General features: G+C 41.7%; 10 protein-coding genes across 25 annotated transcripts; 4 read left to right on the plus strand and 6 right to left on the minus strand.

The window, feature by feature from the left end:
- The first annotated feature begins 486 nt into the window (after positions 1-486).
- On the plus strand, positions 487-29,349 carry micu1 (mitochondrial calcium uptake 1). 3 transcript variants are annotated; one of them, XM_071481000.1, is made up of 12 exons: positions 487-628; positions 3,719-3,888; positions 5,055-5,250; positions 7,189-7,351; positions 9,783-9,826; positions 20,082-20,196; positions 21,870-21,952; positions 22,518-22,718; positions 24,013-24,150; positions 25,662-25,770; positions 28,192-28,281; positions 28,473-29,349. In XM_071481000.1, the coding sequence occupies exons 2-12, from the start codon at positions 3,725-3,727 to the stop codon at positions 28,631-28,633; spliced, it is 1,464 nt and encodes a 487-aa protein (XP_071337101.1). In that variant the 5' UTR covers positions 487-628; positions 3,719-3,724; the 3' UTR covers positions 28,634-29,349. The 3 variants fall into 3 exon arrangements, with proteins under 3 accessions (XP_071337101.1, XP_071337102.1, XP_071337103.1); XM_071481001.1 differs by having other exon boundaries at positions 491-628; positions 3,700-3,888; XM_071481002.1 differs by lacking the exons at positions 487-628; positions 3,719-3,888; positions 5,055-5,250; positions 7,189-7,351; positions 9,783-9,826 and adding an exon at positions 19,177-19,338.
- Positions 29,350-32,296: 2,947 nt separating this feature from the next.
- nolc1 (nucleolar and coiled-body phosphoprotein 1) lies at positions 32,297-39,770 on the minus strand. 2 transcript variants are annotated; one of them, XM_071481009.1, is made up of 14 exons: positions 39,604-39,770; positions 39,164-39,219; positions 37,392-37,555; positions 37,165-37,271; positions 36,939-37,050; positions 36,685-36,812; positions 36,414-36,516; positions 35,953-36,090; positions 35,785-35,874; positions 35,335-35,685; positions 34,040-35,095; positions 33,720-33,850; positions 33,499-33,582; positions 32,297-33,400 (listed from the first exon to the last, which is right to left on the minus strand). In XM_071481009.1, the coding sequence occupies exons 1-14, from the start codon at positions 39,712-39,714 to the stop codon at positions 33,242-33,244; spliced, it is 2,790 nt and encodes a 929-aa protein (XP_071337110.1). In that variant the 5' UTR covers positions 39,715-39,770; the 3' UTR covers positions 32,297-33,241. The 2 variants fall into 2 exon arrangements, with proteins under 2 accessions (XP_071337110.1, XP_071337109.1); XM_071481008.1 differs by having other exon boundaries at positions 37,165-37,274; positions 39,604-39,769.
- A 381-nt stretch (positions 39,771-40,151) lies between these two features.
- On the plus strand, positions 40,152-41,791 carry mrps6 (mitochondrial ribosomal protein S6). Of its 2 annotated transcripts, none has more exons than XM_071481026.1 (2): positions 40,152-40,645; positions 41,674-41,791. In XM_071481026.1, exon 1 carries the CDS (start codon positions 40,282-40,284, stop codon positions 40,612-40,614), a length of 333 nt encoding a protein of 110 aa, XP_071337127.1. In that variant the 5' UTR covers positions 40,152-40,281; the 3' UTR covers positions 40,615-40,645; positions 41,674-41,791. The 2 variants fall into 2 exon arrangements, with proteins under 2 accessions (XP_071337127.1, XP_071337126.1); XM_071481025.1 differs by having other exon boundaries at positions 40,152-40,620.
- Positions 41,792-44,895: 3,104 nt separating this feature from the next.
- Positions 44,896-46,268, plus strand: cox5b2 (cytochrome c oxidase subunit 5B2). The gene is made up of 4 exons (XM_071481024.1): positions 44,896-45,065; positions 45,682-45,752; positions 45,834-45,933; positions 46,024-46,268. Exons 1-4 carry the CDS (start codon positions 44,966-44,968, stop codon positions 46,134-46,136), a joined length of 384 nt encoding a protein of 127 aa, XP_071337125.1. The 5' UTR covers positions 44,896-44,965; the 3' UTR covers positions 46,137-46,268.
- A 663-nt stretch (positions 46,269-46,931) lies between these two features.
- Positions 46,932-57,928, minus strand: herc4 (HECT and RLD domain containing E3 ubiquitin protein ligase 4). 4 transcript variants are annotated; one of them, XM_071481006.1, is made up of 24 exons: positions 57,775-57,928; positions 56,504-56,774; positions 56,231-56,390; positions 55,898-55,974; positions 55,576-55,797; positions 55,410-55,501; positions 54,353-54,483; positions 54,003-54,157; positions 53,810-53,886; positions 53,496-53,620; positions 53,252-53,311; positions 52,898-53,009; positions 51,295-51,484; positions 51,022-51,194; positions 50,786-50,905; positions 50,587-50,685; positions 50,258-50,425; positions 49,830-49,973; positions 49,430-49,596; positions 49,157-49,223; positions 48,958-49,040; positions 48,315-48,498; positions 47,696-47,798; positions 46,932-47,580 (listed from the first exon to the last, which is right to left on the minus strand). In XM_071481006.1, exons 2-24 carry the CDS (start codon positions 56,727-56,729, stop codon positions 47,372-47,374), a joined length of 3,144 nt encoding a protein of 1,047 aa, XP_071337107.1. In that variant the 5' UTR covers positions 56,730-56,774; positions 57,775-57,928; the 3' UTR covers positions 46,932-47,371. The 4 variants fall into 4 exon arrangements, 3 of the variants coding, with proteins under 3 accessions (XP_071337107.1, XP_071337106.1, XP_071337108.1); XM_071481005.1 differs by having other exon boundaries at positions 57,695-57,882; XM_071481007.1 differs by having other exon boundaries at positions 54,353-54,479; positions 55,406-55,501; positions 56,504-57,882.
- A 2,809-nt stretch (positions 57,929-60,737) lies between these two features.
- Positions 60,738-89,818, plus strand: mlh1 (mutL homolog 1, colon cancer, nonpolyposis type 2 (E. coli)). Of its 3 annotated transcripts, XM_071481010.1 has the most exons (22): positions 60,738-60,905; positions 61,021-61,074; positions 61,258-61,311; positions 83,330-83,454; positions 83,721-83,811; positions 84,950-85,048; positions 85,158-85,231; positions 85,356-85,428; positions 85,521-85,612; positions 85,719-85,761; positions 86,004-86,092; positions 86,205-86,317; positions 86,409-86,502; positions 86,605-86,758; positions 86,983-87,314; positions 88,294-88,430; positions 88,576-88,684; positions 88,767-88,830; positions 88,908-89,072; positions 89,176-89,268; positions 89,349-89,459; positions 89,561-89,818. In XM_071481010.1, exons 1-22 carry the CDS (start codon positions 60,888-60,890, stop codon positions 89,714-89,716), a joined length of 2,340 nt encoding a protein of 779 aa, XP_071337111.1. In that variant the 5' UTR covers positions 60,738-60,887; the 3' UTR covers positions 89,717-89,818. The 3 variants fall into 3 exon arrangements, with proteins under 3 accessions (XP_071337111.1, XP_071337113.1, XP_071337114.1); XM_071481012.1 differs by lacking the exons at positions 60,738-60,905; positions 61,021-61,074; positions 61,258-61,311 and adding an exon at positions 83,016-83,235; XM_071481013.1 differs by lacking the exons at positions 60,738-60,905; positions 61,021-61,074; positions 61,258-61,311 and adding an exon at positions 83,016-83,209.
- Positions 62,581-64,585, minus strand: LOC139623101 (androgen-dependent TFPI-regulating protein). Its single transcript, XM_071481023.1, has 5 exons — positions 64,088-64,585; positions 63,851-63,976; positions 63,655-63,756; positions 63,449-63,564; positions 62,581-62,876 (listed from the first exon to the last, which is right to left on the minus strand). The coding sequence occupies exons 1-5, from the start codon at positions 64,238-64,240 to the stop codon at positions 62,717-62,719; spliced, it is 657 nt and encodes a 218-aa protein (XP_071337124.1). The 5' UTR covers positions 64,241-64,585; the 3' UTR covers positions 62,581-62,716.
- fam83ha (family with sequence similarity 83 member Ha) lies at positions 65,892-75,547 on the minus strand. Its single transcript, XM_071481004.1, has 5 exons — positions 75,153-75,547; positions 73,505-73,956; positions 73,205-73,369; positions 71,561-71,685; positions 65,892-71,364 (listed from the first exon to the last, which is right to left on the minus strand). The coding sequence occupies exons 2-5, from the start codon at positions 73,946-73,948 to the stop codon at positions 67,155-67,157; spliced, it is 4,944 nt and encodes a 1,647-aa protein (XP_071337105.1). The 5' UTR covers positions 73,949-73,956; positions 75,153-75,547; the 3' UTR covers positions 65,892-67,154.
- Positions 89,819-90,522: 704 nt separating the features above from the next.
- On the minus strand, positions 90,523-109,205 carry lrrfip2 (leucine rich repeat (in FLII) interacting protein 2). Of its 7 annotated transcripts, XM_071481014.1 has the most exons (27): positions 109,020-109,205; positions 107,557-107,717; positions 102,463-102,549; positions 101,959-102,018; positions 101,263-101,322; positions 101,081-101,119; positions 100,830-100,901; positions 99,994-100,041; positions 99,818-99,886; positions 99,480-99,569; positions 98,836-98,892; positions 98,420-98,473; positions 98,232-98,288; positions 97,676-97,747; positions 97,264-97,377; positions 96,795-96,836; positions 96,164-96,295; positions 95,626-95,697; positions 94,560-94,730; positions 94,353-94,445; positions 93,857-93,949; positions 93,048-93,149; positions 92,249-92,381; positions 91,848-92,018; positions 91,677-91,756; positions 91,453-91,557; positions 90,523-91,369 (listed from the first exon to the last, which is right to left on the minus strand). In XM_071481014.1, exons 2-27 carry the CDS (start codon positions 107,644-107,646, stop codon positions 91,259-91,261), a joined length of 2,274 nt encoding a protein of 757 aa, XP_071337115.1. In that variant the 5' UTR covers positions 107,647-107,717; positions 109,020-109,205; the 3' UTR covers positions 90,523-91,258. The 7 variants fall into 7 exon arrangements, with proteins under 7 accessions (XP_071337115.1, XP_071337116.1, XP_071337117.1 ...); XM_071481015.1 differs by lacking the exons at positions 100,830-100,901; positions 101,081-101,119 and having other exon boundaries at positions 109,020-109,188; XM_071481016.1 differs by lacking the exons at positions 98,232-98,288; positions 98,420-98,473; positions 98,836-98,892 and having other exon boundaries at positions 109,020-109,188.
- Positions 109,206-127,363: 18,158 nt separating this feature from the next.
- On the minus strand, positions 127,364-131,994 carry dact2 (dishevelled-binding antagonist of beta-catenin 2). Its single transcript, XM_071481027.1, has 4 exons — positions 131,460-131,994; positions 130,000-130,132; positions 129,569-129,859; positions 127,364-129,411 (listed from the first exon to the last, which is right to left on the minus strand). The coding sequence occupies exons 1-4, from the start codon at positions 131,967-131,969 to the stop codon at positions 127,520-127,522; spliced, it is 2,826 nt and encodes a 941-aa protein (XP_071337128.1). The 5' UTR covers positions 131,970-131,994; the 3' UTR covers positions 127,364-127,519.
- Positions 131,995-135,491: the final 3,497 nt, after the last annotated feature.

The following is a 135,491-nucleotide window of genomic DNA, read 5'->3' on the forward strand; positions in this document are numbered from 1 at the left end:
TCAAAACGTACACACAACAGACCATAATGAAATGCTAAATGATTTAATTTATATGTGAACATTTCATGTAAAATCAGTTTCTAATTGTACTTATCCTATTTATGTAAAATATGTTTGATCTGAAAAAATACTATGGCATTTGATGATAGCATGAGGGTCCTTTATCACCGTCTTTGTCTTTCAGTTTGTGCATGAGTGAGTTTGTTTTCATTCTAACTTCAGTTTGTGGTCAATAATACCCGAGTGGACTGATTTAAATCGATGTGCTTTTCTCTTTTCAACCGTGAAAAGTTATTTTCTTCATATTGCCTTTCTATGATTTCCAGAAACTGTGCTGGATTGTAGCATTCAATGTTTCTCAATAGATGAGATAACATAAAATGTCTGGTCATTTGATTTTCATTTGATTTGACTCCCCCAGTAGCTGCGTCCCCAGCAGTGGAGGGAGGGGACCAGCCTGAGCTGCATGGGGCGGGGTGCGGGGATGTTGCCCCACCCCGCTGCTGGTGAACACGGAACTGCCGTTTACGCTGCGCTCCATCTCTGCAGGCACAGGAGGTGAAGAAGTGCTGTGAAACGCTGAAGACACTGTCATTTTGGACTGACTGGCGTCCGTGTTGTCACCAATGTGAGTAACTGTGCCGCTTCTCTGCTAATAAACATGTTCTCGTCAGAACCAGTAGCAGCCTCCGGAGCTAACAGTTGCTAACCTAACGTTAACTGTTAGCTTGCTAGCTAGCTAGCGTTAGCTGCCCTACGAAACAATTTTCTGCCCGCTGGACTCGATAGTTAAGCATGTAACATTGATAACAACAAGCTATACAAACTGAAGACTAACGTTGAAAACATCTAGGTTATTACTGGATAGCAGACAGCAAACAACAAACGTATTACTGCGGACTGTTGTCAACGAGCTTGACTTGGGGCTAAAAACAAAACATTGGTGTCCTTGTGCATCAGTTGAAAAGTTTGGTCGTTCGCGTTTCCGCTCTGACATGCCAAACATAACAATATCAGTATCTTAAACATTACATTTTTGACCTATGTACATTTCGCAATTAACGTTTGGCGACAATTTGCTGTGTTAAAATGTCAATGTCAAACACCCCGACTCTTCGTTGGGAACCAAATAATCATATCAGCCACACCCCAAGGCAGGTTTTGTCTCCTGGATGCTCATCTGTGAAGACTATTGGTAACTTTATATGGTTAGATATGGAGGTGACATTTGGGAGAATAAAAACTTATGATCATTCTGAGACCGGTTAGCGAGGTGCTAACTTCTCAGTTTACTTGGGAACCTTACAGATGAACCCTTGGGTGTCTCTGGACCGCAGTTTTTGGAAATGTTGGTTCTGACCAAACCGAGTCCCTGTTCAGGACCGTACACAGTAATGATGTTGGTTTAATCACCAGCAGTACATACTCTTTTAACACTTGATATTCCAGTCGGGCAGTGAGAAGTGGCTAACTATGGTGTGAGTCACCACACTGTCAAGGAAGCCTAACCTTTGTGTATTGTTACATGTTCAATGTCTGTCCAGTGTATTTGAAATTTACTGTGATAAACCTTAAGGTAATAATAAATAGTGAGTAAAAAGACAATGCTTACATTAAAAAAATGCTTCTGTCAACTTGAATGAATAATTTCACTTGTAAGAAAGTTTTCATATGTTTCGAGCAAGTCACAGACCTGCTTAAAGGTCTAGGTGTTGTCTGTCAATTTACACTGAGTGTAGGAGGTATACTTGCAAACTTTTCTTCATCTGTGCATCTGGTGCTCCTGACAATAATCCCCTCTCTCTGTTTATATTTACTGCTTGGAGGCAGAAAACATCCCCGAGCAGCAGAGGAATTGCAAAGTTTAGCATCATGGAGCTGCAGAGTTTACTGTTATTTGTGAAGAATGCATCACTAGTGTCAACTGAGGGCACAGAACATCATTCTTAGTGCCCCAGGCTGTTGAGGTGACGCACCCACTCTGTTCCTGCCCCTTTTTGTTTTTTTAGGATAGGAACATCCAAGCACCAAGTAGTGTTCACACATCAGAAATAGATGCCACTGTCAGGGGGTGGTGAGTGAGAATGACCAAAAGTGTTATTGATTCATCAGGCCCCAGGTCAGTTCCTGTTCCCAGGATCCCCCATTACTAGATTTAAAAAGGCTGAATGTGATTCTGGATTGTGCTGTGGGAGTGGCTTGACTTAATGCTTTCAAAAGAAGGAAAATTAATGTGTTTAAACACATGGCTCACTGTGACATGATCCAGCCTGAGACATCCGTATGCTAAACAAAGTTCCATGCCTTATTCTATCAGGATGGCAGCATTATATTTGAAATAAAGTTCTAGTTGGCGGGGGTGTGATGTAGGACCTAAGATTCACTCTTAACTTATAACTTAACTTTTAACTCTTTATTTGTTTAGAAAGCACATTGGTATGCCTCAGCTGTAAAAAAATATTTTCTGTACAAGTTCCAAGCCCCACAGCTGGGGATTGTACACAACCTGGGTAACTCTCACTTTAAAAATGATTAATTTCATCTCAGTAGACATGTTTCAAAGGCCCAGGTGGACTTTAATTACACTAGCCAAAATTGGCGATCCTCAGCTGGCAGCTCAGAGTCAGAGATATCAAGAAAAACAAATCAGTGTTTTGTGTTTGTCCCTCTGTCTCTTGTGTATGTTAGGCTTGTCTGGCACATTATGTATTTGTATCAGGATTTTGTCGGGCACAGATGAAAAAACTCTTTGTAGTTGAGCATGAAACCGCTAAATACATGTCAAGCAGATCTCATTTAGGCAGCAACAAATTCTCTCAGGGCAACATATGAGAAATTATTCAGAAATCATGGCCTTATTCTTTATTTTGTTTTGTATAAATATGGGTCATTGCTCTTGTTGTTTGGTACTTAATTTCAAAAGTCATCTGTACCAGCATCAGTCATTCAGGTTGTCCTGTTGCATTACACAAGACCTTGACCTTGCTGGTTTCTGTAGAGTCTTTGGAACCTGTGTTTTAAGATCAAGCTGTCTCCTGTTGCACAAAAAAGGTGTGCATGCATGCTCACTATTCCCATAAGTCCCCCCAGTCAGTTGTCATGGGCTGCTGAACAGTCCAATTAGCATATGCCATGTCTTCTTTTTTCTTTCTGCTGAATCAGTTTGACAATAGGTGTCTGAATTGTTAATAGGGTATCGACAGGTGGCAGCTTCAGGCCTCTGTGGGATGAACTCCTCTGTCCTGTAGTTTAAAAAGTGCACACACAGGAGCCACAGATACACACCAGTAGCCTCTTGCTTAATTGTTAATCATCTTTCCGTGACACTGATGAATTAAGCAACAGTCTGACTGAAAATGAAGTTTTGGAGCTTAGCTGCACTGGTGGCAATTAGTTTTATCCTTTCTTTCTGTTGTTTATTAATTGAGGTATGTGTGAGGATTCCAGGACATTTATGCATTACTGTTGAAGGTACAGCTTTGCCAGTGCAGTATGTAGACAGATCCCAAGAGAGAACTGCTGTTTTTCTAAGCTTTGCCTCTTGAGATAAGTGTTAATTAGTTTTTGGTCAAATTCTCCAAATCCTTACCTAACACTTCAGTGGCTTATGACTGGAGAAGGAACATGGTTAACGCAGTGGTAGTGGTGTGCCAATTTCTATTGCTAATCTCACAGGGTGTCTGCTCTATGTTTCACCAGACCTTTTCTCCTTTCTCAGTGCAAGATGTTCCGCTTGCGGGCGTTGTCCGCAGTTTCGGTGGGGCTAGTGCAGTTATCCCGGCGCTACCACAGTGGGGCAGTGCGCGTGTCTGGTCGGAGGAGGCTGATGCTGGCGGCACTGGCTGGGGTAACTGGTGTTTCTGCTAGTGCTGGGCTGCTTTGGAAAAGGTACGTCTCAGTCCTTCACTACACCTGTGTGTCTTTCTGGCACTTAACTTGAATTCAGAAATGCTTCAGTTATTATTTAATCAATTTGAGACAAGCTGTTTTTCAAATATAACAACAAAGAATTTCCTCATAAACATAAAAATAACAAAAATTACTAAATGTCTTAGCATGAAGGCGATCAAAAACAGAAAACAGTTTGTCTTTGATTGCCACTGGCTCGCTATAAAACTTATACAAAAACTAGTTCTCTATCCTCAAATGCAATGTTGTTTGCAACAATGTCATATGACTGTGTTTTCATTCTCACATGTCTTTTTAGCAACATTCCTCTGGTTTTCCTGCCACATAAAAGATATTGATTAATGACGCACCTCTCTTTGGAGTGCATTGTCTTGTGCTCCACACCATGACTTGCAAGTTCCTCTATCTGGTGTGTTCCCCACTAAATATCTATACCTTGATGTACATATTAAGATTTGCCTGGGGTGCAGTATTGAACAGCATGTCGACTGTTGAGCACACGCCAGATTCAACTGTTAGGGAAACCTCCCCATGAAGTTGCTAACCTGCATTTCTGTTGACATTCCAAGGCACCACCCCAGGGATGTCACAATGTTTTTATGGCTATCCATTACTAAGGAGACTGGTGTTTAGTTAAGGAAAAACGGTAGAGGGTGTTGACGTGAGAGCACTATGGGGACACAATGACTGTGCTGCGGTACACAGAGTGATTGATGGTGCCTCAGGGCATTTGAGACTGATGGGACGAGACTGTTCCAGGCCTTCACCCCAGGCTTCATTCTCCCTGTGTCTCATTAAACTGAATTATTCAGCCTGCTCCAGACAGACCCAGCTATTTATTATTATTATTCCAATTTTCAGTTTAGTCAGAAAAATGGTCAAGTGGGAGTTGGCTCTGCATTGCATAGACAAGTGTGGTGCAGGACATAATCTCTCTCATCCCCTATCTTTCAGTTTTAATTCTGCTTAGCATCATACATACAGTACATACTTGTAAACATGGTCAGCTACATACCTCCCCTGTTATACTTGGTACCAGTGCAAAACATGAAGGGATATTGCCATACTTGACCCATTTGACAATTAGCATAGAACTGTTCCTCAGGTATTGATCTTTTTCTAATCTCTTTCTTTGTTGAAAACAGAGCATATGCAGACGCAGGGCCTTCCGTTCGACACTCTGAGCAATCAAGAGGACAGGAAGCGGATTTTGTGAGGGATACAGACTCTGAGACGGAGTCAGAGAAATCAGTGGAGGCCACCAGTGGAGATAACGAAGAGAAGGATGAAGGTGGAGAGGGGAAGAAAAAGAAGCCACGTTCTGGATTCCGTGACCGCAAGGTAATCAATAAACAATAAACATTCAGACAGTCCCCTGTTTAATTCACCTGGAGAATGGTGTTTGAACGCCTTCCTAATCAATGCCTAATATGCAAACGCCAGTACATTTTGACAGAATATTTTATAGAGACACACAGGTTTAATCAGTGTACATTTCTGCTGTCATAAACAACAGAAATATGCCACCCCTAAGATTTTATTGCTGTTAATTAGGCAGCAGATGACAAAAGACAAGCAGAAGAAGAACAAAGGGAAAGAAGATTCTTTGTCCAATAGATGCCTTTTTTTTTCTTTTTTTTATGGTGCATCTGACTTATGGGTACAGATGTAAAAAACTGCACAATTACGCTTGCCTCTGCAGTAGCAGCCATAGTGTGCTGAAAGCATACAGATGTCTAGGGAGCAAACAATTTGAGTGAATCACACCAACACAGGATTCACTAGTGTGTTGGTAAAAATAGGTTGTTTGTGCCAGCTCACTGACTATGTCAAAGTAAGAGTGTAGGTTTGAGAAACTACACTGTTTGACATCAATTCTTTGTCTCTGTGTGTGTAAAGGTACACGCATGTGCATCGGTGCTTCAAACTGAGATTGCTGTCAGAATAGTCAAATGTTGATGGAGGTTTACAGTACGTTTGGTGGGAGGTATTAAAACACTAAACATCAGTTTTTGAGTTTTTGGTCCTTCCAAGTGTTTTTTTCTATATTTTTTTAAGAGGTGACTATGCAGCAGGAGAGAAAGTTCACTCTAATGTATGTTTAAAATTCAGTGCTTTCACTTTCTTACTTTTTAACAGATTTATCACTCTTGTCTCAGATGTTGCACAACAATCTTTGAAATATTGAAGTAAAAATAAATAAATAACTGCCGTGACTTGAATTTCAACCCACCTAGTTGTGTATAAGCAATTTTTGTAATGGAAAGAGAGAACATAACAGGCGGGAAGCTCAAAAGAACAAACCTGAGTCTCTGTCAGTATGTGTGACGCTGAGTTCAGTAGCCTGTAAATCTGAGGAGATGACAGCTAGACAGAGATGACAGTGTGTCACAGGCTTTCCATCAGTCATGCTCTCCGGCACTTCCACACGACTGTCCTATAACCTCTCATCCATACACTGATGGTTGTTTCTTCTGGGGGACACGCTCCCGGTGATTTCCCTAAAGACCAATAAGGTCTGCTAAAGAGCAGAAACCATCACCGAAGCACTTAGTCATAGCTACAGTCTCAAGAAGAGAATCTAGTTTCAAATTCTGCAAATCTGTTATCCAATTGAAGTGGAGAGCAGCATCAAAAAGTTGAAGCTGTAAAATGTGTTTTAGTTTTTCCACAGGGGGTTTGTGCAGTGTACACAATCATTCAGTGTCACATAAAATAACTGCCTGTGCAGACTGTGGCTGCGCCAAGCTCCCAAACAGATGCCACTCTGTCACTTTCCCAGTTATGCTGCATCTGTTTGAAACTTTCTGCTGAAAAGTGGATGGCAGTGTTAAAACAAGCACTGATGTGGCTAATGTGTGTAACAGAGCTGAATAAATTAGTTTTTTGTATTTTCCAAAATGTTGGACTTCAGTATGTCACTGATGCCATGCTGTTAGCCTTTTGCACAGTTGTCACAGCTTTCTGGAGCTGTGATAACTCTGCGGTCCCCCTTTGTGTTAACGCATCAGTCAGACTGATGCTGACACTTTATTCACAGTTTTTATTGTGGTAGTTGAGTCAGGAGGTTAATGTACTTCCCCATCCTGCCGACACCTGCTTCTATATTCTGGTCACTCCTTCAACCCCTTTGCACTCTTTTACCTCTCCCTCAGATTATTTACATTGGTGCCCACAGGACTGAAATACTCCTGGTTCTTTGAACTTGTTAGGTATATTAGAGTGGTACTCATGCCTAATGTGTGAAATTTTGGGTCATAAATCCTGTCTGGTTGGCAGGTGATGGAGTATGAGAACAGGATACGGGCCTACTCGACTCCAGACAAGATTTTCCGCTACTTTGCCACGCTGAAGGTCATTGGCGAACATGGAGATACTGAGGTTTACATGACGCCCCAGGACTTCATACGCTCCATCACACCTAATGAGAAACAGCCTGAGAGTGAGTTACTTCTCTTTCCTTCTACTGCCTTTGCTCAGTTTTCATCAGTGACTTCTTAACACCTACTGGCATGGTACTATTCTTTTCTATGAGTTTTACTCCTTCTCCCTTTATTGCTTGAGTCAAGTAAACGTTTGGGGTTATAGGATGAGATTTTTTCAGTTAGCAGTACTGAAATTATATCTGTATCTCTCTACTGGTGGAGCATTACCTAACTCAGCCAACTTTCACACTTAGCACTCACATGGCAGTCTAGGACTTATGGTTCATGGTATAATGATCCCACTGACTGTGTTCACAAGTATGAAGGGAGGCGGGGAGGGAGGGGTGTCAAGCCTGTCCGATCACGCTGACTTGAGGGAATTACGACACAGCAGTTGGTGTTTCAATTAACGGGTTCCAACCAGAGCAGATCTCAGGCGTCACACATGGAGCCTGTGAGAGATATTTGATCTTGAGCAATGGGAGGGTTGGGGCGGCAAGAAGCTTAACTTGGCATTGATGTGTTTCAGTGCCAGTCTTGTCTCTATCTGTTATTATCCAGCTTTTGGTGCCTAAATTCAGTTAGATTTGTGTGACATTTTATTTTACGGGTGTATATTAGCCTCCATCACAGACCTGGAGTGCAAATGCTCAGCATGTAACAACTATTACATCCTGAGCATTCATCCACAGTTGAGGAAGCAAGCCCACACTTAGCACTTAATAAGGTACCAGCTGGGCCTGTCACGTCTGTACTGCCTTTCCTGCTCACCTCAGCACTTCTGTCTGTTAACTACATTCAAGACTTGGCCTAGCATGGCCCCCATGGACTTTCCATTCTTAGACCTAGTATCTCTCTTCCCAACTTCATGAGACCCCAGCTCTTCTCTTCTTTATCCTGTCTTTTGCCCTTCCAAACTGGAATTAAAGTAATGACGAACTGAACTGTGTTAGATAAGAGAAGGTTCAGCAAAGCAGATTAAAAAGTCAAGATAAACTGCAGGTTACTTCAGAGGCAGCTATTGCATTCTGTTTTTAAAGCCCCCAACCCAAGTGAGGTTAACCAACAGACTCCCTGTTCAATTTCAAAAGTAATGGTCTCAGCTGCTTTTGTTGTTTTAATGCTCAGCAGATTTTCTGGCTCATGGATGATGAATAACCCATTGACCTGATGAGTGATTTAAAAGATCATTTTAGCCACCCTTTTATTTTGAATTGTCTGTTTGGACAGGGTTTGGAAATACAGAGATACAACAGATCCTCAGGAGGACACAGTACACAAAGCATCATCAAATCCAAATGTCCAGCCTCAGAGGGACCAATACTCATGATCCCTATTAACTTGTTAAGCTCAAATATGAATTTTATTACTAGGATGTTGTGCTTTACAAAACAGATTGAAAAATAGTGAGGGCTGCTGGGAATAGACCAGCTGTGTCCTTTCAAATGTGTGCAAAAAAAGACTGCCTTTTCCAGATGCAGGGGAAACAGCTTTTGAAGTGGGATAGACAATGTCCTGTCTAGAAATGTGGACTTAAGATCAGCGTTCCAGCCCCTGAATTAAAGTTAAAGAATTATTTACCCAGCAGAAGAGGGTGGTAGGCTGTTTGCAGTGGTCCTGGTTGTGATTAGGTTTACGTAATGTTGATGAAGCCAACTTCAAACAAAATTATGCTATTCACTTTATTAGCATTCAGTTTAATTAGATTATACTCTAATCATCGCCCTCAAAGTTAATCTGGTTTGAGACTGTTACATCAGGTCAGGGTAGTCTTTCTCTGTGATATAAAGAGCCTGTATAACTCTCAGATTTTCTTTTTACTCTTTTTGTACTAAATCCTTCATCATTTAACAGATGACAACTGCTGCATCTCACAAGAGTTTATAAAATCCCCTCAACAAGGTTTGTTAGTATGAATTACATTAGTTTTGAGGTAGAGTTGTCTTTCTGACACAAAATTCATAACTCCTGTTTGACATATATTTGATTAAGGTAAGTGAGAAGTATGAGAAGTCACATTTCATATCTTCCTTGCAGGGGGCAGAATTGTATTCAGCTAGAAAATGAATCGATGACTTTTGCATAGAAAAACATGACACAGAAATAGACCCACAGTAAGGACAAAAAAATACCAGCTAATCTATATGTGTGCTTCATTGTTATGAGGTTATAAGTGATGATCAAAAGAGTCAAAGCTGAATGTTGATGATTGTTTATTTTAAAGAATGGAAGAATGGAAATGAGTTGTTAATGACTATTATTAATCTCCAGCACATGTCAGTGATTGCTCGGGGTTCAGTAATGACACCAAGTAAATACATTTGCTCTGCTTCATGTTTGGCATACATCTGGATGCCCCAGCTGGGTAACTAGTCTTCCTCTCATCTCATTTGTTATATTTGTTTCCTAATCTGCATGTGTCTTTATTCTCTCTCTATGTCTTTTCAGATCTAGGCCTCGATCAGTTCATTGTGAAGCGCTATGATGGGAAGGTAAGAAGTGGGTGTCTTGGTGGTAAAGAGGATAGAAGGTTAAATTAGCAATCATGGAGGTCAGCATAAGGGAGTTTTTATAATTATCCCAAACTAAATGAATATTGCATTTCCCCTGAAAGCTCTGTTCTAATAACATATTATCAGAGCTTGTTTCTTTCCCCACTGAACAACTTTCCAGTCTGCCACAGGGGTTTATTTCCTGGAATGGCCAATGTCAATGACGGCTTAAAGAATCAGTTCCTCCAATATACAAAAAACACACTCTCACTTATCCCAAATGGTGATGTCTGGGCATGCAGATAATGCCACTTTTATTAGCTGAGGTTTTAAGATATCTGCCTCTGAAACTTTTGGCACTACCACAATATAATAGAGTTGAATTAAGTACCTTAAATGTAAAAATGTAATGTGAAAAGCTCAATTGTACCTTGTCTTCTCAGAAACAATATTCTAGTTACTTCACAAACTGCAGTTTGAAGTGAAAACTGAACATTTCCCTGAACAAATTCCCTAAAATCGTTTAGCAAACAGGGCGAGCATGTTCATTTCTTTTGAATGTGTCCTTTGCTGAATCCCAATCTCCATAAATGTAACATTATATAATAGCATAATGAAACCCTTCTATGAAATGCAATATAAATTTAAAAGAAAGCAAAAACGGCCACATTTATTCATCTTTCTGGCTAAAATTACATTGAAGAAAGTGGATAAATAGAACAGAAACAATGTATAAATTGAGGTGATAACTCAGTGTCATAGCTCATGTCTACTGCTTTACAGTCAGCATAATCATCTGTCAGTTATTGTGAATAAATTGAAACTAGAGTCAATAATCAGAATATCTTGCTTTCCAAATACTGTTTGAGCTCGAAAAGTTCAGGAAAAGGTTTAAAGGGTAATGGGTAAAAAAAAGGGTACAAAAAAATTGTTTTCAACCTAGGCAGGGATCCTTTTCCTACCTACCATCATTTTCAAAGTATTTAGTCAGTTAAACCTAGTTCAGAAAAGCCTGGATATGTAAAAGAACAGCTCCACACTGACTCATCATGAGGGACAAAGTGGGCCAGCCCAGTGCATAGTGACCTATTTAAAGACAACAACAGCAGGTGAACCTTGGACAGGGTACCTCCCCCCTTTTGATGGCTACAGTCTCTGTGCTAACAATTCTCTGTTCACAGTCAGGAAAATAGAAACCATCAGTATAAATCTCCAACATCATTATTTTCATATATTATATATTTTTGCTTTCTTTGATATTGATTTGTGACCATTTCTGCCCTCTCACTGATCTCTGGGAGCATTTCTCACACCCACTAGCCAACCACCCTACATTTATTGTTAGCTAGTCATCATTGTGATGATTTTTGTCTCCATCGGCCCCCAAGCTAGTATGATTATGACGATGATGATGATGATGATGATGATGATGATGATGATGATGATGATCACCATGTTGCAGGCACATGAACCACATCAAATCAGTAAGGGTCAAGAGGGAACACAGTCTATTTCTTTGTCACAACTTCTATTACTCCCTTCTCTGCTCATTCTGCAGTTTAGTTTTACCAGACCTTGTGTTTTGTAAAAGATTCTCCAGAACTTCGACCCTTATTTTGAAAAAGTAAATGTAAAGTTCTCAAACAGAAATGGAGCGCTGTACATTTATGGGCCTTGTCTGCTCATGTAAATGTCATTACTATCTCCAGGCTTCGTATTGCTCTATTTGCCAGGCAAATCTCTGGACACGGGTTTTTTCTGACACTGTATTTAGCTTTGGTTGCCCCCTGAGATTTTCCTTCCATGGCCAGAGTGGTCCGAGAGCACACACACCCCCCCCCCCCCCCCCCCCCCCCCCCCCCCCTCCACAGGCTCTATCAACCGGAGACACGTGACTACTCATTGGCTTAATGGGCACCTCTGGCTTGTTGGCAGGGGAATAACCCATTACTGGTTCCTGCCAAGAAACCATGAAATCTAGTTCACATGAAACTAAAAACTGCAATGACTTAGACCTAGATGAAATGGCCACGTACAGTGGTGCAATATCTGTAGTGTGTAAATCATGGAGTCGATGGAGGGTGTGGTGAAGTACAAGGGGAGTGTTTCAGCTGGGGGTTGGGTGGTAAACTACGATTGAGGCTAAGGTCAATGGCAGACAGGAGTACATTATTGTGTGAGAGTAACATGAGAGCTCTCTTAAAAGACCCCTGTGCCTCACTTCCCATGGTTTAATTTAAAAATAGCAACGCCATCTGAAACATTTGTCACCTACATACTGTTTAGCCACAGTTTAGCCACTTTTATTGTTTAAAAGTGTACTTGTTTTAAACCTCTTTCGTCATCCCCCTTCCCACCCCTTTCCTGCTCACGCTAATTTGTTCCAGGTTCAGTCTGTATGTAGGCAAACATTACATGCCCTGTATGGGTGTTTAACAACTGTTGTTAATATTGACTCACCCTGTTTGTTTTATTTTTATTTTACTGTCCATGGGAACACAGTTATTTTAGAAGCCATCAAATGAGATTGCTTGGTTTGCTAAACCAGTTGTTTCTCTCCATTTTTTCTCTGCTGTTAATTCACTCCATCTCTGTGATTTCTCCTCCTACCCTGATCATGTGGACATGCTTTTTAGCTGCTGTTATCTTATGTTTAAGTGACCTGACTGCCATTTTTAACTGTTGATTATTTTCTCATGCTCTTATCAGGCATTCCTTTCTCATTCACATAACAAGTAATCCCTCCATTTTTTCTCTCTTCCCTTTCTCACAAATAACCATCATCCTCATCTCCCTCTCTTCTGAAATCCCCCTCTCTCCTCCCCTAATCACTCCATCTATTGATCCCCCATTCTCCAACCACAAACTCCCCAAACCACCTCTTCCTCTCCTCTTCTTGTCTACCTCCCTCCCTCCCTACTCATCACATCTCCTCTCCGTTCTGCCCCTCCCTCTCTGCAGGACTTCTGGCAGGTATGGGGTGTGTGCCGAGCAGCATGTGTGCACCTGAATGAAAAACTGCACTTTGTAGTCACGACCTACTCCCTCCCTCTCCTGTATACTTTTTCTTCTTCTTTCTCTTATGTCTCCTATTTTTTCCTTCCTTTCTATTACTCACTCTCTCACTCCTCTGTAGTAACATGGAGGACATAACTCACTGTTGTTAGTCCAGGGGAACAGCTAAGTAAGTAGTTTGTCTGTATTTACCACATCTCAACTTGAGGAAGTGTGAAACCAGAGACATGGCTTCAGTTATGGTAATGACCATTATGGGTAGGACAGCAACCAAACTCTGCCTTTTAAAGTTTATGATTTCCAATAAGAAATCAGTGGACTGGTAATAAAATGTTGAATTTACATCTAGCTTTTCTTTCATAGGGTATACATGCTGTAGGTATTAAACACAGCCAGAGGGGGAAGTCAAACCATATGAGGATGGAAGCAGAAAAAAGCACTGCCAGCGTATTTTCTTATATAATAAGCAGCTTATATCATGGCCATTGAAAGTTCTTTTTCTGATTGCCTGGTCAACAGTTTAATCACAGTGCAAAACTGCAGATAACCATAACACTATTTATGATGCCAACCAGGGGTTAGGTCTGTTTCATCGTCAGCCATTTTTAAACAAACTTTAAAGATGGTTGATGATCTGAATACAGCCACTCTTCTTGCCTGTGGTAAGAGGCCATGGTATAAGCACAGTAATACACTCTAAGATGCCATTATATGCAAAATAACACATTTGCTGGAGGAAACGCCAGTCTGACTGTTGTCATGGTCACCTCTGCCTTATCTGTTAATTTCATATACCATGGGTCATTTAGATCACTGACATAAATGTGTAGGAGTTTATTCATTTTAGCATTTGCTTGCTCCTAGTTTCCAACAATGCTCCACAGTGTTTCTCCAGAGTGCATTGGAGAAACCTCTTGTATTTAAAATGCTGTGTTACACATATTTATGTTGGTGAGTGTAGAAAAGTGAGCCTTGACCTATAAGCTTTATCTACTAAATGATTTGGCCTTTAAGCAGGTCTAAATGCCTCTGTCAGTCAATGTGAAGATAAGCCAGGCGCGGCAAAGGACAGGTTACAACCTGTTCACCTTATGATGACAGGGAATGTCAGAAACTGAAGTTGACATGCACCCCATTGTGTGAGCACTGCACTTGTATCAAATATGCAAACATAAACTTGGTATTGTTATTGGATAGTGTGTTAGAGATCTCCCCAGTGCCCTTTGTATAGCTTGTTGGAGGCAGGTGCGTGCCGTGCTTCCCTGCTGAATTATTAAAAGTGAAGACTTAATACTTTACTTTTACAGGGATTATTAAACACTGCTGCATCACTTTATAATTTACACTAGTCAGTTCACATACATTTATAGTTGAATTTTAAGAAGAATGTAAAGTCTTGCAAAGCTGAGATGCAAAGAGCAGTTAAAATAAGTCATTTATAAAGAACTTGTATTGGTCAATGCCAAATCATAGCAGTGCTGTTCCCCTGCACTCCCTACGTCTTGCTTTACAAACACACCTTTTCTCCTCATCCTTTCATATCTTCTAAGAAATATTACCTCTAGCTTTCCACTTGCTTTGGCGCGCCTTTTTCCCAGCATGCACTGCTCTATTGCCTGAGTCTCACAGAGAAAGTAGCTGGTGGTGGCGCCCCCTCTCTGCGCATGGTGGCATCACAGGGTGGTTTTGGACCCAGGAAATGGCTCTGTTAGCTAGCATCAAGGCTGTATTGATGTGCTTGATAGCCTTCACAAATCCATCCTCTGGATTGTCCGGATGTCAGTGCTGCATGATTTCTGTAGAGCATGGTTTAGAGTCACTGAAGGCAGGACTTGGTCTGTACATGAAAAATATTTCCAAACTGTTCCTACATGTTGTGGCCCTCTATGTACGTAAAGCCACAGCGTCTGCCACAGGACCTGCTTTGACTGAGAGCGGACACCTGTCACTCAGAGGGAGCGAGAAGGGGGCTGCTCCAAAGGAAACAAGCGTCTTATCGTACCAGCTGTTGTCATGTTCACTCTCTGATTTCACAGGAAGCTCCCAGGGGCCACTGTTTGGACTGTCACAGCTCTATTTCTCTACCTTCAATTCTCACATGCTTTCTTTGCCCTCTATCTCTTCTTTGGTGTCTCTACATATGAGCACACAAACACGCTTGCACACTAAGTCCTTCTCTTTCCTCCTTTCTCTCTCCTCTCTCCTAGTCTAAAAGAGGTTGGGTTGTTGGTACACCTGGTCAACTAATTTGGTTCCCCCACTCCTCTTACGAGGAAGCTGCCTTTCCTCAGTGACTGAAATTTGTTTATTGGGCGTTCCACATCAAGGTCCATTATTCTGAATGTGCTCCCAGAATAATTATGAGTTATTAATGGTACACCTGCTCTGCAGTTACCCCTGGGACTGGAGGTGGAAAGCTAATACATGAATGTTCTCTCCACCCACACACCTGCCCTCCCACTTATAGACTGATGTTTTGGTTTCAAGGTATCATCATATACAAGGAGAAAATATTCACTCTTTTAGTACTCTGATGGTGAAGGATGGATTTTGGCTATGTTTGCTTGGTCATGTGTGTAAGGCTTAATACCGAGAATCATGTAAAATGTTTCACTTTTGTTGGGGCTTGGATGGAGAACGTGTCCAAACTGTACGTGTTGCAGAGCATGGCAAGTACACGGACACACTGTGAGAGCTTTCAGCCACCATTCAGAAAGGTCAGACACAGACCCCCCTTGACTTTACTCTCAAGCAGGTCATTCTGAATTCCCTTTCCCCCTGAAGCGCACGTCTTTCATTGTACCTGCCAAAGTGACAATAACCCCAGAGCTACCACATCACACACAGTGGCACAAAGGCACTGATCCATTTTTAATGCATTTGTCTCGCACTTTCCCCATCACACTGTACACATCTCCTTATTTTTTTTTTTTAATCAGTATATCACCACGGGTGCAACGCTCCAGTACACAGAGTTCTATTGAGACTCACTATTACAAGAGATGAGAGGTCGCTCAGGGACAGGCATCACTCAGCACACTCACCACACACATGAATGTAAAGAGAATGGGAGCAGATTTCCTCTCTTTGCAACCTCAGCTTTCGATCTGAAGTGGCAGGTCTCAGCCTAGATACACAAATTCCTCTTTTTTTTGTGCTCAGAGGAAACTGCACAGACAACAGACTCATTTGACAATATCTTGGAGAAGTAATTGTGTCTGTAGTGTGATGGTTATTTTAAAGCATGAACACAAACTATGTGGCTTATATCTCGTTCTTTCATCATCCACTTCCCTCTTTTCCTCTCTCCTGTTATCGGGGTGTCTGCAGCTGCAGTGTTGGACAGGGTCACAGATCTAATCAATAACAAAGCACTGCAGCCGGTACAGCGGTATTAGAGAGGGCCAAGTCTAAGCTGTCATCACCTCTGCAGCCAAGTGCCTGGCCACACAAAGTGCTCATGGAGCAGTGTAAATAACAAGAGTGAAGCTAGCAGCAAATGGATGGTTGGCACATGACATATTTTTAGTGCCCTAATGCCCACAATAGAGGACTGCAGGATACTGTGCTGAATAATATCTCAACTCAGTCACAGTCGCTTGAACAGCTGCCTGTTTTCTTTTATCATGACATGATAATGCAGGATGACAGGACTGTACCTTCTCTTCATCACACATGATATAATTGAACCCATCAGAGCATGATGGGTATGTAAACCTATATGTTTGTTAAGATATAAAAGAAAGCTAACAATTTGAGATAATTTATTAACTCTTTGATCATTTGTTGAGTTTTCTGTTGACAGAAGCCAAGGATTTAAAATGTATTGCTATAAGCATAGAAATCTTCAGTTTTGGATTTAACAGTGAAATGTGAGAATCCTAAAGAACTTTTATGCAGTCCAAGTTTTTAAGTATGTCACTTTCCAGTGGTGTGCTTAGAAAGTGTTTCTTAGCCTCTCATGTGAAATGAGCAGAAAGAGATTCAGCCTGTTTGCATGCATGCCTCTGGCTGTGCTTGACTTGTCTCATTTGTTGGGCTCTTAAAGCTTCAGCAAGATTAAATTTGGCCAGGGCAGCTATTGGGCTGCTATCAAGCGTTGTGCACTGGCGAAATTATCCCTGACCAAACCCTTAACCCCGTCTGTGTGTGTATATAACAGCAGTACATTTGACTGCCTCGCCGACAGCACCGGCCAGCCAGCAGCTCTGTCAGCGCTGTGTTTCTGCCTCAGCTCACAGGCTAGTTGGGTTGTTCAGTGCATCATCTGGACACAGCCCACGGACTTGGCCATAACGTTGCTGACACATGAAGACATGTATGATCACATGAACAGGTTCAAGGCAGAAGAACTCAAAGAACTCACGCTCATATTTACACAGACACTTATGAAGTTGTCGTTGATCAACGGACACGCTGATAAACAAGGCGCCAGCTGTTAATTAAGTTGAGTGCTGCTGCAATTAGGTTTACAGTCATTTGAAGATCAGTGCTTTGGGAAAAATCTACGATTAGTGTTAAATACCAACTCCAGTGTATCTGGGATCCTTTTAGTGATGACAGCAGCTTGTTTTATAGGCATAATGACCTCTGGCTTGATGAATCCAAACTGAAGAAAGACTAAACTGATGACACACAGAAACTAAGTGTGTCTGGGGAATCAAATAACCTAATAGGTAACTCTTGTAGATAAAACTTTTTACCATTTATCTGATTGTATATGCATTTTCGTACTGTGGAGTGCCCAATATTGCACATCTTCAGTGCCAGAAAGATGGAGGATGAAGGGGAAGATGGGACATGATCTTGCAATCTTGCAGCAATGAATCAAGCTCCGCAGAAAAGGTTTAAAAGAACAAGATTAAACCCACAACACTGCTTGATATACACACTCCCATACATTTGTCTGCTAGAGTACACAGTGTTAAATCAGACTTTTGTCAGAGAGATGTACAGTCTGATAGACCACTGTATATGAGAGAGAAAGTGAAGGCTATATTGTAAGCTCAGAAGTGACAATATTGTGTGGCTGTAAAGAGAGATCCTCAAAGAGAGAACCATGTTTTCTCCTAACTGGGACACAGGCTGCATCAGAGTAGACAAAAAGCCCTGTGTTTATTAGTTAGTATGCCCATGCACACGCTGAAATTTCTTCTTTTATGAGTTTGCTATTTGGTTCCCCTCTTTGGCCATTGTGTTTGGGTTTGTTTTCCTTAAATGTCATTTTTGGCTTTTCTGGGGGGGTGTTTTTGTCCTTGACTCATCTGGAAAAAAAAGTGAGTTATGCTTAATATGCTCTGTGCCTCTGTTCTGATCATTATAATGAAGCTGAGTGTGTTTACGTCTCTTTTGTGTGTAGTTGTGTAGCTCTCTGTGTGGTGGTGAATGTACTTCACCCACCGAAGTACACTGCTGTGCGGTTGTGTGTACTTTTTCTGTTTTGTGGACTGGCATTAGGGCTCTGGCTCACCTCAGGCCCAGAGAGCTTTCTCTGTGTGTCATTGTCCCAAACTCTGGAAGCCAATACCAACCTCTTTTATTCTCACTTTCTCATTTAGTTTTTTCTTCTCTTTTTATGGACACTCTATCTGTCCATTTCTAGTATTTTCTTGCACTTACACACATACAAACACCTTCAACTCTTAAGGCACCAAGAGTTAAAATGATTTTTGTTGCCTCTGTCTGTCTCTTTTCTTTCAACCAGTATCACTGCTCCAAAAATAACTTTTTTCTCTCTCACCTCCCCTTCTCGCTCCCACTCCCTTCTCCTCTTATACTGTAAAAACCATCGATAATAATGTGACAATAGAAACCACAATTTTCTATGTTTGCATCAATGACATGTAAAAGTCAAGATAGAAGCAAATTGGGGATAGTGGATATTATAACCTTTACCACTTGTCTTTAGCAGTCATTATACAGTCTATATGTCATGAGGAGGGAGTCGGTCCATGGGGAAAAAACTTGAAAGAATTTGCTCATGTTATGCTATTAAGGGGGATCCCACCAACATTATTATTCAGATATGGTCATCCCAATTGATCTATGTCCCTTTCAAGAGAATATGGGACTAGCTTTCATTTGCAACATGCCTGCAGCTCCAGTGACAATGCTGATGGAAAAAGATGGAAAAAGGAGACAGACAATACAAGTGACTCTTTATCAGCCTTGTTAGTGGAGCAGCATCATTTTGTATTTTGGGCAAATCACAGCCTTTGCTTGATTCTTTCTTGTTTTGGCAGGCGTTGTTGTTCGTGCGTGCCAATTTTAATTACAGACTGCAGAGACTGCAAAATATAATTGCATTCTTAATTTGAGTGGTATCCCCCAATTATCTTGTATTCTGAGTGTGTGTGTGTGCTGTGTGCGACAATATGAATGTACATGCGTGTCTTTGTCGTTCAAGGCCCTGCTAAAGACAGCAGAGGCCAAGCTGTTCTCTAACAGTTGTTTCTCCTCCTTCCTCCTCCTCTGAAATGGGACGCTTGCAGACGGAGGTAACTCCACATGGGCTCAGAGTGCCCCAGCCTCCCCCTCCTCAGGCATGCTCTGTCCATCTGTCCACTCTCTTTGGTGGAACGTCCTGCTAGTGGGACACTGTCTTTCAAGTCTCTATCACTGAGTGTGTAGTGTGCATGTGATTAAGTCACAATTTCATGCAATGCTGTGAATATACACATGCTAACAGAAAAGTGTCTGTGCGTTTGTGTGTGTGTGTGTGTGTGTGTGTGTGTGTGTGTGTGTGAAAGAGAGCTGAGGTTACTTTGTTTTTAACAATTACACAAATTTCAGTTGTGTTAAAGACGTGGTTAATTAATCGTGTGTATGTTTGTGCTAATGTCTCTTGTGATGTTTTCTCTCTCTTTATGTCAATGAGTAAAACCTCAAAAGTGTTTTGTACATGAACTGATTACAAACTAACTGTCACCACCACTCTCACCTGGCTGTACCGCTTCATGTGTATGCAGCACTTGCATGAATGTTACTGTGATAAACTGTCTATACATAGTTGTCTTTGCACACCAAGGCTACTCTGAATATGTGTGTGTGGAAGTACAGTATGTGTGTATTATTTCTGTGTTTGTGCGTCTCTAATTGAGCTAGGCTGACAGACACACACATGCTTGCTTGCACACACACAAAGCCACACCTGGGGCAGCTTGTGCTGAATCATGTGAAATGTTTTTTAATATTTTTTTTTGCCTTTTTTTTTTTTTATTGTTCTGGCTTGGATGAGCAGAAGATCGCCCAGGAGAGGGAGAAGTTTGCAGATGAGGACAGCATATTTTACACACTGGGAGAATGTGGCCTCATCTCCTTCTCTGACTATATCTTCCTCACAACCGTGCTGTCAAGTAAGTACATTGTTGAACTGCACAGTCCTCCCAGAGATCTAATGGTTCTTGTAACCCATCCCATTCAATCCCATATCCTTAAAATCTTCCACACTGATCACAAATCAAATCTTCTCTCTGCTTTTTTACTGCATCAGTTCAAACAGAGAACTTTTCCAATATGATATTATTAGCCAGGATACAAAGCTGCCCATTCGGTATGATCTCCAGTTCTTAATGTGAGTCATTCAAGCTAGCTGCCTTTGAGATGTTGTGTTTCACAGAATGAGTTTATTTCCGCTGGATCTGTCAGTGTTGGTGGACACATGGAGTACATTTCACATTAATGCCTCTTTTCTGCATGTGTCAGAGTTTATGGTAATGAAAACGAAGCTCTGACTCTTTCCTCTCCGATGACTAGTAGACTTCTCTCCCCCCATCTTAGCTCAACCATTTTTTATAATCCATTCATATGGAGAAAGTCTCCGGGGAAGTTTTCAAGTCATTTTAAGCAGACAGGACAGGATGCTTTATGGTTGGTTTCAATCCATTTAACAGCCACAAAAATAGTACAGAGCTCATATTTTGCCTAACAGATGCACACATTGGTTCAAGCCTCATAGTGCTACACATTTACTGCTTTCATGCAGTCTGAACCCTTTGATAGATAAGAAGATGAAGCTTTAATATTTCTGTTAAAGGAGTTGGGCCTTTAGAGCATAACAATTTATAGTAGTTTACTGTACAGTAAAAAAGTGAAGCATTGAAAATGATTTAACAAATAGAGGTTATATTATTTATGTGTGTCACTATCAGTGTTTTGGCTCTGTATTTCGTTAGTGGTACAGTGTACAAATTATAGCCCTTATACATAGTCCCACAGAACAACAAAGAATATGTCACTGTCCAAAAACAGGCAGCAGTGGGTTGAAACTGTAGATGGGCTAGATAGTCAATGAAGCAAAGAGAATGAATACAGAGTATTTTATAATGAGAAAATGCCCCAGAAACCTTAAATATAATGGTATAAATTATTGCATGAATTTGTGAGCGCTGAGAATTTATATTTGAGATGGAAATGTTGAAGCATTAAATGAAGGCAGTGTTCGATTCAGCTGAATATATGAATTTATAGCCTGCGTATCTGACATGCAAAATGAGCATTGCATTCACATTTTCAACAGAGGTCCATCTAACCATTTCCAATGTTTTCTTTTGTTCTGTTATCATCAGACTGTGGGTGTTCACACTTGAACTGAGCCTTGTTATCGTGCTGTAGTAAAAACAGATTTCACTTACTCTGGTCGTGTGGTCATTAAATTGAAGTGGGTGTTGGAGCAGATGTTTAGAAAATGAAAAACAGTGGAGATATAAATTAAAATATCACTGATACAAATTTAGTATTACAGATAAGCTCAGGGTCTCTTCTAGCAGTTGCACTGTTGACTGAGGGTTGGGCTGATTGTGTAGAATTCATTGTGGAGTCTTCAGTGCATCTAAATCCCCCCACTTTGCACCACTGTGGTTGAGATGAAGGGTGAGGATGCTGCACAGTTGATGTGTAATGACTAAGTCAGTATTGAACTCTTTTGCTGTTGTCTGGGTCGATATAGTGTGACATGTTGTTTTCATACTGTGTTGTGCTGATTTGAGAATGTGTCTCTCTGTGTGTGTTTGTGTCCCGTGGTGTCCAGCTCCCCAGAGGAATTTTGAAATTGCTTTCAAGATGTTTGACCTCAACGGTGATGGAGAGGTGGACTTGGAAGAGTTTGAACAGGTTAGCAGCTCATCTTGAATACAGCTGTCTCACACAAAATCAAGGAGACACAAGGTTAAAGCAGCAAACGCACAGATTTAGACTGTAATTTAATGTCTACAGTAGCCCAGGATTGCATTACAGCAACCAGTAATACACACACTAACAGACAGTAAAGGTAGGTCCCTGCATTGCTGTGCACTGCTGTGACATTTTCTCACAAGGAAGAAGGATGAGTGGGATAAGTCCTGTGCTGATATATTACTAAATCTACAACTGGATCTGATAGGGTTTTTGATATACAGTAGAGTATTATTATGATAGAGGTCTTTAAAGTTACACCTCATCATCTAAGAGAATAAATGGATGGATGGTCGTTTTTGAATTTAACTGCTTTGAAATGGGAAGAAACCAAGAAATTGCTCTGTATTTTAAATCAGGTTAATCTTACAGAAACCTCTCTTTATTATCGGCAGTTGTCTGACTAAATAATTTTTTTTAACAATTTCTGTGAGACTCAATGGATTAATATACTCCAGAATATACCCCCTCATCCTGACTGACATGGGTCCCCCTGCATCCTTAGGTCCAGAGCATCATTCGTTCGCAGACCAGCATGGGCATGCGACACCGTGACCGCTCCACCACAGGAAACACCCTGAAGACAGCCGGCTGCAGCTCTGCTCTCACCACCTACTTCTTTGGAGAAGACCTGAAGGGGAAACTCACCATCGGCAGTTTCCTGGAGTTTCAGAGGAAACTACAGCATGATGTGCTCAAACTAGAGGTAATGAAAGAGGAAAGGGAATGAGTGGATAGAGTGTCATGCTGAGAATATTCATCTACTGGTTTACTGTACTATTGTGTACGGTTATAATGAATTAATTTGAATGTTATTGCTTTGCTGTAATCTTAAATCTTAGTCTCCTCTACGGAGACTCCTCTCAGGGACCACACATGAAAATTAACAGCTTTCTAACGCTAAGCAAGTTACTGTCTTGCTCCCTGAGAGGAGGGAGTGACAGGTGAGGATGACAAATATACTGTGTGCAGTTCTGTCAGCACTGGTCAGCATCACTCTCTCAAAGCTGTGACACTGAAGTAATAAGAGCCATATTCTGCCTCCTCTCTCTGCAGTACCAGCAACTGATCAGTGTTGTTGAGCATATGGTAATTCTTTTAATTAGCGTGGGTAGTGCCTAACTCATACACTGAACCGTAATGGGCGCCTTCATCTGAAGTGCCAAGAATAGGACTCCAGTTGGAGCATCTGCCAGAAAGAAAGCACTATCTGTCAGGTCTTAATGATACCACAATATTCAGAGAGTGCAATCATAATGACACAAATAATGTTGACACTGTTTTAACATGGGGCATCTTAAGTGTTAGCCCTATTTCTTTGATTGCTGAGGCTGCAGCTCACCCATATTTTACCAGATGTAGCCATTTTTCTGCAGTTGTCAAGCTCTTTATAGTATCTCATTGGTATCTCTTGTTGGTGACTTTCCTAGTAGAGCTGAAAATGGAATCTGAATTCAGAGCATAATATATAGATGTTATAAACACAGAGATTATCTTTAGCAAAGCTATATATCATGCACAACAACAGAGAGGGTGTGATAACCAGAAACTTCACCTCACAAAAGGTAGATTCTCTAGGGGTCCATGAATAGTGAGGTCACCCCTGAAATCTTCACTCCAGGCTTATTCTGGCTTAGTCATGAGCCGCCTCTCGCAAGTGCAACAAATTAACATTTTGAGAGGTCGGCATGTTCAGAGAGAGAGAGGAGGGAGGGAGCCGTGTGGCTGTCACACAGCCTCAGATATAAATCAAACGGATTGACCTGACACAACCAAGGCCCTGCTGCTGTGAAGCCATGCTCCATTGGAACATTGTAAAAAAAAAAAAATGCACATGTAGATTTAATGTCACCAATACCAGCTCCACACATGATTCAACTCGAAGCCTGACGACAGTATTTACTGTTTCCCATCTCACCATGTCCTCCTCCTCCTAGTCATTTGTTTGTCCCTCTGCATTCCACTTAATCTTCATGACTCTCTCTTCCCCCCTCCTCCAGTTTGAGCGGAACGATCCTGCGGATGGCAGAATCTCCGAGAGACAGTTTGGAGGTATGTTGCTGGCCTACAGCGGCGTCCAGTCTCGTAAACTCAAGCAGATGCAGAAGGGCTTGACAAAGATGTTTAAGGATGCACAGGTAGATAAATCTCATAATTACACATAACTCCAAGATAAGTGATTGATGCTCTGTGGTTATATATATAGTGCTAGATGTGGTTGTGTGAGTGTTTTAATTAATTGGCCTACATGCGAGGATGCATGACAGACGGTGTGTGTGTGTGCCCAAGGGAAAAGGAGATTGTGCTGGGACATGGTGAGTGTGTGAGAGAGACGGGATGAGAGGTAATACATCACTGGGAGAGGACACACCATTCAGGGCCTAACGCTATCCACCTCATTGACACTCACTCTCTCCAACTCCTCTACCTTCCACTGTCTCTGTTTGTGGTGACCAATTACAGAGCAGCCAGTGCTCAGCAGAAGGCCATAAGTTAGTCCTCCATCTGTGTCTGAGTTTCTCCATAAGCTCTTTCTCTGTCAGTGACTCCCCTGCACTGCACATTTTGTTTGTTTCAGGCTTTGTCCTCTTTGTTTGCTCTTCTATCAATCAACTACTCCTTATTCAGCTTAGTTTACTTTGTATCGCCATGCAAGGTTTCTAACTAAAAAGAGTTTTACTTTCCCTTTAACCAGCTGTTGTTCCACCAAACACATCCTCATTACTTTTACAAAGTAGTGGCTCCACAGGGACAGACCAAACAGGGGGAAATGTAGAGAACTTGGAGCCAACTTCACTGTATGCCTATCCCTTTCCTGTTTCCAGTGCTTAGCATTAACTTGGGTTGCTAGCTCTGATTCATTGTAATGAGCCTCATCAGTCAATTGACTGAAGTTACACCCATGCACACTCTCGTGAGGAGCTGCAGCAAAAAACGTCCCATTTCTGCTTTTTTTTTTTTTTTTTTTTTTTTTTCCATCTAAAGTTAACAAGCATCACATAGTAGCATGTTGGTATACATTAAAGCACCACAGATGTCAGATTGAGCTATAAGGCAAGTCTGATGGTTAAACACAGTGATTAGCACTAAAAAAAAAACACAAAGCAGGGAGACTGCTGTTTCTCCCAGGCATAAGAAAAAGATGAAGCAGGGAGCTGCCAGACTTGTGTCTCTCCAAGGAATTAAACTGCAGTTATCATCTCTCTCTCTCTCTCTCTCTCTTTTCCTTCACTCTCTGCTTAACCTCTCTTTTGCCATCCTGCCGTCTGTCTCTCAGCGTTGGTATAACCTGTAATGTAAATGAGAAAAGTGTTATTTACTACCTAAGACCAGCTGCTTGCTTTTCTTTACAAATGAGCTCATCAGCAGTGTGACAGCTGTGTGACTGTGGGTTTGTGTGCATGTGTGTCTAAGATCGTCTGTTCCGCTGTTCATCCATGTGTGTCGACAGCTTCTGCCCACTTCTTGTTGTCATTTGTGTCACACTGCTGAGCTGCTCCAAAAATGGCATTGTGCAGGCGATTCTCTTGTCATTACAGTATTCAGCTGATTTTTCACAGGATTGCAGTGCTGGCTCGAGCAAGACCACAGGAATGATTTGTGCCTGACTGGTCGCTTTTTTTTATTTTTATTTGCCCCTCTCTCGCAGGGCATCACATTTGAGGAGGTGGAGAATTTCTTTACTTTCCTGAAGAACATTAATGATGTGGACACAGCCCTGAGTTTCTACCACATGGCCGGAGCCTCCATAGATAAAGGTATACCCACACTTGCCCTTTTCCTCTGACATTCTCTCTTTCCTTTAATTACTCCTCTCTATACCTGACTGTTGTCACTTTCATCATCTGTGTCTTAGAGCTGTTAACGCTCAAGCCAACCCGATCCGCCTCGCACATCTCTTTATGCCTGGCTTTCCTCCCAATTGTCGCTCAGCCATTCGTCATCTGTTTCTCCATCCATCCATTTGTCTACCACTTCTCCCTTCAGGCCTGTAGGAAGAGCACATGCTTAAATCCAATGACCACGGACATGCAAATATGACGGATCACTTCCACTTGACAGTGCAGGCTACTGATGCTCACTGAGTGGTTGAGCCTGAGCTGAACTGTCATTACATGGTTACTCTTTCCCTCCTGAAGACTAGATGGGTGTATATGTACAGTGAGCTGATGATTGGACAGTGGTGGATAACAGCAGTTTAACCAACACTTCCAATGTAAAGCAATAGGTTACAATTAAAAATCTCAGAATTTCAGTCCTGAATCATTTTATGATACCTGTGGTTACCTTGGTAACAGTAAGTGTAGTGCAATATTACAGCAAACACTCAATGAGCAGCTACTTTGTCAGAAATACAACAGGGGAGCAACTGATGCATCTGTTTACAGTGCAGCCAAACAAACTCACTTTGTTTTAATAGTGAAGTCAGTCAATAATTGACTTTTTTCCATCATGTATGAGAAACTGTGATCAGATTTTATCTACACAAAAGCAGGACATTGTAAAACGCTGGTTACCTCACCGAGGAGCTTTCACCTTCAGCTCCTCATCTAACGGGTCACCGTGGCCGCTCCCTCTCGTTCCATCACTCCTTCTAATAACTAAATAATAACTGATCCACTGTTTAAAAATATAGAAAATGATTATCGTTTTGTTTTGTAGATGTATTTCTGATGAATGATCAGTTGGATGTTCTGTTTACATTCTGTGCCACTAACAATGAAAACTCTCCTCTATAAAGAGGTAATTACTGAATGTAAATATATTGTATGCCTCTTGTAGAAAATTCTGACCATTTATAGCATCATAAATGGGGTTTATGTTCATGAAAAGGATTATTACTTTAAATATCAGAGAGAGACTGTGGGTCACAGTCTATGTTCTCTCTCCTGAAGAATGTGTCTGTAATGATTATTCAAGAAGACCAATTACTAATTGTCAACTCAGTCATTAAGTGAGTCTTATTTCCTTTATCTTCCTCAGCTTATTAATTTTTACTGAGTTAATTTGTCCTTCAGATCCTAACAATGCAAGTCAATTTAATGTGAGAACAGCACATGCAGCAAAGACCTGTAGCTTTTATAATATGGCAATTGTTTGATGAGTCAGTGTTTCCCTCATTCAATGCATTGATTCAGCTGTTCAGTGTGTCTCCATATGTTCTCTATCAGCACATCCATTAGTTCTGATTCATCGATGAAACAGCTGCTGCTTTAAGGGAGTGCAGGGTCTAACGTGAGGTGCTTGTTTCCAGTGCATGGTTTCGGCCGCACGTCTACACCGTAACAAGCCGTGTGTCAGTTTGTGTGTGTGGTATGTGTGTGTCAGTATATTTGTGTGTTGTGGAGAAATTTTGAAAATGTCAGGCTGCTGAGGGTTTGTAGAGAGCTTCCAGGCATGTATCTGTAAATTGTCTCCATCCTTCTGTTGTCCGTGCACTGCAACCTTCTTCCTACGCTTACTGACTAAATGAGCTCATGTATTTCTGTCTTCTCTTTTCTTTGTCTTTTTTTCCTTTCTGTTATCTCTGTCATCTCACGGTCAAATCCAATGATTTCTCACCATTTTAGTAGTTTCTCATAAGGGTGTGTTATCTGGAGCAGCACATTCTTTCTCAAAGGTAGAAAAGAAGCCAACTAATGAGATATGTATAGATATATATCTATAGTCAGACATTATTTATCCTAACCCCCTCCTGTTTCTCATACCCTGTTGCCTTTTAAAGCCTGATAATCAATAATTCTGGGTGAGACTAAGGAGTTTTCATCTTTTTGTCATGTATATGTTTTACTGAAATGACCCTTTGGCTTTTTCTTGCCCCAATCCATGTCTTCATTTCCCTTTTTTACTCTGTACACCTCCATCCAATCTCACCCTCCGTCTTTTGTTCATTCCTCTCAGTCTCATTCTCTGCTGGATGCACTGACACGTCTACTCCTCCTCCTCTCAGCCCCTTCGTTCTCTGTCTTGTGTCTATCAGATAGTCGCCCCGGTGAACAGAAGCCCTGCCTGCTATCGATCCAAAGCAGTTCACACTCACACACAGTCTCCTCCACATGGCCCATTTATGAGCCATTTATGAGCTGGCTCGTGAATTTGTGTCCACTCGCGCCTCTATTACTCTCTTTCACAAATGGTGAATCTCTCTGTCTGTGGTTCCCTCTTTCTCTGCCTCCCAGTTACCATGAAGCAGGTGGCCCGCACCGTGGCCAAGGTGGAGCTGTCGGACCATGTGTGCGATGTGGTGTTCGCTCTGTTTGACTGTGATGGTAAGTAGCTGACAGGTTCATCAGATCTGTCACACTGCAAATATTTATGGAAAGCAAATAATGTCCCCGCTGACAGATGGAAATCATCAATAAATCCTCTTACTTCCTCCTCCTCTATCACCTCAACACCTCCTTTCCCTTGTTCATCCCCCCTCTCCCCCTTCTCCTCTCTCCCTGTCTATCTTCCTTAGGGAACGGAGAGCTTAGTAATAAGGAGTTCATAGCCATTATGAAGCAGCGCCTGATGCGTGGGCTGGAGAAACCCAAGGACATGGGCTTCACTCGGCTGGTGCGTGCCATGTGGAAGTGTGCCCAGGACACCGCCTGGGACTTCGCCACACCAAAGACATAATGGAGACAGGAGACAACGTGTGATTGAGACAGAAAGACAGCGTGTGAATTAAGCAACAACACATTAAAGCATCAGCAGCATTCACCTTCAATAGAATTTAAATAGACAATGAACTCATTAGGACTGCAGCTCAGAGGGGCATCATCGATCATTAACACGTCGCTGTAGTTCAAGCTATCAATACAGTGACTGAAGCATGCTGACACAGCACTGTGTGTCCTGAAAGCTCTCTCTAGTGTGCCTATCTACAGCATTGTGAGTATTGGTATATTTTGAAATATACAATCAAACTTGTGTATATGTGTATTTTTTTTTCCATATTCTATAAAGGAATGCAGTGTCAACGCTAAAAACGGCGCTTTTATATCCATATTTAACATGTTTTACTGCAAAAGGCAAGACAAGAAGTGGAATCGATCTAATTTGACCTTCAGCTGTATAAATGTCTATGGTCTGACAACAGATGCTTAATTATTTCTTTGGTGGGACAGAGAGCAGACGTCTGTAATCTTGGTAGCACCTATTCATTCACTCCGCCAGCTCCAGCAGCAACTTTACTCTTCTTTTGTTCCATTAAAGATCAATGATGTTTGTCCTGCTCTCCAATGTACTGTTCAAAGTGTGTATTCTTCCAATTATTATTGCTCACTAAAACACTTTATATAAGATGTATGGTAAAAGAAATGCTCTATTAAAGATGTTTTAATAACGTAAAACTGATTAAGCTTTATTTCTAAACGACTGTTCTGCTCGATTTGCAAGTTGGATTGTTGTCCTGCCATGTTCTCATTTTCACACTCTGACTCGGAGAAAAGCGCAGCGGAGGATTAGCAAGACTAATCTGTGGGGCACGAAGGAAGGCATCTGTCATGTCTAATGAAATCTGGTGTTACATTTTTTAGTCAGAAATTCGTGGCTGATTGTATGCAGTGGCTTTGAGTGCATGCCAGAAGAAAATATGGTAATGTAAGTGTGTGTGTGTGTGTGTGTGTGCACGTGCGCGAGAGCAGTCAGCAGTTTTGTCTAATTGAAATGGACAGGATGGGCAGTCCTCGGCCTCTGCTGCCCATTAAAAGATTGTCCTGCAGCCCCTTCACGCACACTGCTGCAGTGGCCTGAAACGAGCTGGCTCGCTTTCTCGCTCACATTGCAACTGACAGACGGAAGTGGTACTCAGGAGTGATTGCAGGGCAGAGATTAGGTTGAAGGGCCTCTCATCAGTATTCCTCACCCGAGGTCTTTCACAGCACTCCCTTTTAGCATAAAGTTGCTGCCCGGTGAAAACCACATTTTTCAAAATGTTAACGTTCCATGAGCTAATTGTTGTCAGCTTTGTGAAAACGAATTACTTAACTAATCCAATTGTATAATTTTCTGAACCCATTATTATTCATGAAAATTCAAACTCATGCTCATGACACAGAACTTATCTGCTGTGCAGCTTTGCCCAACAGCAGTCAGCTCACCATAACTAGGGCTGCAAGTTATTTTCATGGACCATTTATCTGTTGATTGTTAATTAATAAAATAGCATTTCAGAAAAATGCCAGAAATGTCACAAAAAATTGAAAAAATCACAGCTGAGGGTGATGTCATTCCAACAGCCACAGAAAGGTATTATTTAATATTTAATTATACTATAAAACAATAGAAGAGCAGCCAGTGTGCACACACTAGAAGATGGAGCCGGTGTGAAATCTTTGCCTCATAATTGATAAGTCATTTAACAAAAATGAATTGATTACTTAAAAATAAAAAACGAATATTCATTTTCTGTGGATCAGTTCAATCTTTTTGAGCACTAATAAGAAATCAAAACACTTAAAACTCTGCTTTCCAAAGCTCAATGAAGGCTCCTGTGGCCCATGGTGATTTTATAGACACATCAAGCTCCCAAAGCAACATTGCCTCCAAATGCATCAAGTCTCTGCACTGAAAAATTGCCCAGTAACAGCTCTGCAGTAGCTGCACAGCGTGCGCTCCTCCTCAGCAGGTCAGCCATGTTAACCCCAAGCAAGCACGCTCTGTCAGGTTTCCCTGCTTGTTGAGCTCTGGAGCTACGCTCAGTGGTTAACTGTTGTCAGACTTGGGAGGGAGACTGTATTTGGAGTGGCTGCAGACCTCCCTCCTAAGTCAACACCTCTTCATGTGTAGGCGCAGAAATGTACACTACATTTTCTCAGGGAGTGCACACATGGGCTGTATGGACAGTGCATGTGCTGTTCTTCTGGTGCGCATAGAAATAAAGCTTTTTCCTCACACTGAATGTGGCGAGTGTATGCTTCATTAAGCCATATGTCATGTACTGTAAGTTCATACAAAAATAACCCTCTAGTTTTACGTATGTATGTGCAATAATATGAACAGAGTTCACCCAGACCTGTTTCAAGAGTTTCAGCGAAACAGTAATTCATTCAACCAACCTTTTGTTACAGTCACTGTTAAGGGCCACCAGTTTTTATTTCCAACATGGAGAGACAACCAACCTATCTTTGTTTTGTAAGAGAGGGAGTCACAGGAGCTGTCAAAACTAAAGGTGCCACTGCTGTGCTGTAAGATGTTCTGAGATGTCCAGGATTCAGTATCTGAGGCAAACCTGTAACCAAACAGTGAAACACAATGTGTTTACAGGTGAATGAGGCCAGACGGGAATGAAAAGCTGACAAACTGTTAAAGGGACACTCCACCCATTTTACACATAAATAACACTTTACTTAGCAAGGACTACCAGTCAATTTGAAAGCTGTGTAACATCCTCTTTGGTTCTGAAGCCTGAGGAAATAACCCTGGTAATGTCATAGTGATGCAATCAGGGTTATATCCGCTTTTGCTTGGAGTTTTGAGAGTGTGGAGCGTAGGCTCTGCTGCATTTTGACATTTCTATGTTTAATGTTTCTTCGCATTCCTCAATTTTAAGCAGGCGCAACGCTAAATTGGTGGAATATCCCTTTAAAAATAGCAGTTACCACTCCACCTGTGAATTCCTGACAAGCCCTGTTTCTCCTTTGTTTATAGTAAAACAGAACAAGTATCACGTGCAACCAGTGTTCAGTGCAGGAAACAAAACAGGGACAGACTGAGGACCTGGAGGTGTCACCCACCCCTGACACTGTCCCATGGGTGACGGTTCATGTAGTTTCACATTCTCAAATAAAAGGCAGCACTGAAGCAGAGATACCTGACTGCCACCTGGTGGCTTTGGTGAGGCCATGTAGTAATTTCATTTTCTGATTGAGTGCGTGACCATTTTTCCAAGTCCCACACTGTTGGAATAAAAAAAAAAAAAAAAAAAAATTAAATTAAATTTATATTATATATATATATATATATATATATATATATATATATATATATATATACACACACACACACACACACTGTTTCTACATCAATTTTACATTTGTTTTCCAGGAGCATTATTTAATAACATAGCTAATGACTGCAGGAATACATATCTGAAACAAAGCAGTTTGTAATTTGCAAATGCCCTTAAGACAAGACTTTCCATCTCATTTCTGTGATTTACATAAAACTGTACAGGCAACGTTAGTGAACACAGCTCCGGGAGAAGCTCTGCCTGCTCTAACTGAAGACAAAATGTCAATTTAAAGGAATGCAAAGGATTTAAAAAAATGCATAAAATAAAATTCCCATCACACCAACAACATTTAATCTGTTAGCTCTTTAATTACAGCTACAAGAACAGGTAATAAAAAAAAAAAAAAAAAAAGACAAGTTCAATCGGTAAATTCAAATAATTGAAACAATAATGGCTCACCGTTATGTTTGAATAATTAACTCAATAACACAAAAATAGGGAGGGGCTGACAGGGGCATCCCAACATCAGAAGAAACAATAGTTTCTAAGCAAAATGGCTTGAGAACAGCATGGAAAAACATCCGAGGTCCTAAAGGTTGAAATGGAATAAAACTTAATAAATACACTGTATAAAACTCAGTTCTACTCAATAAATGTTTTTATGTAATGTTTAGAGAAAAAGCCCAAGCGCGCACACCCTCCCCACATTTAAATGTAGCCACATAAAAAATTAACAAACAACTTCCAAGAATCCATGTGATCCATTAAAAAAGAAAAAAAAAATCGATATCAACCTTTTTCAAACACACAGAGAACCTGATGGGATGGCTGGCTGTCATTCATACATAGATAAATGATACAAATGAATGTTACCAAAATATGACAGGACATTTGTCATGAGAATAAAATACAGGTTAAAGTGAAAACTTGGGGGGGAAAAAAGAAAAAAGGGGGCCCAACACACACATTGGCTTTTTACCATTCACAGGTGGCCTGCAGCCACCTAGTGGCTATAAGTGTAATAATGTCACATGGATGTCAACCAGTACAGTCTGAAGTCACAGCTGGGTACCTCTCTCTCCTGCTGCCACACAGATCAAACAAACGGTGTCCATTACAAACTAAGGGCAGCTAACGAAATGTAAGTGCCAGCTCAGCTCTACGGGTCACGTTCTTCTGTCGGTGTGCTGCTGCTGGGTGGTGGTGACAGAGGGACTGGATACAGGGGGAAGAAGCAGACAACTGATAGTCCTGATCACGCATGTACAGTACGGTTAACGTGAAGGTGCTCAGTCACTATCAAACTTAATGGAGTTGACTGTGGTGGAGATGGCTCCGCCGCGATAGCTTCCCCTCTTCTTCTTCGTCTTTTCGTGGCGGAACGACTTGCCTTTTGTGAACCTGAGCACGTCGTTAGCTTTCTCACCCCAGTCCCCTCTGGATCCTTGCTGGAATCGCAAAGACAGATGGACATGATGGTAAACTATTCTGTCCTCTCAGTGATCTTAATATGCAATGTTCCTGCGAGGATGCTGACTGAACTCACCTTCGCATCAAAAGAGTTATCTGCAAGACGGGGATCCACGGTTACTTCTTCCTCTCTTATTCTACGGAAAGGAATGTTGGAGGACTGAAAGACAGAAAAGAAAACGATCACTTTTATCCAGCTGCCATCAGCTGTATTTGTTTTGACAAAAGTTGCTTTAAACCCAACAGTCATTGGCAACTCAGGCTTAAGACCACGTTCCAGTAACTAAAAGGTCTCACCTTCTTATTAGCTTTAGGGAAAGTCTGAGGTGTGGTTGTTGCCTTCTTGTTTTTTGGTGTTGTGGCCTCTGTCTCTTCCTCTTCACTTTCTGATGATGACTCTTCATCTCTTTTTCTCTTGCCATTGGTACCTGAATGAATCAGAGGAAATTAGAGAACAGTTGTGTAAATTACACCACATTTAAAAAGGCCAATAGAGTTGGGGTAAGAAGAGATTACCTTTCTTGTAATGGCTATTTGAGTGTGCTGCGTTTGCCTATAAATACATTTTCTTCCCTGTTAAATGAGCAAATCGTGTTCAGTATTTGGTTGCGACGTACCGTTTGTTGCAGGGGTGCTGGGAGCTGTGGCAGCTTTGCGTGGTGCCGCCTCCTCCTCCTCTGATGAACTGTCTGAGGAACTGCTGCTGCTCTCTTTAGTTTTCACTGTTGGAGTCGTCTTTGCTGTTACAGCAGGTTTCTGTACTTTCACTTTTGTGTCTTCCTCCTCCTCTGAGCTGCTCTCACTGGATGAGGACTCCTCTGGCTTTGCTGGGGTCTTGGCTGCTGCACTGGCGATCTTGGGGGTCACTGCCTTGCCATTGGTGACTGCAGGTTTAGCAGGGGTGGACTTGGCCTCAGTCTCAGAATCAGAGCTATCTGAGGAGTCAGAGCTGCTCTCCTTAGCCTTCTTTGTTGGAGCAGCAGCTGCCTTTGTGGCTGCGGGCTTGGGGGCCGGTGCTGCCTTCTTGGGTTCCTCCTCATCACTGGAGCTGTCATCACTGGAGTCTGCAGGAGCCTTGGCGGCAGCAGCAGCAGGCTTCTTGGCTGCTGCTGGAGCTTGTTTCTTGACTGCAGGTTTGGTAGCCTCATTCTCAGAGTCTGAGCTGTCACTGTCAGAGTCTGAGCTGCTCTCTGCTGCTGCAGGCTTGGCTGCAGGAGTAGCAGGCTTTGAGACTGGGGTTGCTGGTTTAGATGCTGCAGGTTTAGCCTTGACAGGTTCTTCATCTTCAGAAGAGGAATCCGAGTCTGAGCTGCTCTCAGCTGCTGCAGCAGGCTTGGCTGCAGGTTTTGAAGCCGGGGTAGCAGGTTTAGCTCCTGCAGGCTTGGCCTTAGCTGGTTTCTCCTCCTCAGAGGAGGAGGAATCAGAGTCTGAGCTGCTCTCTGCTGCTGCAGCAGGCTTGGCTGCAGGAGTAGTAGGCTTTGAAGCCGGCGTGGCTGGTTTGGCTGCTGGCTTGGCTTTCACTGGCTCTTTCTCATCCTCAGAGGAATCCTCACTCTCAGAGCTGCTCTCTGCTTTCTTGGCTGGGGGTTTGGAAGCAGCAGCGGGTTTCTGTGGGGCTGCAGTTTTAGTTGCAGGTTTTGCTGGAGCCTCATCTTCAGAGCTGCTATCTGAATCTGAGATTAAAGAAAAACGGTGACATGAATGTGTGAATGTATGCAGCAAAGCAGGGCTGGAAGTAGAAATGATATTGAAGTCATAAGAGACAGTTCTCATGGTGGATTGTAAATAATCAATTCTACCCTTGATCTAGCAAAACAGACAGAAATGTACAAAATAAAAGCAAAAATTTATGTATTACAAGAAATGTATCATTCCTAAAGAAATGCAGAGCTCACATGTTTTTTGATCTTACCAGAGGATGAGGACTCGTCTTTTTTAGCTGGGGTAGTCTTGGCAGGCGTAGGTTTGACTGTGGGCTTCTTTGCTGCTGTCTCCTCCTCATCTGAACTGGAATCCTCCTCTGAGGAGTCTTTTTTAGCAGATGAGGCTTTGGCTGCAACAGGTTTAGCTGGGGCAGCCTTAGCAGGGGTCACCTTCGCTGGAGGTTTCTTCACCTCCTCCTCGTCCTCTGAACTCGAGGAGTCTTCAGAGTCTTCCTTTTTAGCAGGAGCAGCCTTGGCTGCAGCAGCTTTGACTGGGGCTGCTTTAGCTGGGGTGACTTTGGCTGCAGGCTTCTTTGCCTCCTCTTCATCTGAGCTTGAATCTAGAAAGATCATGAGCATGAAGGAAAATGTTTGTCACACATTTAGCATTATGTCACACCAAATTTAAAAAAATGACTGACTTGAAGCCTGTTGCTTACCTGAGCTCTCAGAGCTGGACTCCTGCTTCTTTGCAGCCGGTTTGGGCACACCAGGTTTGGCAGCAGTGGTCTTTACCGCTGCAGGTTTCGCTGTGAGGATTGCAATGCTGTTAGATTCACCATTAAATACACTGATAATTCAAACTGAGAAAGGTAACAACCTCTCACCAGCTACTTTCTTTTTCTCCTCCTCATCACTGCTGTCATCACTGCTGTCTGAAGAGTCGCTGTCCTTGGCCTTGCTGGCTGCTGGTGCAGCTGGCGCTTTCTGGATTGAAGCAGGAGGTGGGACTGCACTGTACGCTCCTAACAAGGGTGAGGAGGTGGATCAGCATCATGATGTACAAGACAGAGCCAGTCATAATCATGGGCGCCAAGAAAGTGGTAGCAAGTATAAATCTTATTTTTGAACTGCACAGCAAAACAAACAAGAGAGAGAAAGAAACCTGCACCATTTTCTGAATGGGGAAAAAGATGACAGGACAGACTCTTAACCCTACAAAATAAATAAAAAGGTTCACTAGTGTCACACATCTTTAGTAGCAAGGCACTGTTGGGTTGCTTGATGTTTGTAAGCCATTGACCACAGGTATTGGCATTGAGCAAGGTAAAAAGCAAAAAAAACATACCTGCTTTGGGTTTTTTGCTGGGAGGAGCCTCATCTTCAGAAGAGTCTTCCTCACTGCTTGATTCAGCTGCAGCAGCAGCCTTTACTGGAGCCTTGACTGGAGCCTATCAAGACACATGAAGTAGTTAAAGCAGCAGTTAAAGTCTGCTGTACACATTTACCCACAACTATCAGTATTTGATTGAGCATGGTCGACATTATTCCAAAGTCTGAAATGAAGACAATCAAAACCATGTAATAATATTCAGATATGGACAGATTCTTTGGCATACCTTAGCTGGTTCCTCATCTTCAGAATCGGAGGAACTATCTTCAGAACTGCTGCTCTCCTGCTTTTTCTGACCTGCACCTTTGGCAGGAGCAGCTGGTTTGGTTGTTGTGACTGCACCTGCCTTGGCTTCTGTTAATCAGAGTCAGATAAGGTAAATTAGAGAAAATCACGTATTTCCATCGTCAGCTTAATTTTAGTTCACAATGAAGGACAGTTGCACTACACAGTATTAATGACATCTGGCAATAAACTCACTTGGTGCAGGGGCTTTAGCAGGCTGCTCATCCTCAGAGTCAGACTCTTCACTGCTAGAGCTGCTGTCTTTCTTCCTCGCAGCAGCAGTAGCAGCAGCAGGCTTCACAGGGGCCTACACGCAGAAACAACATTAAAATTATAGACTCCAGTTGCTTTAACCTTGAAGCTAGTCATTTAGCAATGGCTAGATTTGAGTTGCATCATTAATTTCGATGTTTCCTCCTACCTTTGCAGGAGTCTTCTTCTCCTCTTCCTCCTCAGAGTCACTGGAGTCTTCACTGCTGCTGGACGCAGCTTTAGCAGCTGCTGCTGCTTTAGCAGGCGCCACCTTGGCTGCTAAAACAAACAGAGAAATGGAATCTGATTACGCTGTGGAAGGTTTCTAAATGGCACAGCACGGACATAATTCAACCCGCCTTGTCATTTCTCTGGGTAAAATACATCGCTGGTTACCTGCAGGGGCTGCCTTAGTTGGTTTTGCAGCAGCCTCTTCATCCTCGCTGCTGGACTCTTCGCTGCTGGAGGTCTCTGTAGTGGTTTTTGCTTTCTTAGCCGATGGACCATTGGTATCTTCAGCTTTGCTAAGAGGTGCTTTTCGTTTCTTGGCCTCGGGAGACCTAGAAAGACCCATGGTTATATTAAATTGAGAATCCACCCAAACATTTCATGTTTTTGTAAAATAAACAGCTCATGATTTAGTTTAAATATGACTGGTTCTCTCCTCAAGCTGAACAGAAGACAGAATGTACTAATGTCAGCTAAAGTGTATAAGCCCTGGGATATTGGGACAGCAGCCATGGTGATTGTAGAAATGTGTTTTTACAGGGAAAATGCACAATGATAAGCTTCACTATAATGGTCCTAGTGTTAGGCGCACTGCTAGTTTTTAACTGCTGTCCATGGGTCAGGTGTTAAGTTGACTTTTAGAGTACATCTTAACTCGATACGAGTTTCACTAACGTAAGTCTGATATGCAAACAGAGTTTTGAGTAGACAGAGTTTGTAAATGACAGTGACAACATCTGATGGGAAAACAACGACCCTCACAGATAACTTGACCACGTTTACAAGATTTACGGTTATTAGTATAAACCAGAGATGGACAGAGTACTCGACCCCAGTACTTGAGTAAGAGTACAAATACTACCGGTCAAAATTTACTCCGTTACAAGTAAAAGTAGCTCAGTCTAAATGTTACTCAAGTAAGAGTAAAAAAGTACTTGCTTTTAAAGGTACTTAAGTATCCAAAAGTACATGCTTTTAAATTTACTTTAAGTAAAAGTACGAGTAAGAGTAAACTTCTTATTTTTCACATCAATGAATTACTATAATTTTTTCTAAATGAATTTAAGGACCTTTTAACTCTTGTTTCTGAGAATTAACTCTTTGAAACCACCTGCACTGATGTGCTTGCTTTTAGAACCACAATGTTATATAAAGCCTGCAGAATCACCTATAAAAACAAATAAAATGAATGGGATCATAAGAGGACAGCAGATGTTGCAGATGCAGTGTTTATTAACAATCATTAAAATTGTAACCAAATGAACCTGCACCGTCCAACTAACTCTCTATCATTTAGCTAAGTTGGGAACTGGAACCCCCTCAAAGACCAATGTTGTCCCCAGACCACTGGTTGAGAACCACTGCTTTACAAAAAACTACATCTCTGCTTTCAATAACTCAATGTTGAAGTCACTTGACTTTCCAGGAAGGACATGTACCAGTACAATATAGGAGCACAACAAACTCTGTCTCCCCATGTCTGTCTTGTCTGTCTCCGTGCCTGTCTCCCAATGTCTGTCTCCCCATGTCTGTCTTGTCTTGTCTCTTGTCTCTATTATCCGCTTTTATGTAGATCCCAGTGGAGAGCGTGCACTGTGATAGGTTTCATTCTTTGACAAACACAGCTTGTGTCCAATAGTATTTTAGAATTAAAAAAAAAATTTCCAAAAAGAGCAGACCTGAAAGTAACGAGTACTTTTCAGCCTTCCTAGAAATTTACTCGAGTAAAAGTAAAAATATTTGTCTTGGAAATGTATTCAAGTAAGAGTAATAAGTACCAAAGAAATCTAATACTCAAGTAAAGTACAAATCCTCTGGATATGTACTTAAGTACAGTACTCAAGTAAATTTACTCCGTTACTGTCCACCACTGGTATAAACTAAATAAACTTTGGCATTGGCATTGATAGAATAGCTAAAAAAGACAATAAACCACTCACTTCACCCAGAAGTTGTAGATGTTGACGAGGCTTTCTTCATTGTCATCTTGTGAAGGCTGTAGAGAAAACACATGCAGCAAGAGATGAGACGGTTTGTTCAGTCTGGACAGTTAAACCCTCAGTTTCCACCCCAGCAGCAGGCAGAGGCCGGTGCGACCGCCGGCAGAGGCCGGTGCGACCGCCGGCAGAGCCCGGTGCGGCCGCCGGCAGAGCCCGGTGCGGCCGCCGGCAGAGCCCGGTGCGGCCGCCGGCAGAGCCCGGTGCGGCCGCCGGCAAAACACCACGCTGAGTCCAGAAGAAACACGAGCCACATGTTACACGACTTGCTCGCGAGCCCCTGCACGTGCTGTGGGTCCCCTCCTCGTGCGGTCCACCTGGACAACCTCCACCCGGGAACACACCCGCACCTGTCAGCCCCGCAACACCACCCACTCACTCACCACTTTCGTCTGCTTCAGAAACTGCTGCGCCGCCTTGGTGAACTTGTTGTCCCGCAGGAATGAATAGACGCATTTGTACAGATCACTCGGCACCGACTTCTGCGCCGCCATCTTCACCACGCTCCTTCTGGAAGGGAAGAAAGTGCCCGGAGCCCGGCGCGTAATGATGACGTCGAGACGCTTCGGCTGATAAAAGTCTGCCCCCACTTTTTCCAACAGCATTCATAAGTCGATTTAAATTTACCCGCAATTCATTGCTAAACAGTTTCCTGAAAGGCATACAGTTCCAACTACTGTCCCTAAAAATGATAATTTGCAGTTATAAAATATATAGCTCTGGATTTTGAAAAATATCAGGAAATGTAGTAGAGGCTCATTTTCCTCTCATGTCTACAAAACACGCTCTCAAATAAAAACGTATTGGCTTATTAAATCAGTGTAGGAATACAGTAAGCGAATGGTTTAACACCATATTTTATAAACTGTTCCTCTCGTGTTTTATATTTAGTCAGCCGTGTCGTTGTCAGCACAGGCGCATGCTTTATACGTCATCACCGAAGACCTTCCCTGTCCCTCGTGTCATAACATGGTCGTCTTTGGGGCGATCGGTCGGGCAATGACGCGGACCTAGAGCCAGCTGGATTGGAAGTGTTTTTCGAGGAGCTTTTCGGTGGAGCCATGCCTCGCTACGAACTGGCCCTGATCTTGAAGACGATGCAGCGGCCGGAGACGGCGGCCGCTCTCCGGCGGACAGTGGAGACTTTGATGGAGCGGGGCGCGGTGGTGAGGAGCCTGGAGAACCTGGGACAGAGGCTGTTGCCCTACAAGATAACCAAGCACAACGAGAGGCACAGCACAGGGGCTTACTTCCTGGTCGATTTCTACGCAGCCCCCGACATCGTATCAGGCTTGCTGAATCACCTGCACCGTGACGTGGACGTGGTGAGGCCCACCGTGCTGAAGAAGGATACCCAGCTTCCCAGCAGTAATTGCTGTGGCCCCCAACAGTGACTGGATGTAAGGAATGGCAGAAGTGGATAAGGTGCATCACTAGGCCTCTGACCATGCATCTGTTGAATCAAACCCACATGTAGCAGGAGTGACGGTTTCATCTACATCTTTAGGATTGTTTTGTCTGCTCGTCCCATGCATGGGCAGCTGCAAGTATTCAGTCAAACAAGTTATTCTGTGAGTGTAGCTGGGACATCTAAGGTTCTGCTGTTTGCCGTGATAAAAACAAAGAGTCAGTTAATTAAAGAGTTAATTGGGAGGACTAACCACCTCATGGCTATTCATCAGTACAATTGTGGTTACAGAACAAGCATTTCTGTTGACTAGTAGATTTGTGGATTCGATAAAGTTGGATAATTTGCAAAAAATGTCTGTCAATAGTGGCATTGGGTGAGGTAGGCAGGCGTCTATAAGTGTTTCTTTTCTGGATTAGAAAACAGTGGACCCTGCCTCATACTGCCCTGTTCTGTCTTATATGTGAAAATCAGCTTGGACTCAGGGTGTGAAACATGTCACTGCTCAGAGGTACCTTTGGGAGGGAATAAGTGAAGTAGTCTTGAGACACCATGAACATGCACAACAGTGTAAGATTTAAGGGTGGTAACCAATATGTTGGCATGGCAGATATCACGGCCTTACTGAGTTCATCATCAGTGTAGGCTGATGAACAAGAAATGCTGCCAGCACACACTTTGTCCACCAAAGAACACTGAGAAGTTTATCTTTCACTTGTTGAATTTCATGCTCAGTACATATCTTTATCATGATACTTTAACAGACAACTTATGTGGATCTTTATCAAAAATTATGATGTTGTGCGTTTATAACAACAACAAAAAAACAAACAAACAAAAAGAAACAGCTGATGTGCCAGTATTGGATTTTTATGACTCTCAAATATAAGTAATATGTAGAATTGGCATCATCCTCAAAGATCCAGTGACTTCATCAAATGTTTTCATGAAGTCAGTGTCATTTACCTTTTGTTTATGGAGATCATGCTGTGCTGACTGTGCTGGGACTGAACCCTGTGTAATGGTTGTTCCCTTTGTTTTGCAGGTCTCCACAGCTCATATCCAGAAGATGTACAGTGTGATGCTTCCGTCTTTGACCTTTTCCATGATTGTTGGCCCGCATTGGAATCTTATGTCATAATAAACTACTTTTTTCTATCAGAGTTGCAACTTTTTCTTAATCTCCTGTTTAAACAATTTAGACCTTGTGCTTCACATGATGTTTAGTGATGTGATGTCAATTTCAGTTTTCATTGACATTCAAGTCCTAGAAGTGGTTTATGTAGTTCTGAAAAAATCATTGTCATAATTTTAATTATTACCAAATGCTGAATTTTGAATTTAAATTAGCAACACAGAACGCTGGGCGAAAGCCTGAATTACAGTGAGGGGCATGAACATCAAATCCCATATTCACTATTCTCATAGACAAACACACACAGTAGGTCCATGCCCATGACACAAAACATGTCATCCACCAGTATATATTAACTGAGCAGTTTGAAAATGAGTTGAGTAACATGGATAGATAGGCACGCAAAAGCCAAACAAGACAAATGTTGAGGTTCTTGGTAAAGGATGTGAGGCATCTAAATAGCTGTTGGAATATGGGCCTGCAGCCCTTAAATGTGTTAGTAAAACAGAGATTTGTGTGTCCCATTTGATGAACAGGGATGGGCTGAAATATGCTGCAACTCCAAGGCTTGCACGATTCAAAGTTTTACATTGTTACTACTTGGCACCCCAAGGGGTTGACTCTAGAGGCCTAGTAGTAGGTTCTGCAGCCTGCTGGGAATGTAAAGCAGATGAGGGTAGGCTACACTTCTACATGAGCTGTGGACATGCAACTTCTCAATGAAGATTTACTGTTAAAAGGCTAATGTAATAAATGTGCAGTTTGTATTCTTTAAAAAAATGTCCAAAACGTTATATTTTAGGAGATGGTACAGTGTTATCTGCTTTTCTGCATTCATTCACAGATTGGACAATAAAATCTCAGGAACTGGAAGATAAGTGCAGAGCCTCCTAGATGCACAACCACCCTCATATATCCAGCCTAAATGTATGTGAAACATGAAAGCAAAAATTCCCTCTTTATTATCCAGCAGGCCTTAAGTAAATTTCACATTCATATTCATATGATTCATGTTTCTGGCCACCTACTGTAATTAATATTTACTTCTTTTTGCTATGTTCTGGTGTCATGTGGAAAATAGCTGCATCCATATCCAACTACTTAATATGATCGTAGTGGATTAGATCTATCTCTCTTTGAGTAATACAACACTATCTATACAACGAAGGTTGTTTTCCCTTTTCCTATCTTTCAGTAAATTGGAAATGCAATTCTTAGTGAATTAGCGAAAAGAATATATTTGTATGTAATCCCTTTGTAATCACCAACATTTTGATTATTAACTGTAATTAAGATTTTTCTCAGTAACTGAAACTGATTGCAATTAGATTTATTCTGTAATTTAATTCTGTAATCCCATTACATGTAGGCCTAACTAGATACTGACCAACAGTGCTTACGCGCCATCATTCTTAGTGCAGGAGTTTGGTGAAATCCAGAGCCTTTAATTTGCAAAGAAACTAGTAAATATTGTTGTCAAAGATCAAGAAAAGTACAAGTATCTCAACTTGGTGGGCCTACTTCTGTAAATGTAGACTTTTTACTCTCTACCACTGATCCAAAGGTTCACTTTAACATAGGTTGCAGGGACACACAGATTACTGCACTTGAACCAATCACGTCAAGAACACTAGACATTCTTTACAAATACACATTTAGTTTGGGCTACAAGTGGGTTCAAGTCATGGATGTATTATAATAAATAGAATTTTTTTTTCTATGGTCATATTTTCTTTAAAAAATGTCTTCTTGCTCTTTTGGATTAAAAATGTTCCCAAGGCATTTATCAATTATAATTTATCAATTGTAACTTGTCTGTGCAAAATACACTATAGATGATATTCCACAACAAAATCACTGTGAAAATGTTGAATTTTCATATTGCAAACTTCTATAATATTTCCACAATCCTCTTCATGAGTCCATAAAGAGCTAATGTCCACTCTCCCTTCAACCGCATGTTCGCATGTATTATAAGGTCTTATAATTATAAGGTCTTATAATACATCCATGGTCCAAGTGGGCAGACAGAGTGATCAGCACCTCCAGACAGACATCACTGTAGTGGGCCATCGTCCATCAGTGAATGAAAACCATTGAAAACGGTTCTCCACCAGGTGTCGCCAGCCTTTTTGATTGCGTCACCTTTGTAAACGCTAAAAGGCCGACGAGCGCAGCCGCTCCTCGCCGGGTGCGGTGGCGCGCTCCTGTAATCCCAGTCACCGGGAGGCTGAGGCTGGCGGATCGTTTGAGCTCAGGAGCTCTGAGCTGCAGCGGACTGTGCCGATCGGGTGTCCGCACTAAGCTCGGTATCGATATGGTGGTCCTGGGGGAGCCCGGGACCACCAGGTCGTCTAAGGAGGGGTGCACCGGCCCAGGTCGGAGACGGAGCAGGTCAAAGCCCCCGTACCGCTCAGTAGTGGGATCGCGCCCGTGAATAGACGCTGTAGCGCAGCCTGAGCGACACAGCGGGACCCAGTCTTTTTACACCCTGTACACTCCTCAACAAACCACTGCGACACACACACGGTCACACATCATGTTTTTATCCAGTATAGCAGCTCCATCGTTGTCTTCCTGCCGTGGAAAACCTTCAGCAGCAGCAGCGGTGTTTGCTGGTGCTACACCGCCTCCACCTGGAGTAGAGGGGCAGTGACCACCACCCTCACCGGTCTGTGGTTCCGATTTACGGCTACTTCTCATTCATAGCCTCAGCTGCTACTAGTTGAAGATCAAAGTTTTACATAGGAACTATATACGATCGGTTTTTAAGATATGATTCATTAGTATAAGATAAACTACACAAAAGCCATATGAAGGATTTTACTTAAATTATTATGCTTTTTTGTACTTTTACTTCGCTCTTCCTGTGTGTGCGCAAGTGAAATAATATCTCATTAAATAACCGAACTTAAATAGCGCAGTGAACTTTGGTTTCAAATTTAAAATGTTTTCCAAAATGACTTTTGAGGGGGGGAAAAAAAAAAAAATAATAATAATAATTTTTTTCTCACGTTTTCTTGGTTCATAAGTTAGCAGTGTTTCCCACCTGCTCCTCTGCTCGATCTCATTGGTCACCGCAGCCACTTTTCTGCTGCTATTGGTCCGAGCAGCTGCCACTCAAACGGGAGTCGGGGTCATTTCGGTCCGTCTGACAGCTGTTTTCAGGTCAGTCTCGGCACCTGAGAGTGGGACAGGAGTCATGGCGGGACGTCTGCTTCTCCGAGCCTGTACAGCGACATTGCGGCTGAGGAACAATGCGCTGCCTCGGCCGCTATCCCGTGCGATGGCCACAGGTGAAGGTAGGACTCGCGCTTATTACCGAGGAAATGAAGACTTTTCCCCGCGGAGTAAGACCGCAGGCCCCTGAAGGAGCGCGGCTGTGTGGGATTAACCCGAGGGGACTGGACCGGTGGTTTGTCTGTGTTATTTTTAGTTTATTGCGCAGTTTGGTGTCTAAAAAGCTGTATCATGTGCGGCCTCTGTTTTATGACTTGTTGCCAGAAGTGCTTTAGTGGATATTGTGAAATAGAGAGGATAGGTAAATTGAATTTTGACACTTAGTGTTTATATAAAATCTATTTGTGGTCACTGTATTTGATGTGAGAGTGACATTTTCCACCGAGGTGTGAGTGTGTGCCACCTAAATGCGACTCCAGTGTTTGAATCAAATAATGAAGGTCATTCGGACTTTAGCTCGCGGAAAGGCCTCTGATAGACCCTCCTCCTTTGGCATGAGTCTGCCGGTTTGATGCCAGGAGCCTGATAAGGCGCAGGGGCAGGCTGCTGTGGGAGGCGTCCACTGCCGACGTGCGGTTTCACTGGCACTCGGGAGCCCTGACAGTCCACACTGAGGTGGTTTCTAATTTAAGACGAGCAGTTTGTTTTCATGAAAACATCTGCCATGTTATCTTTCAGGAATACCAACAGATGAGGAACAGGCCACTGGACTGGAGCGAAGAGTCCTGATGGCCTTCAAGGAGGGAAAGGTATGGGCGACTAGTCACACAAGTGTGCTCTGTTTGAACCTTGCATGCAGCCAACTAATTTTCTTTAAATTTACATTACAGGACCCCTACAGTATACGGATGCCCAAATACTACAGTGGCACCAGGGCAGACCCTCAGATTGTGCCATGCACTGGAGACAAGAGGCTGGTGGGCTGTCTTTGTAAGTGATGTATATTAAACACAAGTCTCATTTTTTTCTTAGGAATGTGTGTATTACAAACCAGGTTACTCATAATTCAATTATCTACAGGTGAGGAAGACAACACTGCTATTGTGTGGTTCTGGCTTCACGATGGAGGTGCCCAGCGCTGTCCTTCCTGTGGTACCCACTATAAGTTGGCCCACCATGAATTGCCACATTGAAACGACGTTTAAGTTCTATACAAATGGGACAGGACAGACGTCCACATTTGCCTCCCTCATGGCCATATACCGCAAAGTGTGCATATCATTCAACATGTACAGTTTATCATTAAAATATAAACCTGAACCAAACTGTCTGGATAAAACTCTGTTGTCGGGTTTTAATTAAGGAACAGGTCAACATCATTGATCAAAGCTAAAACTGAGCTGTGTAGCACAATCACAGATGTGTCATACCATGATTGAATTTCAGTAATCATATTTGCATGCCATAGTACAGCTAAATTCTGACTTGGCCTACAGTTTAAGCACATCACCTCACTTTTTAAGTTGTTGTATTACACTGCAGCTGAGAAGAAAGTTAATTATTTATCAAATATAACCATCAATCAACCAATGCTCCAGGGGACAGTACATAAAAATGCCTTAAACATAAGAATGGTATTCTATCCCCAAAGTAACACACCTTTATTTCAGTGGCGCAACTTTTTTTATTAGCGGATTCTTTAAGGCTTAAAGCCAAGAAAATCCAACGCTTAGCACTACTGTCAATCAAATGTCGCAACAGAACTTAACGAGAGTAAGTTTACATGTCTAAGTTCAAACATTTAATACACAGGGGGTGGACACAACATCATGAACTCCTGTAAAATACAATGTGAGCAACTACTACCACAGTGGAGCTTTAAATGTTACATTTTTGTTGATACCCTAAAGGGGCAGTATTGATTTAAATCTAGTCATTTTGAGGCCACAGTGCTTGGATTACATTACATTTTGAGGTGTTCCTGAAAAAAAAAACAAAAAAAAAAAAACAGTATAAACATAACAGAAACATCTCACTATTACATTACAAGCTTCGGAAAGGTAGTGCTGCTGCATTCATTATATTTTGCAGGTGTTTATGTTGCTGTATCCATGCCCTGTGAATACCAGTAGTTTGCTTCATCATACTTGTCATATCCAAACATGAATAAAAGCATATCTACAAGAGCAATATCAAATGTGAATCAACTTGTAATAGGGCATCAAATACTGTGATGGCATGGGAAAAAGAGCTGGACAACCAAAGTCAAGATTAATGTCATAGTGTAGGCATCCTACTCATTAGTCATTTCTAGTGTCACGAGTCCTCCTCTTTTCAACCAGTGTTCAAGTCTGCAAAAACAAAACATTCGGGAATGTGGTTGCCATCAACAGTCTCAACACGGAGTTCTAGGCATTTCTGTGTACTTTCAGGCAAGATTAAAGCCTTGATTGTGATCTATAGCCTGTAGAAGCTTCTCACGAAGTGTTTCCCGACTTGTGTATTTGGGCAGATCCAGCAGGTTGAAGCAGGTGTGGGCAACAGGCAAATAATGCTCCCCTCCACCAGTGGGCTGGATCACCAGTTTCAGGGATTTCATGCCCAAGATGGGTATGCGGTCACTTCCTGTGAGGAACACTGGGAAGGCGAGAGACATTGTCTCACTTTTACAGCTGAACATAAAACATATGAGTACATTTAAATTGGCAAAAGAAGAGCTACTCTGATGTTGCATATGGACGGCAGCACTTACAGAGGAACTGTTTTTTCTTCTCTAAAGGAAGGAAGTGGAAGACCTCCCAGAAGAGCCTGATGGTGGGATGGTCCGCCCAGTACTCCCCTTTGTATTCAGTGCTCTGAAGAGTGGAGACAAAAATGATTTGTACTATTTCATACAAATTTAGTTTTTCTTATCCAAAATTATTATTATTATTACTACTATTATTATTATCATTATTATTATTATTATTAAAGAACCAGTGTGTAAGATTCAGTGGTATCTAGTGGTGAGGTTGCGAACTGCAACCAATTGAATACCTGTTCCCTCACTTTCCAAGTGTGTAGGAGAACCTTTATTGGCCTTCACAAAAGCCCCTCTCTAGAGTCAGTGTTTGTAGCAGTGCAACATGGAGGCCTTCGCAGGGGGACCTGCTCTCTGTGGAGTGTGAAGGCCTCATTCTAAACTAATGAAAGCAGTTTCATGCTCAGTTTCAGGTGATTACACACTAATGAAAATGTAATTACGTATTCTGTTTTCTGTCTGCTGATAGAGCCCCTAAATCCTACACACTGGTCTTTTAAACTTAATAGGCTCAGCGACAAAATGAGTTGCTGAAATGACATATTTTCATTCATCAATATTGAAACAAGACCTTTTCAAGCTCCGTCCAGTCATAGTTGGTGTTGCCAATGACCATGGCTTGCAGTTCGTTGGGCTGGAACAGCTCTAAAACTTTTCCACCGCACACTTTGTGAAAGCCTGCATAGAAGCACTCAAACAGTGGGGCCACTGATGTGTTGAAAACATAGTCAACGTAAGCAATGACGAAGTCCTGCCTGGAGGAAAAAAAAAGGAATTAATATATTAATAAAGTGATACAAATAAATATGCTACATGTAAAATGCAGTTGGAAGAAAGCAATATGACAGTTTGACTAGCAGCAAATAGTACAGAGGACGACTGAACTATTGAGATTTTCACTGCAGTCTTTGAACAAATTAAACCAACAACGCAGAATGTTTGAATCAGTGAGCTTTAAAGGTGCTCGTAGATGGATGTTGGTGCCTCTGGACAAAGCCAGACCATCCCCCCACCCCCAGCCTGTTTTCTGTCTTTAGGTTAAACAAACTAGCTACTGATTCAATCTACAGTTTAACCATACAGCCATCGGAGTGGTATCGATCTTCCAATTTAACTGTTGGCAAGAAAGTGAATAAATTTATTTCCAAAAATGTTAAACTATTACTTTAAACAACATCCCCTATTGGTTGACAGGACAGGTGAGAAAAGTTTACCTGTTTGATTTATTTACATTGATGTCCTCGCCGTTTGGTACTAATTCCAAAACCTCTGTGGCACCATAGTTTTCCTCTGTGATCTTGAAAAAGAGGCAGTGTTTACATTTTGTTCATATGATTTGCAGATAGCACAATTATTTATTTGAAGCTTTATGCACCACGGAGACTGATGGCTGCTGTTTGACAATTATCTTACTGTGAAATTCAAGCAGAAAGTTTCCTCAAGGTCATCTTCTGTGTAGTCCAGCAGCTGCTGCAGACTCCTGATTTTAAGAGATAAAAATAGAAACATATTTACCAATATCATTTTTTTTGTTGAACACTATTATGTCAACACTCTGTGTGGCCCTACACTGTAACTGCAATGTTAAAGGATTCAATTTTAGAAGTGGCAAATAAAACCCCAAGGTAAACTGACGTTCATAAACATGTTAAATGGAAACCTCAGATGACTGTTCCTTGATCTGACCTTCCCACATCTGGCATTAGCTCTTTCAGGTCGTCTAGTGTTGGCTTCCTCTTCAGCAGCTTCTTGTAAAGGGCCACGGGGAAGTTGAGCTCCACTATTGTGAGGTTGTAGATGGCCAGACCACAGATGACCCCAATCAGGTTGAACAAGTCAATGTCCTCAAAGGTCTGCAAGGGATAGTCATCGAGTGTCAAAGATTTATGGAGGGCAATTTATCACAAGTTAAATTTAGACACTAGCACGTGTACTGCAAACAAGACGTGGCATCTACACGTGCCGATTCATATTATGAGCATTTCAGCGAGCCCAGTATCGAGGGTGCTTTGGAGTGCACTTAAAAACATTGCTAGTGATGCTTCAGCAGCATGAGCATATAAAAGGTGCATTATACACCAAGTACCTTGTTTGAAAACCAGATGAGCCTGGACTCCTCGTAGTAACGGAACATGCCGTATTTGGGATCCAACAGCTCCTTCATGATCAGGAGGAAGAACTCCTTTCTCACGCCTCCTGCATCGACCGCCTCTTCTCCCACAAAGATCACCTGCCATGGATGTTGCACACATCAGCACAACGGCACTACTTTTTATGTCTTCATCTGAATGGCAACACAGATTCGTAAAAATATACACTTTAAGCTACTAATATTTTATAAACCCAGCCATCTATACATTACATATTTATTGAATTCATGATACAAGCTCTTAAATTAGATGAGCTATATGTAATCACTACAGTTTTTCAAGTTGAGAGGCTCCATAGAGTCACAGAGTAAATGTCACTAGGCATAACACCTCACATACCAGTTTTAATTATAGCAGCTTTTACCTTGAGTGGTTTCTTGTAGTCAACATTCTTGGACTTTCTGAGGACTTCCATGGTGTCTCCAACAATGTTTTCCCTCCGGACGATGAGGATGAGGCACGGGTTGACAGATTCCACTGCTGGCAGGAACATGGAGCTGAAGTTCTGCATCTGTGCCTGGTCCACTGCCATCTATCAACGCAACAAGGGAATGATGAATGATGAGAATGCGATATGTTTTCAAAGACACAATGATTTGACTGCACTAGATTCAGCTCTTTTACACAGAGTGAAACCAATCACAAGGAGGTAAAAAACAAAAAAAAGCAGCACTTGATAAAAGAAATTATTACCTGCATCTGTATCACAGCATCAGTTTGAAGCAGAGTGGTCTTCGCTTGGGCATCAAATACAAAGGGATACCTGCACAGAGTCACCACACCATCATGACCCTGAGGATACATAAACACAAACAAATTGATCATATTGATGCCTAAATACAGACAAATGTAATCAAGTGGATCGTGGCCCTGTCATAGACAGCAGACTCACCAGTGGGTTCATCTGCCTCTGAATCCATGTGACGTAGTCATTTCTGATGTCTATCAGGTCATCCAACTCATGGATGTAGAATTTATCATACTGAATGATGTGCCCTGCTCTCTCATTCACCTGAAGCACCAGCAAACTGGATGTTAACAACTCTTTGTCACGGCATTGTGTGGCTTACTGTATGAATTTGACATGTGAAAGCTGCTGTAGCACAAATCCATAGATCCATTTCTCACCGTGTGCAGGATCTCCAGGAGTCTGAGGGATGTGTCCAGGAAGCAGGTGAAAATTCTCTGCTCTACTGAGGGAATGCCCATCTTGTGCATCTGAAGCAGATACACCACCACCTCCTTGTACAACTCAACCAGCCACTGGAAGACTGGGGGCTCAAACGTAGACCACCAGTTTCCTAACGCAAGCACAAGATGAAAAAAGATGCAAGGCATAAAATGGACAGAGGGTTGCATCATGTGTGGCATAAAGCATAAAAAGCATCGGCTTCATCCTACCTAGCACCTTCAGTGCAGCCTCTTTCAGGCTGAGGAGTGATTTGGCAAACGGGATGGCAATGGTCACGTAATTATTTCGGTCACTGAAGAGAGGGCATTCTGGAAGAGTGAGGTAGAGTCTCAGGGCTTCAATGTCTGGAGGAGAGCTGCCCAGTCTGGGAATGAGGTTCTTTTCGAGACTGGCAGCAATCTGAAGGAGACAGAAGAAAGTATATAGGTCTGTTATGATTAATGTAACAATTCCTAATGGATGCAACTCCTAACACAGTGCTTGTTTCTGGTGGGGCGGGGCAGGGTGCTACAGGTGGCAGGGGATAGAACTGGAGCTGGACTGGAGATGTGATGTCTATGCCAGACAAGGTCAGCTCAGAAAACAGCAGCCCAGACTGAAAGGGAACATAAAGTAGTCTGACTTGTTGTATACTGTAATTATGATACAATATTATACAATTTGAAGATTCTTATAAATTATAACTCTGCTATCAAAACATAAATACAGGGTTTAATCAAAGCTTCAATATTTTTGTATAAAAACTATTACATGAAAATTACGCGTAATGTGAAAGGCATTACTCATAGTGACAAACAAATTATCGCCTGTTCCCCACAGCTCTATGACGCATCTTTGAAGAGCCTGTTTTGGTTTTATGGCCCACGACTTTACTGTTTTGTTTCACTGTTCATCAGCATCGTTTCCAGATGGAGCAGGCAGCTGTTCTCAGAGAAAAAGCCATTAACCTACGGTACCCTACCTCCCCAACATGAAAGGGCAGACAGACATGGTTAGCAGCTAGCTGGTGATAACAGAGTGGAGCATTCAGCTGCCGAAGCTAAATTGTACAGAATTATACAGTATCATATCATTTTTAAGATGCTTGTGCAATGTTTCTGAAGTAAAAATTTTTAAAATGTGATCAGTTTTCTATCATCTTTTGATGTTAATAACTAAGTTATGAACAATATTACTCCTTTTATTTAGAGCAGTCAATCAGTTTGTGACAACAGGTGTGTTAATGTGTGTTACAGTAACACTGTCAGTGAAGGAACCAGAGTAAGACCACCTTTGTCTTATGTCCCAGGTATAACAGAGGCCTAAAAACAAAGAGAAAAGAGAAAAGAGAGGAGCTCTGTGTGTCTGTGTGTGTGTGTGTAGGTGTGAAAAGATTTTTACAATAATGACTATTATACATTATATCCAAATCTAAACCAAATCCATGCAGGCACTAAATCAAACTAGCTGAAGCCCAAGATTTTCTTTCCAGATAACACTGCCTTATTAAAGCCAATGAAACACAGTGCCACAAATTCGAGATGGTGGGCAATGTGCCCTATAATAAACAGTGTAGCATAAAATATGGCTTAGAATAAAGTCTTCAGAAGCTACGCATATACTACACAATATGAACCATCCAACATGATGCTATGTTTTGTTGACATGCTGCCACTGCAAGAGAAACTTGTGCAGGGAGACTGCATGTTATGAAACAATATTAGCGCAATTTTATTTAGTGGTCGAAGTAAACCAGTGGCAAAACAGCAATGTAATACAGGGATATAGTGCACCGACAGCAGGATCTTTTTTTTTTTTTTTTTTACCACTGACCTGCTGAGCTATCTCAGGGTGATTATGTTGAATCAATCTGTGGAACAGGATGCGAGCCATGTTCATATCCACCCCTGAACATTTTCTGCTGGTACTGTAATGATCTGGATGACTGTGTGAAAGAAACAGACGGTACATATGAGACCATGCAGGTAGCCTTCCAAGTCATTAGGCCACCAAATAAAACTGTCTTGACATGTATCAGTTATACATCATGTGTCGAAACAAGGGATCAAATCAGCGAAGAAAATGCCTTGGATTTGACAATAATGAAAACAAACAGTTATTAGTGCTGACATAAGACTTTTGGACCACACTGCAGATAAAAATAGACTTCACTGAAAATATAATTACCTCATTGAGAGAAAAGATCCATTGAGGCAGCTTGCTGAGGAGAACACGAGGTCAATCTCACTGAGGGAATCATAAAAGTCAGGTAATTAGTGTGACCACTTTTCAAAAGCAAATCTCTATAAAGAACCGACAGAATCGAGGCAACTTTTCCAGTTGTAAAAAAATAAGTCTACGATGGACTAAAACTAGCAGTAACATCAATAAGGTGTGGTCAGCCATGGTTCTCGTGAGGAGAAGACTTTACTTGGAGATTTCAGGCGGGAGTCTTCCTGGCGAATGGTTCAACCATTTTTGGATGATATCCTCATTCAAGGTGCAAATCCTTCTCTGGGGATCTTGTGTCCTCACGTCATCTATGTTCGGGAAGTTCTACAAAAATGAAAACGAAACCGACGTGAATCGATCAGGTGAAGGTGTCTGTCTGATTTATTCAGCCACGTTGAACCATATGGTCATTGTGTGTTAAAAGGTACAGTTCTTACAATTTACTTGAAATCTGTGAGAAACATCAATGACTGACTCAAAATATGAGAAGCCCCTTTATTTCTGAAAACTTACATTGGCAGTGCAATAGTGAGCAAAACTTTGATCTCCTCCAGCATAAATCCTCTTGACAAAACAGCCCTGGCCCTGGTCTGCAACGTGATGGCATGAAAACAAGAAAGAAATGCATGGATAAATTCTCAACAGCTTCTTTTGTAACGCTAATCCTGAGAAATCCCTTAATGCAGCTTTATTTACTGTGTCTCACCTGTATCCCCGGGAGCACTGGAGGCTACCCATGGACCTTTGACGGGGGCGGGGCTTTTCCTGTTGCAAGTGGACCGTGTACCAAGCTGCCCGTTACCACCGAGCCCAAAGGAGTACATCTTCCCAGAGGAGGGTGTGAAGGCCAACGTGTGCTGCCTTATGATGCACAATAATTTGAAAAAAGTTTTAGTTGTTTAATGACACTTTAATAAAGTTCATTTAAACCCAATTTACCTTTTAAACTGATTATTTGAAATTACAATATGTACTCTGTTGCTGGTACAAGAAAGGAAAAACAAATTTAGTCATGTTTGAGATAAAATGTGAAAAAATACAGATTGTCAATTTTACCTTCCACACGAAATCTGTGTAACTACATTTCCCATGAGCTCAAACACTTTTCGAGGGTTGATTTCATGGTTTGTAGAGTTATGCCCAAGCTGTCCGTATCCTCCTGCCCCAAATGTAAACACACCTCCTTCCTGTAAAATCAGCAGCAGTTATTTTGACCTTCTGAAGAACAAGAGTGCTGCAAGGCCACATGTTAGCAGACACAGTATGTAGGACTGGGACAAACAGAAAGCGAGCAAGATGCAAACATGTTAGTGATTTCCATCCAGCTATTCCCCATGGGACAGGCCAGGCTCAATAATACTGAACCTCTTCAGGAGTAGATTTTAACCTGCAAGTCTTAAGGCCAGGATTCTCCTCTACAACTTGAGACCACAACTGAAACAGAAACTTAATGCACCATGGGTACCTGAATAGGAAAAAAGCATTTTCAAACCCACCAGTCATGGATATTTTAAAATTCACAGACTATTTAACAAGCCACAGAATGCTTCAGTTGGTACAAATTATTGCCAATTGCCAAACTGAAGTGATAAATCAGATTAAAGTAAACTTTCGTTTTAACAAAACTTACTCTTTAAAATTATATCTGTTATTCATGTTAATTACGATAGCATTACGTCCCAGCTTAATTGTTGAAATATGGGGTCATTTATAAAATAAGATTATGATGATTATGATTCACCTTCATTCATTTGTTCATTTTAATCTTCACTTCCAAATTATTGGTGTAGATATCTTATTAAAGCTTTAGTAAAACTGTAAATTGCTTAAAACTTGTCAGAAGAGCCTGAAAAGTTGAATTTGTGAAGCCCTGAAGACTCCATTGTATGTAAGGTTAAGTCGTCCTTCTGTCTCCGTATCTCAGCGATTAAGCTGGTCAATAAAATGCAATCAGAACAATTAGGAATGATGGTAAAACCTACAAAAATAAGGCCCAGGCTGTAAAAAACATCTATTCACCACAACAAAAAACAAAGTAACCCCAGTTTTAAATCAAGGTCTTCCACACACAACACTGCAAGTTTATCAAATGACCAAAAAGTATATAACTTAACTTGGTCAGTGCTGCTGTGTGATCTTCTCCACAGGAGACGTAAATCACTCTCTGTGATCTAAGGGACTTCAGCAGGGTTGGGAAATATCGATCTGAAAAACACAGTAAGACAATTAGTCTTCAGGGCTTGAATGCTCACAAGTAGTTTAGGGTTTCGACCACCCACCATTGGTATCGTTGAGACCCAGCTGACCAAACTTGTTGCGACCCCAACCAAACACCGCTCCTGAGAGAGTGAGGGCAAAGCTGTGAGCGCCACCTGCTGATATCTGAGCAAAAGGGATGCCCTGCAGAGACTGAATGATTTGGGGTGTGGAAATGCTCTGTCCATTCATTCCCAGCCCAAGTTGTCCATATCGATTCTGGCCCCAGGAGAAGACCTGGCCCCCTGTACATCCAAACATAAAACATTGAAATATCTTAAGATGTGGAAAACATAATAAGCTGAATAAATAAATATGCATTATGTAGGTAGAAACCATCCTCACCTCTTGAAAGTGCATGGGAGTGCCAGTACCCACAGGCTACCTGAGTGATTTGTACATCTGACAAACTCTTGATGTTTCTGGCATTTTACAGGCAGAGAGAAATTAGCCTTGTTTATTTATTTTTTGAAAGAAATTAACATGGTAAATAAATTCCACCTTATTGAAACAGAATTTAACTGTGAAAGTTGCTTTGATATTTAAAAGATCACTGTATGAGGATAGATTTATCCATTTTAATTACATTTGTCTGACAAAGAGTAAGCAAATAATGTGTAAAACAAATAAAAAGGCTTCATGCAGATCAGAAAGTATGAAACTAGTTGCTGAATTTACCTAGGCACACGAACACATTCTTCAAAGTTATTTAGGCCCAGTTGCCCATCTGAGCCAAGACCCCATGAAAAAACCTGCCCGTTGTCGTTCAGGGCGAGTGTGTAGGACTCTCCACATGACACTGCCACTATGTTTTGTGCATCCAGGGCCACAACCTGTTCTAATATAAGACAAAAACAAATGATTGTGCGATGAATGATTTTATCAGCTGTAATCATAAACCAGAATTAAATAATAATAATAATAATAATAATAATAATAATAATGGCCAACCTGGTTTCTTTCTGGACTTCTCATGTCCCAGCTGTCCTAGGTCATTGCAGCCACAGGTGTACACTGTCCCATCCTCCAGGAGGATGGCTGTGTGTCTCCGGCCACACCCCACATCACACACTTGCTTCCCGTGAAAGAATTCACATTTTCGTGGCTCAACCACAATCTCCTCATCAATCCCACCCAAGCCCAGCTGTCCGTGGGAAGCATTTCCCCAGCACAGCATTGTAGCACTCTCCTTTGGCTATACACGCCAGCAGGATCCCCGGCTCTGTGAAGACCAGCGAGACACCTCGGCTAATGGATCCTGACAGGTCTCATTCAGACATCCACGGTTTGAGTTGCAAGATACACTTTAGCTGGTATCACCTAGCAAGGCAGCCAAACAACGCTATGGCTAAATAACATAATCGCTAGATGAAATAACAGCGTGCCTGTGGTTATCTTAAATAATGCCTTTAGGATATAATGATATATTAACATCAGTGCAACGAGTTCGTAGCTGGCCAGGTAACATGTCAACAGATTAGCCAAGTGAGCTACAGTGAGACTAACGGAGGTGGATGAGTAAAGCTCGCTGAAATCATCTGATAACACCACTTCCGCTTTGAGCGACTGGACCTCCAAAATAAAACACACGTCTAAACGCGTTTTGTATTGCTAACACCTTTTACCTAACTATGTTTGAACCACACACTGAGAGCTTAAATGAATGGCCGCTATCATAAACAATAACAGCTGCCATGTTTCGTAAGAGAATCATATGAGTATGTTTTTAATGTCCAAAGCGGAAGTGTTGCTCTTGTTCTCACCGGGGGACAGATGAGGCTGCTAGAGATCCCTCAGCATGATTGAGCCGACAAGCAAGGCAGCTCATCCCTGACTGACACAACTTGACCAAGTTTATCAGACATTTCTTAAGGTTATAGTGTTATAACTAGCGCTGACACTTTATTGTTTAATGGGAGTGTTTTTGGTGAGAGCGCTCGACACGTGGTGACATTGATGTAGCATAGCTTTTACTGCTGTACTGTTAGCAGGCTAACGTTAGTCCGGGGTTAATGTAGCTGATTATTAATTATAATTAATCACGGTGTGTCCTTCCTCTACGTTTTGCAGAAGCAGTTAAAAGTTACGGCCAGGCCTAAGTCATCTACCGTGATAACGGTAAACACAGGGAGCAAATCTTACCAAACCCGCCAGACCTGACAGCGGCACTGTCCTCCAGTGTTTTGCCCACTAGCTGGTTGCCCTGTTAAAAGCCCACATACCAGCGCATTTTCTTTAGTTTTTAACGCCAGAAGCTGACCACCATCTGGTCGCAGTCCCGACCCAAGCTCCCAGTCCAGGGCTCTGTCAACAACTGCTGCACGGCGCCGCTCAGGAACCTGTCAAGGTAGCTGCACTGCACTGTGAATATCCGGTTCGTCCTTTCACAATACCACTCTTTCTTAGTGGCAGAGCAGCATTGCATGCAAGACAGTGGAACATATACATCCCGTTTTCACTATATACTGAAGGTGCTGGTGGGGTTATCTGAATACCCTATTAAAAATGTACTGTAAGTGTAGTGTGTAGTAAATACAAACGGGGGAGAGCTTTAATTTGAAGGTACGCTCACTAAACCGGAAGTAGTAGTGCTTTATATTACATTTCACTTAATGACAGTGAGGAACTGTCGCGAAGCGTCCAAAATGTTCTAGATGGAGCTCATATGCGCATGCGCCCCTCTGCGGTTAAATATATATACACACACTGTGTACACAAAAACACACACTCACACACACTTTCTGGTGAGGGGGGCAAAACTAACTAATAGTGTACCATACTCCTGGCACGATATCAGTATGAGAGAAAAGGTATTCACATCCTTTACTTGAATGGAAGATAATTAGAAAAAATACATCACAAGTCAAAGCCTTTCGTTGAGAAATGCTATGAGAACTTTCTAGTCGCTTACTCCTTGTGCTGAAAATGTGGCCTTGGACAATTTTACTCTGTCATCCAATATAAGATTGATTTGTTTCTACTGATGCAGTAACGTGAGGGGAATTTATGTTGTAGTTTATAACAATGTGATGTGTTATTCTCTATTTTGTAGATTTAACTTTTTTTTTTTTTTTTTTACAAAAAATCCTAATTTGCATAGCAACTAGTGGAGCAAAAAGTGCTATATTCCCTCTAAAGGTAGCGGAGTAGCAGTATAAAGTGACATTCATTGTATATCATTAAACCTCACAAGTAGTACAAGTACCTCACAGCTGTAACTTTAGTTAAAAAAAAAAGTTAGTCTGACTTAAGTGAAGAGTTGTATTTACTCAGCAGAATCCTAATCCACCTTTAGGCTTTATAAAATAATCTTTAAAAAATAAATAACTATAAATACCGATCTAAGATAACAATTAAACAACCTTAAAACAAGGTAACCATTCAACAAGTCCTCCCACCTGAACCACCATAGGCCTAGAGGTTATTTTTTTCCAACCCTCTGATTAGGCCCATTGGAGGGTCAGAAGTTTACATACACTTTGTTAGTATTTGGTAGCATTGCCTTTGAATACTTTCATTTGGGTCCATTGGCTCTGGGAGCCTTCCACAAGCTTTTCATTGCTTGCTGGAATGGCCTGTTCCTCCTGAGAGAACTGGTCAAACTGAGTCGGGTTTGTAGGCTTCCCTGCTTGCACATGTCTTTTCAGTTCAAATTTTTAACCGTATTGAAGTCAGGGCTTTGTGACAGCCACTCCAGAACCCTGACTTTTTTGTCCATAAGACATTTTGCCACAACTTTGGAAGTACGGTTTGGTCCATTGTCCATTTGGAAGACCCGTTTACAACAGAGCTTTAACTTCCTGGCTGATGTCTTGAGATGTTGGTTCAATATATCCACATGATTTACTTTCCTTATGATGCCGTCTGTTTTGTGAAGTGTCCAGTCCCTCCTGCAGCAAAGAACACCCACAACATGACGCTGCCACCCCGGTGCTTCACGGTTGAGTGCAATTATGGCCAAACAGTTTGATTTGTTCCATCAGACCACAGGACATTTCTCCAGAAAGTAAGGAACCTTTGTCCCCTTGTGCAGTTGCACACTGTAGTCTGGCTTTGTTTATGATGGTTTTGGCACAGTGGCTTCTTCCTTGTAGAGCAGCCTTTCATGTTATGCTGGTATATGACTGGTTTTACTTTGGAAATAGATGTTTTTGTTCCTTTTGTAAACCTCCAGCTTTTCTTCTGACTTCAACTGTACTGCATCCATGTTGATTGTCTGTCTTCAAGCTGAAATAAAAGCGCTTCAGTGCTGACACCGAGATAAAATATGTCCCACAAAACAGGCTTTCTTATGTGTATATTAATGTTGGCTCTGTGACAATTTAAATTCAAAAAGGGTAAACTGAGCAACACACGAGTCAGATTGTTGCTCAGAACTGGGGTCGTACTGCACCAATTTTTATTCACTATGTACAGCTTTCAGTATGTTGATAACTCTTTTGTAATGAAACTTGTAAATAGCATGGCATAATAATTTATAAATAAACTAAACTTCCCCCCTACTGCTCTGCTGTGCATTTGGACCACTGAGCTCTGGACTTGTTACCACTGAGTAACAAGTCCAGTTTACTCTCGTAAACTTAGTTTTATACCTCAGGCAAACGAATTAACAGGACAGTAAAAAATAGGTGAACTGCCCTAATGTAATTTAAGTGGTCATAGGAATTACCTTTTACAGTGAGTGCATTTACTTACATTAATATTTAGCCCCCTTAACATGTTCCATTAACATTTTAATGGTGTCAATTTGATGAAGATTTTTTTTTTTTTTAAAGGGAAAAAATGGACTTTCAGTTGTACTGTGCACATAACCAGAAATATACATAAAAACATAAAAAATAAGAATGATTGTATTGTATTCTGGCTTTGACATCCAGATTTTTCCAAACAACGTACAATACATTCTCAATTCAAATGAACAAGTGGTGGTTTAGTTTATTTTTTCCCCGTAATTCCCAGTGCTGCATCATGGGTCATGAGTCAGGTGCAACTCCTATGTAATTGTTACTTACCGGTAGAAATAAAGAGATACAATCTAAGCTGGAAACTGTGTTAACACTGGAAGCCAATGAGTGCCCTATTTGCACAACAACCACCCATTTACGCAGTCATTTGCGTAACACCACATTTGTCTCATGATTAACATCCTTCAGCTCTAAGCATAGGTGTTTTTTTTGAAAATGCAGTGTATCCTGTAGTACTGGTTCTTCGTGGTTGTTTTTCCCTTGTGACTTACGCACTGTGGTCTGATGTCTCAGAGTAGGAGGAACTTAATTAGTGCACTTTACAAGTTACAAACCAGTGAACAAGCAGGACAGAGCAGAGAGGAACAAAGATGTTGCACTTGCTGGGAGTAAGTAAAAACATCTTTTTACATCGCTTTAGTCTTTTAGCTGAGGGACAGCATCATTGTGAATTAAGTTAAGCTTTTGTCTGGGGCTGTTACTGACTGTGTTTCTAATGCTTAGGTTGTTGCTGGCCTTCTTTTCGTCATAATGTGCTTTTCGAAAGGACTTAAAGAGGTGAGTAAGCATTTACAGTGGTTTTCTGCTTTAAAATGTAATTTGGATAAAGAATGAGAAATAAATCAGCCTAAAGAAGACAGACACAAACAAAGACTGCACTGCACCAGCTCGAGGAAGTGACCGATGAAAGGAAGTAGGAAACAAAATGTGATTTTCAGAAATTATTATTATCTTTTACAGGGGATTAAACCTAAAAAATCACAGCTGCTTGAGTCCACTGCCAACAACAAGATGGTAAGTAAATACCAAAAGTTAAATGCTGTAATTGTTTATAATAATTGAGTTGAGTTAAATATCTAATGCTCATCCATTTAACAGAAGGATCTGAGTGAAGAGGATGTGCATTTACTGGCCAAGATCCTCTCTGTTGGATTGGTGGATGCAGATCCAAACTATCTCCACCATCTTAAAGGCTACAGAGACTTGCATGGTGGCTGAACTGTAAAAAAAAAAAAAAAAAAAAAAAAAAAATCAGTCAGCTCTCTTACAGTAACTAGTGGACACAGAAACACAGCTGTTCCTGCAGATCTCAATGGACTTGTGATGACATCAAATCAAGACTGTTCAGCATTGTGTTTTGGATTACTAGAAGTCAAGCTATTCTTGCAACCCCTCCAAATGTTCCATGATTAATGGAAAATATGCACTTTATTGAAGTCAGTCATGACACTGGTAATGAATCAGGAACAATTTCTCCTTTGCATAGAGGGAAACTCATTTGTGCTTAATATGAAAGTGACAATATTGAAGGTGGATCCTGTCTGCTTCATTTATTGACTCACTATAATTTAAAAGCTATGTGGAAGAAAGAGCATCTGTCATGTTATAGTCTGCTTACTCTTTTTAAATATGTAAATATGGCCACAGGAGAATTTGTGGCACTTGCTTTAATAGGCCTGCTTTGATGTTTAAATTGCATTATTCAAGTGTTTTCCAATGTTAAATACCGTTTTGTTGAGCTCTAAAATTGAACTGTAATATTTACATCAGAGCTGTTGTAGGGTGTTGTAGGCAGGTTAAGAACAGAAAATAATCAGCCCCATTAATGTGAGACAGTGCGTCTTCTGCTACTGTGGCTACAATTAACACTAATGGAAGAATGCAACTTAAATGTTAAACTACTGCTTGGCATTTAGCTGAAGCCTAAACTGATGTAACAGCAGCGTAAGTGTAGAAGAATCATATAGCCAGTGAAGTGACTCAGTAATGGGCATTATATATCAATATTTATTATCAGGATTTGCTAACATTAGCCACCATAAGCTACTGGTCATAGCAGACCAACAAAGGCTGTGGAAGGCAAAATGTCTGTGTAATGGATTAAACAATGGTACTTTTTATTGCTCATACGTTCCACCTTTTATCTGGAAGAGGGAGAATGTGTTACTTCTTCTCTCCAAAGTGACATAGTCTTGCTTTAAGGGATCACCACTGCGTTTGACCAATTTCATTCGGCAGGGAGTCTGAGAGTCACTTTGTGTATGCTGTCCTTTTGTTCATGTCCTTACCTAGAATAAAGGAGACAGCAGAGAGAAGGTGAGCGAGAGAGAGAGAGAGAGAGAGAGAGAGAGAGAGAGAGAGATTAGAGGCGAGTTGACTTGAATTCAGTTGTTTGTCTGCAGTGGTTCATTTGTTAATGTCACTTACCCCACACATGGCTGTTGAGCCTGTCTCCCAGCAGATAGAACAGGGTCACCACAGACATGTTAAAAAAGAAGAAGCCCATCAGACCAGCAGTGCTGAAGTGGCCCAGGAGAGGGTACACCCAAATCCCAACTGACAAGTACACCCATAGAACCCTGCAGAACATGTTTGGAGAGAGAGAGAGAGAGAGAGAGAGAGAGAGAGAGTGTGTGTGTGTTTGAGAGAGAGAGAGAAAGAGAGAGAAGAAGAAGAAGAAAAACAATTCTCAGTATCATTGTATCTGTCAGATCATCTTGTACTGGCTTGTCTAAAAGATCTAGTATGTCTTCTGCAAATATTCACTGGTACGGAGTTTCCACCCCTTGGCGCTGATGGTGCTGATTATTTGAACAGGAAAACACTCAGCATAATAAAGAAATCTCATCCTCAACATACTGGAAATTTATTTTTTGGACCGTCAGACACATGATGCTCTATTATGTGTTACATTATGTGAGCCACAACAATTAGAGGTTCAGAGCTTTTACCCTCTGTTTGCCGTGAACTGATATACACTGGACCAATCTAGACTCGCTACACTAAGAATATAGACACACATTTCAGCCAGATTTAGATGAAAAACATTACATCAACAAGGATGTCATTGATTTAAATTTCTGATATTTGAGTTAATTCAATGCCTATTAACATTGTCATGTTGTCATGTATATGTTCAATCATCACTTACCAAAACAAGTAAGCCAAGCCCACAACTCCTAATGCTGCCAGTGCATGTTTAGTCTGTGGGTAGATGTGAGGCTGCACCAGCACTTCTCCAAGTAAAACAGGCAGGACAAATGTGTGCTGAGAAAACAGTGGAGGAATAACTCATTATGTGCAATGGATTATTTAACTTTGTAGACAAGATTCTTTACCTAATTTAAGTTTACAAACCATAGCATGGTTCATCCAGGGAGGGAAGAAGGTGTCAATAGTAGCTGGGTAGACTAACTCTCTGTCATAGGCAAAGATCGTCCAGAAAAGTGCAACAACAAACTAAATGAAATGCAGAGAACAGAGATTGTAATGTGCAGCAAACATGGTAATTTAATGATAGAGTTTGTAGGGTTTTCCAAAATGTGTTTCTCACCATGCCCACAGGGAATGCAAAGACAGAGAAAAGGAGGTCTTTGAATCTGCTCAGAGTAGTCTCTGACTTTTTCCCAGTTTGTAGATCATTCACAGCTGCCAGTCCAAAGAATGACATTTGCAACAACTGAAATATAAACAACATTATTGTTTCCTATGATCCTTTTTCACATCTGCAATAGACATTATTGTATACAAATGTACTATTACTAACAGATAGTAGGGGTAATGTACTCACCAAATTCAAAAATGTAAGGTACTTCCAAGGTCCTCCGTATACAAAGATTCCTGGTGGGAGCTCCTCTCCATCCTTAGCAGCGAGACACTTAACAACAAAAGCATACCAGCTGAATGCTGTGATGTGGTACACTCTCCTCAGGGTTGAAGTCATTCTAACGTAAGCTTATACGGATCCTCAATAAACAACAAAATAAATTAAACACTACTAAATAAAGTGTGTCTTTTCCCTTTAGACTGGAGGTACAGGCAGTACTCAAGGCAGTGAGGGTTCTTTAAAGATTAGTGTAATTCGGTACAAGCTTATCAAGACATTTGCAAGCAGTGGAGGCAAAGCAACACTTTTAAACCCCACAAGAAGTCCACTGTTTCTTATGAGGCAAATGACTCCTTCTTTCATAACCAACACACTGTAGCATGTGACTGGTGACAATTTCAGTCACAGTGAGAGCTTAATCGGTTTCAGTCGGTTTCTGTGTTTTGCAAGAGAAGCCCCACAAAGTAAATCTGTTCCACTAAATAAATCAGGATCACCTCATAAAGACACTAGAACTCATTATGACAAAAAAGACTACGCTAGAGGGTGTGACGCTGGCAAAAGTTTGAGAAGAATAAGAGTTCATATCTGTGTTGGTGAGAAGTGTCCGAAAATACTGGTGTCCTTGAACAACACCCCGTGAGCCTCAGGTATGTTTTTTAGCAGTTGACCTTGACCTTTGACTGTAGTGTGGAGGAGCAAAGATACATAAATTAATTCTTTATTATTCTGTTCAGTCTTCAAAATCTCATGATTATAACTAATCAAACGTGTGAAGGTCAGCAGCCCTGTCTCCCCATCCCACTACCAGTAAACCAGCCTACTCCCAGCTGAAGAAGGAGGTGAGCAGCTCAGTGTTGAATGTCATGTCTATTGGCATAATTGCTTGGGGGTCAAGAATTTATTTTTATTTTTTTATAATTATGAAACAAAGAAAAATGATGCTGTCCTTTTCAATGATAAGAATTGAAACACTTTATTTTTCCGCATAATGATAATTTTATTTTTATTCATATAATTTTATGAAACAAAAACAGTATAGTCTGCATGTAATGCTAATGTTGGCAATGTAGCAAAACTGTAGCAAAATAGCTCCCTTAAGAGAATTTTACCATTAAAATCAATTTAACTGTGTCTTTGGCACATTTCTGATAGTTTTGCATCAAACAGTGAATTTCACTGTTTGCAGAATGTTGCGTGCATGTCTGCACAATACTACATTTTTAGGGTTGGTGTGGTGGTGGGGCCCAGTGTGGTATCCTTTTATGGGGCCCAAAATACCTGGTAGTGCCTCAGCCTCTGATGAACATAAAGATGGTTTTGGGTAGCGGTGACTCTTATTTTTGGCCAGAGGGTGGTGACAGAGGAAAGGACATTGTGGTGAGACACTCATGAGATGTTGGGACTGCTTGTGTAATCTCGGGAATCACTGGTTAAGTCATAATGATATAACCATGACTTGTTTCCCATGATGTAATTAAGATACAAATGAGTCTATAATATGTGGTATAGTGCAAACTATGATACATGACCAAAATCTGTTTATAACATATCTGTGAAATGGAAAAATATTACATGAATTACAAGTTGGTCATGAAGCTGAAGAAGAAAAATGAATGTTCAGCTCTTCACACTGAGGAAGCTAGTTTCTATCCTGTCTTAAATTAAGATGTCATGGTGGTTGAAAAGAACAGAGCCAGAACTGAACCAGTTTGGCGTCTTTAGGAAATGTCCTTTTGCAACATCAGGCACACAGGAGCCAGAGAAAAACATTTTAAAGAAGATTTTATTTACAAATATAAAATATTGCTGTGGACAGGTATCATGAATCCATTATAAGAAGCACAACTCTACCTACTGTTATGTAAAATCTTTGGTGTTTCAGAATTTCTTGTTTTAATGTACAGGTATGGCAAGTCTTTATCTAAAAATTACGCAAATCCTCAATTAAAGGGTTGGTTATAGCAAACTACAAATAACCCTATGTTTATGATATCTTTGGCTTTAAATGTCACAATTAAATTTAAACACTTAAAAAGAAACATGTCTTTGTCTTCACAAATCATCTAAATAAAAATCATTTATTTGACTGTGCATAAATAATCTGGGTTATTTAGGTAATTTGGGTAAACTAACCCTTTAAAACAGCCAGTTTGCAGCTAGTAAAACTGACATGAAACCTCAATGACTCCTATTTAATATTGTTCAATAGGAAAAAGAAACACGAACATTACATACTGTAAGGTGTGCAATGATTTACACTGTAATATCGTAGGTACAGTATATCATGTTTAAGATGGTATCCTGTTTCAGTCTCAGGCTTATTTAGCATTTTTAAATCCAATGCGTAATTCAGATTACAAAGAATCAAAGTTACAATTTATTTACAGAAGAGAACAATAACAGCTTTTTAATGGATATGAATTTACATATACATGTATTCACAAATACATGTATGTGTAATAATCAACATATTTACTTTAACATGATCATGAAATACTATAATACAAACTACAGTTTTACAAAGTCCGACTATTTTAGATTTGTTACACTTGAACATTTTGTCTAAAAAAATGGCTGTCAGTGCTTTGAAAAAAAGACAAGGACAGGCATAACTATAGAAAAATCTGTTGCACACATTGCACTTTACCCATGCAGTCAGTAAAACCATATTTAATCCAGTACGTATTCTCAATCCACACACTTTTCACTGGTAACAACTTGGCGATTCACCCACAGTAAGAAGCCCTTTGTAGAACATAGTACGTGTAACTTGGACAACAGGTTTTTCTTATTTTGTTTTAGTTTCACCCCTTAAAGTTTGTGTCTTTGGTGAGAACATGTGTTGTTCATCATTCAAACTTTTTACTTTCTGTCTACACTTAATGTATACACTGTTTACTCTCTCAACTTTCTTTAAATACCAGTTAAGGTGCCATCTGTGAAAGTAGCAGAAACACAAAATGATTCACCACAGAGGCCAACGAATGTGCATTTAAATAGGGGATGATAACAATTGTGTCGTATGTATTCATACCTCAAACCGACTATAAACTTTCCTATCCTTCCTCATACTCTGGATCCTCTCCAGCAGTTTATCCTTTTCTTGCGATGACTTAGGCTGCCCTCTGCTAAATGTCCGGATCCCTCTTTCTTTCTCCCTTTTGGCATTTTTATCAGCTTCATCTTCTTTCTCATCATCGGTGACAGGAGATTCCTTGGTAGCCTCGTTCCTGCTCTGGCTGTTAGCAGAAATCTGCTCTAGAAGCAGCTTTGTATCGTCTCTGAGGTTGCTGCTTGACAGCACGTTGGCTGTTGATGAGTGATAGCGAGACTGACTTGATTTTGACTGCTTAGACGGTGGTGACAGAGAAGCAACTTCTTCTGATGTGACCTCTGCTGGTTCGGAGCAGATATTTTGCCTTACTTGGTCATTTGTTTTTTCACTTTTGACAGATTCCTGCATAGTGCTTTTATTTACCTTATTTGTGGCCTCAATATCCCCAGTTACTTTCTCACCATGGTCAGGCAATTCAGGCTCTTTACTTACTTCACTCTGATGGTCTACCTTACTATTTTCAGCAGGCACAGGTGACTCTGAAGGTTGGCTTTCAGAAGTCACAGATCCAGGTGTTGGCTCTGACTCTGTTGGGATTTTTGAGGTAGGCTCAGTTGGGCTAGAAGTTTCTGTTGATGGAAGCACTGAAGTTTTGTCCGAGTCTGTTGCAATCTGCTTGGTAAGAGAGGGTGTATCTGTGGGGCTGCACAATGCAGACATGTTGGTTTCTGTTTTTTCTGCCTCAGGGGAAAAAACTGATCCAACTGACTCAGTTAGAGGAGAAGAGCATATTGTTTCAACAGGAGCAGGAGTGAAAGCTCCTGTCAGGTTAAGTTCAGAGGGAGGGGCTGCTTGTATAACTGCATCTTGTGGAGATGCATTTGTTGTGGACTGGGAAGTATTCGAAGTAATGTCTGAATTGATGGGAGAGCATGTTTCTGATGAGGCATGCTCAGTCGGTGGGTGGGGAGTAATTGTCTCAATTTGATCAGGTCTGGAATTAGAACTTTCCACATCAGGTACTTTAGGTAAACCTGACTTGGGTGATGAAGGGCTAAGACTAGGAGGTGTGCCATCAGTGTTGACATCCTTTGATGATCTAACCTCAGATTTCTCTGCAACAGCCTTTAGAACAGAGTCATTTTCTGATGCAGGTACATATTTTTCTGAAGGTGTAGGAGCACTAGATTCCTCAGAATTTGTCTTTGTGGTGGACTGTAATGAGAATGTGTTTGGTTCTGCACAAGCAGCATATGTGTCAGAAGAAATATCAGATTCCAGGTCTGCAGAGACAACTGTTGAAGGGGTCTCAGATGACATCAACTGGGAAACAGGATGTAGATCAGCTTGGGTAGACTCAGTTTCTGTAGATACTGTAGTTGTTTGGGAGGACTCACATGGTGAGGAGCTGACAGATTCTTGTGCTTCTGTTTTATCAGAATTTGGAGACATGCCGGAGGAAGGGGTTGAGCTGGAGTTCTTTTTGGTAACATTAGAAGATAAAGTCTCTCCAGGAGTGGAAAGAGGAGCAGAGCTCAAGTTTGGAGGACTTGGACTGGTCTGTGAACCAGAATCTGAAAGAATGTGATCAGAGAAAGAGATTTTAACTGATGGGTTAGAAGAGCTCAATTCTGGTCCAGTCTGTTGTTCAGGTAGCAGTGCGGGGGAGGAGATGCTGGTTTCTAACTGAACAGATTCAGGATTTGGGGTGTTAGAATTCAATGCAGCAGATGCAGAAGATGGTGGGACCGCCACTGAACTGGGAGTAAGTGCACTGGACTCCTTTGAGGTAGAATTAAGGCTTGGGCTTTCACTTTCATCAGTACCTTGTACAGGAGAAGGAATACATGCAGGGGTAGCATTTGTTGGTGTAGATGGATGACTTGGGCTACTCTCTTTTACAGCAGGTTTCGACAACTTAGGGTCTTCAGTAGGTTTGCTTGGAGGAAATTCTGTTTCTGCAGAAACAGGCAGAGATGTTGCTGGTTGGCTGTTTTCTGTCTTCTCTGTATCAGTTGCAACTCTGGTTTCTTCCTCTTTACAGCTTTGGGAGATACTGGGATCATTTTTGACATGACTGTCATGCTTGTTAGTCTTATCACTATCATCTAAAGAAAGACTGACTGACTTGCATGCTTCTGTAGATACTGTTTTCCTTGCATCATCTTCAGTAGCATTTTTTTGGGATAAACCCACAGACATGGAAGTATTAGGCATCTTTCCCGAGTCTTCTTTTGATTCAGGTTCCTCCTTTTCAACAGTGGTATTGGTGTTAAGATCAGTTGGTGGTTTCAGAGCCTTTTCTTTGCTCTTTTCGGCTTCTGCAGCCTTTTCGGCTTTGCGTTTTGCTGCCAACTCTTTGAAAAACATGAGTCTCTTATCAGGATCATTCATATCTACATTCAGTGGAGTGGTGAGCAGTGGTTTTTGTGGTTGTACAGGTTGATCAGTTTCGGGAGGTTTCAATCTAGGCATTGATGGTGAAGAATTAGCCTGCTCTACACCTGGCTGTTTTAATGACTCCTGTACCTTGAGATTTTCTGAGAGATGCTTTGAATTTTCTTCCTTTGATGGATCTTTAACATCTGCTTTACCGGTATCATCTGGTTTGGATGTTTCTGTGGCTGAATTATCAAAAGTGGCTGACTTTAAGTAACTGCTCCATTCAAAACGTTCTCTTGCAGCAGACCGCCTTTGTCCAAAAACCTGTGTAACAAAGGGTAGTTTGGTCTGTTCTGCCTCGTTTGTGTCTTTTTCCTCATCCTGTTGGCCTGGAGCAGTTTTGGTATCTTGAGGAGCATGCTGCTGCTCAAGAGAGCTGAATATCAGAGAGGACCTTAACCTGGAGCTCCTTGGTACTGCAGCATTGTACTTCCTACGGAATGACTCCTCCCTTCGAAGACCAGTGGTTTTTGGTTCTTTTTGCTCTTTTTGTTCTGCTTCCTCTGTCTTTTCCCCTTCAGCTGTGGACGATGATTCTGAAGGTGTTGGTGTTGTCTTAGTTTCTGCTGCCACTGCAGTAGGTTCATCAGGCAATTTCTTTGGCTGCTCTCGTACAGTGGTTTTGATATAATTCGGTATCTGACTTGCCCTTGGTATTGCAGGAACCTTGAACTCTCTGACATTAGGGATTTTAGGAAATGATACATCTATGCCTGGTGCTGTTTGTTGTATCGGGTGTGAAGGCTCTTCAAAAGGGTCTGGTGGCACCAATGGCAGGCCCTCATCTGCTGGATTATCATGTGCACTGAGGTATGAGTTAATTCTCCAGTTTCTTAGCCCTCGTTTCACTGTAGGATCCTTGTGGTCAGTGTTAGGCTCCTGGAAAAACTTCTTCTGATCAGTTGGATTTGAGGGGGTGGGAGAGGTTTGACAGGCATATGGCTGGCCTAAACTCAGTCTTCTAGGGTGAGATGAACTAAATGGTGAATCTGTAGCAGGTAGTAATTTCTCTGAGCCCTGGTCAAAATCCACATTTCTGGTAGATGATAAGTAATTAAGCACAGGGTCAAAGTTATCAGGTGGTTGCATCTCTTGTGGTAAACAAGGTTCAGAGTATTGATCTCCTGAATGATAGTCTGGGCTCCAGAACTTGTCATAGCCACTGTAATTTGCTTCTGGTCCTGGTCCCGCCCCTGGATAGGGCTGCCCCCAGTGAAACTGTCTTCCCTGGTTCTCAGGTTCTGGCATCCCCTGTTGCAGGTATGGGTAAGAGAATCTACCATGAACACCTTCAGCATAACTGTGACGTTTGAAAGCGGCATTTTCCATCATGGGCATCCTGGAGGGACCCTGGTCAAAAGACGGATCCATGTGAGGTTGCTGGGAGGGAAACCTACTGTAGATATCTGAAGGGCCATGCAGAGATCCCTGCCTTTTAAGTGCCACCATTCTCCAATCCACATCCATATGTTCATCATGGGAATGTCTAACCCTGTCCTCTGGATGACCAGTGTCCAGCGATAGGAATTTCCTGGGATTTCTGTACAATGAAGTTCTTTCACTTGGGTATTGCCTCTTTTGTAAAAGGCTAAAATCTTCTATTTGAGCGATCGGATTTTCAATCATCAGTGGTTGGGACTGAGCAAACAGAATCCTAAACTCTTCATCAAAGGTTGCTACGAGCTGTCCAAGGAAAAGGTGTGCCATGCAGCGGTGGAGCTTCTCAAAAGACCACATGAAGCTGAACAAGAACATAACAATAACTGGGAATTAATAGAAGCAAATGATTCATTGCATACTCATGTCAGTTTTTTTTTTGTTCAAGCAGATGCAAGTTGAACACATTCATGAAAAAATCTCAATATGTGTCTGTCAAATCCTTGTGTGGCATGAAATGTAGAGATATGCCTTTCTATGATGAGTTTAAATGCCCTCACCTGTAGTTTCCACTTAACACAGCCCTGCAGTCTGTCAACAGGAAGCGATCCATCATCTGACCTTTAAAGGATTTCCCTGAGCGGCAGTGATACCTGACACCAGACACTGTTCTCACACGTAAAAACTGCAAGACACACGTCAAATCACCTAAATATGATGAACACTTATCCAGCCCTAGTAGTACATCTTGTGGCATTAGTGTTGTTAATTGCAATCCAAGCTAGGTGGCAGCATTGCATTACCATCGCTACCTTTGAGATCAGAAGATAGAAAATGGCTGCATTTCAAGTTCCCTTTTACGGTAAACTGTAATTTACAGTGATTTCTATCGATAGCAAAATACCTTACTATCTACAGTCACCATATATATCAGGGACAGCACATATTGATGAACTGGAATGTGATGTAAATGGGCCAGATTTCTTAAAATGGCTGCATTTCACCTGAGAATGCACATAAAAACTAATCTAGCAGAAGAAGTTCAACATTACAAAAGACAGCATAGCATAGTGTTACAGGCGTACACAAGAAGCACAAAGCATACACAGTAAAAGCAAACATATACAGCATTAACAGCAAATGACAATCAAGATAAAACAATACACAAGAAAGAAAAACATCATAGGCAATTATGATGTTATAGCATGTAAGATTCAAGGTGCCATTAAATATCTTGTTCACTGTTGTTTGCTCAGTAACTTTGTAATAATAATAGTATGTAACAGATTTCTAATAGTCAAGTTAGTAGGAAGTGCATGCCAGCCATGTGATGTTTGAAAAGAAAAGGCTGATAAGTTTTCTTTATTTGTATTTTGGGGTCACCTCTACCAACAAATGTGGTGTACCAACAGTACTTTGGCTATTCTTCACAAATTCTTTTAACATGGATGGAGTAAGACTGGTAAACAATAGGAGTAGCACTATTCTATATTTATGTTACTGTCAACAAATCCCATGAACAGACCAAAATGTTTCAGAGTACTTTGCTATTTCCCCTTTTCTGTTATTTCCTCTAAAGCACATTCATTCCTGAAAAATGAGTATAGCTTTATGAACAGGCTGAAAATATATATTTTAACATTTAAAACTGAGGGTCATTGTAGGCTTTAGCAAATGTGAATCAAACTACCTATTTGATGCTCCAGTGAATATACAGCAGCAACTCAGCGTACATGAAAACCTCTAAAAAATAAGTTACAATGCCCATGTCCATTATAGTAAAAGTCAGTTTTACTATACTATACAGTGTGGTTCAATAATATGTTTTCGAGAGTTTTTCAAGTTCTATAGCACAGAGGAATAAATCACATTTGGCTTTACATACACAGTCAATTCTTGTTAGTAGTATCAGTTCATTGATGTTTTTCATCTTTTCATGGCATTTGTTGATAATAAGAAAAATACAGAATATCACCAGACTTATCCTTTAAGTATTTGAAAGTGCATCAGCATATCTGTAGTCAAACTCTACTCAAACTATGATGAATATAAAAGTAGTTAGTTAAATGTTACTGCATTCATAACTTTATCAATTTACATGTAAAAGCAGCCATTTCTATTTTGTTTATTGAATTGAGTATTATAATACAGCTTACAGTGCCTGTAGCAAAATGTAATGTTGTTTTAAAGGAATATGTACTCACTTGAATGCTCTGTAGATTGACTCTGCAGTTGGACACCATGTTGATGAAGTGATGTGCATTCTGCTCGTCTAAAAGGATGTAGACGGCAACATTCCTCATGGCAGCATTGAGAATATCCGCAAAAATGTCAACATCAGTAAACATGTCCATCACTACAGCAATGACCTAGGAAGATAAAAGCCACAAACAGAACCAGTTTGAAAACAAAACTGTCAGGACAGCTTGACTTTGGAAATTCAAAATTTGGCATGAAGTGTCTCTTAAAGAATGTAAAAAAAAAAGTGAAACTGAAAAGCCGACCTGCTGAGCATTCTTGATCAGTCGTCGGGCCTGCTCCTTGATACTTGGCATGTCAGGCTCAGGGGGGTTGACCAAAGTGGTGACCTCTGTGGGCCCAATAAAGTGATGTAGCTGAGGCCAGCCAAGGTCCAAACCTGGGACATCCAGGTCAGAGTGAATTGGCCAGTAAGTGTCAGAGGAGCCATCTCCGCCAGTCTCCAGAAAATGTTGTTCAGGGTGGTTGCTCTGCTGAGGGACCTGAACAGAGCTCTGAATATACTGAATCTCAGGTGTGGACAGGAAGTCCACCACATCGGCTTTTTGGAGGAACTTGTAGTACCCTTCCAAGTCCTCCTCAACCAGTGCGTCAATAGCTAAGCGGTACTCTTCCCGGTAGTGAGGAGGGAGGTAGTTGGGGTCCAGGGGGTTATCCCCAGCAGAGGAACACTGAGATCGACGTGCCATAGTGTTGTCTATAGAGGGCGAATGCAAAAGAAGACACTTGACAAATTATTTTCACACCACACAACTGTTTCAACCAGACAGTGCTGAACAATAATTCAAATACAGCTGAAACAGCTTCATCAAAACTTAGTCTGCAACAATATTGATAATCAGTTAGCAATAAAAAATGATTTTCAAGTAACAATATCAAAATGCAGTTAGTTCCAGTTTCTTAAATGTGAATATTTGCTGTTTGTCTTGTGTGGCAGTAAATGGCACATCCGTAGGTTATAGACAGTTCGAGGACTTCACCTTGAGCTCTGGGAACTTGCATTGGAAAAGTTTTTTTTAGATTTTATGGTTTAATATAATCATTTGTTGTAGCCCAACTAACCTTTGTTGTCATTCAGGAGAATTGTATTTTAACATGATTACATCATGTTGTTGTGACTTCACTAAAGTCTAAAGTTCACATATTAATGATTCCAAGTAAAAGTACTAAAACACATGATTGTAGTGTAGTGTTTGTTTGATGTGTTTTGTCACATGTAGTGCATAATAGTGGAACAATGCTGACAGGTTTGAAAATCACTGTGAGTATTTCACGTGGGTTCGAATGCTTTTGAAAACTTGAGACATACATCGATATCAAAAATACTTATATTACAATATTTCATCCAATCATGTTGCCCAGCTCTACAGCTATGTTACCATAGAGGCTGTGATACATAGACATAGGTTCAACTCATCCAGGTCAGATCTGCAAGTTGCTTAAAAGAGATGGCAGAATTATCACAGGGATCCTGAGGTACAATAGTACAGTAGAGGAATCTCACACTGTGGAGGGGGAAGGAATCTGACCACAGGATAGATGATTATGGGTGTGGCTCCTCCCTCTGACCAAAAACCCCAAAGTCTCCATTTGCAAGTTCATATAAAGCAACTTATATGCTGAAAGGAGACACCACAGTCCAAACTAAACACCCCAAAATCCTAAAAACAGAATAAATCACCCCCTGAACAGTTGTTTGTCACCGGTATTTACGTCCTGGGGCTCTGATCCAGAAGTCTGCACTTCTTTGCAGCAAGTCAAAGATGACATGTCAAACTCTTGAAAAAGAGCCAGGTCTGTAGCACAGGTCAGCATATGTTAAACTACATGGGCTAAGCTCCACATCACATTCACATAATACAGTTATGGCCTCACGTTATTCAGAGAGCTTACCCCACGGATATGATCTCGTCAAGCCTCTCGTCGGTTAAACTTTGTCATCGTGTCTTCTTTGCCGTGTTTTGCTCCACAATCGCGTCGTGCCTCCGACCCAGGTGGGACTTGTCGAAAGAGCTGTGTTACATAGTTTTTCCCCGTCACCCAGCTAAACCAGTTTATTGTCATGCTTGAGGCATGTCGGCGAGAATATCTGAGACGGAGCGCTCGGAGGGAAAACTGCAGTCGACAAATCTCGCCCCGCCTCGACTGCAGCTCCACAGTTTGCTCGCTTGAGCTCCTCACAGCCCTGAGTCTGCGTCCATGCTTGTTCCTGCTGTCTGCCCGCCGAGGCTCCGGCTGAGCAGCTGCTGCTGCTGTCAGGGGACTGGACTGCGCACTCAGTCAGGCAGTGGCCCCTGAACCCACCGCCCACATTCACTGATGTTAATGCATTTGTTATGACTCCCTCTTATGTTATTTTTCTTCGTTTCACCTGTCTTTAACGTGTAAGCTAACTTTTATTGTGAAATATCACAGTAAATCAATGCTGTGTCACTCCAATCAATGAAATTGAAGTACACGGGTAGAGACTGTCACACAAAGTGACACTTTCTAATGAGGCTTTATTAATGGTTAACTCATAATTTTCTATCACTAATACTTTACTAATACTAATAATTTAATTTAACACTTTTAGATTGTTTATTAGCCATTAATACACCAATTTGCAAAATTGTATTACCATGTCATGAAAAACCATAAATAAGGCCACTACTGGATTACCTACAAGTCCTGGCACTCTCACCCTGGGGTCACAAACCAACAGGGGACGTGAATGCTCCAAGTTAACTGATTAACTTGAATTAATCAGACTACCAACAACTTTAAGTAGTCTGATTAATTCCAGATTTGTTTGGTCATTATGATATTTATGTCCTCTCTTGTAGAGAGGCCCTGAGTTAAAATCTAAAAAACCTAACATTTCCATTTCCATTGTGCTTACGTGGGGCATATTCCTAGATTCATTTTTAGTTAGTCAAATTGCCACAGAGACATCTGCAGACACAATGATCTGGATGAGCCCGTTGCTAATTTTTGCCTGAAATTAACCCAGCCCTGTTTCTAGACCTTTTGTTAATGGTAATTATTGAACAGTATTTTGAACAAGGGTGGCACCTAATTATACGCATTGAGAAATCGCACCTAATCATAATTAGATCTTGCTGAGGAAGATGAATAGCAACATATAATTACATTTGATTTGTTTAGCTTTTGGTTTTTCATTGTATTCAATATACATCGAGTTACAAGCTACTTTATATTTATATTACTATTGATTTATATTTTGAATGAAGTGTCTGCGTAACAGAACAGCACCTAAAATGGGAATGCTATCAGGGAACAAAGAGTGTAGTGTGTCATTTGTGTGGTATTGAGGCTAAAATGTGCGAATGTAAACCTTGTCACCTTCAAATTTCTTACTATGATGAGAATGTCAAACAACAGAGGGAGTAGAGGATTATTATAAGGACTACTGCCATCCTTTGATGAAGATGTAACGAAGTAGCACAAACTAAACAGTGGAGCATTACAAGGTGACCAGGACAAAGCCTGAGGGAAAAGTTTTTTCTGCTGACCTGGTGCCAGCATTCATTCCTTTGTGTATTTTCATGGTTCATTTACAATTACTTGGCACCATTTACAGTAATAGCCTCAGACTGAAGTGATATTACCTCACCAGAGAGGCTGTAACGACTCTTAACCTTGTGGTTTATAGCTCATGTTTTGTTAAACCCTGAAAGGAGAGAGGTGGAGAGGCTTAGTACGGTCTTTTTCCTTCACGGGTTGCTCCGCACTCAGACCTAAAATAGCCTGGTCAGGATGGAATCTGATGTAACTGGAGTAAAGGAAGTGATGCAATGTAGCTGCTCAAGTGAAGACTTGAAGACAATCCCTTATTGTTCCCTTCAGGCACCACCCAAGACACACAGAGGAGCAATTGAAATAGAAACATCAAAATGATTGTTTACTCAGATCATAGATAGTTGCTACACTACATACCATGAGTGGCATGCACACTTTTAACCCCTGTAGCTCACAGAAGAATGCACATTCGATGTCCTGTCTTTTGTTTTTTTGAATGACAGCTTTGATTATGAAACATGAACTTGGTCAAACACTGAATCAGTGCTGAAACCTTCCCCTTTCATAAAACATCTCCAGGAATGTGCGAGTCAAACATACAGAGAAACTGATATGATTACACAATGTCAAAATGAGCCATGGGTTATTGTTGAAGGGGGACAAACATGCAGTATTCCCTGTGGTAAACAAATACTGTAGAAGACAACAGAGTACATTAGATTCAGGTGATCACTGTGTCTATATGGAGGCCTTGTAAAATAAGTGTGGTTTCCTCAAAGTATTACTAGATACAATCTTTGCCTAATATACTCTGATATCTTTGTGGTCAGATTTATGACATTTTACTTTACACGGCTCTTCCATATTATACTGTGATAAAGAATATGATCCTGTTGAATAATCAACATCTTACACACCAGTGAAGCTGTGATAGATGCAACCTAGGAGGCTTGGGCTTCATTGACAAATCCAGTGTGCCATGTGTCAGACCCCCACGATGAAGCCCCCATGTGTGTGGAAAGAAGTCCGTAGATAACATGGTTGATAAAATATTAAATAATCAGTAGTTGGATGTAGCTGGTTGCGTGGATGAAATCTTTAAACTCTGTATTATTTAAACTCAAATTTTGAAAACAGAATATGTTAACTGTGAATTCAAAAGTAATAGCTGATCACAAAATGCCTTCATGATTAACTCAAAAGTATAACTTCAATTGTAGGGTGGGGTTGGACAAGTGGTAGCAGGCATTTTTTTTGGGGGGGGGGGGAATTCACGTGCCTCTGCCTGGGAAACAGCTCTAACTCTACAATGTTCATACCTCTCCACCTGAACCTTTTCTGTTGTCATAGCAAATTACTGTTCTTCTGTTGCTCATTTTAACTGTAGTGGTCCTCAAGGCTCTATCCTCTGCTATTTTCAGCATGCCTCCTCTCAGTTTGATCATTCAGAACCGTAGTATCTCCCTCATCTCTTATAGTTATAGTAGTTATGTGTCCTGTTTCAAACCACCAACGCCAGCAGCCTTGATAATCTGTTTGCCTGCCTGAGTGATATTGGCTGTCCCAAAACTTTTTAAAATTCAATAATGATTAGTCTGAGGTCGTAATTGTTGATCCCACAAATCAACAATTCCTTGAATTGAATCTAAGTCATCAGCCAGAAATCTTGGGAGTTATTTTTGATGCAGATCTCTTTTTTGATGCTTAAGAGAAAATCACTTAAGCTTTTTTCAACACAAAAAAAAATCCAAAGTCAGATAATTCCCATCTCCTTCTAATTTGCATCTCCTACAAGGTCATACATGTGTTTATTTTGTCCTGTCTTGACTATTGTATTTCACTTAATGCATCATTAGTCAGAGCTCCCCTCACCGACCTCAACTGGGACAAAATGCTGCTGCATGGATGTTAACCCCCACAGAGTGATACGGACACATCACCTCAGTACTGCCGACTTACATTGGCTGTCATTCTGCATTGGTTTTAAAATTTTACATATCACATTTAAAGCAAAAAATCACCTTCCTCCAAAGCACATCAAGAACCAATCAACATCAACCACCTATGTGCTGGCGCATTCACTCAGACCAGTGGATGGAGCTCTGCTGGGTATTTCTACAGTAGGTCTCAGCTAGTGACCAAGGGTGACCGGCTCCTTTGCTGTTAGAGCCCCCAAACTGTGGGACAGTCTACCTATCGTGATCAGAAAGGCAACATCTTTTGTGTCTTTTAAAACTCTTTTTAAAACACTCTTTTATCAGAAAGCTTCTATGATATGTTTTTGTATTTTACTTTCCCACGGGGAATTTAAATTTTTGTTTTACTTAATTCCATTCCCCTCTGTTTGTTTGCTCTTCTTTTGTTTTTGTAATTGTTGTTTTTAATTCCCCTTTTCTTTCTGTTAAGCACTAATTTTGTTAAGAGAAATGTTGGAAAAAAAGAAGGTTTGGTTAACAGATCTACTCAACAGGTGCTGTTAAAATACTTTGACTCTGCAGTGACTTCAGCGAGGAAAGTACGTGTTCATCTATTGTTTCTAACCTGTGTCAGGGCTTTTGTGGTGTTGATAAGGAGAGAGTAGGAAGATGAGGAAACAAAGGAAAAAGGAAGTGCAGCAGCTGTAGAATCCATTTCTGGATGTGTTATTTGACACAGAGGCAGAGGAAGTCTCAGCGGTTCTCAAGGAGGTGAGATCAGGCTTACCTACAGAGATGATGAAAGTGGAATTAAGAGGATGACGAATTAGCTCACTTACAATAGAGCATGTCATTACACTTGGACTGGACGAATGACTGTCTTGACACATAGCCCATAAATTCAAAATCTACCTGTGGTTCAGCTGAGATTATGAAATTCTTGGATATAATTTAAAATCTAGACCGGAGCGCCTATAATTTCATTTGGGACTTATTTCACATTTGATATTTTTTTACATTTAGATTGAGCGTGAGACTGCTCTTATCATTCGAGGAAAGACAGGCTCCTCTATATTTGTCACTTGGAGAGGCCATGACAAATTCCACAGATGATTGTATTCCCACCATGTTGTGTGTCTCTAAGAGATACGGTACACCTTTCAGGCCCCTTGTCGCTGGACTTGATGGCAGCGATCACTCTGCAGTTTTGTCAGAGGAGGCTGGGGGTGTTCAGCCAGAGCTTGTCACCTCACTGGTGGAGAAAGGAGCAGGCATAAACACACAGGTGAGACAAAACCACAGCAGTAAAAACAACAGGCTCTTGTCAGCGTGGAATGTAAAGACACAAAGCAGCATGAAGATGTGAAATGGTCCCAGGTTGTGTCTAAGGTGAATTTGGACGGACACCTCTGCTTCAATCTGTATTTGCAGGCCGTGTTGGGGCGGTGCACACTTTACTGCAAACTAGATGCTGACCTCAGTTCACACAGTGAGTGTACTACCCAGCAGCAGGTGTGCATTTGTATCTGCTTTGACTGCCATTTTGCTTGTTGACGGTGTTTGTGTATTTATGAATAGTGTATTTGTTCTGTGTATCTGGGGATTATTACAGGACTCTATTTTTTTCTGTTTTTGAATCTTTCTGTTCTATGCACAAGCAAGTATACGTGCAAGTTTGTATGCACATGCAAGTGTGTGAGCAATAAGATTAGCTTGTATGCTTGTGTGTGCCTGTCATCACAGGTGGCAGATTGCAGGTCCCAACAAGGTGTGGCAGTTCTTTGACACAGTCGTAATCTAAGTTTCAGCGACTCCCACATTAGAATGAAAATTTGTGAGGAAAGCTGTACAAAAAGCAGAATGGTGCTGTTAGTGACCTGAGAGACACACAACCAGTTCTGGCCCCACCCAGACTCTTGTTGGTCAAAGCATTCCATGAGACAATGTTTACAGTTTCATCCTTTCAAAGAGTAAATTTACACAGACTAGATGGAGAATAACTGTCCACAATTACGTCGTGACTGCTGCCCGACAGGAGAAACGATGAAAAACAGGTAACAGCAACCGTGATTTACATTTTGCAGCGTTGTCATGCTTACATCAACTTGCCTCATTAGTTTCCAGTTCTATTGTACTGTATCCTGTTGCACATCCTGCAGCTGCGGCACATACTGGAACGTCCTGCATTGAGTCAGGGACACATGTCTCAGGACAGACATCGTATCGAGCCAATATATCTTCGATGCAAAGACAAAACAATGGCCGTTGTTTCCCCTCAGCCTAAAGGGAGCAGTGGAGCAACTTAAACAGGCTCCATCACAACAAAGTGGGTTAGCAAACATAAGGATAACATAATCAATATAAGGAAAAAAAGGTGCTTGACATTACAGTGATGTCACTGCACTCTTTCTGGGTGAACCCTGTGGCTCAGCTGCAAAAGGAGCCTACACATACAGTACCTGCCACATGCTTGTCAGTGCCAAGATGACTTCTTTTCATACTTCCAGTAAACTTTCAGGTTGTACCATTGACTTTTGTGGTTTGTGTTTGCTTCTGCCTGTGGTTAGTTTGTTCGTGCCACTGAGGACACATTGGCAAAGACTCAAAGAGCAGCACTACAAGCTGCTGAACTACTAAACCCTGCCGAGTGAGCTCTCGGGGCAGTCAGGTGAAGAAGCCTTTATAAAATGCAATATGGATTATGCAGAAACACCCAGTTTTCTAAGATTTCCTTGTTCAGATGCTGTACTGGAATGTGGCGAGATTGAAGAGATCAAGAAGGATATCAGTTCAGAAGTATGATGTTACTGTTTCTCACCTCGACCTTCAAACACAAACGTCGACATAAGCTTATTAAAGTTTAAATAACATTCTACTTTGCACTTTGCTGTGTTTAATCTTTATTTGGCTGCAGATATCCTTGGCTGGTGGAGTTTTCTAACCAGGCTACAACATGTCTCTGGTACCGAGGCTAACTACAGAAATGAAAACTGAAAGACTCCATCAGAGCAGGAGGTATTTGGAAATCACCTTTCATTTTTACCCTCACAGTATCAGTTCCTACAAATCTACCCATATTTACTGTGTATAAAGGAGGACTGTGGAATCTGAGTTTTAAATATAGCCAGTTCAAATTTAATTTTTACTGGCTGTCATTGGTTTATTTGATGCAGCTACTTGAGGATTGTATGTTCCACTGTCTCTCTCATTTAGCCAGAACTATGTCCAGGTTGGACCGCATTGAGATCCCCTGCCTGATCATGATCTCCAAACAGCGCCACTCCCTGGACAGCCTACTCACAGCATTTTATTCTGTTGAGATCATCCTGCCTGAGGCCATAGTTAAGCAGCCTTGCAACATAATCTTGGCAAATACTATCACATTCAGAGACAATAACTTTGGTGTATATTTTTCAATAATAATAACATCCTCATCTCCGAGAACTGTTTTACTTTTGCAGGCTCTGGATTTTGGACCACCGCAGTCCTATTAATGAAAAATCCTCTCAAAAAGGCAATGGCTCTGTGAGGAATGCAGACACATAAGTGGTCTGGCCAACTATGTGCACAGTTGAAGATAACAGTGAATGTGCAGAGGGAAGCAAAACCATCATGTTTTTTCACCAAGTTCATCAACAGTTTTACATATTAAAACATTGTATTTAGTAGACTACTCATTTTAATTTGCCTGTACGCTAGATAGCAGTCAGTGGAGATCCTGCCCTTATGCCACATTTGCATACAAAAGATCTGGTTACAGACTACAGATTAATGGATCTGGACTTTGGACTTTTCAATGTGTTCATGTTAAACACAAAGTTGTTCTCTGATAACACCTGGGCAAAGATCAAGGTTAAGAAGAAGATTAATTTTGAAAATGTAATTTTTGTAACCTATGTATTTTTCTGTACTGTTCCGTAAGTGCTTCTGACCTCTGACTGTGCAAAATCGAGATCAACGTGTTTTTGATATTTTACAACAGGAATTGTAAGCTTCTTGTCGTATTATACTGCATTATAATAGTAATATGCATCCTAAGAACATAACTTTAATTCACTTGTATTGTTTAAAGGTGTTGTACACTATCATGTGGATGGCGATTTGTTCATATACGGTCTATGTGGTTATTAATCAATCATTGTGACGCGCTGTACTGATTTCGGAGCTACACTATATTTACCACAGAAGAAGACTTTCAGCGAATGACGTCTTTCTGACCGTCATACGCAGGACGCAGGCCCCGCCCCCACGCCGTCTCCCCGCGCTGTGTCATCAAAGATTGTTTATATTTGAGAAGATGACTCACCTTATCGTGGAAAAAGGGTCGCTGAAACAAAACTTCCGCCATCAAAATCTGCCACCACGCAGGACATAAAATGACAGCTTTTGTGTGATTTCCGTTTTTCTGTGGGAAAGTGAAGTAATTCAACTTTCTCGATGCTGCTAGTGGAGCAGATAATGTGCTCTGACACGCCGAGGGAGTGAGACCTCCTCTTCTTCTTCCCGTCTCCGGTTCGGTTGCACGTTGCGTTTCTTATGTGATGCTACACTTTAGCCTAAATATATTTACCTTTTAACCACAGGTACGTGTGTTCACAGCTAATACCTGCTGTTTAACCACTCTGAAACTAGGTCAGCAGCGGTGTGGACATGGCGGGAATTATCCGGAGGCTCGACGAGACTGTTGTCAACCGGATAGCTGCAGGAGAAGTTATCCAGCGTCCTGCCAACGCTGTCAAAGAAATGATTGAAAACTGGTAATTGACTTGCCACGTGATAAAGTTAATTTTGATAAAGTTAATTAATGTTAGATATTGGACTACTGGCTTAAATACCAAGCACTAGAAGCTATGAGATGACATTATATGGCTGAAGCCACCATTGTTTACATCCCGTTTGTGTCAAAGCCGCTTACCCACACCTGTAGCATAGTAACAGGCCAGTGACACTGCAAACTGACTGGATGGGTCCTCTTAAAAATATGTCAGTATAATAACTGCAGGTTTTGCTTTTTATGTCACAGTTTAGACGCCAAGTCCACCAATATTCAGGTGACAGTGAAAGACGGCGGACTGAAGCTCCTACAGATTCAGGACAACGGCACCGGCATCAGGGTGAGAGACAGGGGCGTCCCCGGGGTGGGGGGGGGGGGGGGGGTGATGTGTGGTTTTTAAATAGTGAGTAAAAACTTTGTAGCCTTTCACCTTGTCTGATTGTTTATCATCTACATTTACACTCACCCAGCACTTTCCTAGGAACACCTGCACACCTGCTCATTCATGCAAATATCCTGTCAGCCAAACACGTGACAGCAGTGCATCATGCAGATACAGGTCAGGAGCTTCAGCTGATGGACATAAGAATGAGGGGAAAAATGTGATCTCAGTCACTTTGACCGTTGCATGGTTGTTGATCTCCTGAGATTTTCAAACGATCAAAAACAAAAAAAAAAACGCGATAAGTCAGATACCCACTCTTATCTCATAGCCCACCTCCCTCAAAGTTTGACGTGTGCAGCATGTCAGGTTCCACTCTTATCATCCAAGAACAGAAATCTGAGGCTGCATTGGGCACACTCAACAAAACTGGACAGTTGAAAACTGGAAAAATGTAGTCTTGTCTGATGAATCTGGATGTCTGCCGAGGCATGCAGATGGTGGGTTCAGAATTTGGCTTAAACAGCATAAATCCATGGGTCCAAACTGTCTTGTTTCAACCGTCCAGGCTGGTAGTGGTAATCGTGTGGTGAATGTTTTCTTCGCACACTTTGGTTTGCTTGAAACCAGTCATGGTTTGAATGCTACGGCCTATCTGAGTATTGTTGCTGACCATATGCGTCCTTTTATGGCAACAATTAACCATCTTTTAATGGCTACTTCTCGCATGATATTACACCATGTCACAAAGCAAAAATTGTCTCAAATAGTTTTAATGAATGTGACGAGTTCAGTGAACTTCAATGGCCTCGCCAGGACCAGATCTGAATCCAGTAGACCAGAATCTTAGAGGAAAGTCTCCAGCTGCTTGTGACCACAAAGGCTGTGTTGAGAGCCAAATGAGACTTTACCCAGTGTTAGTATGGTGTTCCTCATAAAGTGCCTGTTAAGTGTAATGTCGTGATTCTCCAACATGTTATTATTTAAAGTCTGGTCATCTGCCCTCTTTGTGTATGTGTGTACACAGCGCTGATTCTCTGAGGAGCCGTCAGTTCATTCTGAATCTGTTGATTCCTGCTTTCTTTCACTGATGCAGAAAGAAGATATGGAAATTGTGTGTGAGCGTTTTACCACCAGCAAACTCCAGACCTTTGAGGACCTGTCAGCTATCGCAACCTATGGATTCAGAGGAGAGGTGAGCAGCACTGCTAGCTTTGATCTCCGGAGTGGTCTCAGCCTTGAGGGTAATAATACTGGCATAAATGTTGTTGTTCATCTCGTTTTTTGTCTGTTCTTGGTTGCAGGCCCTTGCTAGTATAAGCCATGTTGCGCATGTGACAATAACTACCAAGACAGCTGATGCCAAATGCGCCTACAGGTATAATAAAATTTGAAATGGTTCACTCATCTGCTTCTCTTTGAAGATTACATTCATAATAATAGATGTAAATTAACCATGATGGATGAGGTTTGTGATGGATCTATCCTCTTTTATCATGCAGAGCCAACTACAGCGATGGCAAACTGAAAGGCCCCCCCAAACCATGTGCTGGTAACCAGGGAACACAGATTCTTGTGAGTTCATTGAACACATCACCTGTTACAGAATGAAGTTCACGAAGGGTCAGAAACCTGCAACAGTGATAGTGTGCTTTCCCTGTGTGCAGGTGGAGGACCTCTTCTATAATGTGTCCACCAGGAGGAAAGCTTTGAAGAGCCCCAGTGACGAGTACTCCAGGATTGTAGAAGTGGTCAGCAGGTCTGGGTTTTGTTCCTCGTGTCTTGCAATTCCTGCTTTTTTGGTGAATATCATAATGTTTGGATTTCTTCTTGTCTGTATTCATTGTAACCATGCTGTTTTGAAGGTACGCCATACACAATTCAGGAAAAAGTTTTTCTGTCAAAAAGGTGAGATGTGCTTTTTTTTTTCTCTTTGATCCAAGCACAAAGCTATTGTAGGGTATTTTGAGGAAGAAATTTGACCATGATTGGCTCTATGATACCAGTCGACAGAAAGTCTATCCCTCCATTTCTGTGTAAGCTTCTCTTGTGACCAAAGGAATCAGATGAGACTACAGATATTCTTTTCTTTTTTCTTAAGGCAGTATTATTGTTTGTCTGTTTTTACAACTCTTGTTTTCCTTTCCCAGCAAGGAGAGACTGTGGCAGATGTGAGGACTCTACCCAACGCAAGTGTAGTGGATAATATTCGAGCAGTGTTTGGCAATGCAGTCAGCAGGTATTAATCGACCAATAAGGAAAGGAAAATCTGCTTTGATACTTTCTGCAGTTATGTGATCTCTTATCGTCTTAGCACTGACTGCATGACTGGCTCTGCGTTATGTTCCCAGGGAACTGATCGAAGTTGGCTGTGATGATCAGAAGCTCGCTTATAAGATGAAAGGCTACATCTCAAACGCAAACTACTCAGTCAAGAAATGCATCCTCGTCCTCTTCATCAACCGTACGTATCATGGAAATGTTGTTCACAGGTTAGGAGAAGTTAATCTTGTTAGCACTTTGTTAAATGGAGATTGTGATCTGTGACGCCTCAGATCGCCTGGTGGAGTCGAGCGCTTTGAAGAAAGCGATCGAAACAGTTTATGCTGCATACCTGCCCAAGAACACACACCCTTTTCTTTACCTCAGGTAACTAAATATGCATGTGTTTTTTTTTTATTTTTTTTTTATAATGGATTCTATCATGATTAAATTCATTTTATATTCACTTTTGGTATCTGATCACCACAGCTTAGAGATCGCCTCGCAGAATGTGGACGTGAACGTTCACCCCACAAAACATGAGGTGCATTTCTTACATGAAGACAGCGTCATCGAGAGCGTTCAGAAACACATTGAGAGCAAACTGCTGGGCTCCAACTCTTCACGCACATACTTCACCCAAGTATGATATGACTCAATCACTCTTTCTGGTACACTGGCATTACCACAACAGTAATTGATAAGATCTTCATGTTCTATTATTCCAACATTATTTTTGTTGTTGCTAAAGATCCAGTCCTCCCAGATATACCCAGTCAGTCTGTTCATCGGTGTTTTTTTCCTCGAAGATACAAAAACTTGAAGTATGAGGATGTATTAAGAGACACACACTCTGTGTTTGTGCAGACGTTGCTGCCGGGGCTGTCAGTCTCAGGTGGCACTGAGGTCAAGTCCTCCAGCACCACAGCAGATTCTACTGAGAGAGTCTATGCGCATCAGATGGTGAGGACGGACTGTCGCACTCAGAAGCTGGACGCCTTCCTCCAGCCGAAAGAGAAGCCGCCCCCTGATCCCGAACCAGCTGGTCCCAGCAGCAAAGACGCTGCAACCAGAACCACCCAGCCCGACAGCGTAGGGATGGATGAGACTGATGATGCAGATATGCTGGAGGCCTTGGCTCAGCAGGAGCTAGAGATGCCAGAAGGCGAGGAAGAAAACAGTGCTTTTGATGTTCCAAGGTGATTAACTTCCTTTCAAACTGAATCATGCATTAGATTGGGTGGGTCGCTATTCAGCAGAGGATTAAACGCTCAGAGTCAGAGCCAACTTGACAAATTCAGATGTTTTTTTTTTTTTTTTTTAGGTCAGGTCAGGTCAGGTCTTGATTGATGATTGATCCTGTAGCATAATGACCAAATCTCAATAGCAGAGATAAGAGAACGGTGGAGGAATGCAAAAGTAAAATGAATCGTCCCTTATGAGTAAGGTCATCCCTCTCTGGGTTAATCAGTTACTGATATCAGCTTGTTTACCTGCTACTGACCTCTGAAGAATTTTCAGTTTGATAGTTTGTATGATTGAGAGATTTTTGGTGCATGGGGTGATCCATGACTCGCTTTTAAAGCTCCAATTTATTATTATTGCTCTCAGTAACCCAGTTTTCTGCAAAAAAGTATTTATAAATCCAGGGTACACTGCCTGCCCGGCACCAAAGATCAGAGAAGCAATGTTGGGGACCAGCAGGTGAAGAAGAGTCAGCAACATCCAGCTTAAGACCCAGATATTTTTCTCAGTAGTTGGTAGAAACCTAAAAGAGTGGGTAAATAGTCACAGCTCTAAATGAATGCTGATGTTGCTCTGTGTCTGCTGGATGTGTAAATTGGTAATGTTTTGCTAACTTAACAACTGAGAAAACGATCACATGGCATGTGATTATATGCATCAAATAGTGGATTCCTTCTGCCCCCATGTGGCTGAAAAAGGAAGTCATGCAGTCTGATCTTAATACAGCAAAACACATATATCTGTCACTCATTAAGTGATAAGTGTGTGGTGAATATGTGTAAGCATCTTCACAGCCTGTTAAGTCTTTAACTGGTAAACTGTTGTGAGTTACTGTCTTGAGAATACAAGTGTCTGCAAACATACAGGGTGAACTTTATGCAGGAAGTGTGACAGCAGTGTGTGTGTGTGTGTGTGTGTGTTATTGTGAGCCAGGAAGCGTTCGAGGACAGAACAGCAGGAGGAAAAAGAAGAGGAGGACCTGACGGCTGGAGCCGTGCCAAAGAGACGGATCATAAAACTGAGCAGTATCAAAGAGCTGAGAGCTGAGGTCACTGAGAACACACACAAAGGTAGAGAAAAAATATGTAATCTACTCCAGCTAAACATATGGATCATACATCTTCTTGTCTGAGCAGTTAACGACTCAAAATAAATCAAATTTTACTTGTTGACACAATTTTCCTCCTCTGAGTATGTATGTATATATTTTCTCAGGTCTTCAAGAAATGCTGCAGAACCACTCGTTTGTGGGCTGCGTCAATCCCCAGTGGACTCTGATCCAACATCACACCAAACTGTACCTGCTCAACACCACCAAACTCAGGTCAGAGCCAGGAAACACATGGGTCATTTCCTGTGTTTCAGCCTGCTGCTTTATGTCTCATCTTTCTTCTTTTTGGTTCCAGCCAGGAGCTTTTCTACCAAATACTGATCTATGACTTTGGGAACTTTGGCGTACTGAGACTATCTGTAAGTAAAGTGTAGATTGTAAGTGATAAACAGATATTTGGGCAGTGTGAATGAGTTTAATGATTATGTGCATTCAGACTCCAGCTCCGCTCTATGACCTGGCCATGTTGGCTCTGGACTGTGAGGAGAGTGGCTGGACAGAGGAGGACGGACCCAAAGAAGGCCTGGCTCAGTACATAGTGGACTTCCTGAAGAAGAAAGCTGAGATGCTGGAGGACTACTTCTCCATGGAGGTAGACCAGGTCAGGTTCTGAGTTCATTTCTGCAACAACCCTACATGCTGCCAGCGTTTGCCTGCTTCTTCACAATGGGCCATGTTGTAAAATTGAGCCTCATGCATTGTAGGAAGGAAACCTGATAGGACTGCCGCTACTGCTGGACAAGTACACGCCTACCATGGAAGGTCTCCCCATGTTCATCCTGCGTCTGGCCACTGAGGTGAAGTCTCTCCTCATTTATGACAAGATTCTGGAAACACAAACCATATCTGAAGATTTTTGCTCGTTGGTGTTGTGCAGGTGAACTGGGACAATGAGAAGGAGTGCTTCAGAGACTTCAGTAAGGAGTGCAGCATGTTCTACTCCATCAGGAAGCAGTACATCCTGGAGGCTGCGCCGGGAGAGGAGCAGGTGTCATGTTGACCGCATTTTAAGTCTTCTACTATTCCTTACATGATACATTCAAGACAAAAAAAATAAAATAAAATTGTCATGTGTTATATTTGTCTCAGGGTGGTGAGGCGAACTCATGGCGTTGGAAAGTGGAGCACATCATCTTCAAAGCTTTCCGAACCCTCTTCAGTCCTCCGAAGAGCTTCAGTGAGGACGGCACGGTGCTGCAGATCGCCAACTTGCCTGATCTCTATAAAGTGTTTGAGAGGTGCTGAATCTGATGATCACACCTGACTGAAAATTCAAACCTACATGCTGCTGTTTTTGTACTTGATGTGACATTTGTTTTGTAAATAAATACTCTGTATGAAACAAAACTTCAGATGTTTATTTTTATGTGTGGAAAAACCATATACCACATTGTAAAAAAAGGGTCTGCAGTCTCACAGGAAACCCTTGTGCTGAATGGCCTATTTAAAAGTGCCAAGCCTTCACATGGTTTTGTGAAGGCTTGGGACACGCAGCCAGGAAAAATAGAACTGAGTCATGAATCCCATAACGATAGCTAAAATGTGCCAGCACACAAGCTCAACTTATTACTTCTACATCTCCCCCGTCACTCAGAAGTGTGCAGAGGAGGGATCAGAGTTCAGTGTGATGTAAAGTAAAACCACTACCAAATACTTTATGGGCAATTACAGGTTTAATAGCTGTGTACGTATGGAAAGTTGGGTGAGTGGTGGAAAACTGTATTTCTATGATTTATGCTGTAGCATAAATGATCCTCGCTGTGCCGCTGTCTTTATTCCAGTCACAATAGCTGATTTAGAAACCGAAGTTAAGAATAAAAAAGAAAATTTCAGACTGAAAAAAAATGACCTCGACTTTTCCTACTGTGACTCAAAACTACAACAAAGGAGAGATTAAATATTCTGAAATAACACTGGTATCAAATCTATGCCGATATTTATAAAACTACAAAGGCCACAAATGAACAACGGCCACACCTCATTACGTTTTGATGATGCAGATTTGAAAAAGTCATGGAAAAGCAAAGAAAAGATTCAGATTGTATACACTGTTCTGTAAATTACACATTTATTGTCAAGAAATCTTTTAAATATTTGAAAAAAATTCAATGAAACCGCAGCAGACACAGTTGTTTCTATATATTTTCAAATAATGACTGCACCTTTTCTTAAATACATCATTCTGTACCTGTTAAAACGATTATTGTTTCATTGAGCGGAGCAGACCCCCAGTCTCCTAGTGTGAAAAGGCACTTCACTGTGTGAGGGGAAGCAGAGAAGGTGCAGGGCTGGAGCAGCCGTGAGGGATGAATAGTTTAAAAGCATCATTATACTCATTCATGCAACTTATCAAAAAAAAAAAAAAAAAGAAAAAAAAGGATAATAAACAAAACAAAGTACAGCCAAGCACCCAGCCAGAGAGAAATCAAATCTCATGGATAACATGATGTAGTACAAAGTTCTGAAAAATTAAGTAGTGACTAGAGAAAATTCTTCAGATGTATCTCCCAGCAACTTTATAGTTTTATTAATTACATTTCTGAGTCATTCCTCTGAAAACACTGGCAGCTCGCCAGATAACACCGACACTTCTGGTTTAAAAAAAAAAACAGACACAGTTCCGTTTTTTTTTTTTGCCTGTGCTACAAGTTTGTTTTTTAAGTGTTTTTGGTTAGCTACAAATCTTAAAGTGTTACAGCTGAAAATGGAAATGTGCTCCAGACGCAATATGGCAGTCAGAGGTCTGAGGTGCGAGTTTAAGGGCTTCTGTGGTGACGCTGCCTTGCCTCACTGCTGTGACAGAAGGGCGTTCCTGTTGGCCTTCATCTTCTCAAGGCGCTTTACTAGGTGGTTGTTGGTCATCTCCATCTCCTCTATCTTATCTAGAGCAGTGCGGAGCTGTGGGGGGAACAGAGGACAGACGTTACATTCAGCCTGCTGATGTTTCACGCTAGAAAATGCAAGCTGGCCAGTGTCTTTACCTCTCTTTGAAGTTTCCGCTTTTCTGCTTTAAGTTCATCCTCTATTTTCTCTGAGTTATCTGCTGCTGACTTGTACCTGGACACTTGCCCTTCAAGTCTGTTAATCTGAAAAACAGACAAAAAGGATTACAACTAGTGACTTACATCTTTTTCATATTTCTGTGATTATGTTCCTATAATTCAACGTCAACTCTTATTTGGTTCAACATTTCTTTTTCACTCACATTTTGTTCCATTGTACCCATTTCCTGTTCTGCCTTAGAAAGCTTGAATTTGTATTCACTAATCTGTCTGTTGGCATCTCCTACAGAGAAAGCAGAAAAGTTTGAAATATAGAAAATGTTCAAATGGTCATTTCATATGTATGTAGATGCACAACTGTAATGCCAACTTACTCTGCATCTCAATAAAGTGTAGGTCTGTACCGTTCTCCATCCTCTCCCCGTCTGTGTACGCACTGTCCACCTTTGAGTGTTTCTGTCTCTCCTCCTCCAGCTGATTCTTCAGCTTCCTGATCTGAGACAACAGTTCATCCTTCTCCTCTGCCAACTTCCGTAGCCTGACATCTACACAACAACAGCAGGAAAATTCTTTTAACTGATGCTATTTACTTGAACAAGGAAAGTCAGTGTGTAACAATTGCATACTGCTGCAGATGTTGCTTGGACAAACATGTTGGAATACAGGATCGCTGATGTGGAAAAAAGGTTGTGTTCCTCTTATGAAAGGCTTTGGTACATGTAAATACACGCCTCGTCAGATCCTTTTATTTAGAATTCATCATGTTCTGACTCACCCAGTGGGCCCTCTCCTGCAGACTCCAGCACCTGGGCGGCCTCCTGGGAGACCACAGTGATCCCTGAGGACAGAGGCTCATGGTTGACATCTCCGTTTGGTGTGCCGTCTGGGATGATGACCAGCCCATGTTTCTGTTGAGGAAAAAAAAAAGCTAATTACACAGGGGTATATATGCAGTATGGAGCTTAACACTGGGGGCCTAACTTTGCATTAATCAAAACCTGACAGCACAAACTAAAGAGTGCGTGTCCTGTTCTGAAGCAGGATGCGTCTGGATTTGCATGATCAAAATAATGAGGACTTCTAATGCAATTCTGGCTGTGTTCAGGCAGGTTTGTACCACATGTTTTATTTTCATTAAAACATGTGCTATATATATATATATTGCTTCACACTGCATCCTAAATAAATTATTTTTGTATCTGTTTTTCAGTCATGTGCACAACAACTCTGACATTTTAGCAGTGTGTTCTATGTGTTTCTTTTTTACCATGTGTATGCACAATAACAGGTCCTGACTGATGTGTTTGCCGCTGCGGGAAGTTACCGTGGTGACATTACATGCATGAACAACAAATCCATCAGTCATTTGATACAGGGCACATGGTACCAAGAAATACGAAGAAGATAAGGTGGAAAGAAAAACAAAGAGGAGGAAGTAAAAAGTACAACGCAGCAGCAGGTTTGAAAGCATTCAATGGCTTCCAACCAAAATAGAAAGAGTAAAGAGCATTTCCTTGGCCAAAAAGTCATTCCTCTAACCTTGTTTTCTTCCTTGTGGGACTTAGCGGACCTACCTCTCCTGCTTTGGCCTTCTCCTTGATGTCAGCAAGCTCATCTCTGAGCTCATCTCTCTCATTCCTAATGCAATCAAAGTACTCTTTCTGCCTCTCTAGGGCCTGGCCACACAGACGAGAGAAGACAAGAGAGAGTAAAAGAGGCAGAGAAGTTGGATAGACTCTGGACAGACATGCAACACCACATGCCACAGCAAGACATGTCCCATGCACAAGACATGCACTGTGCACTTAGAGACAATAAAAAGAATGTAGAAACAGAGAGTAAACAAAGGGATGAGGACAAGGTGACATGCTGAAAGGAAATGTTACTGGGGAAAGTTAAGAGGAGAGGTAGAGCACAGGGGCTGATAAGTTTGTTAGGAGGGAGATGATTTCTTCTGATTTTGCACTTTGTGAAAAGCTACATATAAGTACAATGCTTTTATCATTAAGAGTCTGGCTTTATGAACTAACAAGTTAACTGATCCACAGGTGGAACATGCATGTCATGCTAGAGATTTACATAACAATCCTAAACAAAAAAAATGTATTTTGCAGAGTGTGCACTTCAAACCTTAACACAGTGCCAGTGCACTTGCATTGTAAGCTGAAACTGCAGGGTCCAAGCTGAAAACACTGTTATTCTGACATGCAAAAATCCAAACTGTGAATGTGGGTCCACGTATTGCTAATGCCTAAGAGTCTCCATCATGCAGAGACAGCATGAGAGGCAAAACAGCTGGATGTACGCCATGTCTACAGGCTGAAAAGCACAACCATCTATTGCCTCTCATATTCTGTCAGAGCACTTGCGTGGGACCTCCTACCCCAATCTTTTTGTCCTTCCAGTTTATCGTTTCCTGCAGGTCAAACACCTCTCTGGTGAGGGCATCTAACTTAGTCTGCATTCGCTGGCTCTCCTGGAGCGTTGTTAAGCAGTGACAAGATATCAGAGCACAGAATAAGAACACAGTCGGAAAAAAAATGAATGGAAAAAAGACAAAAGAGAAACTGCACATAAATACATACAGATAGAAAAATGCCCAGTACAAACAAGTGAAACAAGGTGAGAAGAGACTACACTGAGGAGATGATGCTGAGAGAGGAATGAATGATAGTGTTCAGAGTCAGACAGGATGATGACACAGAGCTAAATGTGAGAAGGGACAGAGCAATAGACTGGGAGAGGACTCAGAGGCAGGCCAGTGCCAATCAATCCTTATCAAAATTCCTGCAGAATAGTCTCCTCTGCAGCCAACACACTGGTACCAGCACCTTTCGAGGGGTTGACAGAATGATGTGGCTGACTGATGTGGTCCTTACTTCTATAAGCTCATCTCTCTGGCGGATTCCCTCTTTCAGTTCTTCTTGTTTATGCTGCAGGACTGTACATGTGTGCTTTTGTCTTTCTAGTTCCTGAAACCAAAGACAGAACACTTTAGCCACCACCCTTCCATATAAGTATTTTTTCTTACTTTACCAACATGAAATTGATCTCTGACAAATTATTTAACATGACTGATATTTCACCTTTGACTTTTCTTCCAGCTCCCTCTTCATCTCTGATGTTTGTTCCTCCATCTCCTCTATGACGTCCTTTAGCGTGTCCACTTGATAGATGAGGTTGGCTTTGTCGTTATCCAGCTGTGCGTTCGATACCATGGCTTTCTTATACTTCTCCTCCACCTCTGCAAGTGACTCCTGATATGGGTAGAAGCATGTTAATAAATGGAGTAAACAAATTTAAAATAGAGCTCACCTACATGCATCAGGTGGGCTCTGTAGTATGAAAAGAATTTGTTTTTGTAACACATTTAACACACCAAACATGCTACAAACTTCATGTCTTGTTTCTAAATGAAAGATTAAGTAATGGCATAATTCTGTACCACCTGTTGTGATATTCTTCCATTTTAAACAGGTTGTTTGGGACTAATATTTGATGTGCAAGTGGTGACAATAAACTAACAATAATTAGAATGCGATGAATCACTTTAAGGAGTGAAACAAGGCAACAGTGTGAAAAGGGGATCTGAAAGAGAGAACTAAAAGTGAACCAGGCAACAAGATAATGAAAAGGAATCTAGCTAAAGTGCCTCAGCTGTATCGAACTCTACAAAGAACAAGCCAGGAGTCAGGTGTGTTAGTAAACTACTCTTATTAAAAAAATATACCTTTCTCCTAAGAGAAAGGAAAGCTGTTGAAGGTGACTGGAGGAGTCAAACCAGGGCGCCATCCAACACTGAGGCAACGACAGCCCGGGTGGAAGAAGAGCCTCATAATTGAAAGCACTGCTGTTATCTGTCAGCAGGTGGAGCTTGTTGCTCTTCTTACATCTCTAAACACAGCTGAAGTGTCACTCACAACCGAAGAGTGGGATCAAAACAGGAAGTAAGGGAAGATCATGCAGAAGAAAGGGTCATTACGCAATTCAGACTGGGAGCACGCAAAGACATGGCTGTGGTGTTAGGAGCTAGGGGGGGGGGGGGGGGGGGGGGGCACAGTGGGGTATGAGTGGGGGGGCAGGGGAGGTTAGTGACGCCATACTGCTCCCAGAGGACAAGAGAAGGCATGCTGTGAGCTCAAGCCCCTCTACCTTCAGCTCTTTAAGCCCTTGCATGTACCGCCCTTCTACATCCTGAATCTGGTCCTTTAGTTCATAGATATCCTGTAGGGCAGATGGAAGGAATGGTTGGGGTGAACTGGGGCATCAGAGAGGGTGGGGAGCATCAAGGAGAGATAACAAAGCACCCGTGCTGCCATCTCAAAGACAGTGTAGCTGGCATACACATGACCACCCAGATAAAAGGAACAGCTACGTAGGACACATGTCAAATCCAGACCTCCCGTGCATACTTAAAAGAAAAACGGTTAAAGCAGACACTTAGAACAGCAGGGAGGGCACAACAGAGGCAATGCTGTGGGAGGTTCATATGCAGAAGGAACAGATGTTTACATAAATGGCTCAAACATAGAACATATGGATTTCAGCGCTACGAGGATGTGGTGATGATGACCAGCAGAGTGTAAAACAAGTACTATTTCAATTCATAAAATTCATTTGTTTGCATTTCTAATCATTTTATTGGAGCACATGTACAGAGAGTTGACACTGTGTGTGGTGTACACCTTACCCTAAGTTCACTCAGACTGGTGTCGGGCTCATAGACGCTACCGGTGTCTGCGCTGCCCCGCCGTGACGAGGTGCCACCCAGCGATGCCAGGGTGGCTGCGGAGAGGCCTGGGGTGGCACAGCGGGAAGATGGCTGCAAACGCAACGTGCCATAGAAGTCAGAGTCAGAAAACCCCCCAAAAATAGCACAGCACAGCAAAATGCAACACAACTTCTGACATATTATTCAACACCATTCCCTGATCTTGCAGGGCTCTTAAGTGATTCTGTCCTATTCAAATCCTCCTGAGGGAAGAATCGTCACTGTCATGTGCAGCGTCATGTGATTTTATAAACTTGACAAACTAGCTCACAATAACCACAGGGTTTGTGTACAAAAGCCAGCTTATGCTTCTCTGTTGATGTGTCGCCTTGGTTACAGTGTAACTACATACTGTACTAATTTATAGGTCAGTGAAGGATTTTACCTATAGACCTCCGGTGTCTAGTGACATTCTTGAGCAAACCTACCTCAGTGGTCCCTATATGTGGCTACTAAGCTTTGAAACAAAGGCAACATATGAAAGCATATTCTAGTGCTTGTTGAAGATATTGCATTAATAAAGTATAGTAAAAAATAATGGTGCACTCACCCGACTATAATCTGAATACTGCTTGTCACATTTTTCATCCAGCTGAAACAGAAAGAAAATGTACTATGGAATTAGTTGCACTTTATTTTCAGCAGCATGCGTCTTGTGTGGTCATGCTTTGGGCTGTGTGCTTTATCTATAAACCGGGGAGTTAGTCCATGAGCTAATATAAGTCAGGGATAAGTGCTGCATGTTCACAGATCACACAGAGTTGACAACCAGACAAGCAAATTAAACACTGAATGAATCACACCACTCCATTAATAAGATACTCAGTCCATGCTGCTTCACACTGGAGTCCCATCTACTTCAGCTACCCTTACATCAGTGTATTCATTTATAAGGTTGAAAAAAAATGAAGGATGTGGGATGAGTTTTGAAAACCAAAACTTATTTTTAATCATGCATCATCATTGGTGCTGCACTGCATTTCCCAGCCCACTGCTGTGAGCTTAGTTTAGCCACTTACAGCGTCCAGATCTGGAATGCTCAAATCATCGAGGTCAGACACAATACTGCCCCTCCGGTTGGAGCGGCTGAAATAATCAGCAGCCGACTCACTAATGTCTGAGAAGTCAGATGACTGCTTAAAGCACACACAGGATGAAGATGACAGGCAGAGGAATAAATAACAACATGGTCCACAGAGGAAAGATCATCAGAGAGGAAACGAACAGAAGAAAAACAATGAAATATACAGCCAGAGAAAATCACACCATCATGGTCAAGACATTTAAAATTTATGATAGGTATGAAGCTGATACTCTCACGCAGTACAAAAAATAGAAACAGTTGAAAAAAAGCTTTGATTACTAGATCATCAACTACTGTGAGTTAGAGCATCAGTCTAGATTTTCCATAGCCCAGTCCCTACAGCTCACCGCACTGTCCCTGCGGCCTCTGCTGAAGCGCTCCTGGGACACGCTGCTGACAGTGTCGTCATCTGAGGAAGACTGAGAGGAATACGCACACATACAAACACACAAACACAAACACGCACATAATGAAACGCCAAAGTAAAGTCGAGGATGGCTGCATGCCCAAGGCTTTCTCTGACACACACGTCTTGTTCAAGTAGCACTCCACACACATCCAGTAGCGTACCCTGTAGTCAACAAATGATTGGATTACACTAAAGAGTGCAAACCTATAAGTAATGCCATTTCATGCAATTTGGATAATCAAGCAAATACACCAACTGGAAGCAAGTCAGATAAGACAACCTTGCTACAACATCTTAGCCTACACAGCACAGCAGAAGAAATTCTGAGTTCACACACCAAGCTGTGGCCAGTTTAGGATGAGTGGTCATCCTTCTCCATAGGAGGAGGGAGGCCTAGTGCTAAGGGGGAGCGAAGGGGAGCCTGTTAGCAGTCGGTGTCTGCATGTGGTGTTAGCTGACATCATGCAGGGTGGCGGTGGTTACAAGGTGCTCACCACAGGGCTGCTGCGAGTGGAGCTGGCTCCAGAGGAGTACCAGCTGTATTCAGAGGGCTGTGGGTGGGAGGAGGAGGACAGGAGAGGGGATCGACATGAAGACAGACGTTAGGCCACAGGCGCTACAGTATGCAGCTGTGGCAGTGAAATTGCTGAAACGCTGTTTGACAAACAATCAGAAGACTTACAGCTCTTGAACTGTAGCCCGAGCCGTAAAGACCAGTGTCGTCATAAATAGAGGCCTGAGGGCACACGTGGGAGACAATGCTGGACTCAGCAAAACACGACAAGCTGCATAAATCTTTGACGCACTAGCTATGTAGGCTGAGTAGAAAGACTTTCTCTGTGCCATGCAGTAATGTATTTCCAGCATCAATTTGTTTCAGTGTCGTACAACAAAAGCTTCACACAAACTACTGCCTTATCTAAGTGAAGCACAAATCTCTGGCCACCGTCAAGTCCTCAGAGTGTCTAGGAGCTAAATATAAGCAGCTGGGCATCCTATCAGATGTATGTGGCCACAAGAGGGGGGGGGGGGGTCTACATCTGAAGGTAACTAGAGGCATGCAGAGAAATGCTGGCCACACAGTGAACAGAAACTGACCGTGCTGTGGCTGCGAGTCAGCCCCGTGCCAGTGGTGGAGGACAAGGAAGTGGTGGCCTGTTGGAGAGGAGGGGGAGCAGGGAGTGGGAGGGGGATGGGGGGGTGGGGGTCAGTTTAAAGGACAGAGGAGGGCTGTAGTGGGAATGTGAAGTGCAGAGAGACTAGAGAGCTGCTGAGAGTGGAAACAGGATGACTGTTTTGCTGACACTGTAGCATTAAGAGCCTTCAGCTCAAAGTGATGAGTGGAGAAGTCAGGTGAGGTGACTGTTTTAATGCTGGTAGAGCAACGCCTTTGTCAGTCAGCAGGCGATTTACATGAATTCAAATGATCATAAGAACTGTGGAGTGGATAGATATCTTAATCAAAAAGTCAAGCCATGGCTTTCTACTACTATATAACTAGGCAACATTATGTACAATGACATGTTTATCTCTTGGCTTTGATGCTTTTATGACAAAAAAACAATAGCCCTTATTGCAGTTATATAACACCTACGTTAGACACATAAATGTCTAATAAACTAGACCATGCAGACAGGTGTATGCTGCTTCAACTGGTGTTCACTTTCACCTGGTGTCCTTTAACCACATCAGCCTATGTATAAAAAGGCTAAAAGTTGGACAGCACTTAGAGGATGACTGACCCGGGGCTGATAGGTGGAAGTGGAGAGTGAAGGTGGTGGTTTGGTCTTCGTTAGGCTGGTGTAGTTCCTTTGATCATGGTACAGACCAGTCTGGAAGAGTCATAACATAATATGACCTCAAACAAACACTGACATAACAAATTTTAGCCTCACGTGTCAGACACGTTAAACACTGCTTGATCAACATCAATGTGACACTTTAAACTGTAATAAATAGTCAGTTTTATCAGGGATGAAGTCGATCAACAGTAAATCATCACTGCAAGCCACTGACATTAGTCTACACTGCCTCCATGCTTGAGGCTACAGAGACACCAACACTATGAGAGTCCACTGACCAGCAGGTCCTTCTTCGAGGAGCTGGATGAAGACTTTTTATGACCATGCAGGTCACTGTACACAGAACTCTGTTCAGCCCAGAAAAAAAGGTAAAAGAAACCCTTAAATGAGACAAAGGACTAGAAGAAAAGCATAGAAACAATGATGAATGGATGATCAACACACATGTACATACAGTGGAGCGGGAACTCCTGAGGTTGGAGCTAATGGAAAGGCCATCAGACTGAAGAGAGAACAGGGGTCAGAAGAGTTATGAGCAGAAGAAAATCAAACATCTGAGAAGCTCTGAGCACAGCTGGTTAGACCATGTCTACACTGGCAAAGCACATTTTATGTCTCACTAACACTATGTTAGTTGTGCAATATGTTAAGTAATCCCACAGAGCAACTGACAAAGCAAACCATTTATTTTCCTACACCTTGCAAAGGCCACAGTGAAGGAACAAAAACATTTGTCAGTTTGTATCAGCAGGTACAAATGTAGTCTATCAGCACTTCTATTCTCTATATAGTCCTGTTGAAAACTGCTATTGGCAGCGTGTTTCTGTCCATACTGTTGTTTTATTTCAATACAGTTTAACTGACAACTGCCCAAATGTCTTTTAAGGTACAAATTTCTAGCACAACAACAATGGAAATTTCGAAGCAAAACGTTTCACATTATGAAAATCTTACTCAAATTTTTGCATCAGTCCATCAGAATCTCACAGCAGCATGATCAAGAATGTGGAAAAGAAAGGTAGACAGACCTCTGCAGGTACAACCTAATCTGTCATATCCCATCTTCAGTATGAAGGGGATATAACTGGACCACAAGTAGATGAAAGTGGATGCATCACTAAAATTTGAGAACTCTGTCTATTGTTGAACACATTAGTTAATTCTGCTTGGCACAATAAAGTTAACCAGACCTGAACTCTGGTTACATGCTGAGAATCCAGGTATTCAACCTGTTGTCAGACTCCACACAAATGTACATTATGCTCTCACACACATGCACACACGACGCACCAAGCCATCTCTTCTACGGGAACTGGATCGACTTTTACTAGAGCCCAGGTCACGTATTGCCGATGAAGTTGACTTCAAAGTAAAAAAGACAAAAATAAACTTTAAAATAAATCTTCTCTAGGACAAGTATGCAGTAATCCAGAAAATTATTTCATCCTAATGTATTACTTCAACAAGTGCTTTCACATGTCAGAGTGCCCCTATGAGAGCAGACTCATAACAATACCGGCAGAGGTGTATTATGTACGCACCCTGTAGCTGCGGACTGACATGACATCATCATCCAGCCCCTGTTAATGTGGAAACATGGAGTCACAGCAGAAAAGCAGACAGAGAGGAACATGGGTGATGAGAGATTAACTGCGGGATTATAGGAGAAAGAAGAAAGGAAATACAGGCAGACAAAGAGGAAGTGTGTGGGGGAGATACAGACCCGGCGATGACGACTGCTGGCTCTACTACTACTAGAGGCTCTGGCTTTTTCTGTGTCAGCCTGGAGTCAGAAAGGAAAGTTGGTAAAAGTAGGGAGGCTCAATCACAGGGATAAATAAGGTCACTGAAATCCTTAACAGTTGCTATGCAAAGCCCAAACCATGCAAAACAACTTCTGTCATCATGTTTATAACTAACTGGATGTCATAAACATTCGCAAATGTTATTCTCCTTAAGCACAGCAGCAAGATTAATGATACACAAAAACAGCTAATATACTGCACATTTTTGTCTCATCTGCACACTGTGTCTCCTAAATGTGTCCATACACCAACACACAGATTAATTCCATGCAAAACTGCTCCATTAACATTTCAGAACCATCCATCACTTCTGAGGTAGCTGGAGGTTGGAGGAGTAAAGCTAAATGTCGAAACCACCTTCTTGCATGCAGACTAACCCACTCTAAATAAAGTCAAAGGCCAAAGTCTCTACAGATACACAGTCACAGATTACGGTGTCTCCAAAGCAAATACACTCTTGAGGGATATTTCTGCAGTGAGGCATATTTCCACAGTGAGGTACAGTGTAGTCTGTGAGTCAAGTGTAGCTAAACGGATAGGGCTGACTGGGGCTCAATCCCACACAACAGGCTGTTAGTGGACTGTGAGGCTGCAACACTCTCTTGCTTGCCTACCATCCACTGGTGGATCTGACCCCATTTTCTGTTGCCACTGCCAGATGAGTGGTAAGAAAGCTGGACAGAGGGAGGAAGTGCCAGGAAAAACATACAATCATACTTCACTCAAAACTATGAAAAGGTAAAAAAAAAAAACAGAAAACTGGGTGACATTCACTACAGGAATAGAAATTTTTGGTTTCATCTGTAGACATGCAGCACTTATATATTTTTTTCTGTGGGTATGGTTTTGTATGTGAGCTATATGTTAGATTTTTCAAAAAAAATCTTGCAAGACATAGAGCCAAACAGCTCCTCTGCACCAGTGACTATGGATGCAGATGAGCAGCTTGCAAAAACTGTGTCAGTTATTGTAGAAGCTAGCCAGGAAACATGTAAAAAGAACAACAACAAAATTAGAGGAGGAAACAGGGAAAATGAGAGCAGCAGTTAGCTTGCTTGCTGGGTTGAATAATGGTCACAGTCCATCTTTGCCAGTCAGGTCCATTCAGTGTTGTATACCTCTTTCTGCTGCCGTTCAAGTTCTCTCATTCGAATATCCCTGGCCTCCGCCCGTGCCGCCCTCTTCGCTGCCAGCCTCGCCTCCGCCTGTGAGATACAACATGAACACACTTGTCAGCAATGAATGGAAACTGGTGAAGGTGCCTCTCTCTGTGGACATGCCACATGAGTTTAAGGAAGGGGATAGCTTCACTCAAAAAACAATCACACCGGACAGTTTACATGTGTATATTTGGATACTCAAGCCATCTGCTTCCTGTAAGAGAAAAGAGACAGTGGAAAATGTTCACATGCCTTGGTTTTTTGGTATTTCTTTGCAGCATGTGAAGTGTCCCTGTCAAGGCTCATGAGAGCCCAGATTCTTTGCCAAGCTTTAACCAAATTAACCAACCCTTTGATGATGAGGTTAACCTTATGGTAGTGCCGCATAATGTGGTTCATTTTTGAGATAATAAAAAAAAAGAAATTACAAAAGATCATAAAAATAAGAGCTGCATTGTTTTCTCAGATATACAAGCTTGTTTAGAGGCCAGTAATTCCCAGTATCAGAAAAATGTGTCAAGCCCCCCTAATATAAATAGAGTGGACGAAATAACAGAGACATCTGTTCGTATATCACAAAACAATTCAACAGCACAACAAACTGCAGCCTACAAGATGACCACAGACGGGCAATAATCTGGAGACCATACTGCACAGGGCAGGTGACCAGTTTCCTGTGTGAGCTCTGTGATCCTGTCCACAAAGAGTTCTTGGGACGCCTCATCACCAACAACATGTGTTAACCATCAGTTTCAGGAGGATTCATTTAAAGCTCTCATGAGCGAAATGCCAACAGTGCACAAACAAACTGACAGAGAAGTGCAGTATCAAGAGAAAACCGAGCGACTCGCAACTGTTTTTTTCAGTCGGTAAACATGGAGGTGATTTCACAATATCCAACATGCTGAACCTTATGAGGCACAAATAAGTCCAAGTCAAATCTAAACGAAGCTCAATGAACTCTCCTCTGGAGAAGAAGTGAGAAGAGTCATCACACAATTTGCCCCCAACTGAGTCAGAATCTGAACAGGGGCTAATTTTACAGAGTACCTCAGGAGAGGGGTCTAATTTAGGCGAGCCTCTACACAGTCCTGAGGAGTCACACAGGTGACTATGTAGACTATCCTTCCATTACGTCCATATTACTAATTACATTCTCTACATGCCTGAAAACTAAACACCCACCAACAAAGAATGGCACACTTGCTCATGAAGCCCAGCCCTTTATCTCTAACTAAAAGACAGTCCATAAATACTGTTCATGCTGTGTACAGTATCTCGCTGCAGACAAACACTTTCAGCATTCCAGCAATTTCTTATCTGTGCTGCCAGAATAGAAGGCCTGCGGGTATGACTATTCCTGTTTCATGAATAGCCTGAAGTGAACAAACAGTTTTATAGTAATGCTGAACATCCTCCCCAAATTCATATTCTTCTTACCCATACATCTGTTGTGTGAAAGGATTTTTTTCTAATCTAGTTAAAAACAAACACTAATATAAAAAGACACTTGTGGAGGAGGTTTAGGTAGATTTTAATAGTACGAGGAAGTAAGCTGTATTCAGTTGGACAGACTATAGTTTTTTTAAAACACAGTTACGATAACCATCTTGTTTTACAGTGACATCGCAAGAGAGGCAGTGAGTGAAAACCATGGCCCTGGATGATACAATCTGGGGAAAATTAGGTGATGAGTGAGATACAATAATGTGATGTTTTTGTGTGATAGTAAGTTTACTATGCAATTCTTCAGGTTAAACATGGTTTTGTGTACATGCCATGTAGGACATATTGTTTTGAACATTTCTTATGAACACTGCATGATTTTGGAGTCTAACTGATGGTCATAACATAAAAGATGCTTTCTACAAAGTGAAAAAGGAAGTAAAGTTGTGAATGCATGAGGGGGGCACGCAAATGAGAAAGCAGGAGAGACGGCTGGCTCCTGTGCTCTGCACCTGTTGAGCTGTCTGACAGTATGACCTGCTCTGCACAGCAGCACAGCTGAGCTCTCTGTCTCTGTCCTATGTATAGCCTGGCCCATCTGGCCCCAGCTCTCCAACAGCCACATCATGAGGCTGGGGGGAAACCTGAGTGGCAGAAGTTCACTATCAAACACACCTCCAGCACTGTGGGTAATAAGAGGCATTGGTGATCACCTGCTGCACTCAGAGAGTCACTGAGTGTATGATAAATACCAGCTAACACCTAAGTTGGGGTAGCTCCAAAGAAATGTAGGGAATTACTTCTTCTTTCATTCTATATGACTGTAAATTAGATTAAAAATTGATATGTTGGGATTTTAGACTGTTGGTCAGACAAAACAAACAATTTGCACACATCTGGGCTCTAACAAACTACAAAATTAATCAAAAAAATAATCAACAGATTGATCAATAATCAAAATAGTCAACACAATATTCCAATACTGAAAGTGAAATAGAAATTATAAATCAAACTTTATTTATACAGCACATTTTAAATAAATCGAATGCAATTCAAAATGCTTTACAAACAATTTATGATATAAAATTAGTTAACAGTTTATAAAGGCATCGCCAGCTTAATTTGTAAGACATAAGTTTATAACAGGTATATTAAATGTAAGGTGCAGATAATGCTGTAAATGGAATACTTACACATCCCGAAAGAAAAAAAAAAGTGTAAATGCTTAATTTTATTCAGTAATAATCCCTGGCAACTATCTATAAAAGCAGTGGGTAGATTTGTTTAGATAGATAGATAGATAGTCAGTTTTAAAAATAAGCCTGTACATTCACATGAAATGCATTGATGTGGTCTATGTTATGTCAATGACTAACCTTTGGGCCTCTTTTTTAACATTACAAGCACAGACTAGTCCTTGAAAATGTTGACTTATGTGGTACTCACATAAGAAATAAACATAAAGTTTTAATTGTACAATAAAATGCAACTGTTAGAAAACTTGCATTGTCAAGTGATGAAGTTGGATATAACTGGCTGTCTTTGTCCAGTTATTGACAGTGACTTTAGTACGTGCATTGTTCTCTGCAGCCAAAACAGTGTCATGCAGAAAGAGAAAGTGTGTCATTTCCATTGCAATATTGACTTGGTGATATCACTCAAATCATACAAATCATATGGACTATGAACTACAACACCCACACAAACACACTCCCTCTGTACACTGAGGAAAGTCAATGAATGCCTTGTTCAAGTACCATTAGCTCCCTTAGATCCTAATCTGGGGCACAACGGGGATGAGACGATCATCTAATTCTAACACTTGGCCACTGTCAGATTTGTAAGCAAGCTGCTGGTATTCCAAAGGACTGACTGCCCAGTAATGTAAGAGGCTGGTGACGGTGCAGGCTCAAATTCACAGTCATTCTCAGGAGTGATCTCTGCCAAGCACAGACAGGCAGGCTTTAACTTTTCTTAACAACGAAGCACAGACAACACAAAGCAGAAGCTGCAGTGTTTTGATGATTTGTTTGGGAGGGTGGTGATGGGCAACAAGTTAAACACTGACCCCACGAACTCCCTGCACAGTTGATCTAATCTCTGCTTTGCTCCACAAAGAGATTCAGATTTAGGACCTGACTGGGAGGGTCAGATGACTCATGTTTCTATGATTGGCCTGCATGACTATAAAGAGAGCAAATGGAGCCTTGTGCTTAGTGCCCAAGAATGAGGCACTGCACAGCTTTCAAACAGCACAGATGAAGCATTCTTAAAGAGGGCCAAGGCAAATATGAATGAAAAGCTGATTTATCCAGTGGTACATTTACACCAGTAAAATCGAGAAATCATTGCACCTGGAAATTTTCACAGAAAATCTGCAAAAAGTGTGGCAATCTTTGCCCACCAAACATAAAAAAGCACCTTCAAACTCTGAAAATGGTCGTTGCATCTCATGTTTTTAGCCACCCAATTCTGAAAAAAGGCAAAGGAATGGCAGCCCTGCTGTGGAACAAAATGGAATAATCCCAGGGCAAGTTGTTACAGGCCCGGCAGCTTCACTCCTCTGCCTGTGTTTCCCCCCCAAACAAAAACACTACAAGTCAAGTCAATTTCTCTGTGGTCTAAACCAGCTGTCCCCACTCGCTGAGGCTGAAACACTAATCGACTAGCAAAACCTGAGTATCCACATGTAAGTATATGCTTCAGAGTCCCAATTTGCTGACACAGTTCTGACCATCACAGTTCAAATCAACGTAATTGGTTGCATAACAGATTCACTGCACCTTTCTGTTTCACCTTTCTGGCTGACAAAACAACTGGGTGAGAGTTTTGTAAGCAAGCCTGAAATTTGACACGACGCATCATCTGCTGATCTATTGGGCCCTGCATTAAAATCTGAGTCTAGTCCCAACAATCTCACACAGACGGCTAAAGTATGCTGATTTAATATGTGCCCTAATATTTCAGTTTTTTAAAGTTCAACAAGCCAAACAAGCCAAGCCAAAACCTGTAAAACTGTAGGCTTATTTAAAATTTTCTCAATCATATCTGAACTACTTAATTTTACGCCATCATCATATTAAAAAATCATCAGGCTTTCAAAGGACAATACTGAAAAATCATCAAGATTTACTGGTGGTTTGAGAGATGCTAGCTGAATAAACTGAAATAAATTGCTAAGTAAATGTGAAGATGATCAAAGTATTTTCTTTAGTTTAAGTAATGACATTGATACAATAAGAGTTACTGGTAGAACTACATTAGCCTACATACACATCAATGTTTTCGGGTGTCAGTAAAAACATTTTAAAATATGACATAATTTATTCTCTTTATTGGCCATAGTGCAGTGTCAAACAATCATATGAGTGCTGATTATGGTTTCAACTGCCTGATGCTGCTCCATTTATTTTAAATTGTCATGGTGCTAACATCAGAGTTAACATCAGAGATTGACAATCAGTGCTCCATTAATGCTCTAAGGGCCCTTTATCTGGATGCGAATAAACAAGAATATCCAAGATGGATCAAATCATGTTAGTATTGATTCATCCCAGTATGCTTCAATATGGAAAAATGGGTGCATGTGATTGGGTATGAACTTACCTCTCGGGCAATGCTACTCAAGGCCTCATCCTCTGCTGAGAACCGATCTTTCAGAGGGGCACGCTTTCTACCAGAGCCTTGTGTCCCCATGTTGCTTCTGCAACTGTAGCTCCACCAATGATGTATAAGGCCAAAAAATACACAAGACTGTATGTAAATACCTAGAGGGGAAAAATGGAGGAAAAAGAAACTTCAACAGGGTTATAAACAAAGTTAAGTGTTGTGAATAATCTGAAATATCCATTAGAGCTGTCTCCACCTTCAACTATATTTCACTGTGTATGGTTTTATGCACCGTAATCTCTCTAACAACCCATACTCTCCCTATCTCTTACTTCCATTCCTGCAAAAACAAGACAGTCACTCATGTATGGCACTTACAAGAGCTTTGGATAAACAGTTGTGGCTGACATGAACCAGCTTTAAATGTGACAAGCAGGACCACTGCAGCCTCATAAATCAGCATAACATAACATTACATGACATAGCATAACATAACATAACAATAAAGGGCAGCTAATAATAATGATAACAACAATAATAATAACATTTGAAAATAGTCTGAGCCCATGATTGTTCACTGATTGGGCTTCAGTTGGTGGTATAATAGTATAACAGCTGGTATAATAGTATTCCACATCATCAACATGATGACATGTGTTTAATGAACATCCAGGTGGTATCAAAGTTAACAGATCTTGTGAACAAAAGAGCGCTGTAGCTGGCTGGTACAGACCAGACAGAGAGAAAACGCCTAGATCTGGACCCGGCTGAGTCAGAGGACCCAAGCGAAGAATGAACACTCCTTGTGGGCGTTTGATGATCTAAACCCCGTGGATCCAAAATTAAAAATGAACAGTCTTACCACCTAAGAAACACTGGCTTGAAAAACAATCAATTTGGATAATTCCCGATCAAATGGCAACGGGATGATAAGTTAGCTGTTACGGAAATATTAATGTTTTCCCGGACAGTTTTACACCCACTAACAAAGCTAACATTACTCTCCGTATAGTATGTCCAATAAAGAAAGGGTATAGTAACCACCAGTCAGGTTAAGGCTAAACTTACACCAATATACTGCCCTGTTAGCGTTAGCTAGCTAATTATACTAACGTTAACGTTGACTTCGGTTAGCCAGCCCCTGGCAAGCTAACTAGGTGTGCTAACTAGCATTTTGCCCTCCCGATATTTGCATTAAAAAGTTATAATTTAGCTACCCCTTTTTCGCTGCGCTTCCACTGAAGCTAACTCTCTACAACAGCTATCAAGATATGTCCTTCCCACGGCAATGACCCCCAGCACCGCAGACAATCCTCAGGAGGAAAGGCTAGCGGACCCGTTTAGCTGGGTAGTTAGCCTGGATAGCCAGTAGGGCTACCCTCGACTCTCCTGAGAGACAGCTACTGCAAACTGGCACTGATCCTCCCGTCATTTCCCCGATCCCAAAAACATAACGTTACCTTCGCGACAACTTTTAACAACCCGCGAAACAGCCAAAGTGTTGTCCCTTTTCTCCCGGACGTCTAGTGGCGAGCCATTCGGCTTCTGTTCAGAGATCGGTAGTGTTTTTGTCCACACTGACAGCTGTCATCAGTCCGCCTTTCCGCCGCTCTTCACTGCCCTCCTTACCCAGTTTCCACACACACTGGTTAGCTCCAAGTGTCCCGGATGTTGGGAAAAATTAGGGTGTGATGCTGCCTTCACGGACCGTCAGACACATCAAAATGTCAAGCGTGCCCGACTGCGGGGGAGTCACTTGCACACTACATATGAGGTGACTTTCCAGGACTTAGTTTTTAGGGGCTGACAGCATGGAAACTCTCAACAAGTAATGACGCAAACTGCTGGTATTAATGTTACTATATAAATACCCAACTGTAATACACAATTTATCGCTGTCAATCCGTAGTGACTTCATATCTGATCCAGATTCAACCGATGCGTGAATCTCGTTGCTAAAATTGCCGAGATAATAACAAATATCATTTCTACAAAATCCTTTCTTAACAGTGTACGAGTTTGCACGAATCTGTAGGAACACTGTTTCAGTGCAAAATATAAACTAACCACTTGTAAAAATGATTGTCAGGGAATATTGGTTTTACACTATAGTTTTTCCTTTTTTCTAGGGTAGTTTTCCCCATTTTAGTAAATTACATAGCCTTATAATGAACCCACCTGGGTATAAGATCGTTCTTGATTTTTAAGCCTAAAAAAGTTGCCTAATTATTAGTATTTCAAAGTTCGCCCACTTTCTACCTTTGTCCTATCACATCAGAAAACTTGGTATAAGTATAAAACAGAGAAGTTTCTGGCAAAAATATTGGGTAGGATATATGTGGTCGTTTTTTTTTTCCTCTCCGTTGAGCGCACATCATTTTTGCATACATTTAATGCAATTACAGTGCAGAACCGCATTTTATTACAGATCGTACGGGTCGCTAAAAGGTACACCTAATAATTTGTTTTGTTACCGAAAATATTATATAAATATAAAATCTACTATTTGTCTTACTTGCATATTTAGCTCACAAATAAAAACTGCAGATTGCTGTTTGAAACTAGATCTCCAGCTGATGCCCGTCTCCTGTATCGACTGCTTTGTCCACAGGAGGGCAGTAGCAGATAATACTTTCTCCTCGCTTGTTCGACATGGCAGATTGTAGGCTGCATGCTACACCCCATGTAAATAGACAGGCTCATATACAGGACTGCGTTTCAAAGGTTTCATGTTTACATTTATTGTAAAATAAATGAAACAGGTAAAACATGAGCGAGCATTTACATATGAACGCAGCACAACAGAATCATTTCTATAGATTGTAATTAACTATACAAGGGATGATACAAACATGAGTGATGCCTGGTGTGTTTTGTTTTTAAAGCACCTGTAAGAGGGATTTTCATTCAGAGGACCTACAGGACCTGCATGGGAATCCCCTGAATGACACCCATAACACAGGTTAGATTCAAGCACACACACACACACACACACACACACACACACACACACCACACACGCTCACACACACAGGCATTGCTGCTGTATTATTCTCCCTCATTACAGGAAGCTAATGACTGTTTTGTCTCTGATCACCCCTCTCCGTTTGCTGCCGTGCAGACAGGGTTTACTGGAGTCTTAACCTAAAGACACCAACCGCCATACAGTCTCCATGGTACCACTCCTAGTAAAGTTTCCATGTAGTCATCATTTTAAGCACTAATTAACCATTTTCTTTCACAGTCATAATGATAAAGGATCACATCTAAATAGACAAAACAAGCAGAACACTGGATTCAGTTATGCAGCTGCTGATCAAACTGTAATAATTGTAATTGCAACGCTGTGGCCTTTGCAGTTGCAGTGTCGACAAGCTTTATAACATTAAGAAGCCTGCTGTTTGGAAAACCAGCGCTGTTGGTTCTGCTCAGACCTGTACTGTACTGCACTTTACTGTGACAAGACAAAATAATCAACCAGGTGATTTGGGACTTGAATTTCAGCTGTAATAAATGTAAGAGACATTCTTCCATTAAAAAAAAAACAAAAAACAAAAACAATAGTGCAACAGTGCATACTATTGGACAAAGTGGAAGTAATGGAGAAAGGCAGCCAGACAGTGCTTAGGTGTGTTTGTTTAGTTTTATGGCCCTTTTAATCCACTAAAACTCAAGCACTCAGCTTGTTTTCCAGGGATAGACAGCCGTGTACTCAGCTGTGCCAAACCTGAAAATGTCTCCTCGTCTCTCTCTTAAGTATCTTTTGTCTTTTCTCCTCATCTGTTACTGTCACCTAGTAAACACAGTGCTGCAGCATGTGTTTTTGTGTGTGCATGAGGGTGGATTTGTATAATTTTTGAGAGCATGCACCACCAGTTGGTGATCAGTGGTTGGAAGAGCCTCCCACTGCGCTAACAGGACTGACTGAATTGTTAACTGGGCTGTCGTTAAGCCTGACTCTCCACAGAAAGGGAGTAGAAACCATGGAGCCCCAACTTGTAATTACCCCATGGAAGGCAATGCTGCTCCCTCTCTCCATCCCCTTTGAAGATGCCCCATAGGGAGTTGGTGGTAATCAGGGCACATGACTCATTGATTACGCCTTTGCGGTCTTCCAGGAACACAGGACAAGAAGTGGACGCAGCAGGGGGAGGGAAGTCCCCTCAGAGTGTGCAGATAGACCGGAGGTGCAGATGCTGGAAGGACAGCATGGTCTGGGTCTTAGACATTAGATGCTATAAAGAATCGGATGTGTATTGTTATTCTGGTGGTTAGCTCATTCAGTATGTTAAAGTGGCTATTCATTACTGTCTGGAGCAAGGATAAACAACCATATGACAAGGAAAAGCATGAGTCTGCAGGTTTTCATCCCAGCCAAACTCATTAGTACACCAATTAGGACAATACCAGCCAGGGAGAGGAGGAACTAAACAGTGAATGCTCCTGATGTAGTGATGGGTTAAAACAAAACCCATATACAGTATAAAACCCACAGTATAAGAATTATATATAGTGTAAAATATACAGTTTATTATGTTGTGCATGAACATACACTGTTTGCATTTTTTGCCTTACGTGATGATGGTGGTTGCCATACATATTTGATACAAAACACTCTCATCATATTTTGGATATGCCACTTTAGTACCACATAATTGCACTGTAAACATGTAGGAGGTAGTTTTGCAAATAGTCTGTTCAAAACTGGCCATACACAGCTCATAGCTCTTCATGGGAAATTGTTTCCTGTCCCTGAGACTTATAATTAGTCACATAACCTGTATTTTTGCTCCACTCTCTTTGCCACATTTCTTATATTACTTTCCTACAATATACTCAGTTGAGTATCCTAAAACAGGAAGGTTATTTTACACATTTCACATGGCAAAATGTTGTGCAGAATAAAAGATGTGAGAGCATATAATACCAAAAAAGTAATTATGTCTAATTTTGTGAAAGAAAAGGTTACATATATGCAAAGCTGGGCTTGGCATTCCTATTAATAGATGCTTCATTTAGCATTGAGCAAGACATGATGGGCAAACAGAATAGGCAAAGCGAGTAGAGCATAAAAAGGATCATAAAAGATGTCTTTTGATGTTTCTGGGCTTCCACTCTGGACACCTGTGGGGTTGAACCCAGTGACTGGCTGTCCTAAGTGAACATGTTGAGTAGAGGTAATTGGGTCATTGCTTGTCAAGAAGCTGAATTAAAGCCTGTGGCAATGCTTAAGGCAGTGAAAATAGGTATTAATTGCTTTGTGCATAAAAAGTATAAATATATATGTGACAAATTCTAAGACAATCACCTTTTTTTAGTTAAAATTAAAAAAAAAAAAAAAAAGCGAGAGAGATTTTGTTTGTGCAACTTTGTCTCTCTGAAAACCTTTGCTTTCACCATAGGACTCACAAATAGAAAGCTATATTTTTTCAGTTAGCTGTCACGAATGATATATATGCTATATAGTTTCTATTTGTATTGTATTGTCCCTTGGCAGTCAAGCGTTGTGGATGTCTTGGTTTTCTCACACAGGTCTGTGTCTGATGCCTCCTGCCTTTCCAGAGAGAGCATTAGTGGTGTGGGGTGTGTCGTTCAGGCCTGTTCAGAAGGCAAAACAAGAATCAGAGGAGCATTCAGCTGCAGACGAGGTACATACACACCCAAGCCCTTGTTGATGACCACACCGGAACAATAGTAGTCTTGGAGTAGTGGAAAAAGCCTGCAGCAGAGAAAGTTCAAAAGCCAATAAAAGAATGCTGTCCACTTACCAGAGGCTTACAAGGGGGCTCATTGGTCACATTGTGTCTTGATCTTGTCAGAGATGAGGACCTTTTGTACCGCAGATGATATGTTAGCGTATTTCCTCCACTTGTTTGTCTCCATTCACATTGTGATCGTTGGATGATAACATTTCAAGTGCTCAAAGTCTGCATTTTTGTGTTAAAAGTAAACCATAAATAAGACAACTGTCATGCAGACAGCGATTTCGGTCTGCCTTGTGTATTTGTGTGTCTTCATCTGCATCTGTGTGTCTGCAGGATTTAAAATGATTAGTATTGTGTAAGGTGGCGCCCATTTAAAGGTCTATAATTCTTTATTTGCCTACATTTAGCGTCCTCTTGCCTCCCGTCTTTTGCAAAGAGAATAGCCAGCCTAATCAGGGTCTTCTTTGGGGGTGGGCTGGGCTTATTTGCCAATTGACATTTGGTGAAAGGGTGTTAGATGAAAAAAGCACCTCACACCATGAGGTAGAAGCCTCACACCAAAACTCATTCAGACATGTTGTGTTTGTGTGTCAAGAGGAACTTGTGTTTGTGTGTAAAGGGGACCTCGTTTTACCACTAACTACTCGGAGGAGAACACACTCTCTCTGAGCTGTGTGAAGTGTGCTGATCTATGGCAGTGAATTTTGTTATTATCATATCAGTTATTTTTGTCTACATAAAAATAGCTTGGATAAATTTGACCTCTGTATTCTTTTACATTGTTTTGACAGCATAATGGATGTAATTACATGTTGATAACCTGTACGTGGGACCTGTTATCTTAGCATTATCATGAGAATATCTCAGGCTGATTGCATTGCTTACCCTGTAATTAGGTTACTTTAGTGGGACAACAAAATGGGTGCAATTGTGCAACATTTCAGGTTATACAACTCTAGTATTTAGAATGCATATTAACTACAAGACGTTGTAAATTTAAAAAAAAGCTTTCTTAAGTCGATCTTACTGCTGGTTTAATGCATCATAATTATTCTGAGTTAAGGTTTTCAGTATTCTGCTTTAGAAATGTGTCTCAAAAAAGGGAGCACACAAGTTTTGACATCTGCCATTTTACCAGTTATTATGTGTCAGACCTGCCTGATAAATATACATCATGATGGAAAATATCTGTTTCCTTTTTGAGTTCATTTTGAGGATAATATAGTGAAACAGGTTGGTTACCGGTCCTCCTGTTCCCACTCATTTATAATGACAGCAAATCAAGTAAAATCAGGAATTCTGCCAATTCAGTGGTATTATGGTGTAGCCTGAGGCTAATAAAGTTCAGGCCCCTCTTGCGTCACGCTATAAAGACTCAACAATTCTCGTACACTTTATAATGACTAGGCACTCCTGAGAATAAAGTGACTCCAATTTTAAAGATTAGTGCACTGCAAGGCTGAACACAGGACTTAAACACAAGTAGTACAGGAGTTCAGCCTCCACTGAGTTCCCACAGTGCTTGCTTTTTCAGACCACTTTGAACAGTAAAGTAGAGAGAAGGCAGGAGCAGAGAGGCCGAACAACATGATGGAAAAGACAGGCTCTCGACAGTGGTGAAGTAATGGGTTTGAATGTAAGCCCCTCATTAGACAACAGGCTCATCCAGGGATGAAGGATGGGACTGTGCAGGGGGCTACAATGTCAGATTTGCTGTGAGGAAATGGCAGAGAACTAGTAGTGTGTAATGAAGTGAGAGTCAGCTGACTGCTCTTTGAACCTTTAATTTAACAAAGTATAAAACTGACATTGCTGTTTTCAGATATAATACATTATGATTAATGAATTGAGTGTTTTACATATTACTCTCCCTGGATTGGAAAATGCCTCCATTTACATCCGAGTTTCACAGAAACTGATGTACCTTTCAGCTTGTGTCCAAATACCACACAAGATGAGCCCGAGATAAGTTTTCACTTATGTTATCTGTGATTTGCAATAAAAATGCCTCCAGTTCTGTCTAACAATCCAACTCAATTGGTAATTATTTTAGGAAACAGACATCAAACATTTCTTCTGTGAGGCTGTACTGATATCTTATCTAAATGCTAATGTCAGCATGCTAATATACTCACAATGAATATGCTAAAAAGCAGATATTTGGCAAGTATAATGTTTAGTACTAAATGCAAATTACAGCTGAGGCTGATGGGAATACAATTAATTTTCAGGGTATTTGGTCAAAAACCACCAAATGAAAATTTTGCCATGATGGTGCTAAGTGAAGAGTTAAAGGAATCACCAGAGTTATTACAATTCATCCTTAAAGGGATATAAATATCTGAACCAAATTTGTTGGCTAACCTCATGGTGATTTAAAAGTTGGGGTATCATAATTCATCTGGATTCGTCTTCTAGGAACCATTTACAAATTGTGGTGCCAATCTATCCAGTAAGAGTTGAAATATTTCACTGGATAAGTGTTAACTCTGATCCACTGACGACAGTAGAGGAAAAATCTGATGATCACTAAAATCAGCAGGACTCATCCTCTGGTGAACATGAATCTAAGTCCAACACTTAGATAGTAATAGAGACTGACTGACCAACCAACAGACAGAGCAACATTGCCATCCTATGAGATGCACCACCTGCTTTGCTAAGATTGCTCCATAATGTCATATCATGTCAGCTTGAGCCTGTTTTCTTTTTATCAGGGGCTAAAATGTTGGTTTACCATCATAATATCAAAATGCAAACCTCTTTCACAGTTGTGTAATAATTTGATTCTAAATAGACAAATTGGAGGCTTTTACATTTTTCCCGTCTGGTTTTTACATATTTTACTGAATAGGAAAAATAATAATTGAAGTCAGTAATTTTTTATTCCTAGTAAAACGGTAAGAGAGAAATGTTCACATCCTACATGGTATGGATTGTTCCTCTTCAGTGAGCGCTGACAAACCCACCATATTGATTTCTTTGTTAGAAACAGCCTCACCAGTAAAGATCTTTTCATCAACAGGGGAGCAGGCATTGCCCTTTCATTATGCTAAACAGCAGTACACATCACTTCTTAATTGAGCTGGTGTTTACAATGGGTGATTGATGACAGATATTCCCCTGCCACCACTCCAGCAAACTCAATGGTGCATTAAGGATTTACAGTAGTCCATTACCTTGTGCATATGTGTGCTTGGTGAAAAGACGCAATGTTTGGAGAAATCTCACACCTGGAAAAGCCACTTACACTTCTAACCCAGATTGCAGTTGGCTATATTAGCTGATGTCAGGCTAAAACGGGTCAGATTACTGTCCTCTGACCCTTGCATAGATCCCTCTATAAATACAGCCAGGTCTCCTGGTTAGCAAATCCACTTATGGCACAGAGAGATGTCCTAACGTCTGTGTAAGAATGCACCAAATGTTGAGTCCTGCCTACTGATGTGCTGGGTGAGGTAAGAAGCAATGAGGAGGAAGGGAAAGAGTGAAGAGGATGTCTGTCATTAGCATTCTAGCCAGTGCAATGGAAAAGTGACATAACAGCTCAGTCCTTGCACACTATTGTCATGTGAGATTAGCTACCCCTCTCTGCATGTCTTGCTCCTCCACAGAGGATCCAGAGACTTGCCATTGTGGAGACCAGCATCCTGTGCCTCACTGCTGGATTGCCCAAGACGCTTGGTAAACACAGGAAATACAAAGCTCCTAAATGCATCCCTACTGTGTTTGGAGGACTGCCATGACAACACATAGTGGATCTCACAGAGAGCCGGGGTGTTTGTTAGGTGGATACACACTGAGATATGCCCAAGCAGTGGCCTTCTGTGCGAGGGCATGCAGCTTTAGCTTATGCACTGTCTGTCACAGAACCAAAATAAGAAGCTTCTCGCTGCAGGGACACACAGTTTGTTTGAGGCAGGAATCCACTCTTGGCTCTCACAGCATGCCTGATTCTACAGGAATGTCAGGATAAAAATCTCAACTAAATGTAAACACTCTAATCTGCTCCATGGATCTTTGCACTGGAGTCTTGAGATAAGGCCCGATGAACTGCTCTGTGGGTTTTTGACACGGCGTTCCTGCTCTGGCCTTTGTGTTCCATGGCTGAGGATCTCCAGACAGCATTAGATTAGCCCCTCTCGCTCCAGAAACAACTGTCAAGGCTAATCTGGTCTGTAAGCACAGGTCATCTGGACGCCAGATCCACAGAGAGCCGGAATCAAAGCTGGGTCCTTTCTCTTCCAAACTGTCTCTACCTCATCCTTCTCTTTTTTCATCCCTTTTAGTCATGGCTTTAATAGCTTCACTGATCAGAGAGGAGGAAATCCACATCCGTACACCCATCCTGGAGAGGATGTCCTCACTGTCATCGATCTCACAGAGGGAGGATATGCTTTTGGTGCCGATTGTAAAGAGCAGTGAAAAGGGATGGGCATTGATCCAACTCAAGCACTCCCAGCAATGATCAATAGAATGGATCTGCTAGGGAGCCTTAACTACACTAGGCTCTCAGGGTCTCCTGTCAGGCTGCTCGCCAGCTCTAAGGCCTATGTCACCTTATCGTCATCTTCTGTCATATTTATTTAATGATTATAGCATTTGTTAAGTGGCGCCATGAGGTAGCGTGACTACATAATCCTAACTGAGGATCTATTGCGCAGAGTTCCCATGGAAAAGGCTATAATTGTTGTTTTGAAGTGGAAAACCACACCGCCTTAGCATATGAAAACCACAAACCTATATTGTTGAAATTAGCACTTTAGCTAGAAACAGAGCTACTTTTACTCTGAGTTGTCAAACACTCACTTACAGTACTTTGTACTTGCAAAGTCTTGGCAAGTGTTTTACAGCTCTTTTACACCCTTTTGCATTGCTTTTATGAACACCATATAATGTATATTTTCTATGTCATGTAGCCGCCGATTCTATCAGTTAACCTCTTTTCTGTACAGTGTATAGATAGACAAGGCCTATCGCTGCCAACTGGACACATGTTTAACTGAAGTTAAAGTTTCAAGAATGCTTTGATGTTCAAACTTGACCTCATCAGGATACATGTAAAAACACACTCAAAAACACTCATATCTTACATTCTCCAAGGGAGTCATGTTTTGATTCATGAGAACCTCATCTGTTTTTCCTATAATGTAAAACACATGCAGAAAAAAAAGGTGAGGGATCCAGTTGCAGTCCTCCTCCAAAAGCCTCTAAATCCTCTGTCCTTCATGTGCAAATCCCTCAACAAACTGGCCTTGAGTGTCACCCTGGGTTGTCCTGTTCAAAGGAACTGTGGGGTCAAACCTGCGAGGTCAACCTCTCTCAAAGTGATAGAGTTTACCCCCAAACTAGCCCCTTTCACTCTCTAAAAGCACATGGGGCCCCATATAGACCCTTGTTCTTCCTTACACTGCAGACCTGTGGTGATTTACTGCCTCAGTACACACCCCATATAAACATATCATCCACATGTCATCAACCAGGCCTCTGGGGGGACTTTTCACATAGCTGGGGTCCAGACTTTAAAGATTTATCCACTTCTGTGCTGTTAACATGATGAAACATTAGCCATGGCCTGCATATGATAGGATTTCTTCAGAAGTCCCTTCATCTTTGCCACCAGAACATAAATCAAAACTCTAATCTTGGTTTATCTTGAAGCACATTCACTGTCAGGTGTTAATGTTTATTTTAAGAGCCATAAAGGGAAGTTCAGTTGCCACCCCTTTAACATATTAATGCCAGGAAGCTGTGGTGCTAACAGCCAGGAGCAGATAAAGGAAGGCTTGCCATATGTTGCCTTTAGGTGTCATTGTCAAAACACACCATCCGTTAATTATCAATATAATTAATTAAACAATAGTATTTTGCATTGCCTTCCTCTGATAAATCCTTTCTTAATACCCTTTACCACTGCTCACAAAAAGATCAATTTCTTGTCAGTAAGCCTTCCCCTTCAACTTTCCCTAATACCTCAGTACAAAGGGTTAAGGCCAGCCCTCCCCCATCAGTTGCTTTTGTGTCATGTTTCAAAGACCCATTCATCAGTATAATATACACAAATGACAATGCCATGTATCATTTCAAACTTTTGCCCTCTTCAACCTGAAATTATTAAGTTTCACATGACATACAACTCCAAATATTTTGGTGCATGCATGCCAACATTCATTTTTATGCTCTGAATCATGCGTATCTTATAAGCCATGCTGTTATTCCAATTATGAAAAACTAAACTGGTACTGGTTGGTCTGATGGTGACAGCTGTTTGAACCTGTCTGTTCTCATCGTGTTTCCTGTAGGTGCAGAGATGTGATAGCGCATGGAGGATCAGTCTGTTCCCTGCATGACCCCTGACCCTTGCGCTGAGAAAGGGGCCGTCCTGTCCAAATCAGTCCAGAGACAAGACCTCAGGGTGTCCTGTAACGTGTTAGTGGAGCCAGCTGAAATTACATTTGTCTGCTCCTCAGTTCAGTGTTTGTTTGCTTTTTGCCTTGAAACATGCAGAAAAAAAACAGTGAAATAGAGACTAATGCAAAACAGCAGGATAGAAAGGAGACATACTGTACTATACATATATATATATGAGTTGAGGTGGATTGAGGAAAGGTAAGAGCCTTATTATTCTCCACAATCTCTCACTGTTGAATCTTTTCCACTGCACCTGCGAGCTGGGACCTGCCTCAGATGGGGGTTCACAGGCTAACCACTAACTATACCTGGGAGACAAAGGCAAAACAAACCAAACAGCAAGCAACTGACCCCAAGGAAATGCTGCAGTTTGCCCCATAACAAGCAATTTCCCCCCCTGCTGAATAAAATTTAATTGGATGGTCTCCCATGCTTTGAAAAAATGAGAATGTGTATATGTGATTTTTTTTTTAAATTTTAATTTAGATAATTATTTCCACGCTGTTCTGTTTTTCCCACATCACAAAGAAGCAATTAAATAAATTGTTAAGCAGGATAAATTATGGAGGTGAAAGAGGAGGATGAGGAGCCATAAAACTGTGAGGTTACCAAACAGTTCCCCGCTCATAAAATTAATACAATATTGACTCTTTCAGACATGGCAGCTGAGCCCGTCTTTAACTGGAGCACATCTACTAGAAAGAGACAATTGGGACCCGTAAAGTTATTTAAAATATTTTTATAGGTGTTAGATGACTAGAGTCCATTAGGCTTGGAGCTGTAGGAAGCTACAGCTTTCAAGTGGTCATTGTGAATACACTCGCAACGGGTTTATGGCATCTTGTAGAAGAGGAGCAGTCACACGTGAAGGGCAGACAAATAGTGCAGAGGTGATAAGTAAAGAGCTTGAAAGCAAAAATAAAATGGGTAAATATATGTTTTTAATGGAAATAAATGCTGTAGACATCAATTTTCACCTTTTAGGAGGCTGAAATGCAAAAAAAAAAGACTGTAGAGTCAACGAGAAATTGACATGTTGGTAGGTGAAAGACTTGTTAGTGGCCATATGGGAGCAGCAAGGAGGGTGCAGGGGCAGGAGGGAGAGGGAGGTACCTGTTGGGTCCCATGTTCTCCTGTCACTCTGATCTTATCAGGGGGCCTGACCAAGAGGAGGACCAGCTGTCACTCTCGCCGCTCTTTTGATGTCCTCCTTCAGAGCTCTCACACACACACACACACACACACACACACACACAACTTCAGAAGAGCTGAGGCTTGTTTTTGTTCATAATGAGAATTGGTGGCTTTGTTGGTGAGCCACTTGACAAACCCCACACTGGAAAAAAGAAGCAAGATAAAGCAAGATAGTTACAGCTCTCTGAGGACATGTGGGGCTGGGGCGGTTCAATTTAGCTGTTTAGAGCCTGAGGCTTGACAAAAGAGAGTCAGTCCTCTGAGCTGACACAGGACATCCTGCTCATAAAACCAGCCAGGACGTCGTCACACAGACACTGGGGACTGATAAAAGGGGAAACACCATGTATTCATCTGAAAAGTCCTCACAAATGCACTTGCTGCTGTTCCTCCTCATGAGCTCATGTCTTCCTCTGAAAAGTGCACACTTCTGGTAAAAATCTAAGCAAGCTACAGGGAGGTTGTGGAGTAATTATTTTGCCTACTCAAGCATGAAAGCTTGCTGTAAGAGTCGGCTAGACTTGTTTTCATAAAGTTTAAGGCAAGTACCACCAACATGTCTCAGCCAAATGAAAGTAAATTTACGCATTTTGAAGATTACTGGATAACTGCTCTTATTTTTTCAGATCCCACTCATTTGTATAATCTTGTGGCTTGACTGTTTTTAGATGAGAGAGCATGTGTGCCTCCTGTTTTCTGTTCTTCCTACTTTACAGTTTGTGTTTATCATGCAGGGCTCTTATCCATAGCCCTCATATAAAGTTTTGCGCAGACATTCCTGGTTCCCAGAGGGTGAATCCTATCACTTCATTGGTCCACTGCTACAAAACATTGTATCAAATAAATATAATAATTTTAGTGTTGTCATTGTGAGCATGTTGGCATGCTAATATTAGCATTTACAGCGCATTCAGAAAGTATACAGACCCCTTACATTTTTTCATATTCTTTTATATTACAGCCTTATGCAGATTTTTTTTAAATGAATTTTCTCCTCGTCAATCTGCAAAGTGAAACCAGAATTTTAGACGTTCTAGAAAATTTTATAAAAAGGAAAAACTGAAATATAACATGGACATAAGTATTCAGATCCTTTGCCATGACACTTGGAATTTAACTCCTACCATTTCTCTTGATCATCTTTGAGATGAGAAATGTGAGATCCACTTGTGGTAAATTCAGCTGATTGGACATGATTTGGAAAGACACATCTGTTTATACAAGGTCTCATAGCTGACAATGTATATTAGAGCAAAAGACAAGCCACCTGAAGATCCCAGACACAAATTTGTGTTGATTCACAGATCTTGGGAAAAAAAATCTGTTGCACTGAATGTTCCCAAGAGCACAGTGACCATAAAGGTGACCTTCTGGCTGAGCTCCAGAGATCCTGTGTAGAAATGGTAGAAACTTCCAGAAATATAACAAACTCTGAGGATCACGGTCTCCTCCAAACAGTTCAATCTTGCTTTCATCAGAGCAGAGAATCTTGTCTCTTGCAGTTTGAGAGACTTGTAGCTGCTTTTTTTTTTTCAGACTTTCAGGAAAGGCTTCCATCTGGCCAATCTGCCATAAAGCTCAGATTGCTGGAGTGTTACAGTGATGGTTGTCCTTCATGAGGTTCCTCCCATCTCCACATAGGATCTCTGGAGCTCAGCCACAGTGACCATCAGGTTCTTGGTCACCTCTCTGTTTAATGCCCTTCTCCCTTGATTGCTCAGTTTGGCTGGGTGGCCAGCTTTGGAAGGAAGTCAAGTGTCATAGCAAATGGTCTGAATATTAATGTCTCATATTGATAGATGATATTTCAGTACCTTCCCTTTTAATACATTTGCAAAACCGTTTTTGCTTTGTAATTAATTGATCAAGCGGAAAGAAAATGTCATTTAAACTTAAGGCTGCAACAAAACAAAATGTGAAAAATACTTTCTGTAGCTTAGGTTTAGCCTCACAGAGCTGATACTGTGGCTGTAGACTCAAAGACGTGTTCACATGTTAAGTGGTATGCAGAATACACAAATGATTAAAAAGTCATGTACCATTCTTTATAATATGACTACAATGTGTTGCAGTAAAACAAATCAAATTAAACGAAGGCTCTCTCTCTGTAAATATTACACTTATTGGTAATACAAAGTGCACCATTCAATTATCTATCCCCAAAGACAGTAACTGATGTCGGCCTTAAAAGCTAGCACCCAAAGCTAGCACCCTCTCTCGCTCTGTCTCAGACAATTGCTTGGCAGGGGCGAACACACTCACAATGCCCTGTGTTACTGTGAGTGCATGCTCTTTATACACTGCGAACTTTTGAACCACCTCTTGACCACAGCTTGAAGGGAGTTGAGACAATGGTTAGTAAACACACTGGAGTGAATGAAGGGATTAGGTATTAAATGACAGGATGTGCTTAAAGAGGAGCAGGTGGTGGTTGAGGAAAGGCCAGCTAAGCCTCGCAGTAGTGGAACACCGTGCATCTCCCTTTCTCCTTTTCTCCATTTGCTGCATCTTCATGCTCTGTCTATATTGCTCCTGATCTTTCACACTTGTCCTCCGGTAGCTCATCTCTTCCTGCTCATTTCCCCCGCTTTCTATCTCCTCATCTCTCTGTGCTCTATCTCTATTGTGTGCATCTACACAACCAGAGAAGCCTGCTCCTTAACTCAGGCCTCAGACAATTGACATTCATGAGGTTGGACATTCCGGTCCAGCCCCATTCATATGTACAGTAAGCAAAGGGACAAAAGCCACCTCACACACTGTAGGGCCCATCCCCCATGTAAGGGTCGAAGGGGAGCTGGGTGAATCTCAGTTGTCTCACTATGGACGAAGCTACTACATTGTTTGCAGTACTTTCGTCTGGAATCTGTGGCCACAGGAAAAATACTCTGTACGACCCTGCTGCTGACCTTGTTCGTGTGTTCCTTTGTCAGCACTGGAAACCTACATTACAGATATTATGATTCTGTCCAGAAAACATGTTTGCAGCCAAATATGGCAGCGGAGGCATCTCTCTGTAACTTCAAATGCTTTCATCAGTAGATGTGATTTGGTGTGGATATTCAACATGTCAAACTAAAGATAATCCATCTTGCTTTGCAGGAATCTGGAAAAGCATGACCCCCTCAGAGTTTCCAGGGGTGCATTGTGGGTAGTAGCGGGAAGCTTCTCTCATCAGGGTGGTAATGAGTTTCTGAGCTCCCACATGTCAGCATAGTAAATCCCCGTTTTATATCCAAAGCCCAGCACCCACCTTCTAGTTTTCACATCAGGGAAGCAACATGGCCTCAAGAATATCCAGTGAAAGACATTTCAGACTACAAGAGGAAGACACACAGACATAACGCTGTAGAGAGTCACATGAAAATCAATGTAAATAGAAAAACCCAAGCGTTGCATGCTCCAACAGACATGCTGAAATAGCTACGATGAGGGGGAGAGGAAACACAGACAGCCTCATGCAGTACTTTGTGTTTTGAGCGTGGAAACAGACTGGGAAGGACTGGTGCGTGCTGGGTTTTGGGATTACCTCATGAACACGTGGAGAACCCCTCCCCCAACTGTGACCTAATGTGAACCAAGCCAAAGTTTAATTAGTACCTGTCTGTGGCACACCCGCTGTTGTTCTCACTCCTTTCTCTGTTCTCTCTCTCTTGCGTTTGTTTGCAATGTTTTATTTTTCTTTTTCTACAGATATTACGTTGTCACAGAACTGTTAAATCTGCTGAACAATGCTGGATTAGATATTTGGATATATTTGGATAATCCTTTTTTTTTTTGGATAATTTAGGACACAGAGATCTGAATGAATTGGTTGTTAATTGAATAAGATGCGTGTAAGCAGAAGAAACAAGAAGTACACTGATCTGATGTTTAATAAGATCACTGTCCAAAGCAGCTCAGTGGCATGCCTTCTCTGCATTATCTCTGTGTTTACCTGTCCCAGCACTCAGAGTAGTTTGGCATGACACTTACACCTATTTATATCTCAGTGGACATTGACAGACATGTTCTGCTGCAGACTGGTTTAGAAAGTGCGTGTGAAGAAAGCTGGAGTGAGTATAAAGTCAATGATGTGTTATTTTTATTTTGCTGATTAAACAGTGCTTAGGTACACTTCACTTTACCTGTCCAAACTGTGGTAAAAGTAAAAGTTATGAAAAAAGAAAATAAAACTCTATTCACAGGATCTATAGCCGTGTGAAAAAGGCATCGTGATTCCTTGTGTCGAGCTTAAAAGACTCCGGTTAAGACCTTTTATCAGCAGGTTGATGAGCCTCAGTTGAAAATGTACGATCTTGATTGGAGGAGAGCGTTGGCCCATATGTTCTCATGTATACGATGTCGAAGTCAGAGCAATTCAACCACAGTCTGCGTAATGAGATCCCACACAACATCTGTAGTCTTTCAGTGACTTGACAGCCATCCCTAGGGAGTATTTTGTAATGCCCCCCTCCCCTGCACTCAATTTTATACCAAAAAAAAATAGCATTTGTGTGCACCTGCACACCTGCTGCACATTTGATCCCTAGAGGTCTGGCTCCCTAGCCGAATTATCTTTACCACCATCCAATTACATTATGTAGTCGTTAAGGCACTGACTGCGCAAAAAACAACTTATATGTTTATTTTGAAAGAACAGAAAAGTTCTTGCAGTGGACAGATGGACTCACCTCCTTAAAAAGGACTAAAACAATGAGTCCAAAGAAATAAAATAAGAGACATGCTGAACATGGAGAAACACAAAAAGAGACAAGTCCGGAGGCAGCGAGGGTACAAAAATGCCCCTGACCTTTCTATTGTGATGAGCTGTGCCTTCAGAGATGAGTCAGCCCTACAGCTGGAAAGGTCAGCAAGCACACAAGGTCAAGCCGACGCAGTCCTGCTATACTCAACATCAAAGACAAGTCCAGGGCCTGCCATGCTCCCTCTGAGCTGGGTTGAAAACAGCAGCACTAATCCCACCGACCACTTGCTGACGCTGTTATAGAGAGGACAGAGGTCAGCTGGATGTACAAATCCTAATAAGTTGATTCCATTGTGGCAACTTGCTAAACTTAAAATGCTGTCTTTGATGTGCATTAGGGTTTTTGCCCTTTGGACCTGTCTTGTGTTTGATGAATAGAGAGAAGAATGGTGCTGAATTAACATATGCCCTTTTAGTGAGGACTTTTACTGAAGAAATGATGCCTTTTCTTCTTTGAAAACAAATTGAACATTTCTTGTTAAAAGAGAATGAGAGAGAGTCTTGTTAGATGAATGATTCATGAGTCTTAAAAATAATGGTCTCCACAGTGATTAGATCTGCAGGGAAACTACTTCAAAGTAAAATTAATGAAATGCTGAAAATGTTTGTCAGCCATATAAGCTTCTTAGTTGGGAACTTTAAGGTCACAGCGGCTGCCTAATGAAAACATTATTACATATGACCACGGGAGAGAGGGCTAATGTTTGGAGGGCCAGTCACTGGACTGCTTACCTTCACAAGTGCCCTTTTACTCACCCCATCTTTAAAAGAATTTTAATGGAAAGATACCGAGGCAGATTTTGGAAATGAGATTATTGGGCAACTCTGTGCAGCTGCCCACTGTCTAATCTCCTCATGACAGCTCTGAAGTGAGGAGCCTCTTATCATCTGTCATTCCTGCTTAATCCCATGTGCCCCCAGCCATATACACCAACTGTTTCAAAACGTCAGGTCTCTCCTCAGAAACCTGAGCTTCTACTACCACCATCTTAATGTCTGTTTGAGAAACTGTAGGAGTGTGACTGTGTGTTTTGGAACTTCGGTGCAAGTATGTTTACTTACATTTAAATGACTGAGGCTGATAAGTTTCACCCTCTAATTAAACATGACTGTCTGGTTTGGTTGTTGAAGCTGCAACTTATTAAACCAACAGCTGGGCAGAATCAGGAAACCAGATAAGGAGCCGTTAGTACTATCTGTGCTAAACTGGTCAGACTCAGTGGGGCATTTGCGAAGATTAAGTGGAGAATTTTTTCAACATGTGTGACGAACAGTGACCAGAAGACGAGAGAAGTGGCAGATGAGATGTTGCCAGCAGTGCTCACTCACTGATAAAGAAATATTGGGTGCTATTTATACTGTTGTTAAGTGTTTAAATATAAGAGAGAAGTGGAAGATGCATAAAACTCAATCCAAACTCTCCTAATATATATTTAATATTTGTTTATTCTAATAAGATACATCTGTATAGTTATAATCAATGAGCAAAATTAAGAAATTAAAAGAATATAAACAATTATTTGGATAATAAATGTAAAAAGATTGGTTTTATTTCTGAGATACAAACAATTATGTAACAGAAATGTCAATGAAACTGTCAAACGCAGCGATATGCCATGAGAAACTTCCATTACAGCAACATAAATATTTACAAATTAAGAGTAAGTGTAATAATTGTGTTATACATGCTTTTATACAATGCATCATTTTGTACACCATTCAGGTTCAAACATTGTAAATTCTTAACTTTTTTTTTTTTTTTTAGTTTCAACAAAACACAGTGCACAAATGCAGTCCAGTTTAATGACTGCTTCTCAGCGATGATTAAGGGTGCTATGCTAAAGGTCCAGGTGTGATTGAACAGTTTTTCCTAACAATTTTCTGTCCACCCACGGGAATGTCACTACACCAAGGTCATAACCTTCAGGGAGGCAGGCTGGAACCGGCGAATCTTCTTCTTCAGGGCTCGGGAAGCTTTGATCCTGCAGGCTGATGGCTCGGGGCGTGGGAGCTGCTGGAGGGGCCTTCCAGCAGCAGTGGGGCCCAGAGCAGCCTCAGCCCACACCAGGCCTCCCTCCTCCTCGTGGCTGTCCACCTGGTCCTCCTCATCCAGGGACAGGCTGCTGTCAGAGTCCGAGGAGGACTGGAAGCTCTGGCTGGACTCGCTATCTCCGAAGCGGTTGGTGGTGTTATCGCTCATCTCCCCCTCACTGCTTTCAGCGATGGTGGAGTGAAACAGGGAGGCACATTCAGCTGAATACTCAGACTCACATTTGGGTGGGTAGTGGCTGGACATGTGGAAAGGTGCTGGAGGGTATCTGGCATTAAGATTGTGGAAGAAAGAGTTAGAGGACATGGAAGACTGGAAGGGGCGAGGAGGTCCGATCCAGTGTCCTGGCTTGGCACTCATACTGCGGACCATCTGCATGCTCCCTGCTGCCTGAGCATGAGGCTCTTTTGACCTCTGACGCTGAGCACATGAGGCCTGGAACATCTCTCCATTGGACGGCCACTTGGCAGCCCCCTGCCTCCTCTTCCTCTGTTCTACAGGCTGCTCATACTCAACGCACTGAGGCCTTCGGCTTTTGCTGGACTTTGTAACAGCAGGGATGGGCTGTGGCTTAGGATGAACCTTGTGGGTGTACATGACTCCTGGGCTACAGTGGCTGGAGTCTGAACCCGAGCCCTGTCTGTGCTCCTCTGTGTGACAGGTGGTAAGTTTCTGGGTCACTTTTCCCTTTCCAGACCTTCTCTGCTCCCCCTTGGTCCCACCACTGACCTCTCTGGTCCTTTCACCGGAGGAGTATCCATGTTGCTGCCTGATCGCTCGAGGCTTATCGCTGCTTTTTCTTCTCAGTTTCACGGCTTTGGTTTTACGGTCTGCCTGTCTCACTTTGACTTTCTGAGATCCAGCGGGGACGAATTTGGCATGGACAAACTCAGGGGAAGCTCTGTGACCAGCATGAACCTCGTAGCCTTGACTCTCTTCTGTGCTGGAGCTGTGAGCCATCACTGTTCTTTGTCTATGGCCCTTCCTCTCTTGTGTTCTTGGCTCTGGATTATCCCCACATCTCTTCTCTGAATGGCTTCTTGCCACACTTTCATATTCTCCTTGGGACCTATCATTCCTCCTGAGGGATGAAGTGGTGACCTCATCAGAGCTGTACTCCCTCATGGCAACAGGATAGGAGTACCGGTATGAAACCTCCTGAGTTCTCACTGACTGTTTGTGGTTTGTGTTATCAGCTGCTTCTTGGCTGGAGTGTGTCGTGCAGTGTCTCCTCTGGTCGCTATCTAGTGGGATGGTGTTTGAGGTTTGAGCTGAAAGAGGCTGCAGCATACACACCTCTTTCTGAGACACTTCAGGAAACACAGTTACAACTTCAGTGGGCCTCCTGTGGTAGTCACTATGTGTCTGCAGAGTCTCTGGTCCAGTTTCACTCTGGATTTTGCTCAAGCTGCGCTGGAGGAGCTTGTCAATGTAACCCAGGGTCTTGGTCTCATAACCCATTTGTGCCCCCTGAAAGGTGTCAGAACCATTCATTGGGGGTCCTCGGCCCTCTAGAAGTCCAGGTGTGGCTGGGTTGCCTCCAGTTGAAAAAATTGGGCTCTGGAGAGCCACGGCGTGCAGGGGGCTGGGGTAGTGGTACACTTCAGTGCCACTGCGGGACACCAGGTTATTCTGAAACTTGGGGTCCACTGTGGAGGTCTTCAGGTTTGGACACATTGAGGGTTTTTTCACATCCACAGATTTGTAGTAGCTTGGTCCTTGAGCCATCATCCTATCAAGATCCCCTACGACACAAAAATACGGATTAACCTTTCAAATCACTCATTCACTGAAATTGCATGGTTTTATGCACCAAAATACATGTTGAGTTGCTCAGCAACAGTTACATGGTTCCTATTACGACATGAGAGACTTTAATTAGAGATCGGGAGTTGTGGTTACCTGTTGACACAGGTCTTGGTCGTGCCTGGTCGGTGCCTGTAGTGCTTTTTCGGATCCTACTGCTGCCCAAATGGAGGCCTGTGGCCCGTGGAGGGTTGGGCTGGGTAGTGCTCTCGTCAGCAGAACGTCGGCGGCAGATATCAACTTGTGAGGGAGGGCTAATGAGGGAATTAGGCGGGCTCATGGGAAGGAGAAGAAGGCTTGTCTGAGACGATGACAGACATTCGCTGTACACGGAGGTGCAGGAGTTAGACAGGGAGTAGGAGCCGCCATCGCTGAGCTCATAAAAACCTGCAGAGATAAAGAACGATTACACATGAGTATTAATATCAGTATTTAACATCATGTGATGGTAGGCTAGGTGTAAGTATTACTTGTATTATTATATTACTTATACATTACTCGCTATTTTAGTGTGTGTGTCTGCTCACCTGAACTTGGCCTGCTGTCACTCTCCAGCTGCTCTGTGGAGGCCTTGTTTACATCCAGCTTCAGCTCACTGATCTGTTGGTCCAGCTGCTGCAAGTGAGACTTCAGGCCTACATCCTGTTTCCGAAGACGAGACTGTAAAAGAGACAGCACATGACATTTTAGCCAACCCCTGAACCAAATCAGTGATACAACCTAACCCGAAAGGAGAGTCTAATTAGATTTTCTCAAGGAAAGAAGGGAGTTATGCAATAAAGCTCCACATGCACGCACATGCATGTAATTAAACAGAAGTTCTCTAGACATTTGTTTGAAAAGGAATATTTCCAATAAAGGTCGGGGTGCGTGTTAGCAATGCTGTAATTTGAATAAGATGAGGTCTGTTGTTCAGATAAAGGATGCTCTAATGTACAGCCATCGGAAAAACAAAAGCGACTCAGCTGTGGCTGATGATTAACCCCAGCAGGACATGGGGGAGCATGGAAGAAGCAGTGGTGGGTAACTCATTTCTCCCCCACAGTGAGGGCCTGGCCATTGTGTAAACTACTAGAGGAGGAAAGCTTGGGGGTTGGGATGAAGGACTGTTTGCTTTGCAGCTAAGGCCGGGCAATTACTGTTACAGTGGTTCTTAAGATGAGGACTGGGGGTCATAGCCTAAAAAATGCACAGTTTAATTAGACTACTGTAAGATCAAGCTGGGTCTACTGCAGTAAAGTGACTTATTGTAAAAGGTGTCTGATCGCTGAGCTTTTAGATAGGGTGTTGTAAGTCTGCAGTAGCTGCACTGTGGGTGAATGTAAAACACAATTTAAATCTCATGCTGGCCAGTTGCTTTATCATTTATCCTCCAGTGCATCAGCTGATAGATAAGCACAGCGTCCTCTCAACGCTGGCAACAGCAGCCCACATGGAAAAAGCCTGTCATGGAAAACTCCACAGAGCCAGTTGTTTCCAACACTCACGGTGCCTCTCAGGACCGAGGCTCTCCCTGGGTGTGATTCACTGCAGAATATCCACCTTTAAAAACACACCTCCATGTTCTTCTTTAATTTCCTGGCATTAGTGGTTAATGATTGAGGTGCCCTCCCACCCCCTGCAGTCCACACATGCACTGTGTGCGCGCACATACACAACTCAAAGTCCTCCTGGTCCTGCAGTGAACCTTGATTTATGACACCTATCCTACTTCCTACCCCCAGCTGAGGGCATTAAAGTGTGTCTGGTAATAATTGAAGGCTGAATGTGCATGAGCATCAGCTGACAGCCGCATTCAAACGGACCATTTTACTCCAGGGACGATTAAACTGTTCATTTGAGCCCAGTTTCAGGACCGTTCTTATAAATAAGAACTGCAATTGAAGAACAAATATTATGGTGACACCAAACTACTGCATACGCAAAATGGTCCTAGAGCTATTCTAATCATTCAGTTTTATGGTTTTTCGTTTAAACGACTTCCTACCAGCTGTTGCTTCAGGGCTGTCAGGGTCGCCTCCAGCCGCTGCTCCTCAGCCCCCATCGTCCTGGGAGCCTCCGGCCCTGCGTGGACAGAAGTGACGGGCTCCTCTCGGTCCATCCTCAGTGCCCAGCTCACCATGTCGCTCTGTCTGTCCTTCAGCAGATGCAGCTCCTGCAGCCCGGCCAGAGCAGCCTGCAGCCTCTCCCCGACCCTGCTGCGGTCCACTCCGGCTGCAGCGCTCATCATCCCCGCACAAGACCCCTTCCTGCTCAGCATGCTGGAGGGCGGCGTCCGGGCATTATCCAGAAACAAAATGCTGTTAAAGACACGTCCTCGTCCACACTGTGCTCCTCGCGGGGTTACTGCTCGGTTGGCTACTGTCTTGGTGTTGACCTGGTTAGTTTTTAAACTACCTGTTAGAAGAAATCTTGAGTGCAGAGAAGAGACTGAGCTCCTCCCACAGACCAAATGGCCCTCCTCCCTATTGGCTGGCCACTGGCCTCCAGCGAACATCTGGTATTAATCCTCCCCATTCAAGTCCTCACTGAAACTGCCCGGGCATGTACTAAGTTCATCTGCATAATACCACATGGCACGATGGGCATATTATTATGCTATTTCCACCATTCTTTTGTTGTTATTATTCTCTCCGGCAGTAGGCTAATCAGAGATAGACTGTGAGCTCAACTTTGTGAAAGTCTGCTAAGTGATTTGAAAGAAAGTAGATGGGTTAATACATAGGGCGTGTCCTCTTATAATCTGAGATAATCACCCACCAATTTAAAAAAAAAAACAGTCACCTGAAGATCATGTATTTAAGAAGCTTAAGCAGGAAATCCACATATTTTGTACAAGGCCCGGGTCAAGGCCTGTGTCAAACTCAAAACCTTAAAACACATTTACATTAAATGGATCTGTAGCGTATCAATCACTTTTAATCTTCATCAATACTAAATCAACCCCCATCTAAAACTACTTCTAAACAAACTCATCCAGTGATTATTTTGCTTTGGAAAGAGAGACTTGAAAGAGAAAATAGTGAAATCAGACTGCAGTGGCATTATAGACCAGTGATAGATGAATGACGCCCCCTTGTTGCAGCAAAGATTACTACAGTTTCACGGCAACTGATGGATCTCATGTTTAACTGACAGACAGCAGTGAGCATGTTGAACCATCTGATACTAAACTAATATTTCATTTCCATAACACTTGAACAACTAGATAAATATACAGAAACAATGAAAAGTTGCTCTTCAGTATGTTGACCTGCACATGGATCCATGACCTCGGTTTGAGCCACACATAAGAGTCTCTACTAGACTGAGAAGTCAGCTTTAAATGATCTTCAAATTTCAATGTCACGTCTACACTTGGTGATAAAGGGAGATTGAAAACCTTGGTCAAGATTTTTGAAATGGGACAATAGAACAGTATTTCATTATGGCAGTGGTTCTCAAAGTGAGGTCTGGGGACCCTCAGCAAAAAGGGGAATCGTTTATTTTCACTATAATTCCACCCATAAGGAACAAAATGACAGAATGTGTGATTATTAACAGTTTCTGTAATAAACATCTAAAAGTAAAAATCTTATCAGATGGGTCATCCTGGGACAAAATCGTATCAAATGGGACTATGTGGTCTAATCTGTGTCAATTTAGGGGTCCTTGTTTGAGAACCACTACATTATAGTATTAGAACAACATGTATAAACATGAATTAAACTGTTGTATCTTGGCAAAATACGGATGCACTAGGAAAAAATGGGTCTGGGCAGAGACTGGCAAAAACATCATACTATCCTCCTCTTGCAAAATAAGTATAAGTAAGTGATAAGTAATAAGTATTGTAATAAAATACAATCAATGAAACTAGCTTGTTGTAGGCCTATGTTTCTCATTGAATCATTAACTACATGACTTATAAAAATCATATCTCAGGTCTCAATTGTTCATTATTTTATCTTTGTTGCTAGTTTAAATCTAAATCCTCAGAACAATGTGACTCACAGGACAGGTATTCCTGTTCTGTTCTTCCCACCTGAGCTGCCATTCATCCAACTGAGACGAGGGGAAGCACTTGTTCTCGTCGTCAATCATCTGATAACAAATAAATAAGGGAATGATTGAGCCCTCATCACGGGCCAAGGCAACATGAGGCTGGCTACACACTATTCACTTACACTGCTGCTGTTCGCACTGTATCACAGGTGGGGAGATTCCTTCATGCTGATATCTGCAGCTATCTCGAAGCCGGAGTTCAAAGGAAATACCAAAATACCAGGAGGGGTGTACACCTGTGTGTGTATCACACACGGTCTGATCAAGGATAAGGTAAGATCAAAGTTTTTAAATTCCAGTTTACTAAAATAATCTTCCTGTTCACTATCATGTGGATTATTCAGTCAACTAATCTACTCAACAATCCACCCACAAAAACAATTATACAATGAATTTAAAATCATTAACCTTCAGACACTAGAGGGCAGTGTCACACTTCTCCTCACTCTTGTGAGCTTAGCTTTATACTTTGATGTATCATTGTAGGATAGCCTGGAATTGTGAATTGAATGATTCTTGGTGTAAAATTGATATGTTTCACTCTTTTACAGAGCAATGGATCATGAAATTTGCTGTTTTCAGGAGACATGGAGCTAAATCACTGATTGCAAAAACACATCCCCATCACTTTGATGGCCCCCTCATCAAGATGTTCACATTATAGCAAATATATAGTGCATTGTGAAGCCCACTCCTCACAGGGATAGCGTCATGTCCTTGTGATGCTTCTGGCATACAACACGTTATTGTGATGCCTGGATGTCCCTCTGCCCCCATCCCCTTCAAAGCACTTCCTCCAGGGTGACATCAGCTGGGGTGCTGCTCCAAAAGGTGCCCTCTTTTTTTAGAAATCAAGTGTGAGCTTTGTGCTGGATTTAGCAAAGCTCTCCTAACCTCATGCATACACACACACACACACACACACACACACACACAAAAACAACTTTTTACCAGCCACTTTGTGAGGCCAAATCTGAAAAGCTTTGTCTCACTGGAGGTTTCTCTTTGTGTGGCTTCTTCTTTGTGTTTGACATTTATCAGCATATTTTCCATCCCTCCCCCTTTTTTTTCCATCCACTTAAGAAATGATAAAGCAGCCAAATGTTGATAACAAAACAAAAGCACACAGGCAGGGATCCCTTTTACTGTATCCATGAACTGCCTCAGTGGAAAGAGTGTTTGTACCTGCTCAGGTAGATACAGACGAGAACAATGGAAGATGCTGCCACAAACAGGATGTGTGGGATGGAAGTCAGAGGGGTAAACATGGGGTGTTGTCATATGTGGGACTGAGCGAGTGTCTAGAAGAAGCTGGAGAGTGAATCTGTTGTCAGCTCTGTGAACATGGAAAAAAACAAGCCTTTCACATGTAGGCATTATGAGCTTACAACTTCAAAGGAGGAAAATCTGATATCACACATAAGACACTCTGATGCTTTCAAAAAAAGCCAGAAATCCTGTGTCGGGTGTTGTTGATTTTGAGTAATTTCCGGAGGTTTGTGTATTTTCACATATTTCTCCGTGTGTGTCTTGTGCTTGTTGCGTGTCAGGGGATTCCCATGCAGGTACTCTAATTGAAAATCCCTTTCCCAGGTATTCTGTCATCAACAAAGGCAAAGATTTTCAGAGATCAAAGTGGCCTCTTGTGTCTGACAACAGAGCCTCCCTCACTCTGCCACCTCTGACCACTGCACTGCCACAACACAAGTATTAGTTGTTTTAATGAATGAATGAAGACAGAAACCCACTTTTTGATGTTAAAGTGCAGCCGCTCACCAGATGTCTTCCTCTGCTCAAGAGTTACTGAGGGAGATTGTGGAATGGCAATGAAATGCATCTGTTCTTTATCTGCAGCTTCTTATATAGATATATCCTTTTAGCTAAGGGCCTACAGTGAATCCATCTCCATGGTTTTGGGTGTTTTGAAATGTTAAACTCATTTTAAATTCCCCATGTGATTTCTAATCTAAAAAAA

This window comes from Trachinotus anak, unplaced genomic scaffold (assembly GCF_046630095.1).
Source record: "Trachinotus anak isolate AG129_WGS33_773 ecotype Australia unplaced genomic scaffold, CSIRO_AGI_Tana_v1 ptg000007l, whole genome shotgun sequence".
In the NCBI taxonomy this organism is placed as follows: domain Eukaryota; kingdom Metazoa; phylum Chordata; class Actinopteri; order Carangiformes; family Carangidae; genus Trachinotus; species Trachinotus anak.

Bases quoted from the DNA above. Each gene is read 5' to 3' on its own strand.
- cox5b2 (XM_071481024.1), top strand. From the start codon at position 44,966: ATGGCGGGACGTCTGCTTCTCCGAGCCTGTACAGCGACATTGCGGCTG. The intron at 45,066-45,681 runs GTAGGACTCGCG...GTTATCTTTCAG, and splicing joins TGCGATGGCCACAGGTGAAG to GAATACCAACAGATGAGGAA. The intron at 45,934-46,023 runs GTAAGTGATGTA...AATTATCTACAG, and splicing joins GAGGCTGGTGGGCTGTCTTT to GTGAGGAAGACAACACTGCT.
- mrps6 (XM_071481026.1), top strand. From the start codon at position 40,282: ATGCCTCGCTACGAACTGGCCCTGATCTTGAAGACGATGCAGCGGCCG.
- micu1 (XM_071481000.1), top strand. From the start codon at position 3,725: ATGTTCCGCTTGCGGGCGTTGTCCGCAGTTTCGGTGGGGCTAGTGCAG. The intron at 5,251-7,188 runs GTAATCAATAAA...TCTGGTTGGCAG, and splicing joins CTGGATTCCGTGACCGCAAG to GTGATGGAGTATGAGAACAG. The intron at 7,352-9,782 runs GTGAGTTACTTC...ATGTCTTTTCAG, and splicing joins TAATGAGAAACAGCCTGAGA to ATCTAGGCCTCGATCAGTTC.
- lrrfip2 (XM_071481014.1), bottom strand. From the start codon at position 107,646: ATGGGGACACAAGGCTCTGGTAGAAAGCGTGCCCCTCTGAAAGATCGG. The intron at 101,323-101,958 runs GTAGGCAAGCAA...TTCTGACTCCAG, and splicing joins GTCAGATCCACCAGTGGATG to GCTGACACAGAAAAAGCCAG. The intron at 97,378-97,675 runs GTGAGCTGTAGG...TGCTTTAAGCAG, and splicing joins GAGGCCGCAGGGACAGTGCG to TCATCTGACTTCTCAGACAT.
- nolc1 (XM_071481008.1), bottom strand. From the start codon at position 39,714: ATGGCGGCGCAGAAGTCGGTGCCGAGTGATCTGTACAAATGCGTCTAT. The intron at 37,556-39,163 runs GTGAGTGGTTTA...GGGTCTTTCTAG, and splicing joins ATCTACAACTTCTGGGTGAA to GTCTCCCGAGGCCAAGAAAC. The intron at 37,051-37,164 runs GTAGGAGGAAAC...TTCTGCGTGTAG, and splicing joins AGAAGAAGACTCCTGCAAAG to GCCCCTGTGAAGCCTGCTGC.
- herc4 (XM_071481006.1), bottom strand. From the start codon at position 56,729: ATGCTGTGCTGGGGAAATGCTTCCCACGGACAGCTGGGCTTGGGTGGG. The intron at 55,502-55,575 runs GTGGGTGGTCGA...TGTGTTTTTCAG, and splicing joins GGGTCTCAACGATACCAATG to ATCGATATTTCCCAACCCTG. The intron at 50,906-51,021 runs GTGAGAAATGGA...CTGGTGCTTCAG, and splicing joins TCCTGGAGATCCTGCACACG to GTGAATGAGAGAGCAGGGCA.
- fam83ha (XM_071481004.1), bottom strand. From the start codon at position 73,948: ATGGCACGTCGATCTCAGTGTTCCTCTGCTGGGGATAACCCCCTGGAC. The intron at 73,370-73,504 runs GTCGGCTTTTCA...TTATCTTCCTAG, and splicing joins TGATCAAGAATGCTCAGCAG to GTCATTGCTGTAGTGATGGA. The intron at 71,365-71,560 runs GTGAGGGCATTT...GTTCTTGTTCAG, and splicing joins GTGTTAAGTGGAAACTACAG to CTTCATGTGGTCTTTTGAGA.
- LOC139623101 (XM_071481023.1), bottom strand. From the start codon at position 64,240: ATGACTTCAACCCTGAGGAGAGTGTACCACATCACAGCATTCAGCTGG. The intron at 63,565-63,654 runs GTTTGTAAACTT...CTGTTTTCTCAG, and splicing joins CCTGGATGAACCATGCTATG to CACACATTTGTCCTGCCTGT. The intron at 62,877-63,448 runs GTAAGTGATGAT...CATGTTCTGCAG, and splicing joins GGCTTGGCTTACTTGTTTTG to GGTTCTATGGGTGTACTTGT.
- mlh1 (XM_071481010.1), top strand. The intron at 88,831-88,907 runs GTAAGTAAAGTG...ATGTGCATTCAG, and splicing joins TTGGCGTACTGAGACTATCT to ACTCCAGCTCCGCTCTATGA. The intron at 89,269-89,348 runs GTGAAGTCTCTC...GGTGTTGTGCAG, and splicing joins TCCTGCGTCTGGCCACTGAG to GTGAACTGGGACAATGAGAA.
- dact2 (XM_071481027.1), bottom strand. From the start codon at position 131,969: ATGTTCGCTGGAGGCCAGTGGCCAGCCAATAGGGAGGAGGGCCATTTG. The intron at 130,133-131,459 runs GTAGGAAGTCGT...TCTCTTTTACAG, and splicing joins CAGCCCTGAAGCAACAGCTG to TCTCGTCTTCGGAAACAGGA. The intron at 129,860-129,999 runs GTGAGCAGACAC...TTATCTCTGCAG, and splicing joins TGACAGCAGGCCAAGTTCAG to GTTTTTATGAGCTCAGCGAT.